Source organism: Prionailurus bengalensis, chromosome B2 (assembly GCF_016509475.1).
Source record: "Prionailurus bengalensis isolate Pbe53 chromosome B2, Fcat_Pben_1.1_paternal_pri, whole genome shotgun sequence".
Taxonomy (NCBI): domain Eukaryota; kingdom Metazoa; phylum Chordata; class Mammalia; order Carnivora; family Felidae; genus Prionailurus; species Prionailurus bengalensis.
Genome location: NC_057349.1, coordinates 41590547 through 41715944, shown reverse-complemented (window position 1 = coordinate 41715944; position 125398 = coordinate 41590547). Strand labels below are relative to the sequence as shown.

At 51.0% G+C, this 125398-nt stretch overlaps 3 protein-coding genes, 2 long non-coding RNA genes and 1 pseudogene across 7 annotated transcripts; 3 read left to right on the top strand and 3 right to left on the bottom strand.

Annotated features, from left to right (window-relative positions):
• The first annotated feature begins 3922 nt into the window (after positions 1-3922).
• LOC122489570 lies at positions 3923-25204 on the top strand. Its single transcript, XR_006298939.1, has 4 exons — positions 3923-4569; positions 7393-7487; positions 11012-11122; positions 23613-25204. It is a non-coding gene; the product is annotated as an uncharacterized LOC122489570 (long non-coding RNA).
• CAPN11 (calpain 11) lies at positions 25056-43290 on the bottom strand. 2 transcript variants are annotated; one of them, XM_043591539.1, is made up of 22 exons: positions 43227-43290; positions 36772-37025; positions 36324-36393; positions 34396-34514; positions 33207-33340; positions 32854-33022; positions 31539-31622; positions 31347-31432; positions 31033-31107; positions 30715-30875; positions 30404-30573; positions 28589-28600; positions 28041-28252; positions 27712-27751; positions 27545-27613; positions 27404-27461; positions 27204-27268; positions 26862-26930; positions 26324-26402; positions 26185-26227; positions 25579-25637; positions 25056-25488 (listed from the first exon to the last, which is right to left on the bottom strand). In XM_043591539.1, exons 1-22 carry the CDS (start codon positions 43255-43257, stop codon positions 25202-25204), a joined length of 2346 nt encoding a protein of 781 aa, XP_043447474.1. In that variant the 5' UTR covers positions 43258-43290; the 3' UTR covers positions 25056-25201. The 2 variants fall into 2 exon arrangements, with proteins under 2 accessions (XP_043447474.1, XP_043447475.1); XM_043591540.1 differs by having other exon boundaries at positions 25352-25488; positions 26111-26227.
• On the top strand, positions 27655-28235 carry LOC122489572. The gene is made up of 2 exons (XR_006298941.1): positions 27655-27771; positions 28068-28235. It is a non-coding gene; the product is annotated as an uncharacterized LOC122489572 (long non-coding RNA).
• Positions 43291-48959: 5669 nt separating the features above from the next.
• On the bottom strand, positions 48960-73308 carry TMEM63B (transmembrane protein 63B). Its single transcript, XM_043591538.1, has 25 exons — positions 73177-73308; positions 66358-66540; positions 65986-66065; positions 65682-65723; positions 64622-64712; positions 63156-63193; positions 62081-62223; positions 61917-61968; positions 61350-61458; positions 60627-60697; positions 57676-57756; positions 57327-57334; positions 57080-57195; positions 56105-56238; positions 55825-55962; positions 55547-55700; positions 54534-54640; positions 54179-54265; positions 53910-53975; positions 52452-52614; positions 51780-51885; positions 50627-50794; positions 50281-50396; positions 50045-50125; positions 48960-49770 (listed from the first exon to the last, which is right to left on the bottom strand). Exons 2-25 carry the CDS (start codon positions 66514-66516, stop codon positions 49579-49581), a joined length of 2502 nt encoding a protein of 833 aa, XP_043447473.1. The 5' UTR covers positions 66517-66540; positions 73177-73308; the 3' UTR covers positions 48960-49578.
• Positions 73309-73397: 89 nt separating this feature from the next.
• MRPL14 (mitochondrial ribosomal protein L14) lies at positions 73398-87343 on the top strand. Of its 2 annotated transcripts, none has more exons than XM_043591536.1 (3): positions 73398-73520; positions 84538-84616; positions 86864-87343. In XM_043591536.1, the coding sequence occupies exons 2-3, from the start codon at positions 84546-84548 to the stop codon at positions 87228-87230; spliced, it is 438 nt and encodes a 145-aa protein (XP_043447471.1). In that variant the 5' UTR covers positions 73398-73520; positions 84538-84545; the 3' UTR covers positions 87231-87343. The 2 variants fall into 2 exon arrangements, with proteins under 2 accessions (XP_043447471.1, XP_043447472.1); XM_043591537.1 differs by lacking the exon at positions 73398-73520 and adding an exon at positions 73527-73637.
• A 26937-nt stretch (positions 87344-114280) lies between these two features.
• Positions 114281-116374, bottom strand: LOC122489564 (annotated as a pseudogene).
• Between the last annotated feature and the right edge of the window lie 9024 nt (positions 116375-125398).

The window sequence follows — 125398 nt, the reverse complement described above, 5'->3', positions numbered from 1 at the left end:
TTAACACAAGACACTCACAACAAAATGACAAGACCGTCCCTCCCAGACTGGGAGAAGACATTTGCAACCCACACACCTGGAAACGATTTGGTATCCATCATAAACAAAATACTTCTATAATCAATAAGAAAACAGCACCACCAACAAGGAAACAGCAATAACAACAAGGAAAATGAACAAAGGTCATGAGCAGGTCATTTCCTGGAAAGGAGACACAAGTGACCCATACGCGTGAAAAGTTACTTATCTACACCAGCATAGGGGGACCTGCAAACGGTATCTGAAAGGGTTGCCGTTCTGGATCTCTGAGAAGTAGATGAAGAGAGAGCTAATAGGCACATTTTATTTTATTTATTTTTTATTAAAAAAATTTTTTTAAATGTTTATTTATTTTTGAGAAAGAGAGAGAGAGACAGAGACAGAGCGCGAGTCGGGGAGGGCAGAGGGAGAGGGAGACACAGAATCCAAAGCAGGCTCCAGGCTCTGAGTTGTCAACACAGAGCCTGACGCGGGGCTCGAACCCATGAACCTTGAGATCGTGACCTGAGCTGAAGTCCGACACTTAACCAACTGAGCCACCCGGGTGCCCAAAATCTTTGTTTTTTTTTTAAAAAGAAAAGAAAAATCACCTTCATCATAAAATGGAATACCACACAACAGATACAATGAGTACACTAACTCTCAAGTATCAACAGGGGTAAGTGTCAAAACATGATGTTGAATAAGATAAAGCCAAGTGGAAAAATGTTATGAGCCAAATTATATAATTTATGTAAATATTTTATTTTATTTTAAATGTTTATGAATTTTGAGAGAGAGAAATAGAGCAGGGGAGGGGGCAGAGAGAGAGGGACACACACACACAATCCCAAGCAGGCTCCACGATGTCAGTGCGGAACCTGATGTGGGGCTCGATCCCATGAACCGTGAGATCATGACCTGAGCTGAAGTTGGGACACTTAACTGACTGAGCCACCCAGGTGCCCTGAAGTTTGGAAGGATTTGATTCCAACCCTCGTGGAGGACTTTGAGGGGTTTGAGACTTCGGAGAGGAGGAAGTAGCTGTGGTGTGGATGTGGTGGAAAGAACAAGAGAACTAGAAGCAGAAGTGGAGCCTGAAGACGGGACCGAATTGCTACAAGCTCATGTCAGAACATGAACAAATGAGGAGTTGCTTCTGATGGATGAGCACAGAAAGTGGTTTTTTTTTTTAAGTTTATTTATATTTGAGAGAGAGAGAGAGAGAGTGAGTGGGGGAGGAGCAGAGAGAGAGGGAGAGAGAGAATCCAAAGCAGGCTCCACATTGTCAGCACAGAGCCCGACGTGGGGCTTGAACTCAGGAACCATGAGATCATGACCTGAGCCAAAGCCAGACATTTAACCAACTCGGCCACCCGGGCGCCCCTGAAGAAAGTGGTTTCTTGAGACAGAAGCTGCCCCTGGTGGAGAGGCTGTGAAGACTGATGAACTGACAACAGAAGTTTTAGAATTTTATGTAAATATAATTGATAAAGCCACGGCAGGATGTGAGAGGACCGACTCCAGTTTTGAAAGAAGCTCTACCGCGGGGAAAATGCTATCACACAGCAGCACACGCTGCAATCATTCGTGAAAGGAAGAGTCAATGGATGTGGCAAACTTGACCGTTGTCTTATTTTAAGAAACTGCCACAGCCACCATAACCCTCAAGCCTCCAGCACCCTGATCAGTCAGCAGCTGTCAGCAAGGAAGTAGGACCCTCCACCGGCAGAAAGATTGATTTGCTGAAAGCTCAGATGAAGGGTAGCATTTCTTTTTAGCAATAAACTAGTTTTTAAAAAATTTTTTAAACATTTATTCATTTTTGAGAGACAAAGAGAGACAGAGCATGAGTGGGGAAGGGGCAGAGGGAGGGAGACACAGAATCCGAAGCAGGCTCTGGGCTCCGAGCTGTCAGCACAGAGCCTGACGTGGGGCTTGAACTCACGGACCGCTAGATCGTGACCTGAGCCGAAGTTAGATGCTCAACCGACTGAGCCACCCAGGCGCCCGAGCAATAAATTAGTTTTTAATTAAGATACGCACATTGTAGGGTGCCTGGGTGGCTATGTCGGTTAAGCGTCCGGCTCTTGGTTTTGGCTCAGGTCCTGATCTCACCGTTTGTGTGTTTGAGCCCCACATCGGGCTCTGCGATGACAGTGCAGAGCCTGCTTGGGATTCTCTCTCTCTCTCTCTCTCTCTCTCTCTCTCTCTCTCTCTCTCAAATAAATAAATAAACTTCATTTTTTAAATTAAAAAGATTTTTTTTTAGACATAATGCTATTGCACGCTTATGAGACTACAGTATAGTGCAAACCTAACTTTTATACGCACTGGGAAACCAAAAAATTCATTTCACTCACTTTATTGCAATACTTGCTTTGTTGTAGTGTTTGGAACTGAGCCCACACTATCTCTAAGGTACGCCTGAGTTGGTCTCTCCAACCTCTTAGGCTTTTTCTCTGGATTTCCCTAACTCTCTTCACCTTTCTCTCCCTCTTTTTTTTAAGTTTATTTATTTATTTTGAGAGAGACAGATAGAGTGTGAGCAGGGGAGAGGCAGAAAGAGAGGGAGAGAGGGAGAATCCCAAGCATGGTCTGTCGGCAGAGGCCGACATGGGGTTCGAACCCATGAAACTGTGAAATCAAGAGTCGGAAGTTTAACCAAAGGAACCACCCAGGCCCCCAGCATTTTTTTCCCTCTCTTTCTCCCCCTGCCTCCCCACAAGTTTCTGGACCCCAAGAAGTAAAGGCAGTGTGGGCTGGCAGCAGGGAGCATGGTGCTGGGAGTGCCTCTTGCTTCTGGCTGTTCTCCGGGGGTGTCCTTTCTACACTCAGTGTCTCCTTGGGTGTCCAGAAATGGCCCCTTTCTGCCCTCCCTTCCTTCTCTGGCTCCCTTAGGCAGGAATTGGTGCTTTGTGCCAGGGATGAGGCTGGGATCAGGGATGCATAAATAGGACAGGCATAGGAGACAGGTCAGGAGAACCCAACAACGTGGAGGTGACCTTGCCACGCCCCCCCTATGGCATTCCAGGGGAGCAAAGCCTGTGCCCTGAGCCACAGACCCAGAGGGCCACCAGACCTCTTTATCTCCTCCTGTCCTCTGTGAATCCAAGAGGAGAGCCCCACCCCCTTCCTTCCTCTCCCTTGCACCCACCTCTCTCAGTGAGGGAATTCTGAAAATATGAGGGAAGGCACTGGAAACCCAGCCTAAAGGTTCTTGGAAGACCTGGAAGGCTGGGTTTGGGGAATGCACATCTCCAATACCACTGAAGGTAAATCCATGTGAGTTATGGCAAAATAGATGTAGTGAAACTCTGTGTCATTCAACCGATGGGTTGATTCTGTTTGAATCTGATAACACAAATGTCAAAGAACAGAAAATACGGGCATGGTTCTTTTGTAAAGAGCTACATTTTAAACACGTTTCCATCCTTGAGATAGATAAATAGATATCTACACAAAAATCCACCTACAGAATTCCCGTTAGAGTTAGAATCATTCCAGGAGGGGATGGTTGTGTGATTGGGTCGGTTTTATTCGAAGAGGGCAGCTTTCACACCGAGTGATACTAATATATATTATTTAATAGGGATACAATATGGGGTGGTGGTTAAGCAAATAGGCTCCGCTCAGGGTTCAAATCCCAGCCCTTCTGCCTCCATTGTGGAATCTTAGGCAAATAAGTCATTAACGGCTCCGGGCCTCAGTTTACCTTTCTGTGAAATGGAGCCCATTTAGAATGAAAAGGCTTTTACTACTGGTTAGATATCAGAACAGCGCCTGGTATAGAGAACATGCTCAGTGAATGGAGCACTCTTGTTTTTTTAATAATGTACCCACATCTCATATTCATTGGTCCTTATAATTTTCCCTGGAGTGTTCTCTTCCCTAGACAGATGAAAAAAACTGAGGTTCAGAGAGGACCTCGGTGACAGTCGGAAGAGGGTGCGGGGAAGACAGTCGAGGTAGAGAAGTTTGCACCTCAGACCCAGGAGGGTTCTAATTCCCCGCACGGCCAGGTTGGCCCCACAAGAGGCGTCCTTGGTGGAGAGCTTTGGACGTTCGAAATAGGGAGTGAGCACGTTAGCTAGGACACCCATTCATTTCCCTCCTCAACAAACGTAGTTAGTGCTCCTGCGAAGGCACTTGAAATACCTTGAAATAAGTCAGTGAAAGACAGCCCTGCCACCGGCTGTCAGTAAGGCACCCAGAGGAGTAAACAGGAAATTACAATAAGGAGAGACGATTGTGCTGCCAGGGAAAAGTGCCTGGCGCCTGAGGAGTCCAGGGCGCCTGGCCAGCATGGCCTGGGGAGCAGGCGTGGAAGTTCTCTTAGAAGGCCTCCCACAAGACTGGCCGAGCTTGAAGCCAGCTGAGGTCTAGGCGAGGGCGGGGGTTCGGAGAGGAAACAGGAAGAGAAGGCAGAGGCCGAAGGTGCGCTGGGGGCAGAGGGCGACCCTGCTGCAGGGAGGAGGAACAGAATCCAGATGAGGAAGAGCCTGAGCCAAGATGGAGGTCAAACAGCGGGGTGAATTCAGGAAATGTCCGGTGCGCGCGAGGCGGGGGCTGGAAACGGTGCTTGGGCGAGTCTGGGTGGTTCTGACTAGCGGGTGCCACTAAGGAAAAGAGGGACAAGCAGACTCACTCTGGGGGACGGGTTGAGGAAGCCAAGTGTCCAACAAGGTGAAGGTGCTTCTGCAAGACCCACAGGACCTGGAGGCTCACGTCTCTGGCAGGAGCGTGTGCAGCGGTTAACCTCGGGCAGCGTGGGAGAAATGTGGCGCACTGGGCGAGAGAGTGAGGCTGCAGAGGCGACGGGCAGGAGGGGCACCTCCGGCGGACCTGCCTCTGTGGAGACAGAATAAACGCAAGGAGAAATGCGAGGGGTGTGAAAGTGTAGCGGTAGACTCCCAAAAGGGAGATTTAACAAATTGCAAAAAAAAAAAAAAAAAAAAAAAAAAAGAAATTTATTTTGTAAATAAATGCACCCACAGATACAAACACACAAAGGCATTGAGAAACAGGAAGTGGCTATCCTGGGAAGCAGGCTGAAAGGTGAATTTTGGTTTTCTTCTGTGTGCTTTTCTCTGTTTTCCATGTTCTAATGAGAATATGTAATCCTGGGGGGGGCGTCTGGGTGGCTCAGTCGGTTAAGCATCCACCTTCCGCTCAGGTACCGATCTCTTGGTTGGAGCCCCAACCCTGGCTTCGCACTGAGAGCTCAGAGCTTGCTTGGGATTCTCTCTCTCTCTCTGTCTCTCTCAATGTCTCTCCTGCACACGCATGCTCTTTCTCTCAAAAATAAACAAACATTAAAAAAAAAAAAAAGAATATGTAATCCCAGAAGTCAAAGGACACAATAAATGTTATTTACAATAAGAAGAGTCTTTATGGGGCGCCTGGGTGGCTCAGTCGGCTAAGCGTCCGACTTCAGCCAGGTCACGATCTCGCGGTCCGTGAGTTCGAGCCCCGCGTCGGGCTCTGGGCTGATAGCTCAGAGCCTGGAGCCTGTTTCCGATTCTGTGTCTCCCTCTCTCTCTCTGCCCCTCCCCCGTTCATGCTCTGTCTCTCTCTGTCCCAAAAATAAATAAACGTTGAAGAAAAAAAAAAAGAAAAAGAAGAGTCTTTATAGAGCCAGATGTCACCAAGAGGTCAAATGTCACCAGGACGAATGAGGAACTAGAGGGGTTTGGGGACGTGGCTCTGAGAGGGGACAGGTGGCCTGAGGAAAGCAGTTCTGCTGGAGTGAAAGGGAGGAGTGGGGTCTGTGTGGCAGGCATTAAAACCCAGTGGAGGGGTGCCTGGGTGGCTCAGTCAGTTAAGCGTCTGAATTCAGCTCAGGTTATGATCTTGTGGTTCACAAATTCAAGCTCTGGGTCGGGCTCTGTACTGACAGCTCAGAGCCTGGAGTTGCTTTAGATTCTGTGTCTCTGGCTCTCTCTGCCCCTCTGCCTCTCACGCTCTGTCTCTCTGTCTGTCTGTCTCTCTCTCAAAGGTAAATAAATAAACATTAGGGGAAAAAAAACAGTGGAAAGACAAATGACAAACAAAGGGAAATATTCGCAGCCCCTATGGCAGAACAAAGACAAATCTTCCTAAAATATAAATAGCTCCTAGACTTGTATAAGGAAAAACACAAAAGCCTAGTATAAAAATGGACAAAGAATATACAGAGGCAGCTCACAGAAAATGAAATGCTAGCAAAACGGGAGTCTTAGCTCAGTTTCAACTTGCAATAAGAAAAATGCAAATTATGAGGACACTGAGAAACAATTTTGTTTCTACCAGATTAGAGATATGTAAAAGTTTTACCACATACCGTGTTGATGTGGGGAGATATGCACTCTCTTATATTGCTGGTGGCAGTATAAATTCCCCTGATATGGAGGGAGCTTAATATATATAATGAATTACTGATGTATATGCTTTTTGTAAATTTTGCTTTTAAGATTTATTCATTTTTCAGGGACAGACAAAGCATGAATGGGGAAGGGGTAGAGAGAGAGGGAGACACAGAATCCAAAGCAGGCTCCAGGGTCTGAGCCATCAGCACAGAGCCCGAAGCGGGGCTCGAAATCACGGACCTCCAGCTCATGACCTGAGCTGAAGTCGGATGCTTAACCAACTGAGCCACCCAGGCGCCCCTGATGTATATACTTTTTAACTTAATATCCCACTTGTAGAAACGTATGTTCTAGAAATATCTGCATTACATGAAACGCCATGTGTGGTGTCATTCATTGTAGCATTGGTTATAATAGTTGAAGATTGGGAACAACTGTCAGGAAAGAACAGATAAGTCAACGTCAACATAGTGAGATCCTATGTCGCTATAAAAAAATCATACAGAAGCTCTCTGTGCACCAATAGAAAAATATCTCCAAGGTATCTATTTCAATTACTTTAAAAAATAAACTATTTTTTAAAGTTTATTTTATTATTTATCTCTGAGGGGGAGGGGCAGAGAGAGAGGGAGACAGAGGATCTGGGCTCTGCGTTGACAGCAGCGAGCTTGATGTGGGGCTCGATTCACGAACAGTGAGATCATGACTTGAGCCGAAGTCGGACACTTAACTGACTGAGCCACTCAGGCGCCCCACCTATTTATTTGAGAATAGTTTTACATTTACAGAGAAATTGTGAAGATAGTACAGACTATTTCTGTATCCCCCACACTCAATTCCCCCTATAATTAGCATCTGACCTTAGGATAGTACGTTCGGTACAATTAAGGAACTGATATTGATACATTAGTATTAACTGAAACCCATACTTTATTCAGATTTCCCTAGCTTTTACCCAGTGTCCCTTTTCTGTGCCAGGGTCCCATCCAGGAGACCACATGACACTTAGTTGTCTTTTTCTCCTTAGGTTCCTCCTGGCTCTGTGTCTCAGACTTTCCTTGTTTTGGTGACCTTGACAGTTTTGAGGAATCCTGGGCAGGTGTTTTGCAAAATGTCCCTCAGGTGAGATTTGTCTGTTTTTCTCATGATTAGACTGGGGTTTTGGGGTTGGGGGGAAAGAAACCAAAGAAGTAAAAAGCCATGCCTGTTGACGCTGACCTTGACCAGCTGCCTGAAGTTGTGTTTGTCAGGTTTCTCTACCATAAAGTTACTCTTTCCTCCCACTTTTCATACTGCCCTCCTTGGAAGGAAGTCACTAGGTGCTGCCCACACTTAAGGGGTGGGCAATCACGCTCCGCCTTTGACGTACTCTCATCGTTGTGTTCTTGGTTTTTGCTATTATTTTGAGCATTTCCTTACTTTCTGGCACAAGACGCGTTGGGCTCATCTTATACCTTTCCTGCACCAGCCCTAGAATCAGACATTTCTCCCACAAGCCCCAGTTCTGTTTATTGGTGAATGGTATTAGAAACCAAGTACTGGGCACTTGGTGTGCTCATTGCTACTGGAGTGTTGTTGCTTTGGGCCCTCTCAGCCTGCAGAGGAAGGAAATGCGTGTGTGTATACTGACCCCAGTATACACACACATCTATAAATATATTGTATGTAATCATCTGTATCTATGTTAAGCTAAACATGAATTCATATTGATATCTCCAAGTCTGATCTATGACCACATGGATCATCTAGCCTCTTTTCCTGGCTTATCTGTAATATTCCCAAGACAATATTTTTTTTTTTTTTAAGAAAAAAAAGGAGGGTGCAGGGGCACCTGGGTGACTCAGTCAGTTGAGCGTCCGACTTCGGCTCAGGTCATGATCTCGAGGTCTGTGAGTCGGGGCTCCGCGTCGGGCTCCGTGCTGATAGCTCAGAGCCTGGAGCCTGCTTCCGATTCTGGGTCTCCCTCTTTCTCTGCCCCTCCCCCACTCATGCTCTGTCTCTCTGTCAAAAATAAATAAACATTAAAAAAAAATTTAAGAAAAAAAGGAGGGTGCAGACTGATGAGTATACCAGGCTACCTTTTGTGCAAAGAGGGTAGAGAAATAAAATATGTTTGGGGGCACCTGGGTGGCTCAGTCAGTTAAACATCCGACTCTTGGTTTCGGCTCAGGTCATGATCTCATGGTCCGTGAGTTCGAGCCCCACATCTGGCTCCGTGCTGACAGCTCAGAGTCTGGAGCCTGCTTCGGATCCTATGTCTCCCTCTCTCTCTCTGTCCCACCCCTGCTCATGTTCTGTCTCTCTTCGTCTTTCAAAATTGAATACATGTTTAAAATTTTTTTTTAATGGTTAAGATGGGAAAGTTTATATTCTGTTGAAACCATCATTTAAAAAATGTACAAAAAAGTTACCGTGTTCATTTTGCTTTACTGTTTTCCACTCAGCATATTTTCAGAATCTTATAGCCGTGGCTGTGTGGTGTCCAGTCCACTGCTCCTGTTATGTGGTAGTCCATAGTTTTTCTAGCACATTCTATTTTTTAAATTGAGAAATAATTGACATATGACATTATATTATATTAGTTTATATACATTATAAACATTATATTAGTTTACATACAAATATGATTCCATTTTTTTTTTTCTTGTGTTGAGAACTTTTAAGAACTCTTTGGGCAGGGCACCTGGATGGCTCAGCAAGTGCAACATCTGACTCTTGATCTTAGTGTTGTGACTTCGCCCCACGTTGGGTGTAGAGATTACTTAAAAATGAAATCTTAAAAAAAAAAAGAACTATTCTCCTAACAACTTTCAAACATACAACCGTATTATTAACTATAGTCACAAAGCTGTACATTACATCCCCATGACATATTTATTTTATAACTGGAAATTTATACCTTTTTTTAAAATTAAAAAAAAAATTTTTTTTAACGTTTATTTATTTTTGAGACAGAGAGAGACAGAGCATGAACGGGGGAGGGGCAGAGAGAGAGGGAGACACAGAATCGGAAGCAGGCTCCAGGCTCTGAGCCATCAGCCCAGAGCCCGATGCGGGGCTCGAACTCACGGACCGTGAGATCGTGACCTGAGCCGAGATCGTGACCTGAGCTGAAGTCGGACGCTTAACCGGCTGAGCCACCCAGGCGCCCCTATACCTTTTGACCCTCTTCACCCGTTTTGCACACACCCCCATCCCCACCAATCTGTTCTTTATATGTATGAGTTAGATTTTTTGCTTTTGGCTTTGTTTTGTTTTTTTTTTTGTAAGATTCTACATATAAGTGAGATCATATATATTTGTCTGTCTTTGTCTGACTTATTTTACTCAATATAATGCCCTCAAAGCCCATCCATGTTGTTGCAAACGGCAAGATTTCTGGCCCACTTTAGACCCCGCTTTCTCAGAAACCAGAAGACAAAGCTACGTGCTATTCTGAGGGACTGGAGAAGTCGGGCTGAGGGGGTTCCTCTGATGTGGCCTCATCCTTGCAGAAAAACTGGAAGCCGTGGAGGGGGGCCTGAAGGAAATGGGGGCAGCAGCTGCAGAGAATGGCAGTTAGTCATCAAGATGTGAAATCTAGATTGCCACATGGCCTCGATCAAGGTCACCCAGCCTGAGCTGTGCAGGTTGCAGGCAGCACGGGCCAGGGCCCTTCCCCAGCCAAACCCTACCACCCCGTTCCGTGCACAGAGGAAGCTAGCCACACTGAAGGCCGGGGGAGAAGAACAGAAAGTGTAGTTACAGATCCTTGAGACAGCAAGGACAAAGTGGGAATGACCTTCCTGGGCATTAGGCTGAGAGAGCAGGCAAATGAAGTTGAGCTGGGATCAAGTTCAAAGGGACTGTAGAAAGAGGGGGTGGGATGCAGATTTGGCAGGGGGCAGGCCAGACAGGCCTGGCTGTAGCTGGGGGGGCACTTCTGTTTCAGAGTCTGGATGTGGGAGAATGTGACGCATGCACGCTTGCGTATGTGTTAGATGCGTGTGTTCATTAGATGCATTTATCACATGTATGCTAATTCATTTCACTTCTCGAATGCTAGGCAGCCGCCATGTGGTGCAACTCTGGGCGTGCACCACACCATCTAGGTGAATGACACTCCCTCTGATTGGTCGGCACACAAACTGCAGGTGGGGCTCCTTCATCTAAAAGTGATGATGATGATGAGTTTACCACCCGGGGAGCGCTCACTGCTCACCAAGCACTGAGCACACTTTGATCTCTGTTGTCCACCCGACACCCCCTGAGAGGTAGCCAGGGGCACCCCTGTTAAAAAGAAAACCACGGGCCCCTCATGGAGTCACTTATGTTAAGGCCCCACATCAGCAAACCAAGACTAATACTGACTTAACTGCAGTTTCAACCCCTCCCAGGAATGTGACCTTTAATCAGTCAACCTGGAATTTCTTGGGCAGCGCTAGGAAATGTACAGATAGACTGCTTCCGTTCCCTTTGCCTGAAACAATACACTGCTAATAATTTCCCTTTCCCGCTTCCTCTCTGCCTTTGCAAACCTTTCTTTTTCTACAGCTGGACGGAGCTTTTTTCTTTTTGCTGGGTGGGACGCTGCCTGATTCATGAATTATTCAATAAAGCCAGTTCGATCTTTCCAACCACTCAGTTGAATTTTGGTTGTTTAACAGATTTGGCGGCCGCGGCAGACTCCGAAGAAGACTGTGGATAGGCGCGGTACAAAAAGGCTGCGAACCCCTTTTTGAGTTCACTGTCTTTCTCACCGTTTCCCAGGGCTGTGGGTAAGTCCCTCTCAGTTGGGAACCGGGCTTTCTTTGCGATGAGTTCCTGATCTAACTGGCTTCCCGGTCCAGGGCTTAGTGGGTCAGTTTGAATTGGCAAGCTGAGGCGGTAGCCCTTGGTTCAGTCTTCAGTTCCCCAGTGGTTTGGAACTGCTCGCCCCAGATGGAGACTGAGGTCTGCCTGTGGAGTCCACACTGGAATTGCTGGCAGTGTGCAGAGTCTTCTATGGGCTGGTCCGCAGTGACTTCTAAACCCTCGTTCTTGGTTCTGTCCTCAGATTCCACGCGGGGAGCTGCTGGTGGCAGCTGTGTTTCTCCATTTGTATGGAATCAGTCTGCAGTCCCCATTCTTTGAGGTCGGGTTGTCCTTTCCCCGCCCCCTAGTTCTTTGGGTACTGCTGCGGCCACGGTCGGTTTCCTTGGTTTCTGTGGCTTTCTGTTAGTGTACCCACAAGGTAAGGTGTAATTGCTGATGGGGATCTTGGAAGCCAAAAAGCCACAAAAATTGGTGGGCATGGGTCAAGCATTTAAGAGTTGTTAGAGGGTGAAGAGTGCCACCTGACCCAAAGACGCCCGTGTTAGGATAAGTTGGCCACCGAATGGGTTAGATTGACACTAAGTCATCTACCAACCTCAAGAAAATTTTCGCGCGGGGCATCTGGGTGGCTCCGTCTGTTAAGTGTCCGACTTTGGCTCAGGTCACAATCTCACGGTTCGTGAGTTTGAGTCCCGCGTCAGCCTCTCTGCTGTCAGCACAGAGCCTGCTTCAGATCCTCTCCTGCCCCCCCCCACCCCTCCACACCCCTCTATCTCTCTCTCAAAAATAAATAAACATTTAGGGCGCCTGAGTGGCTCAGTCAGTTAAGCATCCAGCTCTTGATTTTGTCTCCAGTCATGATCTCATGGTTTGTGGGTTCGAGTCCCGCAGTGGGCTCCGTGCTGATGCACGGCGTCGGCTGGAGATTCTCTCTCTCTCCTCTGTCTCTGCCCCTCCCCGACTCTCTATCTCAAAATAAATAATAAATAAACAAGTAAATAAACATTTAAAAAAAGAGACAATTTCTGTGCAATGAGGTGAAACACTGAAACACCACACAAACCCAATTCCATGTGCATCTTTCTTAGGTATTAATCTGGCTTCGAGAAACCCAGAAGCTTAATGAAAAAAGCAAACAAACAATAAAAATAAGTAAATAAATAATAAAGATGAGATCCTTAATTTTTACAGAGTCAAGTGTACCACCTTCCAGCGCACCTGCTTATTTTATGTCTAAGAACTTCAGTTCTGGAAGCTATAGATATTTACACAAATGGCAAAATCTTACTAAGCTTGATTTGCGTTCTGAGGAACTTGGCTTCATAACCCTCAGGTGGCGATCCCCAAAATAAGGCCAAAGTGAGTTGTACTTCATTTACAGCTAGATCTGGCTGGACAGAAATGTAGGTTAAACTCCTTTACCAGCCCTCAGGGGAATTACAGTGGCCATTAGGAAGAATGTTCCAATCAGATAAGATCATTTAAGAAGTACACGTAAAAACAAAGGGTTCAAAATTGCAAAACCAGCTTTATTGAAACTTTCGGTGCAAAAAAGCTGATAAAAAATTACGAAGACACAGAAGTAATACAAACGACTGTAAGACTGTCCTAATTCGTACTGCCTCCCCCTCCCTCTATCCTTTACTCAAAGATTCCTTCTAGTTATCCTCTGTCTGAATTGCCTTTACACTACATGACTGGAGACAAAAGTCCACCGGTTTAATCACTTTACAGACACCACCATATCTGTTCTCAAAGAAGCCCCCCCTACTCCCCCTTGAGACTCTCCCAGAGCTGATGCGACTCTGTGGAAATCTTCTGGTAAGCTGTTACATTGTTCCCCGAGACAGCCAAAGGAAAACTAAAATTAAAAGCCAAACAAAGCCTTGCCAAATTCTAGTAAATATCAGAGCTATACTCTCTCCACTTTAAGCCCCACTCAGAACCTTAGGATGGGATCCTGGAAAAACTGATGGAAGCTGGCTGGAAGGCTGTTTCCTGTCAGTGAAATGTACCCACGAAGAAAGAAACTAACAAACATTTCACCATAGGTGGGTGGATGTCAGTCCTCCACATTCAGGCTACAGCCCAGTTTTTCAGAAGAGGGATTAAAGGCAACTGTCCTTATCTTACAAATCTTTACAAAACTAGACTTGCAGCTCTAAAGGCAATTCAAAGTTCACCTATTTCTTTACTAATTCCCAAACCTCCCCTATCTCAAGCGGCTTGTAAATGATTGACTTTACAAAGCCAAAGTCCTTCTTGGAGGAATTTGCATTCTCTTCCTGGGACTTTGAGATAAAAATATTAAAAGTACAAACCTCAGGGAAGCCATTCTTTCCCCCTCTTTAAAAAATTTTTTTAATAATGTCTTGGGGTGCCTAGGTGGCTCAGTCGGTTAAGCATCCGACTTCAGCTCAGGTCATGATCTCGCAGTTTGTGGGTTGGAGTCCCACGTTGGGCTCTGTGCTGACAGCTCAGAGCCTGGAGCCTGCTTCCAATTCTGTGTCTCCCTCTCTCTGTGTCCCTCCCCTGCTCATGTTCTGTCTCTCTCTGTCTCTCAATAATAAATAAACATTAAAAATTTTTTTTAGGAATTAATAATGTCTTAATTCTAGAAGTCTGTATGTCTTAATTCCCTTCACTTATTTTGCCCAAAGTAATTCTTACCAGAAGTAGAATGAAAGGGAGAAAGGCAATTAGAAGTTTTTTAGTTTAATTAAAAAAACTTTTTTATTTGAGAGACAGCCATCTGGAGAGAGAGAGAGAGAGAGAGAGAGAGAGAGAGAGAGAGAGAGAATCTTAAGCAGGTTCCATAGTCAGCTTGGAGCCTGATGAGGGGCTTGATCCCACAACCATAAGATCACGACCTGAGCCAAAATCAAGAGTCAGAAGCTCAACTGACTGAGCCACCCAGGCACCACAGGCCATTTGAAATTTACATGAATGGGGGCGCTTGGGTGGTTTAGTCAGTTAAATGTCTGACTTCGGCTCAGGTCATGATCTCGCAGTTTGTGAGTTCGAGCCCCGCATTGGGCTCTCTGCTGTCAGCACAGAGCCCGCTTCAGATCCTCTGTCTCCCTCTTTCTCTGCCCCTCCCCCTTGTTGCTCTGTCTCTCTCTCTCTCTCAAAAGTGTTAAAAAAAAGAAACTTAGACGAATGAAAAGTCATGTGTTTTCTTCCACAAATATTAGTAGAAAAATCTTTAGCAATCTGAGCAAGCCACCTGAACTTATTTCATCTGCCAGAAAAAGTTTGGATCTAACTGTTCTTTTATAAACTAGTGGGTTTTGTATTTTCATGCCTGTCTCGTGGCTAAAAATTTTAAAACAATAATTGTAAAGTCTCTGTTTATGTGTTTATTGTAGATAGGTGACATTTTCTACTTCTGTATGGAATTGCTAGAATTAATTTGCGAAGGCTTCTATTTAACTGGCTTAAAAATAAACACTTATAAATGAAATATTTCTAAATTTCAGAAGTATAATAGAAGCTAATCCAAGTGCTTTTCAGGTTCACATGCTCTGGGAAGATATTTTAGTATTAAAGCTAGTTTAAGGTTGTTAGTTTAATTAAAATAAACATGTCTTTGAAGTTATTAGCATTAAATATAATACTTTTATCCTACCCTGGTTTGCTAATCGAGTAAGGTCACGTTATCTCTGTTACAAAATTTGTCAACAAGAAAAATACCTTGGGACAATAGTTGATTTTATCTAATGTCTCATGAAGTTTTTGTGGGTAATCTAAACATAATTGTTAAGAAAAAATAAATTGAGTAGATATAAATAAGATAAAAAAATCTTAGGTAAACTTTTAAAATAATTTCCTCATGGGGCGCCTGGCTGGCTCTGTCGGAAGAGCATGTGACTCTTGATCTCAGGGTTGTGAGTTCGAGCCCCACATTGGGAGAAGAGATTACTTAAAAAAAAAAAAAAAATTCCTGAAATCTTTTAAACATCTTTTTTGTTTTGTTTTCAAAGTAGGCTCCACACCCAGCTTGGGGCTTGACTCTGAGAACAAGATTTGCATAGCCTACCGACTGAGCCAGGCAGACACCCCTTCCTCAGTCTTTTTGGTAACCTGAAATCTTAAAGTTTTGCTAAGTGATGAGTTAAGTTAAATTCAAAGAATATCTAGATCATTTCCAAATAAGATAAAATGCTGAAACATTAATTACTGAACACAGGCTTCTCCTTTTTTTTTTTTTTTGCTTCCTTTTATAGACAAGCTAAAAATAATTGCCTCTATTAATAAACATGGTTTATGCCATGGTGAGAAATTTTCTATAAAAAAGCATATTCTGAGGCTCCCAGGTGGCTCAGTCAGTTAAGTGTTCAACTTCGGCTGAAGTCATGATCTTGCGGTCTGTGAGTTCGAGCCCTGCATCGGGCTCTGGGCTGACAGCTGGGAGCCTGGAACCTGTTTCAGATTCTGTGTCTCCCTCTCTCTCTCTGCCCCTCCCCTGTTCATTCCCTGTCTCTCTCTCAAAAATAAAGATTAAAAAAAAAATTTTTTTTTAAAGCATGTTCTTAGAAATCACATTATTTATAAGTCTGACAATTCGCAGTATGCTAATATAAAAGACAGTTCATAATTATTTACTTCTTAGCTAAGGTTCCTAAGGGTTAAGAATTCAAATTAATACGTGTGATTACAGCTACCAGAAATAATGCAAGAACAGGATGTGTGCTTTCAGTAAAAGAAGTTAATGGAAATGCATTTTTGTAGACAGAAATATAGTAATTTTGTTCTAAAATAAGGGTACTTAAAGAGGAAAATAGAGGACAAAATCTGAATGTAAAACAGAAAGAGTTGTAGAAGATTTGTGGAAAAGGAAATTTTCAAAAGGAATTTTAATATGTGATCAAGTTGGCTCAGATTAAAATGAACTTACTTAAAAATGAGATTTAGGGGTACCTGGGTGGCTCAGGTGGTTAAGCACCTGCCTTCAGCTCAGGTCATGATCTCACGGTTCATGAGTTCAAGCCCCGAATCAGGCTTTCTGCTGTCAGCGCAGAGCCCATTCTGGATCCTCTGTCTCCCTCTCTCTGACCCTCCCCCTGCTCTCTCTCTCTCTCTCTGAAAAATAAATAAACATTTTAAAAAATGAGCTTTAGTATCAAAAGTAAACAGCTGCAAAATTAGAAGTTAGCTTTTCTTGCTGTCAAAAGGACATAGTTTTCTCCGGGCATCTGTTCAGCTCAGTGGGAAGAGCATGTGACTCTTGATCTTGGGGTCATGGGTTTAAGCCCCACATTGGATGTAGAGATTACTTAAATATATATATATATATATATATATATATATATATATATATTTATATGTGTGTGTGTGTATATATATATAAACTTAAAATATATATATATATATAAACTTAAAAAAAGAATATTTTTTCTAGATTATTGACCTGTTCTTAAGAAGACATTATAAACAAAGGTTTTTCTTCACCTTTAATGTAATCTGCCTAGAAACGCAAAGATTGTATGCTTGCCTTTATTGAGTCTCTGATTACTTAGGAAAAAAAAAAAACCTTGAATCTTTTTAATGCTAAAAGACTTGAAATTTTTAATAACTATTTTAACTTTATGTATTTGCTTGCAAAGTCTTTACTTCTTGCTTTGGTTAAATGGATAACTAAGTATTGTGAAAGTGACCTATGATTCTATTTGCCCAAGTGTTTTAAAACCTTTTTGATTGATTGATTTTGAGAGAGAAAGTGGGTGAGCATGAGAGGAGGAGGGACAGAGGGAGGGAGAGAATCTTAAGCAGGCTCTACGCTCAGGACCGCGAGATCATGACCTGAGGCACAATCAAGAGTCGGATGCCTAACTGACTGAGCCACCCAGGTGCCCCAACCTTTTTGATATTTTTGATGAGCTTCCCCCAAATCAAATCCTAAATAGTCTTTTTGACCTTGAACTACCTTTGAGTTATTCCAGATGTTTCCCGGAACATCTCAAAGGATTTGTTCTCTCTCCTTATAAAAAAGGAGATATCAACTTAATTAGGCTTATCTGATATATTAAATTACATGGGGAGCATTGTCAAATAAAAAATAATACTGATGTGGGGAAACAAAAGCAAAAGGAAACGCAGATAAAATTCAGTTTCCTTATAACCAGCTGCTCAATGACAAATACTTGAGGCAGGCAGAGAATAACATTCTTCCAGGAACTCCCAATTATCTTATTGTTAATGTTTTGCCAGAGGGAAAAACAACTTTAGCTTGACAATAGCTAGGCCTCCAGGATCTTGTGGGTCTTCTTAGCACATGAAAGTCCTTTTGGAAACTTCCCCTTGCTTTTACCTCCCCCAGCTCCCAACTATCGAATTAGTCACTCCTCACAATCCCAGTGCAACTCTTTCTGCCCAGAGATCCTGTCCCTGTGCTTTAAGAAAGCCACCCTTTTGCACCAAAGACTTCTCAAGAATTCTTTCTTGGGGTGCCTGGGTGGCTCAGTAGGTTAAGTGTCCAACTTTGGCGCAGGTCACGATCTCATGGTTCACAAGCTCGAGCCTCGTACTGCTTTGGATCCTCTGTCCCTCTCTGTCCCTGCTCCTCTCCCCGCTTCTCCAAAGTAAATAAACATTTGGGCACCTGGGTGGCTCAGAGGTTAAGTGTCCAACTCAAGATCTCGGCTCAGGTCATGATCTCATGTGTCATGAGTTCAAGCCCCACATCAGGCTCTACAAGGACAGTGCAGACCCTGCTTGGGATTCTCTCTCCCCTCTCTCTCTGCCCCTACTGGGCTCATACTCTCTCAATGTCTCTCTCTCTCTCTCTCAATAAATAAATAAACGTTTAAAACAAACAAACAAACAAACAAACATTAATGAAAAGAATTCTTTCTTGGCCATTGGCTTTGAACCCCAACATGTCAAACTGCATTGCTACTAAGCCTTCTTTATATTATGCCTGTATATGTTATGCCCAGGATTCGCGATCCCCAAAGACCACCAGGGAGCTGGGTCCAATGCAAAAGCAAAGAGCCTTTATTCGAGCTAGCTAGAGCTCAATCCCCTACCTGCACCGACACAGCGGTGAGATGCCGGAGAGAGCCAGCGAGTTTCAAAAGCACAAAGGTTTTATAGGAGTCTAGGGGCAGTTGGTGAGGTAATGGTTGTGGCCTTAGCTGATTGGCTGGGGAAGGGTCGTGGCCTCAGCCAATTGGCTGGGGAAGGGTCGGAGTCCCATTAGGCAGGTTGCTGGGCGGGTTTTGAACGGGTGAGTGGGAGATTACTCAAGGGGAGCAGGCGTGGTTTGAGGTTTCTGCAATTTTCCCAGAAAGGGGGCCATGTCGGGGACATAGTCACTGAAGGTGGAGGACACAGAACAAGATGGAGTCTGCCGGCGTAGGTCCGCTCTTTCATATACATGTTCTGGGAAACTTGTAAAATTCCTGGCAATCTGATGTGTCCTAATATAATGTCGGCACTTGTAATTCTAATTACTGTCTTAAAATGTATGTCGCAAGAATACCCAAGTTTCTTTGTCAATTGCATTACAATGAACTCTCATCAGATCTTTTTACCCAGGTCATGTTTAAGTCCTTTCTCATTTACAGGCAGTTATTGTTTTACTCAGATACTTTTATAGAACCTTCCTGCAAGCGAGTTTCATCTTCAGAGAAATTCATGGAAAGGAGTCTGCCAAGTACCATCGAACTCACGCATTGCGAGATCACGACCTGAGCCGAAATCAAGAGTCACATGCTCAACCGTCTGAGCCACACCGGAGCCTGTAGAATACAGATTTCTGGTAACTTTCAGATCATACAACTGGACTGGTGAGAACAAAGCCTGCTCTTGAATCTCCTTGGAAGGGACTATAGCAGGCCCTCCTCACTAGTCAGATGGCAGCCAAACCACAGGGCCTTAAACCTTGGATTTGCACCTTGGAGCTGGAGAAGGCTCCCCCTGGCATCTGGTCCTGTGCAAGTGCTGGAGACATCCAAGAGGCCAGGTCGTGAGACCTCACACTTTAACTGATATGAAACCCTTTCTTTTCTCTTTCTTCCACAATGGCACTGGCCTGGAAAGATGACCCCCCTCATTGGTGTGAAGGGGGATAACCTTTGCCTTTCAGCCTGCTGGATTCGTCATCCCAAACTCCTATCTGTCCACATTCACAGCGCCACCTTAGTGGAAGTGGTTTGTGACCGGATGGGGTTTGTCCCTTGTCTTTGGTGGTCATCACTCTCCTTGGGTCTACAAATGTCTAGAGAGCTGGTGCAAGGTATGATTTGAAGCGGGGTTCGGGAACTAACGGTCAAGAAAGAATTCTTGAGATGGTTTTGGTGCAAAAAAAAAAAAAAATGTGGTTTTTATTAAAGCCCAGAGACAGGATCTGTGGGCAGAAAGAGGTGCACCAGGATTGTGAGGAGTGACTCACAATACATTTTAAGTGGGGTTAAGTGGGGTTAAGTGGGGAGGGGCGGAAGAAACAAAGGAAGTTTCCAGAAGGATTTTCTTTTTTCTTTTCTTTTTTTTTTTTTAATTAAATCTGCTCTTGCTTTATTTTATATATTTAGAGTATAACACAATGCCCGATATATACTGTTGCATTTTTTTTTCAATATATGAAGTTTATTGTCAAATTGGTTTCCATACAACACCCAGGGCTCATCCCAAAAGGTTCGCTCCTCACTACCCATCACCCACCCTCCTCTCCCTCCCACCCCCCATCAACCCTCAGTGTGTTCTGTTTTTTAGAGTCTCTTATGCTTTGGCTCTCTTCCACTCTAACCTCTTTTTTTTTTTTTTTCCCTTCCCCTCCCCCATGGGTTTCTGTTAAGTTTCTCAGGATCCACATAAGAGTGAAACCATATGGTATCTGTCTTTCTCTGTATGGCTTATTTCACTTAGCATCACACTCTCCAGTTCCATCCATGTTGCTACAAAGGGCCATATTTCATTCTTTCTCATTGCCACGTAATATTCCATTGTGTATATAAACCACAATTTCTTTATCCATTCATCAGTTGATGGACATTTAGGCTCTTTCCATAATTTGGCTATTGTTGAGAGTGCTGCTATAAACATCGGGGTACAAGTGCCCCTATGCATCAGCACTCCTGTATCCCTTGGGTAAATTCCTAGCAGTGCTACTGCTGGGTCATAGGTAGATCTATTTTTAATTTTTTGAGGAACCTCCACATCCAGAAGGATTTTCTTATGTTAAAGAAGACTCACAGGATCCTGGAGGCCTAGCTATTGTCCGGCTAAGTCCGTTTTTTCCCTCTAGCAAGGCATTAGCGTTAAGACAGTGGTGGGGGCCCCTGGTTGGCTCAGTGGGTGGAGAGGTGACATTCCACTCGCCATCTCGGGGTTGTGAGTTCAAACACCACATTGGATGTAGAGATTACTTCAAAATAAAATCTTTTTAAAAAATACAACAAGACATTCCTGGAGGAATGTCACACTCTGCCGGCCTCAAGTATTTGTCAATGGGCTGCAGGATATAAGGAAATTGAATTTTATCTTCATTTCCTTTGGTCTTTGTTCTCCCCGTCAGTGCACAGCCGGGCAATGCTTCTTAGGTTATCTCACTGTGTCCCCAACTTGTCACAAGTGAAATCAGACATCTCACTGGTTGACTCCCCTGGATTTACATCATTGAGTTAGTTAGAAAAGGCACCCTACCAGGGGTGCCTGGGTGGCTCAGTCAGTTGAGCGTCCAACTCTTTTTTTTTTTTTAATATTTTTATTTTTGTATTTATGTATTTTTTTCTTTTTTTTAAATTTTATTTTTTTCAAATTTATTTATTTATCTTGAGAGCGAGACCATGGGAGAGGGGCAGAGAGAGGGAGAGAGAGAGAACCCCAAGCAGACTCCGCACTGTCAGTGCAGAGCCTGATGCAGGGCTCAAACTCACGAACTGTGAGATCATGACCTGAATCGAAGTTGGACGCTCAACCGACTGAGCCACCCAGGTGCCCCTGTTTTTATTTATTTTTTGAGACAGAGATAGAGAAGATCATGTGCAGGGGAAGGGCAGAGAGAGAGGGAGACACAGAATCTGAAGCAGGCTCCAGGTTCGGAGCTGTCAGCCCAGAGCCCGATGCAGGGCTTGAACTCGTGAACCGTGAGATCATGACCTGGGCCGAAGTCAGACACCCAACTGACTGAGTCACGTAGGCATCCTGTGCATCTGACTCTTGATTTCAGCTCAGATCGTGATCCCTGGATCGTGGGATGGAGCCCTGCGTCAGGTTCTGTGCTGAGTGCTGAGCGTAGACCCTGCTTGAGATCGTCTCTCCCTCTCTCTCTCTCTCTCTCTCTCTCTTCCTCTGCCCCTTTCCCCCACTCACTTTCTCTCTAAAATAAAAAAATTAAAAGAAAGAAAGAAGGAAAGAAAGAAAAGGAAAGAAAGAAAGAAAGAAGGAGAGAGAAGGAAAGAAAGAAAGAAAAGAAAGAGACAAAGAAAGAAAGAAAGAAAGAAAGAAAAAGGAAGAAAAGGAAGAAAGAATAGAAAGAAAGGAAGAAAAAAAAGACCTACCAGGAGGGATTCACAACTCAGGGTTTGCTTCGTTTAGCAGAGCCATACTTACCTGGTTAGGAGGAAATATAGATAAGAATATGATCAGAAACCTCTCCTTAACTCTTTTTTTAATTTTTATTATTATTTTTTTAATGTTTATTTTTGAGACAGAGAGAGACAGAGCATGAACAGGGGAGGGTCAGAGAGAGGGAGACACAGAATCTGAAACAGGCTCCAGGCTCTGAGCTGTCAGCACAGAGCCCAATGCGGGGCTTGAACTCACTGACCGCGAGATCATGACCTGAGCCAAAGTCGGACGCTTAACCGACTGAGCCACCCAGGCGCCCCTCTCCTTAACTCTTAAAGATATTGTAGAATCTGTCACTAAGACAATAGCTGCCCAACAAAGATCCTTAAACTCTGCAGTAAAGCTGTCCTCGATAACAGGATAGCCCCTGATTATCTTTTAGCTGAGCAAGGACGTGTCTGTGCTGTGGCCAATGCCATCCGCTGTACCTGGATTAACACTTCTGGGGAGGCTGAAACTCAGTTGCACGAGCTCGCTGCCCTAGCCACAGGGCTTAAAACAGTGACTCCTTCAGCAGAGTCTTACTTTGACTTATTTGGTTTTGACTGGTTTGGGTCTTGGAGACCATGGCTCTGAAGTGCGCGGCAGACATTGGGGATTATCCTGTTTGTGCTCACTACGATAATCTCCGTGGTGCCTTGTACTCTCTCAAAAGCTTTAAATGCGTGTTCACAGCTGTACTTCACCAAGTGCACCATCTCCCGAAGACTAGACCGTCATAAAAAGAGCAAAGAGGATGAACTGACTTAAAAATGGTGAACCTTGCGGCTCCTGGCAGGCGTGATATCCATGCCATGGAACATGCAAGTGTTGATGTCAGGGTTGTGAGTTTGAACCCCACGTTGGGTATCGAGATTGCTTTATTTAAAAATTTTTTTTTCAATGTTTATTTATTTTTGAGAGACAGAGAGAGAGCGTGAGTAGGGAAGGGGCAGAGAGAGAGGGAGACACAGAATCCAAAGCAGGCTCCAGGCTCTGAGCTGTCAGCACAGAGCCCGACGTGGGGCATGAACCCCCCCAACCGTGAGATCATGACCTGGGCCGAAGTCGGATGTCCAACCGACTGAGCCACCCAGGTGCCCCTGGAGATGACTTTAAAAGAAAAAACCCGTGAACCTGAAGTTGTAACTTGTGGACTACCTTAGTCACGGAATGTCTTAAATTTCGATCACGTCTCTCAGTTAAGCTTAGAATCGAATCAAAAGGGAGAAATGTCTAAAAAGAGGGGCACTGGGGTGGCTCAGTAGGTCGAGGATCTGACTCTTGATTTCAGCTTGGGTTATGATCCCAGGGTCGTGGGATCGAGCCCCAAGCTGGGCTCCATGCTCAGCATGGAACCTGCTTAAGATTCTGTCAGTCAATCCCTCTCTCTCTCTCTCTCCCTCTGCCCTTCTCCTCTGCTTGTGCACTCTTTCCCTTTCTTAAAAAAAAAAAAAAAAAAAGAAAGAAAAGAAAAAAAAAAGAAATTGCTAAAAAGAAAAGAAAATCCCCAGGCCCCACATGGATCATGGAGTCACTTATGTCAAGGCCCCATACCAGGAAACCAAGACTTCATACCTAACCTAACTGTAGTTTTAACCCTCCCAGGGATGTGACCCTTAACCAGTCAACCTGGGATTACCTGTAGCACTAGAACATTTACGGATAGACTCCTTCTGTTCCCCCTTAGGGAGGTGACCTTACCTAAAACAATACACTCGTTGCTAATAATTTCCTTCCGCTACCCCACCCCCTGCCCTTACAAACCTGTTTCTACAGCTGGACAGAGCTTTTTTCTGTTCGCTAAGTGGGACGCTGCCCGATTCATGAATTGTTCAGTCAAGCCAATTTGATCTTTTCAGTTACTCAGATAAATTTTTATTTCACATCCCTAACCCACAGGTGAGAAAAAGGGGACTTCCAGAGAAGTAAAGTAACTTGCCCCGAAGCCACCCAGACAGAAGTTGGCGGCATCTCGCGCCAGGGCAAGGAACAACAGGTGGGGTCAGCGTCTTGCCGGGCTTCCCAGAACCCAGTGGGACTGCCCAGGGCCTCTCAAAAGCTCAAAGGACCTGCTAGTTTTGGGGCTTCCCCGAACGATCCCTGCCCTGCCCCCCAGGAACCTTAGAGAGCAGCTCTGTGGAAAAAAGGAGGCAGAAAGTGGTGTGGAGGAACTACTGGTCTTTAAGAGGTTCTTCAAGAGAGTGTGACTTTCTCTTAGACAAGACTTGCAGAGGGCAGGAGGAGGAAGAGGGAGGTGGCTGGCGGAAATGATTCCTGGGAAGAGCGGGGGCGGCAGAGGAGGGAGAGGGCAGCTTACTTAGTTTAGTCTTTGAGGCCACAAAGGAGACAGGCGGCAGGGGAGATTGGAAATCCAGCTCCCCACTAAGCATAAGAGGGGTGGGTGGGTGTCGTACAAATGGAAGGAAGCCACCGCGGACCACTGCTGTAGGAAGGAACTTGAAATCAGCCACCAGCCGGAAGACAGGACGAAAGGGCACACAGACACAAGAAGGATCTAGACGCATGTAAGGTGGACAGGTCCCTAAACTAAAGGGATTTGGAGGCTGCCTCTGTCCAAGAGGTTAAAGGGCTCACATGCACAGGCCCGGGTGTCCAGCCCAGAGAGACCAGAGGGGAAGCCAGGGAAAGATCTGGAAGGATGGGCGATGTGCAGCTGAGGGGCTGCTGCAGATGGTCTGGAGCTGGAGGGGCTGCAGCAAGAGGCAGGAGACTGGGGGAGAGGGCACCTGGGGCAGAGACTCCAAGGTCAAGAGCACGTCAAGGGTCCCTTGACCTTCCTGTGAGGGCAGTGGCTCGGCAGTAGCAAGTGTCTAACAACACAAATGATTTGAATCAGAGCACGTTTCACGCAGGAAGGAGCTCATCTGTTGCCACAATCTTCACCCCTCCCCGCCTCGCACCCAGGAGGGTCACTTCACTTCCGTGACCAGCTGGCTCACGTGGGTGCCAGATTTTTGGCCTTTGAGACACCTGCAATGCCACCTTTGGAGACCCCAGGTTGGGGGAGGGGACGAGAGAGGAGGCTGGCGTCCCAAGGGCCCCTAACTTTGCCCACTGCCCTCTCCTCAGATGCTGCTCCTTGGTACCACGTCTGTGTCTGTACGGGTCCTCGGGGAGGGACTGTTGTGCCTTTAGCGTCTCTGGTACTGCCCATAAATGTCAACAGCGCCCTCTAGTTTTTGTAACAGTCACACATGCCTCCCTGGAAGTAGGGGTGAGATCCCTCTAACTGAGAGCTCCTGGAGGCCCTCTTTGGTGCTGGGGAAGTGACTTCCACCCCTGCCAGAATTTTCTCGGCATAGAAGCACGGAGACACAGAAGCCAGTGGCAATGGCTGTTTATTATAACAATGCCCCCAAGTGAGGGAGAGAAAGGAGGGTCCAAGCTTGGAGAGGTAGGCAGCGGGTACGTGTGAGCAGGAAAGTGTGGAGAGCCTCCACAGCCACTGGGGAAGTGGCACTTAATCTTCAGTAGAATATACTCAGAGAGGGAGAGAGACTGGGGGAAATCCAGCCACCAGAAGCTGGCTGGGGAAAAAGAGAAACACTTTGGGCTGGGGGGGGGTGGGCAATGGACAGCCTGGTGCTGGAGTAAGGGGCCCAGGTGCCACTACCTGGAGCCCGTTCCATTGGCAGGGAATGCAGAGCCGAGAGCAGTAAGGAGTGCCCTGCCCCTGAGCCCGGAGCCCCGCAGTGGTGGTGGTGGGAGCCGGGCCCTTGGGGCTCCCTTATCCCCACATGGTTGTCTGCAGCCACTGTGGGGAGGAGAGAAGCAGATCCAAGGACGGCAGGGAGGGTGGGGCAGGATGGCTGGGGGAGCAGAGGGCAGGGGGAGCCGTGAGTACCTGGTTCAGATTCAAGCGAATATAGCCAGTGTTCTTGGGGTCCATGGATAGAAAGTATGCTGTTTGGGAGAGGAGGCAAGGGAAGGGGTTTGAGAGCCGAGACCCAAAGGGTCTGCAAGACCCAATCCCAAAGAAGCAGGAGGTCAGAAAGGGCATCAGAAGCTGTCCCTTGCTGCCTCCAGGCTAACCCTCAGCCCAGGAAGGAATTAATGATAAGAACTCCAAGCCTCGCCATGAGCCACACACAGAGCGTCGCCATGCGTGAAACTCATATGTTCTGTGGCTCCGTCCTATGAAGGGAATACTGTTACTGCCCACATTTTATAGATGAGAACAGAGGACGGAGGCACAGAGAGATAAAGCGACTTGCTCAAGGCACACAGCCAACAAGTGGTGGGGCTGGGATTTGAACCCAGATCATCTGTGCCCTAAAGAGGGGGATGGTTTGGGAGCAGGGCTCCTCATGTGGGCGTGTGGGAGGCGGCCAGGGGTCCCCGACCCACGGTGGGGAGTGGGCAGATGACTGACTCACTGAACATGGCCTTGAGCCTCAGGAAGCAGCTGATGAAGCTGTCAAAATCCACGATCATGTTATCGTTTGCATACCTGGCCACCAGCACCTGCATCACCTTGTTATTCAGCTTGATGCCTGGGAGAGAGAGGAGTGCGGAGGGGGAGTCCAGCCCCCTGGCCACCGCGTCCTCCCTCGCTGCCCCCAGACCCTCTCCCCTGACCCCCTGCTAACCTGCTTTCTCAATTGCCAAACGCATCTCATAGGAGTTCAAGCTGCCTGAGTTGTCCTCGTCACACTCTCGGAAGATGTCCTGAAGGGATAGGCAGAGGGGGTGTGCATAGCATGGTGGTGGAAATAATGAAATACTTCAGTATAGTTAACCTACAAGGACTACCCAAGACCCCAGCGCTGCCTACCCTGGCCCCCGCCCTGAGCGCCCAATATTCCTGTCATCTAGTGACTGTAGGGGGCCTCTGGCAAGGGGAGGGGGCTAAGACCGGAGTCAGGGGTCTGAAAGACCCACTCCCAACTGGGCCCTCTGCACCAGTCCTTTAAACTGGTGATGCCTGGACTATACTGGTTGTTAATCTGACTAGCTAATGCACCAACACTCCAACAGATCCTGTCCTCTGTGTGTGTGTGTGTGTGTGTGTGTGTGTGTGTGTGTCTAGTCAGGGGCTCCCGTTCCAGCATCGTCCTTACTAATCCCCATCACTCTTGAGGACCTCCCTTTCTCCCCGCCATAAACTGCCCCTTCAGTGTTCTTTACCGTCCATTTCTTGATTTTTTTCCACAGGATCTGGAACTCCAGAAGCCCCAGCTTGCCAGAGCCATCTTTCTGGGGAGGGGGTGGTAGTCAAGGATGCCAGAAGAGGGAGTGAAGAGGGCATCTTGGGGCCAGGGAAGCAGAGGGGCTCGCTGAGTGGGAGACATGAGACCCGGGGATCTTGTGTGGTCACTATGGTAACAGCTAGAAAAACTGGCATCTTTTGCTACCTCAGAGCCTAATCCCCAGCAGGAAGGAGGGCATGACTGGCCAGAGCGATGGTCACCTGGGGGCCAAGCTTGGGGGTAGGGGTGAGGGGTGGGAGAGCACTGGACAAGAAGATACATCCATGAGGTTGACCATACAGCGGCACACATCCAGGCCGAAGCCCTGGGTCCTGAAGTTTCTGACTGTGAGGGAGAGAAGGGGCAGGAAGAGAGAAGGAGTGAGTGGGGCATCGCAGGGGATGCAGGGAGCGGCCCGGGGGGGTGCAAGCTGCGGGAGAAGGGTTGTGAGTGGCAGGGTGGGGGGGGTGGGAGACTCACGTTTGGTGACCACCTTGTTGAGCAGCTTCTGTAGCTCATACATGCCTATCTCCTTGTCCTAGGAAGGGCGACCATAAATCCCAGCTCTGGCACGTTCCCCCCCATCCACCTGCTTTGGGTGCCCAGCCCTCGGCCTTGTACCTCTCCTCCTGCCACTATCCCAAACAAATGTATGAAGTCCTGGTCTACGTCATTCTCACAGAACTTCTCCTGGAGGGAAAGGAGTGGGAAAGGGACCCAGTCAAGAAAGTTCCTTCACATTCCTCAGATGCTTCCTCTGGTCCCTGGACCCCACAGCCTCCCCTCACCTCCTGGAGTAGCTCAGCACAGTTGGCTTCATCCAGTTCCCTGCGCAAAAGTGAAGGAAGGTTCATGGTTATGCGGGATCAGGGAGACAGGGAATTTAGTGGGGTGCTTGTGGGGAGATCATGTCGTGTATCTGAAGCAGCGTGGAACAGGTTCCATGGGGTCTGGGTTCTGATTCTGGCTTGCTACTGAGACTCCCCTTCCGTGTGCCTCAGTTTCCCTGATTTAAACTAGGGACAGAGTTGGGGAGGACCAGATGACGGCCCCCTGAGCTTGACATCCTACAGCTCTTGGGCAGGTGGTCTTGGAGCGGTGAGGTAGGGCTCCTCACCAGGACTCGCTGTGCTTTTCTGTGAAGACCCGTAGCAGGAAGTCGGCATCTCTGTGTGGCTCAAAGGTGGAGGGAATGATGACATATTCCCCCGGAGGCAGCCGGAGATGACTGCTCACCTCCCGCGAGTTAGTGAAGATCTCTGAGAAGCCATGGTCCTGATACTTTATGAAGAAGTCCTTCTTCAAGCGAGTATCCTGGATGTTCTGAAACTATATGTGCCTTGGAGGTGGGTACAGGGCTGGCATGTGAGTATAGGCAGAGAGAGGGACCCCAAAAGTGAAGCTTACTTGGGCAAGTCTCCGGGGGAGGCATTGCCACAAACTGACCAGTCCTGGATACCACCCAGCCGGCAGGTAACCAAAGTATCCCCTGCCCGACTCCCTACTCCTTGATCTCCTGCCCTGACTCCCATCCGGGGCCCCAACGCAGTAGAATCCTAACCCAGTAGCCCTGAGAGCCCTTGGCTGAATTCTGCCCCTTGCCCATCCACATGCAGCCAGAGGTGGGGCAGTGCCTGCCCAGAATCAAGCCCATGTCTTCTGTACCTCCTTTGGGACCTAGGAAGAGAAGAGAGAGGAAGGCCAAACTCCCAGGATGGTGAAAGGGCTCAGGCCTGTAGAAGTCAGGCAGTGTGTGTGTGTGTGTGTGCATGCGTGCACATGTGTGTGTGTTGGGGGTGTTACAGTGGGACACTGGTGGGGGGGTGGGCATGGGTTCTGACAGCCAAAAGTCCTAACGTTAACATTAATAATCCCTCAGTTTTGGACAACAAAGCATAGTTTACACAAAGTTTTGCCAGGGGGAGGTTTTTATCCCTGCAGGTTAAGGATAGGAAACCGAATCCCAAGAGGTGAGGTAACATGCCCAATTTCCCACTGCTAAAAAGTGACAGAGCTAGGATGAAAGTTGAGGAGAGCGTTTTCCAGAATACGAGCGTTTTCCATGGAACACTTGTATCCTGCAGTAGTTAACAGGTGATTATTGAAACTGGCCATTGAACACAAATATGTTTGTAAAAAGGTGAGTTAAACCAAGATAAGTAGGTTGTAAGGGATCCTGGGTAGCTCAGTCAGTTGAATGCCCGGCTCCTGATTTCGGCTGAGGTCACGATCTCACGGTTCGTGAGTTCGAGCCCCACATTGGGCTCTGCGCTGGCAGCACGGGGCTTGCTTGGGATTCTCTATCTCCTGTCTCTCTCTTTCTCTCTCTCTGTCTCTCCCCTGCTGTCTCTCTCTCTGTCTCAAAAATAAATAAAATAAACAAAAAAGATTAAGTGGGTTGTTGCCCCGTAGGGATGACAAAAACCCATAGCTGATGCCCTGTAGAGTCCCAGGTGGGAGGTATATACCTTTCCTGAAGGACCACAGCTAACCTTGGAAATATATATATATTTTAAATGTCTTGAGTGTTTCTTTATTCTTTAGAGAGAGAGAGAGAGAGAGAGAGAGTGAACGGGGAAGGGGCAGAGAGAGAAGGAGACACAGAATCTGAAGCAGGCTCCAGGTTCTGAGCCATCAGCACAGAGCCCGATGCAGGGCTCAAACTCTTGAACTACAAGATCATGACCTGAGCTCAATTCAGACGCTTAACCAACCGAACCACCAGGCACCCCTAACCTTGGAAATATCTTCAGGCATGTCTGGTGTCTGTTAACCTGGTGGGCTCCCAGCCTAGGAGGAGGGCAAGGCTGTGTCTCTCTCTCTTTTTTTTTTTTTAAGATGAAGTATCTTATAATTTTAAAAATGTTTTTATTTATTTTTGAGACAGGAAGAGACAGAGCATAAGCAGGAGAGGGACACACAGAATCCAAAGGAGGCTCCAGGCTCTGAGCTGTCAGCACAGAGCCCAATGCGGGGCTCGAACTCGTGAACTGTGAGATCATGACCTGAGCCGAAGTCGGACGCCCAACCGACTGAGCCACCCAGGCGCCCCTTGTGTCTCTTTTTGTTCACTATTGGACCAGTGGAGATTGGACTGGTGGCTGGCATACAGTAGGTGCTCCGTAACTATTCGAACAAATTGTCATTTATAGGATTTCGCAAAGCACAATTTCAGAAATGTGGTCAGGGATATCTCTTGGCTGCTGGAGTCAACGCTCTGGGTGGTGTGTCTGGGCGGGTGTGTGTGTGGGGGACACCTGGGGACAATGTGAAGTCTCAGAACATCTGGGAATCAGGACATAATCTGCTTCTGAGCCTTGGGTGTGTGAGCTTGGGCAAGTAACCTCACCTCCCTGGCGCTCTGTCTCCTTCCTCTTCTTGGAAGGCGTTACTATTCATTAAGGCTTTTGGCAGGGTCTTGAAGGGGGTGAGGCCAGGAGAGGGAGCAAGAGTGGCTGGGGGAGGTGTTGAAGCACCCACTGAGTAGATGACAAATCCAATGGTCTGCAGCTGGGCTCCGTGGGGCCGTGCCCGTCGCCAGTTCTTCTGCATCAGGGCCACCAGGCAGGTGCAGACAACTTCGTCGTCCTCTGGGTCGTCGTCCCCCTCCGGGAGAGAGATCCTGAACTGGGGGTTGGTCCAGAATGTGTCTGTGGAAGAAGCAGGTCAGCATGGCTCTGCCCTTCCCAGGGTGGACCGGCTTCCCGGCCACACGCCTGCCTCCTCGGCGGGGCCTCGTGGGATCTGCCGGTCCCCTGACCCCTTCGCGGACCCCGAATCCCCTCACCCACCGGGGTGGTTCCTGCAGCCCCCCGCAGTGCTGCCCCGCCGCCAGCTGCCCTCGCAGAAGGTGGTGTGCCAACAGCCCCTGTCGTCCCAGGAGAGCGTGTCAGGCGTCAGGTTGCAGATCTCCAGGAGCGTGAAGTTGTCCAGGAAGTCTTGGTAGGACATCCTGCGGTGGAGGGCGCGACGGCGAGAGCCTGTGGCACCGTCACACCCGGAAGCTCCCCCTCAGAGCCTCCCCATCAAAGGCAAGGGTGGGAGGGCGGCAGAGGAGATGAAGGGACGGGGCGTGGGGGCAGAAGGAAGCCCACCCAAACTGCACTGACCAGAACTCCCCATCCTCCCTCTTCTGAAGCAGCTGTTTCTGGGTTTCTGGGGCCACTTTGTCCCACTCGCTGGCACTGGATCAGAGACAGGAGGTGGAAGGAGAAAGGCAGGGCTCAGAAGGTATTTTGTTCCTCCCCAAGGGATTCCCTCCCCGCTGAACTCCGGCTGCTGGGGGTCCGGAGTTAGAGGGGAAAACACTAGTGGGGAGGGGCTGGTCCTGGGACGCCAGAGGGTCCATCTGTGACACTGCCTGGCTCATGGGCCGGCCGTGCGCTCTGCCCCTCACCTGACAGTGCTGCTCAGGGGCACCTACTTGTCACTCCAGGCTCCATTCCACTCGATCCGGCCCCAGGGATTCCGGACCCGAATCAGGGTTTCCGTCCTGCCTCTGTAGAAGACCTGGCGGAAAGGGTGTGGTGGCAGGGGTGTGGCTGAAGGTCCCAGGGCAGGAGGGACTGTCCTCCTTGTTCTGTGTCTCCAGGGAGGGTGTGCTTGGCAGACTCACATCATGGAGGCCGGTCACGGAGTAGGCGTGCCCTTTCACTAGCATCCTCTGGGTCATGGCCTCCAACTCACTGTCGCTGGTGACCTACAGAACAGAGAGGAAAGAAAGGAATTCAGGATCCGGTCAGATGCACCAGGGCACCCGAAGAGATGTGAGCACTCTTGGGGTCCAGGTTTTTTTTTTTAAGTTTATTTATTTTGAGAGAGAGAGAGAGAGAGGCAGGCAGAGGGAAGGAGAGAGAGAATCCCAAGCAGACTCCATGCTGTCAGTGCAAAGCCGGACTCAAAACTCCATCCCATGAACCGTGAGATCACGACCTGAGCCAACATCCAGAGACAGACGCTTAACCGACTGAGCCACCTAGGTGCCCCCTGGATGGTGCAGTGGGTTAAGCGTCCAACTTCGGCTCAGGTCATGATCTCGCGGTTCCCAAGTTCGAGCCCTGCGTCGGGCTCTGTGCTGACAGCTCAGAGCCTGGAGCCTGCTTCCGATTCTGTGTCTCCCTCTCTCTGCCCCTCCCTTGCTTGCACTCTGTTTCTGTCTCTGTCTGTCTCTCAAATATAAATAAACATTTAAAAAGTCTTGTCATTTCAAGCCTGCCATGTGAATGGATTCGTACGGTGTGGAACTCTCTTGGTTTTCCTCACGCAGCATAATTCCCTTGGGATTCACCCAAGTAGTTGCATGTATTGGTCGTTCATTTCCTCTTATCGCCGAGTTATATCCCACGGCCTCTGTGCACTGCAGTTTAACTCTTCACTCCGTGAAGGACGTCTAGACTGTTCCCAGTTCCTGGCTACTATGAACAAAGCCTCTATGAACATTTGTGTGCCGGCTTTCATGTGCTTGTAAGTCTTCATTTCTCGGGGTTACATGCCCAGAGTGCAAAGGCAGGGTCGTACGGTTCCACCCCGGGCTCATTTATTTCTTTGAATAAATATTTGCTGGGTGTCTCTTGCATATGCCAGGCAGCATCCTAAGTCCCAGGATCCGGCAGTCAATGAGACAGGTGACTGCCCCCATGGAATACGAAACTGTCGGGAGAAGATAGGCTGGGAACAACTATATTGATAAGTAAGACCATTTCAGATCACAATACGTGCTGGGGGGAGAATAAAAACAAAGTAGAAAGCAAAGGGAGGTAGGAGCAGCTGATTTAGAGTGGGAGGTAGGGAAGAGAGGCCTGAGGAAGGGGCATTTGAACTGAAATGTGAATGAGAAGAGGCTAGTCGCGCAGCTACCTGGGGGAAAGAACCATCTGGGTGAAAGCAACCGCAGGTACAAAGGCCCTGAGGCAGGACCCAGTATGGCTTACTTCGATGCAGCAGCCCATGAGGGAGGATCGCTCTATGGCCTTCCTAAGAATCCTCAGCAGGTTCCGAGGGGGCTTCTGGAGTTGGAGGCTATAGGTCACGCCCCCTGTGAAGTCTTCAAAGCCCTCTACTGTGTTGCCCCCCGACAGTGCTTCATAGGACCCATTCAGCCTGTGGGCACAGAGAGGGCACTTTTATGCTCTGGTTTAGAGATGCCAGCTTGGACACCAGAGGGTGTGGTGAGGGCAGGAAGGGATGCCCTGACCTCCATCTGCCTTTTCCCCTGAGTCAGCTGCCCCCATAGCTGCCAGTTGTCGGGCAGGCTTGGAGGCAAGCCCAGGCTTGGGGCACTCACTTGGCATATGCCTTCTCCAGCAGGGCACTCCAGAACTCAGCGCGCTCAGCCGAGTGCACGAACACCAGCTTGCCATTCTTTGTGGGCAGCCGGTCATCCACCACCACGTCCATCCATTGTCCAAACTGCCAAATCTGTGGGCAGCAAGGTGGACCTCAGTGGGGCTTAAGACACGTGTGTGCCCCCGGCCATCCTACAAGCACATGCGTGCATACAGGCACACACCCTCACACCCACCCCACCCCCGCTGCTGTATATGAGAACTGTGTTACACGAGCACCTCCTGGTGGCCAGGATCAGTGACACGCCAGTGTCAGAGAGCCCACTCCCCAGAAGGGCTGAAAAGTGAGTGAAAAGCTATGAAAAGCCTGAAGGTCACCCCAAGCCTCATCTCCAGTTTCTGCCTTGGGCCCCAGAGGGACCCCACCCACATTTTGACCTTGGCTGGGCTTTAGGATTTTATTTTTTTTTTTTTAATTTTTTTTTTCAACGTTTATTTATTTTTGGGACAGAGAGAGACAGAGCATGAAGGGGGAGGGGCAGAGAGAGAGGGAGACACAGAATCGGAAACAGGCTCCAGGCTCTGAGCCATCAGCTCAGAGCCCGACGCGGGGCTCGAACTCACGGACCGCGAGATCATGACCTGGCTGAAATCGGACGCTTAACCGACTGCACCACCCAGGCGCCCCAAGGATTTTAAATTTGGAATTAAAAAAATTCTTGTGATTCTCAGAAATATTTTGCGACACGGGCAATGTGTCCACATGTCGCTAAATTTAAAGAGATTACCAAAACTATGTGACAGCGACTCCCAATGTCATACACACGCACACACATTCACACACACGCGTGTTTCTACCAACAGGAAGAGACAGGGAGAGGGAGAGAAGCAGGAGAAGGAGGGCCACCAACAACAGATCATTATTATTATTATTATTATTATTTTCTTTGAGGGCTTTAAAAAATTAGCTTACGTGATTTCTTTAGTGACCAGATATTTCTCTGATAATTAGACAAAATCCACCCTAATACATGTCATTTCTCAAAAAGAAAAAATGTAACTTCAAAGCAAATATAATTCTTCTTCTTCCTCCCTACCCGCTTTGTCTCTGTCTCGGCCACACATACACACACACACACACACACACACACACCACAAAACGACTCTGGCTTTCAAATCATCCTTCACCTGAAAATGGAAAATGCCTGCATAGTTTTTCTTGAAGCTCTGCCCCTTGGGTACCACACGGTACAGCAGTTTGGGGCAGGTGGTGAGGGAGCCAATGGCAGCCAGCAGCCAGCAGTCCCCTGGAAAGACAGGAAGGGGGTTGCCTCTCCTGTACTCCCAGGAACTGACTCCGTGGCCCCCTCCCTTAGCCTTGTCACTAAGAAGTGTTCAGGAAGGAATCTAGTAGGGAGAAACAGGGCTGAAAGAACAGGCTCTGGGGGAGGTGAGCCTCTTTACCTTCTGTATTACAGAAGAGATTCACAAATTAGAGCTGGATGCTTTTGTTTTCAGATTTGGGGAGGAGGTATTTGGCTTTCGTCTTGCTTCTCACTCTGGGATCTACTTTCTTTGGGAAAGAGCCAGTTTTCTACCCCCTTCCCCCCCTGCCCCCGAACAAATCCAGTCACCTTTCCCCATGCCCTGCACTCTTCTACGCCATGATTACATTAGTGTAGCAATCAAGACATCTCTCCCTGATATCAGTCACGTAACACCAGACACCCAAGGGGCTTAGTCTGTAGCCCAGCTAGGTCCCCGGGGCTAGGCATTGATGGGGCACAGGGGCAGTAACTCTGGTTTGAGGTCACCCATCGAGTTCTCTCTCCTGGGTATCTCAGATGTCCTGGGGTGGCCGTGGGGCAGGGTGGTAGCCTGAGTGAGTGTCCTGGGCCAGGCTGAGGCTGAGGGGCTCTAGGAAAGCTACTGCGATTACCAATGGCTTCCTAGTTGCCTGGGGTACCGTTAGTGGGAGGCAGAGGGTGGGAAAAGGAGGGGTGAGGACACTCCAATCCTCCATTGCCAAAAGGACACCTAAATAGGGAGAAGCCAGGTCACTTCCTGTGGCCCAGTAAGCCACGGTGACAGACACGGGGCCTGAGGTCTCCTTGGTTTCTGCCCTGCCTACAACTTGCCCTTTTCTCTGCCACAAATACGACAGAACTCAGCCCCAGAGGAAGCCCATGCTGGTCTGATCCCTGAAAATGCGATGAAGGGTTTGGAGGAATCCTTCCTTAAGGAGGAAGATATCCCTTGGGGTTGTCATGGAAGCCCACGGGAGAGGGGGCTGAAGAGCCTGGTGCTCCTTTACTTAATACGTCAGACTAAGGAAGTTCTGGAACTGGCACTGGCTTAAAAATATGTCCACAAGCTCTTTGACAATCCTCTCAGGAGGTGGAGTCTAATTCCCTTCCCTTGAGTGTGGGCCAGATTTTGTGCTTGCTTCTAACAAATGGAATGTGGTGGAGGTGACCGCGTGTGTTCTCCTGAGACTAGGCGGGAAAAGGCATGATGGCTTCCTCTTTGTTCTCTCCCTCATATCATTCCGTCTGGGGAAATCCGTTACCATGTTGTGTGGACCCTCAAGCGGCCCTATGGAGAAGCCTACGTGGAAGGGAACTGAGGCCTCCTGGCCCGTGAGTGCGCCATCTTGGAAGTGGATCCTTCAGCTCGCGTGAAAGCTTCAGGTGAGCACAGCTCTGCCTGACATCTTGACTGCAGCCTCAGGAGAGACTCTGAGCCAGACCCACCCACCTATGCTTCTTCCAAATCACTAACCCACAAACACGGAGATGATAGATATTTGTCATTGCCCGGGGCAGTTTATTGTGTAGCAATGGGTCACTAGTATACCACCCAGCTTACTCCCAGACCCAGCTAGCAGCGGGAGGGGCTGGGATCAGACCCGGGGAGGGGGGGCGGGTAACAGGAAGAACATACTTGACAGTCTCATCCTCTCCACAGAAACAGAGGGGCAGGGAAGCAGGAGAGGTTGTCTGAATCTAGGAGTCCCAGCTTCCCATCCTCAAAAGACACTCTGGCACTCCCCCCACCTCAGCCTTCTTCCCCGATTCACCCCCTCCCCCCGACCGGCTTTTTTGCTCCTCACTCACCAAGTACACCCTGGCAGATGTCTGTTGGACTGATCCCATTCATAATGAAATGAGGATTGCTTGTGATTTCCTGCAGTAAAGGAATAAAGGTCTTAGGGGGTCCAGGACGTGCCCCGCCCCCCTCTCCGGAACCTCCATCTCGCCATTCCCGGGGCATGATGCCCACCTCCAAGTTCTAGGGGAAAACAGGGTGCAGGAGGGCACAAGACCAGTTTGACGTAGTTGTCGGATGTGATAGCAAAGGTCAGTGAGTGACTTTCCCAGGGGTTATCTGAGAGGTTTTGCTTAAGCATGTCCAGAACTGTCTCCAGCCCTGATGGAGGTGGAGACTAGTCCCAGGGCCAGGATTGGGGAGGTTGGGAGATTGGAAATTTCAAAGTGACTGGGACATTGTTACAAACAGCCCTCCACCCCGAAGATGAGTCATGCCTTCCCTCCCAGTACCCACACCGGGCCTCTGCCAGGAGATGTTCTGCACGCTTTTGGAGTTGGGACCCAGATCCTTGAAGCCCAGGGACCTGGGTTCGGCAGGGAAAAAGGAGTCCTCGAACAGCTCCCCCTTCCTCAGACAGGTTGCTTGCAGGTCCTCAAAGCTCTGGTTATGGAAGTTCTGGGCGTTGTGGTGTTGGCCCATGCCCTTGGCTTTGAGTCGGCAGTGGGTGATGTGAGCCGCCATTCCCTGATTGGTGAAAACCGCCTCCGCTTAATAATGAAAAGACAAACGACCCAATTAAAAAATGGACAAGGGATCTGGACAGATTTCTTTTTGAAGATATGACCAACACTCATACGAAAAATTGCTCAACACCACTGGTCGTCAATGACAAATGCAAATCAAGGCCACAGTGATACACCCCTTTGCACCAGCTAGGATGACTATAATAAAGAAGACTGATAATAACAAGTGTCGGCAAAGATGTGGAGAAGTTGGAACCTTCATACTTTGCTGGTGGAAATATGAAAGGGTGCTGCCACTTTGGAAAATGGCCTGGCTCTCCCTCTAACAGTTAAACATAGAGTTATTACCATATGGCCCAGCAGTTCCACCTCTAGGCATACACCTGAGAGAAAGGAAGATATATGCCCGTACAAAAAGTTGGACCACAAATGTTCATTGCATTATTCACAATAGCCAACAAGTGGGAGGAGACCCCAAATGTCCAGCAGCTGATCAATGGGCACAAAAAATGAGAAACGGACATCCAACGGGATATCATTGGTACAAGGGTATCATTCAAAAAGAAATGAAGTTCTCATCCATGCTACGACATGGATGTAGGAGAAAGAAGGCTGTCACAAAGGGCCACCTATTGTATGACTGATTTATATAAAATGCCCCAAATAGGCCAATCTACATAGAGATAGAGAGTAGTAGATGGATGTGGTCTGAGTCAAACAGAGCCCAGTTGGTGCCAGGGCAGGGGAGGAATGCATAGTGAGGAAAAGAAGGGGCAGCTACAGGGAAGGGCAGGAGGGTTCTGGGGTGTCTAGAGGTGAGACCCAGATTGAGCACACAGAGGGCTGAGTTGCACAGAGGCAAGAGCGGGGGGTCTTAGCTATTCGTCCTCCCTTGTTGACAGACAAGGAGAAGAGTTACAATTGCAGAGCTAACAGTGCCGAGTGCCTGCTCTGTGCCAGGCACACCAGCCCTGAGAAAGATCCACGCAATACCCTTAATTACTGGAAGAGGAAGCAGGGACCTGGAGGTCAAGGAATTGGCCCAAGGTCACGGGGTGAGGGCTGGGCATGGGTCTAAGTCTGACTGCAGATCCCAAACGAGGCCCGTGACCTTTTCCTTTTTTTTTTTTTATTATTTTTTTATTTTTTTTATTTTTTTTATTTTTAAATTTTTTTTTCAACGTTTTTATTTATTTTTGGGACAGAGAGAGACACAGCATGAACGGGGGAGGGTCAGAGAGAGAGGGAGACACAGAATCGGAAACAGGCTCCAGGCTCCGAGCCATCAGCCCAGAGCCTGACGCGGGGCTCGAACTCCCGGACCGCAAGATCGTGACCTGGCTGAAGTCGGACGCTCAACCGACTGCGCCACCTAGGCACCCCTCCTTTTTTTTTTTTTAATAAAAAATCTTTTTTTAACGTTTGTATATTTTTGAGAGAGAGAGACAGAGCCCAAGTAGGAGAGGGGCAGAGAGAGACAGAGGCACAGAATCCAAAGCAGGCTCCAAGCTCTGAGCTGAGCTTGAATCCATGAGCTGTGAGATCATGACCTGAACCAAAGTCAGATGCTTAACCGACTAAGCCACCCAGGCGCCCTGACCCATGACCGTGACCTTTTCCTGATGCTACCTCCTAGAGGGAGGTGCCTCTCCTCAGAGGGAAGTCCTGTGGAATTAGCATGATCTTCCCATCGTCACCAACTAAGGGGATCACGGGCCACTTGTGGCTAAATTTATCTGAGGCCTCTTAACTCTTCACACTACCCCAACCAAGCCAACCCATTCCCCTGTCCCACATCAGCATCTCCTTGGGACTTCTCTAGGTCCGGTAACGCTCCTGTTGTCTCTCCCCGGAGCCTGACAAACCCAAACCAGGCTGCCACCTAGAGGCCCAGAGCCTTCCTGCACAGGCAGCCCCTGTTTCTCAGCTGTACCAGATGGTTCTTGCCTCTGTGCCTCCGCCCGGGGTCATTCCTGATCCCACGCACACACCTGGTCCACTGGGGACAGTCTTGGTCAGTCTTCCAGTCCCTGCTCAATGCCATCTCCTTGGGGAAGCCCTCCCCTAACGTGCCCAGAGTGTGGGGCCGCCGTCACGTCTAACGCTTTCCTTTGTTGTGACACCCGTCACTGCCTGCCTGCTGAGTTGACTTGTCTGTGAGCTCTCAAGGGTGGACATGGGGGCTCCTCTGTCCACTATTAGGTTCCATCTGTCTCTTGGGGCGCCTGCATGGCTCAGGCAGGTAAGCATCCGACTCTTGACATCGTCTCAGGTGATGATCTCGCGGTTCATGGGTTCGAGCCCCATACTGGGCTCTGTGCTGGAGCCTACTTGGGATTCTTTCTCTCCCTCTCTCTCTGCCCCCCCCCCCCCCGTGCACTCACTCTCTCTCCTCTCTCAAACTAAGTGAATAAACTTAAAAAATAAAATACAATGAACTCCATCTGTCTCATAGAGCACCTGGCCCCAGCAGGGGCTCAGAAATGCTTTCAGTGGATGAATGAATGAATGAATGAATGAATGCCTTGCATTGCACTGTAGTGATTTTTCATCTATGTTTGCAAATCTATGTTTTCTCTCTCCTGCCCTGACCCCCAGCTCCCTGTCCCTCTTTGGTCCCTGACATACTATACACTTTATTTATTATTTGTCTCCCTCACTAGAATGAAAGCTTAGGAGAGCAGAGGTTTTTGTCGTTTGTTTGCTGCTGCATTGGGCACATAGTAGGTGCTCGATAGATGTTTTGAATGATGTTCCCCAGTGCTCCTAGAAGGGAGGAGCATCTTAGTTTCTCCCTGTGAAGGGATAGATGGTCATGTGGCTCGTCCCTGGGAGCCTCCACTCCATTAGGGAGAATCCCCCCAAAGAGCTGACCCCAGAGCAGGTGCCTGGTAAATGGAGGGACCTGCAGACTCCCACCCACCACTGCCACGGGCCATGCCTGGGCTGGGGACAAAAAAGAGCTCACCCCAGCCTAGGGAAGACAGAGCGTTGGTGCAGGCGATGAGCAAAGTCCCTGACCACAGCATAAAGGCTTCTCTGGGGTCCCCCTTTGGGGTCCCTGGGGCCTGGAGTTTCCTGGCCCCCACTGAGAAAAGTCCATTGGCTGTAAGGATTAGAATGAGTTTGCTGAATAGAGACTTGGGACCCTGTCTTTTGCTTCTTCCACAGAGCCTATGATTTGTGACGAGAAGATACTAGGATTCTCCCCCAGGTGTAAAAGTAACTAGCACCAGGGCGCCTGGGTGGCTCAGTTGGCTGAGCGTCCGACTCTTGTTATCGGCTTGGGTCTTGACCTCGGGGTCGTGAGTTCAAGCCCCGCACTGGGCCCCAGAGCCTACTTAAAAAAAAAAGTAACTAGCGCTTACAGAGCAGTTATAAAAATAATAGTTAACAGTGTTTGAGGACTCAGTGTGTACCTGGCATGGTTCTAAATGCTTTACCTGCATTACTTCAGGGAATCCTCACAACGCTGTTGGCTGGGTTTATTATTATTATGTCTCCCTGCTACAGGGGGGAGAACCGAGGCCCAGAGAGGTTGAACTTCCTCAAGGCTGGATACCTGGTGGGCAGCAGAGCCAGTGAGGGTCACACCTAGGCAGGCTGGTCCATGCTCCTACCCATCACTCGAGGCTTAGGCTTCCTCCACTTTCCCACAGCCTCTAGGCGGTCTTTGTGAAGTCACCTCCCTTTAGGCAGCTGATTCCTCTCTTGCAGCCCTGGGCTGCCCCATACCAGAGTGGATAGCTGTGTGACCTCGGGCACGCTGCTTTATGTCTCTGAGCCTTGGTTTTCTCATCTCTCTAAAGAGGCCGTCATATCCTACCTTGCAGGGTGTTTCAGGATTAAATGGTGCAACAGACATGAAAAAGGCTGGCGTTCACGAGGCGCTCAGAAATTGTTGGTTGCCTTCTCGCTGACCCGGCTGGGTAGCTAGTATTTATGGAGTTCCTCCTGGGATCATATAGCACCCTTCCTCCCTCCCAGGACTCAGTGATCATAAGGATGCAGGAACACTTGTACTCTACATGTTGGGATCTTCTGTGAGCCTGTCTCTGCTGCTCCGTTTGCGCTCCTTGAAGCAAACTGTAGCTCGTCTCAGCCACATTTTTGGAGCATGTATTCTGTCCCGGGCACCGAGGAGTCAGAAGCGAACCCACCCCTGCATGGAGCTCTGAGAGGACCCTCCTCCGACTATCCTCCTTCAGGTTCAGCTTCATGGGCCACAGAGGCAGGGATAATTGGGAGGGATAATTGGGAGGTTCTTGGGGAGAGTGACTGCCCCCTTTTCCCTCCTCTAAGCTCACTCCACTCCCCTAAGGTAGGGTGAATAAAGGGGTGTGTTGGGGACGCAGGGGAAGAAGTGGCTAATTTCTTTGCTCAAAGAGCAGGGGAAAGACTTAGAAGGAGGCCTGTGGTGGGGGGACAAATCTTGGGGGGGTGAAGAAAGGGTCCAGATGAAGAGGGTCCAAAGAGGCAGGCGGCAGAACATCCTTGAGGGGGACCCTCAAGGGGACACGCCCCTTCCCTGGGGGCGGCCCTGGTCCGCAGAGGTGCAGGAATGGTATGAGCCCCTCAGCGCCTACCTGGGGAGTACAGCATGCTGGTGGCTAGCGTGATGCTTGACAGTTGAAGGTTCTAGGTGGGGAGGGGGAGGGGGAGGGGAACCCCACCCCCACCCAGAACTCTTCCAATTGCAGTGGGAGTCCCAGGGCAGTGGCATCCCTGAAGACTGATTTTGTCTCATCACCTGGCCCTTACCCAGTGTCGTCAGCAGGGCAGGAACGACTAGGCCCATCTGACCTACATCTAACTTAGAGCCTGCCTGGAAGCCTTAGGGCAGTGGTCCTCAACCTGCGAAATAGTGCCCCAGGGACCACTTAGCAATGTCTAGAGACATTTTTGGCTGTCATAACTGGGGACCAGGTGGGTGCTACAGGCATCCAGAGGGGAGAGGCTGGCGATGCTGCTAAGCGTCCCGCAGTGCTCAGGGTGAGAAACCGGGGGTGAGCGAATGGCCCGAGGTCATTCAGACAGTGAGGTGAACCGCTCTGTGCCCTTCCACTACAAGGTCGCCTTAGGTCGACTCTGACTTGGCTGCCCCCGGCAGTGAATGTACTGGGGTCCCCTGCGGGTCTAGAAGGACCACAGGAAGTGCTGGTGTCCAAGAACACTGGAGAACCCCAGGGGGCAGGCCAAGGCTGTGATCATGCCCTCCGATCATCACCCAGCCTGAGAAGTCACTTCCCACCATTCTGTCGCCGGCTTCACTTCCTGTGTACCAAGTCTCCCGGGTCTGAGCGTGTTACTCAGCTGGCTGGCATGGAGACTTACACAGACACACACTCCACCACAGTCGTCACCAAAAACGTCTCCAGAGCGGGTGACAGACTCGAGCCCTGACGGGTGGGCTAGGGGCGTGGGCAAGCTGAGACACAGACAGACAGATAAGCCTGGCGGTGGGAAAGACAGGCAGATGGCCAGAGCAACGCAGTAAAACAAGGCATGAAGGGATAGGAAGCTCTCTGGCCCAGGGGTGTCTAGACTTCTCAGGGCACTTTGGAAGAGTGAGGACTGGGTTTGGTCTTCTCCTCTGGCTAGCCCTACGCCTCCAGGGGTCAGGCAGACGGTGAGGGCCGGAGAAGCCAGGATCTAGGGTGCCCTGTATAGCAGAAGCCAGCTACCCTCCTAGGCTGGGTGAGGTGCAGTGCTGAGCCCTTCTGCCGGCTGGGATTGGCTGCCTTCCACCCTGCAGAACAGCCTAGCTCTGCCCAGCACCCCTCTCCCCAGTGCTGTCTCCCTCAGGCCCTGAGGTCAGGTTCCCAGGCCTGCCTACGGAGTCCTGCTCCTGTAGCCTTCTCACGGTCTGGTCTTTCTGGATCAAGAGGCCAGGTTTTCTGGGATGGGGAGGGGTTCTCTCTGTTCCCTGAGGTTTATTTTTCTAATGGCCTCTGGGGCTTCCCTCATACAAGCCTTTCTCACAGATAGCTGTGACAGTGGGGTGTCTGGTCCCTCTCAGCTCCTCGACTCCAACCTTTCAGTGGAAGGGGGCCTGTGGGTCTGGCCATCAGTGGACCGTCTGGGGAAGAGGCTCCTCTGCTCCTAGGGAGCCTCCAGTCCGATGGGAGAGTCACCCTCGAGGGGACATGGCCTCTTCCCTGGTGGGGGGCGGGGAGGCCCTGGTCTGTAGAGGTACAGGAATGGTACAAGCCCATCAGCGCCTACCTGGGGAGTACGGCATGCTGGTGGCTATCATGGTGCTTGACAGTTGAAGGTTCTGGGTGGGGAGGGGGAGGGGAACCCCCACCCCCACCTAGAACTCTCCAATTGCAGTGGGAGTCCCGGGGCAGTGGCACGTTTTAATAGCTGCCTTCCTCTTCTGTCCTCCTTCCCACTGTCCCTCATAGCTGGCATGGTCAGTAACCTAGCCGCTTTCCATCTGCCTGGGCCCTACCCGCCGCCCAGAGGGTCATCTTCCTGTGGAGACAGGAGTCCCAGCACCCCTACCCCGGGGGCACCTTCACCACGCTGGCTGTCCTCACTGTACTGTCCAATCAGGACAAGTCTGAGTCCCTCTCCTCCAGCCCAAGCCTTCCAGGAAGGGGTTGGCCCTGACACCCCAACTTGACCTTTGTATCCTGGAAACCTCTTCATTTCCGAAAGGCAACTTCCCACTGACATGGCACTCTCCCTGTGTGCCTTTGGGTCTTCACAAGGCATTCTGTGTCTCCTTCTCACACGGGCACCGGTTGCAGTGGATTAGGGACCTACCCTATTCTAGCGTGACTTCATCTTAACTGTTTACTTCTGCAATGACCATATTTCCAAATAAGATCACATGCTGAGGTACTGACTGGGGGGGGGGGGTAGGATTTGAACACGTCTTTGGGGGGACGCAATTCAACCCATAACACTCTCCTTGGCATGGTTAGGCCACTGGCCTGGCTGTCATGTCTATCCAGGGGAATGAACTCTTTGACATGAGAAACCTTCCCTATAGTATAGTCTTTCCAAGAGCGTATGACCGTTGAGGACGGGGACTGTCCAGTCGTCCCTGTGTCCCCCCCGCCCTGCCTGGTGGAGTGCTGACTACAGAGCAGGTGCTCAGGCCGCTGAATGGAATCCTAGAGTCCTGTTCCAAGCCGACCTCGGACAAGTCTTCCCCACCCCCCTTTCTGGATCTCTCAACTTCCTCATCTATAAGAACATTAATTACAGTTAATTAAGTTCTTATTATGTGCCAAATGCTGGGCTAAGAACTTTGCGCTTGTTTAATCCTTAAAACAGCTCAAGGACGTTATCATCATCCTCACATTACAGATGAGGAAAGTGAGGGCCAGAGGTGACATAATAAGAAATACACACTTGGTCTCTGCCCCTGGTTCCTGGGACAGGACTCCTGAATCCCCTGGAGTTCTGTGAGTGACAACAGCGTCTTTTGTTCTAATGAGGTCACTCCTGGAGATCTCCTGGATAGCCTCAGGATGGGGGCTGATGGCCAGAAAAACCAAGCCGTGATTAGAAACCTGGAACTTTCAGCCCTACTCCTCATTCTCCAGGGAGGGGAGAGGGGCTGGAGATTGACTTAATCATCAATCAGGCCCAATCTGGAGGAAGCCTCCAGAAACATTCCCAAATATGGGGTTTAGAGAGCTTCTGGGTTGGTGACCACATTTACGTGCTGGGAGGGTGGGGCACCCCAACTCCATAGGGACAGAAGCTCTTACGCTTGGGACCTTTCTGATCTCACCTTAGGTACACTCACTGGTGTCCTATAATATATCCTTTTACAAGAAACTGATAAATGTGTTTCCCTGAGTTCTGCTGAGCTGTCGTAGTAAATGATAAGATTTTTTAAAAAGCTTCTTTATTTGGGGGGGGGGGGCAGGGAGAGAGAATCCCAAGCAGGCTCCGCCCTGTCAGCCTGGAGCCCTGTGTGGGGCTTGAACTCACGTACGGTGAGATCATGACCTGAAGTCGGACACTTAGCCAACTGAGCCACCCAGGCGCCCCTGTCATAGCAAATGATAAAACCTGAGGAAGGGCTATAAATCCTGATGTATAGGCAGTCGGGCGGAAGCGCAGGTGACAACCTGGGCATCTGATGCTAGCTCCAGGTAGACGGCGTCAGAACTGAACGGAATTGTGAGACACCCAGCTGGTGCCTGGATAGTTGGAGAGTCGGTTGATGTGGGAAAAGCCCCCTTCCTTCTTTTGGTGTCAGAGCATTTCGTGTGTGAGGACAACAGGAGCTTTCCTGTTCAAGAGGCACGATACAACTCGCCCAGCGTCACTCAGCTGGTAAGTGGCTGAGCTGGGACTTGAACCTAAATCCTCAGCTCTTGCCCATTATCTTCTGCCGGCCCCAGCTGGAAAGGGAGGGAGCAGAGGCGGACTTTGGGGCTCCCTGTGGCCTCCTTCCATGACTCCACCGTCGCACCTCGAGGATCCTTGGCGGCACCCAGGGCGAAGCCGGACCCTCAACCCCGGTTCAGGAATTGTTTGTCAAATGAGCATATTGTGATTTCCCTCTCTGACCTGGGTTCTGCCCCCTGCCTGGGGGCACCAGAGGCAGGGGCTGGGTGGTTGCGAGCATCTTCCTGTATTACAGTCTCCCACCTCGGGGCCGTGCTCGCCCCAGGACCTTTGTTCAGTTTGCTGTTTCGGCATCATCTGGAGTTTCACAACTGGCAACACTTGAACCTGGCTTTGGGCTTCGTGAGGTGGGGTTAGGGGAGAAGACCCTGTAAGGTGGGGTTAGGGGAGACCCCGCCTCGAGGGAAGCCAGGCAGGTGAGGAATTTGGGGGTCTAGGCTGAGGTCTGTCCCAGGCCACACTGCGCAGCTAACGGGGTTTTCCAGGCAAAGTGGTGCTGTGCCTGCCCACCTGTACAGAGAACACGCTTCGGGGGAGCTGAGGGGCCTTCGTGAACCAAGGTGCTTGGTTCAAAACCTCTCTTGGCTACTTAAAGCACCCCCCTAGGGCCCCCTCTCAATCAACACCAGTGGTCCTTCCCCCGTGACCCAAAACACACCTGGTTTCTTCCTTCCTCTGTTTTGTTCCAAAGAACAGATCAGAACCTGTGGGACCTTCACAGGACCCCAGGCGTCCAGCCCCAGAATGCTTCCCTGCTTGCCTACAGCCTCTGCCAGTGAGTCCTTACCTGGACCCCGACCCCTCCCCGTCTGTTCGCTGCCCCTTAACCCAGTTCCCCAGCCTTCCTTCGCCTTCTGGACTTTTCTGTCTGACCTGATGAAGGGTCGCCCCACTGCCCACCGCCATTCCCAGCCTCCCAACACGTGCTGGGAGTGTTTCTGGTTTAATCCAATGACCCTGGGGAAGGCATCTGGTACCACGCTGGCCATTTTGGCCTTAATAGTTGTGGGTTCTTGTCATTCGTCCTCTTTGGCTGTCAACCTTCTTGGCTGAACAGTAAAAAGTTTGAATAGGCAAGATAGTCCTGATCTGGGGCTCTCACACCACCCTAAGATTTTTTTCACCCTTGTCCCTGCACCCAAAGTCATGTTAGCAGGAGCAAGGGACATGAGCGCCGTGTGCCCCAGGCTCCTCAACTCTGAATTTGGGATAGGGCTTCTCTGAGGACTCAGTCAACGCAGAGAAGCTGGTCAGAAGGGTGCCGGACCTAGTGAGTGCTCAGATCTGTCTCTGGCCTGCCCGCTGGGCCGTGGGCTTCTACAATCAGCCTTGCTGCTGTGTCGCCAGCACCCAGCTCAGGGTCTGGAGCACAGGAGTACTCGAGGGGGTTTCATGGAGGGATCAGGGGCTGCTGTCTGAGGCCTCAGGGGCCTGCTGCGCGTGCTCCCTGCTTGAAATTCACAGCCAGTTTCAGCCCACCTACTGGCCGGCGCTCTGCTCCCCAGCCCTGGGACTCTGGGGACCCTACCTGGAGGTCCACATTTCACAAGACTGTGCATTTGCCGTACATGTGAGGGCTGAGGCCTGGGCCGAGCTGCTCACGGCGGTCCCCCCACGGAACACTGGCCTTCCAAGCAGGGGACATCTGTCTGTAGCCTGGGAGTGGGTGGGCCCCACACTGTGTGCCTCCTGCCCCCTGCCAGTGCCTGGGCAATCTTTCACGGGCTTTTTGCTTTGTTTGCTATCCCTGCTGTTGGTCGTTTCTGGCCGACTATCCGTAAGCCTTTGTGGTATCTGCTTTTTCTCTTCCTCTGCCTGGTCCCCTGGGGCCTCTCCTCTTCTCTCCTCTGGGAGTTCCTTGACTCACTTTCTTTTCGGGGTCCTGCTGATGGGTGGTGGGTAATGGATGGGTTGGATGTTCAGGGCCATTGGGGTCACTTGGTCATACTCCTTGGTTTTATCGATGAGCAAATAGGTTCAGAGAGGAGAGGCGGCTTTCCGAGGGTCGCACAGCACGTTAGTGACAGAACCAGGACTGGAGCTCTCGGTTCTCCAGGAGCCAGGAGACCCGTTGCACATGCAACGTACGTTGCATGCGACCATGTGGCTGGGTGGGCCTCTCGGGGGTGGGCTAGAGTGGCCATAGGAAATTTCTTACAAAAAGTGGATTACTGGGGCGCCTGGGTGGCTCAGTTGGTCAAGCAGTGACTTCGGTCACGATCTCATGGTTTGTGAGCTTGAGCCCCATGCTGGGCTCTGTGCTGACAACACAGAGCCTGGAGCCTGCTTCGAGTTCTGTGTCTCCTGCTCTCTCTGCCCCTCCCCTGCTCACGCCCTGTCTTCCTCTCTTTCAAAAATAAACATTAAAAGGGGCGCCTGGGTGGCTCGGTCGGTTAAGCGTCCGACTTCGGCTCAGGTCATGGTCTTGCGGTGTGTGAGTTCGAGGCCCATGTCGGGCTCTGTGCTGTCAGCTCAGAGCCTGGAGCCTGCTTCAGATTGTGTCTCCTCTCTCTGCCCCTCCCTCACTTGGGCTCTGTCTCTCTCTGTCTCTCAAAAATAAATAAATGTAAAAAGAAAAATAAACATAAAAAAAAAAAGGGAATTACAGTTGGGTCTGGGGATGTGGGAGATTTGACTGGGCAGGAGACTTGTTGGGCAGGGCCTCAGGCACTCCTGAGGGGGAAGGGACAGACGGGCTGGGGGCCTGGCTCACTGAGATTCTCAGAAGGGCTTTCCAAGATTCCTCTCAGGCCGGTAACCTTGGACAAACCCCGCAGCCTCCCTGAGCCTCCACAAGAAGAGGGAAAATGACACCTGTGTTGCAAGTGCTATTAATGATCACAGAATTAATTCTAGTTGACGTTTATTGGGTGTTTCTTACGGCTAGGCGCTGGGCCAAGTGGGCATCTGGCCTATATTGCCTCATGTAATCCTCCTCGCAGTGAACCCATGCCTGACCCCTGGAGTGAGCTCTCTGGGGAGTAAATGCTTTAAAACAGGTAACATAGTCACTCAGCAGGATTCCAGGCACATCACTGCTCGATATGTTATGGCAACAATGACAACAAATAATAATAGCATTATTTGCGAGACTACTGTGTCCCCATTTTCTGGCCTCTCTCACCCTCCAGAGCCACCTGCTGAGCCCCTTTCTAGAAGCAGCCCTCTGGGGATCTTCCTCCTCCAGGAAGTCTTCAAGAAGACAGTGGGGAACCTGTGGTTTTGCATGGCCTTTCTCCCTGAATCTCCATCCCATCTGTGTGGCTCCTGGGGATTCGGGTGTGTGGGTTTGTGTCCCTGTCCCTCAGACTGAGTGGTCCTACAGCTTCCTCCGGGCAGGGGGTGAAGACAGAGCTGAGAGCTAGTAGATGCCAGAGCAGGGTGGCGGTGTGAACTCAGCAGGCTCCGCCTGCCTGAGACTCCCCTGCAGTCTCCCAGGCCCATTCTCTCCTCTCCCTGGGGAAACTGAGGTCCCGCACAGGAAGTCTCTTGCCCGGGGTCCAAACAGATCTTCCAGATACAGGAGGGTGGTTGGTCCCTAGCCCACGTGTCCGGGGCGGCAGCACAAATCAGACACGTGCCTCAGAGCTTTTCTTTTTGTTTTTATTTTAAAGGAAAAAAAAAAAACAAAAAACAGTGCAAAAACCCATTTTCCAGTGTCAGCCATACCCACCCCCCACCCCTAGGTCACCTCCCTGGCTGGGGGCCTGACTCTTCCTCCCACTCAGCAGCCCCTCCCCTCTCATGCAACCCACAGGGGCTGGAGGCTCCATTTCCCTGGAGTGCCAGGTCCCAGGGGGCCTTGGGGGGAGGAAAGAACTGGGGGGGGGGGGTGGCCCCTGATATGCCTGCCCCCCCCCCCCAGGTCTCCAGCCATGGCACCAGGTACCCCTCTTGGCTCTCAATAACCCTTCCTGACCATACTACTAGCCTGGGGGGCACTGATCTGGGGGAACCCTGTCCGCACCCCTCTTTGCCCCGGGTCCGGCTCGGGGCTCTCCTCACTGAGGTTGGGGGGTTCCCTCCCTCCCTCCATGGTGGGGGGAGAGTGGTGGAATCCCCAGGTTTAAATACCTTAATGAAAGCAGGGGATGGGGGGAGGAAGGGGCTTTAGATCTAATAAATTATTAGCGTTTTTAGTGTCCGTGGGGGGGGGGGTCGGGTGGGGGCAGGGCGTGGCCTCCAGGGCCCCTCCCTCCCCTTACTGGTGAATCTCATTCTCTATGAGGCTGTCCTCATAAGACGGGAAGTCTGTGTCCGTGAGGCCATCAGGTGGCATCAGCAGCTCCTCATCTTGGGACGAGGACAATGGGGGCTCATCCCCTGAGCTTCCAGGACCCCCGTCCCCTTCCCCGTCCACCTCTGAGTCCTGCAGCACCTGAGCGATGTATTTCTGAAGGGGGAGAGGAGTAGAGGGTGAGGGTGGACAGCTGCTCCTGGTGGTGAGGGGTTGACTGGGGGAATCTCAGGGTCTCCAGGAAGCGGGACAGTGATCTTCCCCCCCCCCAGGGAGAGGTGGGCAGACCCCTCAGTGAAGCCAGATCTTTCCCTGCCTCTGGGGTCTGGAATGGGCTTCACTTTCTGAAGGACTAATGGAACCCCCAACTTTGGATTGAGCCTCAGTCAGAGGCTCATCCCCACCTCTGGCCATGAATCGGGGCACTCACCGCAGATTTGGGGACAGCGGCAGCAGTGGGGGGCCGTCCATTGCTTCTGGAGTCCACAGTATCTGTCTCCGTGTGCTCAATCTTGAGGGGTCCAGAATGAGTCAGGGAGTGGGGAGATGTCCTTGGCTCTCAGCCACAATCATGAGCCTGCACCCTCTTGGCACCCCTGCCCTCAGCTCCCACCCATCCCCTTGAGCTTCTGCCCTTAGCCATCCCCTGCCCCCCTGGCCCCACACCTTGTAGTTGTGGGCACTGAGGTATTTGAAGTGTCCGAAGCAGACGTGGCAGAGACAGATGACGATGGTGATGACCAGGACCACGAATGTGAACATGGACGTGGGGGCTAGGAACCCTGGTGGGGGGGGGGGCAGAGGATGGGGCTGCTACCTTTCCTCTGGGCACCCCCCCACCTTCGCTACCTTCTGAATGCAACCCCACATTTCCATGTGCTGTGGCTTCTCCCAGGTTCCTTGCCTGTGGCCCTTGGCCATCATGGACCCTCCCATGGCTTGCTCTGCCTTGACTCTGAATGGGGGTCCCCCTCCCCCAGCTCCCTGAGGCATGTGGGGGGGTGGCCCTCACCCGTGCGCATGGTGGAGAAGAAGAGCAGCCAGAAGAGGCAGAGGATGGGTGCGGCCACCACCTGATTCACGGCCCCTGAGTGGATCTTCTTGTCCAGCTTGGCCGGCAGGTAGGCGTAGTAGAGATTGTACCTGTCTACCAGGTGCTTCAGCAGCATGTACATGAGCCCTGGGGGAAGCCACACGGGCCCTGACCTCGGAACCAACGCCACCAGACCTCGGTGTGTCCGTCACAGGTTGTCCCAGTCCTACCGAGATCGCTGAAGGGCTGGCCTCCCTCCTCCTGCCCCAGCCCCAAGCCCATCGCAGGATCACAAGCTGTCCGCTTCCTCAGCTTCCCTGCTTTGTTCTGCTGCCCCTCGCTAAAAACCCTACTATTAGAAGTCCATTCATTTGGGTCAATGAGCTCCCTCTTGAAACCCTTCTCGTTTTTTTTCTACCCTGTCCCTAAACAGATGGGTATAAATTAGATGGTAAGTTCTGTTTTCCTGGAGGCTGAGGGAATGGGAGCTTTCAAATGAGGACAAGGGGGTTATTTTGGAGCCTTCAATAACCAGGGAGGGTGGTTAAGGGGTTAGGATGTTACCAGGGGGAAAGGAGAGGTCACTAGTAGGGCAACAGGTGAAGAGAAACTTTGCTAAATTTCAGAAGGAAGAGGGACTTGTCCAAGGCGCACAGTTCAGCTACAGTGGGTCTCTGTGAGTGGCAAGAGTCCAACCCCACCCTGGAATCCAAAGGTCTTTCCTGAGCTTATGGGACTGTGTCCACGTGTACCCGCGGATGCTGTGTAGGAGTGACAGTGTGCGTGTGTGTGTGTGTGTGTGTGCACATGTGAATACCTCTGTGGGTATGTGATGTGTGTCCGAGCATGTCAGTTGAGTGAAGGCACTTGGTGTGGATGAGTATGGCCATGTTGGGTGGCTTTGCCCGGGGGCTCAGCACACCAGCTGGAGCCAACCTGAGCTGAGATGGTTTTCCCCCTCCTCCCCCCAGGCCCGGCCCCAGACTGAGGCAGGGACCGGGCGGGAGGCCCGAGGGGCCGGCCTCCCAGCCGGGGCCCTGTCCACTCAGGGCGGCCTGCCTTACTGGAGTGAAGCGGGTGAGGTCCTGGGTCCCCCCGAGCAGGGCCCAGGTCCCGGCGCGGCGGTGCCTACCGAAGGGCACGATGATGGGGCAGGTGATACTGTAGGTCATGACCACCGTGAAGACGCACATCATCCAGGCGTAGGCTGCGCCAAACTGGAACTCGTAGGCCTGATGCTGGGGGGGAGATGGGCAGGAGGGTGGCTCAGGGAAGGGAGGGACAGACTAGAAGGGCACAGGGCAGGTGGGAGGGGGCAGGGGGCCAGGAACGAAGCTGTGGGGAAAAGGAACCCAATATCCAGGGTGGGGCAGGGCAAAGCAGACGGAAAGAGGGGCTGTGGCTGAGTCAGGGTGGGTACAGTGACGGGGCATGGGTGGGGGGGGGGCTTTGAGAAATCAGGGGCTGGCAGGTTGGTAGGCCTGGGAATGGGATGCCCAGAGACCTCGTGTGGGGTGAGGGCACAGGGATCCTAGGTCTAGGGACCCGGACCTCCCCCAACTCCCATGGGAACACTAGACTGTCAGAACTGGCAGGTGCCTTCAGGGTTCTCTATGTTGATCCAGCGTCGCACATATGGGTAAACTGAGGCTCCAGAAAGGAAAGGGAAAGCCCAAGGCCTCGGAACTGGGTCCTGCAACTTCCGGCACCCCTGTGTCCCCACACCCTAGCTGAACTGTCACTGTTTCTGGTTGGGCCCACCAGGGGGCGCTGTGCGGGCCACTGCGGCCCCAGGCGGCCATACCCGCTTCACGTTGCGCCTTTCCGCGGCAGAGCGCGCCAGGCAGAGCCGGATCATGTACATGAGCAGGCCTGGGATGCGCAGCAGGTCCATGGCGTTGCCGATAAAGGCTGAGGCAATGACGTAGTTCACGAAGAAGGCGCCGTTGTCGGGCAGGAACACGCACCTGCAGGCACCAAGTGCTCCAGCACTGCACCCTTGGGAGACCCGGCTGCGGCCTGCCCACTGCCAGCCTGAGAGCATACCACACCTTCGCCCCCCAACGCGCCTTCCTCCATGTGGACACCCCAGGTCAGCTCTCAAGCACCTGTGTCCCCGCTTCCCCCCAGAGTGTGAACCCCAGGGGCAGATGCCAGAGTATCAACAGACACCTCCAACACCCTCAGTGCGAGTGGATGCAACCTGGGAGTGTGAGCTCAACAGTGCACCTAGAACTTGTGCGCTATAAAGACCCATGGAGAGTGCTCCATAGCCCTGAGGCCACCGGAGTTCAGGGTATGACTGTCCGAGGTCTCCAGACAACCCCCATGAGATCCTAAAAGACCCCCAAGGGCGTGAGCCCTAGGAATACCCAGAAATTACCCCTTAGCTCTTAAATTAAGCCATGGTTATTACCCCCAGAGCGTGAGCCTCAGCCACCTCCAGAACACAAGCTCCAGAGACCCTTCCTCAAAGATCTTCAGTGGGGGAGCCCAAGAACTTTTGTCAGTGCCTGTGACACCCCAAGTGTGAGCCCAAGATGATCACAGATGGCCTAGAGCAAGACCCCTGGAGCTTGTGTCCACATATACAGCCATGGCATGTGGCCCCTCACCCCCACCCCCACCCCCAAACAGCTTCATAGGGCTTTCCAGAAAAGGTGCTCCATAAAGAATTTCACAGTCACACCTCTGGATAAGAGCCTGAAACTTCAGAGGTGTTCCCAGAACCTGTGCCCCATAAACATCCCAAAGTATGAGCCCCAGAGTTCCCCGTAAATACTCCAGAGTTGGGAGCCCAAGAGCCTTCCATAAATACTCAGAAGTGTGGGCTCCAGAGCCCTTCAGGGATACACCCAAATCACTCCCAAAGTATGGCCAAGATCCTACTACAGACACCTTTCCAAACCTCCTGAGTGAAACTCGCCTCCCACAGTTAGTCCTAGAATACAAGCTCTAGAGACGGTCAGAGAAATGCCCCAGTGTGGGTCCTAAAGCCCCAAATACACTTTGAAGGTGACCTCTAGAGGGGTTCCCGGAGAATGAGCCCCAACACAGACCCCAGGGATATCTCCCACGTCTACACCTGAGACACTGTGTGCAAGCTTTGGGATGAACCTGCCATACCCTGTAAGCCCCCTCCTCTTCCCTGCAGCGGGGGGTGGGAAGCTTCGAGGCACCCTCCCATGGGGAAAGGTAGTGTGTCCCAGGCATACCCACCCCCGCCCTCCGGTCTCTTTCCCTGGGGGCCCAGGTCACTCACTCAAACCGGATAGCTGCCTCAGCCAAGAATTTCTTGTCAAAGAGCCAGCGGAAGAAGAGGTCCAGGCTGGAGAGGAGGAGTGGAGAGGTGTGGTGGGAGGCTGGAATGGCCCAGAACACCAGGGGAGGAGTCTAGTCCGTGAGCCTCTGGGGATGCCCCCCCAGACCTGGGTCCCCCCGCTCTGTGAGGGAGGTAGGAGCCTGAACCGTTCCCCTCGCCCACCCTGCAACACCCCCACGCCATCTCCCATCCCATCGTCTGCGACCTACCTGCTCAGTCCCAGTGAGGGCAGGAGCAGCACCATGAAGATGAGGAAGGTGTAGCATTTGTGCATGGTGGTCCTGTTCTCCCCGGAGCTGGGGCAGGGGGCACGGGGGCAGAGGTCAGGAGAACCAGCCCCCCACGCCTGCCTCCCTAGCCAGGATGGTATCACAGGAGGCCCCACTGGGATGGGGGCCGCCCAGGGTGAGGATGCCGGCCGGCATCCCTTCCCCAGCAGCTCTGGGGCCGCCTGGGGCGGGGAGGCTGAAGGGGAAAGGGCTGCCTGGGGGGCGGCGGGGTGGGGGTGGGGGGACGGGTGCACACCTAGGAGGGCCAGAGTGCAGTGAGTGTGAAGGGTCTCACCGTGTCCAGTGAGCTTCGAAGAAGGCCGAGTAGTAGACAATGGTGGGGAGCAGGGCCGAGAAGCACCACAGCAGCAGGGTGGGGAAGAACTGAGTGATGATGGGGTTCTGCAGTGGGGCACGGGGCTGCGTTTCAGGCAGGGGCAGCGGCCCCGGTCCGGCTTGCTTTGCTTATCGGCCCCCTCCCCCACTGAGCCCCAGGCCCCGCAGCTCTCAGGGCCCCATGACAGACGTCCAGAACCTGTGGGGGCCAGGGTCTTATGAATAGCATCAGTAGTTAGCACTTGCTGAGTATCTACTAAGTACCCAGCATTGATCACATGCTTTACGTGTATTGATCCTCACAATATTACCCCATTTTACAGATGAGGAAACTAAGGCAAAAAGAGATTCAGTAGGTTACCCGGCTAGTGAGGAGTGAAGGGGGGTGGAATCTGAACCCAGAAAAACCGGGTCTTATGTCTTTTGCTCTTATCAGTCAGTAATTTTTTAAACTATCTTCCTTTGGACTTTGAGACTCCCAAGGAGGTATGCCGTGTGCGTGGCAGGAGAGGTGAGGGGAGAGCTGGTGGAAGTGACCGTCACTCTATTGCCATCTGAGCAGCCTTGCCTTTCCACACTGGGTTTCACGTAAGAGTCTTTTTGATAAAGGCACCAGAATCTGAGTTTGGAAGCCAGTGATGTAGTCTGAACCTCCATTCGTTTGTCGGAGAGACTGGGGGGTGAGAAGGGACTGGCCCTGGGCTCTCTCTCTTCCCCGGTGTCTCTCTAGATGTGTGCAAACCCAAGGGTGGTCTCTGCTAGGAAAAGGTGGCAGGGAGCCCCAGGGAAGTTCACAGAGGGCTTTACAGCCCGTGGTCGTGTGGGAGTGCTTGGTGCGGCTGGGCTAGAAAAGCAGGAGAGGAGCCAGACTGGGCAGGAGGGTGTTCTGGATTCCCCCCGAAGAGGGATTCCAGGCCCGGCATCTGTGTCTCCTGACACAGCATAGAGGGGTGGGGCGGGGCAGGGCCTCACATTGAGGTACTCCACAGGCTTGGTGACATTGAACTTGTCCATGGTGGTGATGATGATGGCTGGGGTGGTGAGGAAGAAGAGGAGGATGAAGAGGACGACATTGATGACCAGGCAGCGCAGCCACCAGATGAAGCCTCGGATGGACAGGTGCTCCCTGGGAAGGCAGGGGAGAGGGTCATCCTGGGGACCGCATGCTGATGGTTCCCGGTGACACCTCCCCTCTACCCACTGGAGCCAGCAGGCCCCACAAAACGTGCCCCTGCCACCCCAGCGCTCACCAGTAGATGTTCTGGGGGTCGGGGGCGTACGACACGGTCCAGTTGGAGATGTGCAGGGACTCGCTGCAGGACGAGGAGCGCGGCTCCCCGCGGCAGGTGCAGCCCTGGCACTTACACACGTTGAAGTCCTTCAGGATGCTGGGGGACGGGCATCGGTTACCAGGGCGCCAGCCGCTGGGGACCCCACTGCCGACAGCTGGCCGTGAGCGTGGGGACCCGGGAGCCCCGGCTGGTCGGTGGGGGGCAAGGACTGGGCTGGGCAGGCAGGGCAGGGGCTCACATGGCGGTGATGGTCTCGTTGTGGAAGGTGACAAAGGCCATGCCAAGAGGCTTCTCGTTCACCTTCTCCTTCTCCCGCTTGTAGTCCTCTTTCAGCTTCTGCTCCAGCTTCGTGTAGTACTCGATGGCCTCCACCTGCCGGGGGGGTGGGGGTGGGGGGGCGGGTGAGGCGAAGGTTCTGGTCAGAGAGCCGGGCTGGCCCCCACCATGCTCAGCGGCGCTGCCCCAGGGCTTACTACGGGCCAGGTACTGCTTTAGGCTATGTGTTAACTCGTAATCCTCATAAGCCCGAGGTAGATACAATTAGCCCCATCCTACAGATGAGGAAACTGAGGCACAGAGCAGTCAGAAAACTCGCCTAAAGCCACAGAGCTAGTAAATACACCACAGCACTGTCCTCTTGGCTGACCTCTTCTGACTTGGGCCCTGAAAACTTGGTCACTGGAAGGATGGGTACAAACCCAGTAGTGGAACTGGAGCTTCAAGGACTGTAGGAACAGGTGGGGACCTACTGAGGGAGGGTTGCGCCCTGCTCCCCATCCTGGCACCCTACCTCCAGCCCCCGGGCCGCATGGCCTTGCCTCCTCAGGGAGTCTGTTTACCGTTGGTGTTTTTTATTTATTTTTGAGGGGAGGGAGCGGGGGGGCGGACAAAGGATCTGAAGCAGGCTCTGCATTGATAGCAGTGAGCCTGATGCGGGGCTTGAACTCAAGAACCGAACCGTGAGACCATAACCTGAGCCTAAGTCAGACACTTAACTGACTGAGCCACCCAGGCGTCCCTTACCTTTGGCTGTTTATGTTTAAGACCCATTTGTGTGTGTGTGTGTGTGTGTGTGTGTGTGTGTGTGTGTTCCCGGGGTCGTGGGACATGCACCTGGAATGTGCCCATCTCTACTGTGATCTGTCTTCCCAAGATCTGTCCAACCCCTCCCCGTATCCAGCAGGAGCTCTGGGGGCCTGAGGTCACCTCATACCTGCTCACAGCCTCGCACCACGCAGCAGCAGAGGTGGCCACAGGGCTTGGGGTTGATCATGGTGGGGACATTCTCCTTGCTCTGAAGGTTTGTGAAGTAGAGCTTTCCCGCTCGGCCTTCTTCCTGTGGGATCCAGGGGTCCAGTCACCCACCACCCAGCTGGGGCCAGGAATGGCTGGGAGGGTGAGTAGGGAGCCCAGCTGAGGGGCCACCTAAGTCCACTCCCTGAGGACAGGGGCGATCTTACTCTTGGATCTGCTTAGAATGTATGGTTCAGGTATGTCCCCATTCCAGGGTCTTCCCGCCCATCCCTTGAGGGCCAGAAATTCTTCCTATAGTCTGGCCTCAAGTTTTCATACTGTAGCTGGAGAAGGGGATGTCCTTGGACGGGGTGGGGATGGTGGGCTCCTTTCTTCTTGCAACAACCCTAACCTCCAGGCTTTGCTCTTTCCAGAGCTGGATGGACAGGCAACCCAGGGGTTGAATTAAAATCAAATGCCCTGGGAAACACCTGGATGGGGAGCCAGGTTCCCCTGTGGCAGCTGAGATGCACTCTATAATAGGCAGGGGCCCCCACGTGTCATCCCCCCCATTACCTCTCTGCATCGAGGAACATGAGGCGAGCCACGTTGTAACACGGGCGGGCTTCAAGAACCGTGCAGTTGGGATAGGCCTCCCTGAAATACAGTCCACCATCATCTTCTGCGGCGACCCTGCCCACCTGCCCCCGACTTGCAGCCGCGACCGTGAAGACATACACCCCCAATTCAAGCTCCCTCTTTCTGGTCTACAAAAATGGGAGCTCCGTAAGAATGAAACTTGGAAATTCCTCCCTGTGTTTAACTGAGCAGCAGCAGGGAGCCTTGAGGCACGGGGACCTTGAGCACACCCCGATGATGACCGTGGATGTGAGTGCACCCCCGCATGGCGCTAGGGGAGGCCACGGCCGTGGTCTGACTCTTGTTCAGAGCTCTGACCTTTCAGTTGAGAGAAACGGTTTCTACTCAGGTTGTTCTCTCAACCCTGTTTCCAGAATACTTGGTTACAGTCCAACACTTAGCCTTGCCTGATCCCAACCAACTGATCCCAACCAACTGATCCCAACCAACCCACGGCCCGGTCTGCAGACCCAAGACTGACCTTTTAACCCTGACCCGAGATTGACCCTCACCTTGCCCTGAAACCGAGCAGAGAGAGACTGTATGTGACTCTCGGTGCTGGTACCTGGCAGGACTCGAGGGGTGCCTGCGGCTCCTTCTCACTTCTCATCGCACACTGCTCCCTGCTCCCCAATCTAGACTGAGCCCCATCTTTAAAAAAATTTTTTTAAATGAAGAGCCACCAAGTGTTAACAGATGCACAATATCTAGTTCCCAAAAGCACGAGAATTTGCAAACTTAAATCTGGGATGCACTACAGACTTTTCCCCCCACATGGTGTTACTCTAACCATTTTAGGGCTCCTCTTTGGAAGGGCCTGGAACCCTGTGGCAGGCTGAGCCCTCATTCTCACCCGACTAATCTCTAACCCCTTAATCCCTGCCATGCAGGCTCTCTGATATTACACACGGGATATTCCCTAATTCTGCTGGGTCAGTCCTCTAATTCAGACAGACCCCAGACCTGGATCACAAGCCCTACTCATCACCATGTGCTCGGGGCCTGGGCCAGCAGCTTAGACATACTAGGTACTCAACAAACATGTGCTGAATGAATGGATCCATGAGATGGCTGTTCCCTGATGCTCACCTCCTTGACCCCCCAAACTCCAATTAGGACCACAGTCTCCCCCCCACCCTGCTTAGAGGCTGACCACTAAATTTTAATCACAGTCTGCTTCCTAAACAAAATCGTAGATTGACTCCTGAAACAGCCTGAACCACGAGCTCCCCACGGACACCCATCAGGCCTGGTTCTCCTTTGTCTCCCTGGTAGGAAGCACACAGTAGGTGTACGATGAGTGTGTGCTGAATGGATGTTTGGTTAGCGGGGTTCACTTCCTCACTGTGTGCAGGGCCCTGTCAGCATGTGCCCCGCCGCTCCCCCCTCCACTGGAAACAGCAGCCCTTCCTGACTCCCTCACTCTGTTCCTCTCCCTGCTTTGGCTTTCCCCCTGGCACCCACCCCTACTCGACGCAATGTCTGTTACTAGTTCGTTTGTTTATTACCTGTCTCGCCTACCAGAATGCCAGCGGACAAGGGCAGGGGCTTTCTTTCTTTGTTTACTGCTGTAACCCTAGGTCCCCCTCCAGGGCGGGTGCCCGGCAGGTGCTCAAGAAGGATTTGTCATTAAAGGACTAACCAGTACAAGCTGACAACTGATCCCAACAGGACAGTGATATTAAGATGCCACCTAATTCTGAGCACACACTGTCCTTAATCCTGACTCGGACTGCCCCCTAATGCCGATCACAGCTGGGAATCCAGACAGGATCCCAAGTCGCTCTCGTACTGACCGAGGATGATCTAATTTTGACCGCTGTTCTCGAACTTCTGTGTGGGCAGGGCCTGTTTCTAATTTATTTATGCTTGGAGTACAGAAAGTGATAATAAATGCATGTTGAATGAATGATTATCCGTCCGCTGATGCTGATCACAAACCGCTCATTTGCCTGCAACAAAGGGGTCTGCAATCTAACCTCGGCCAGATGCTGACTCCCAATCCTGTTCTGATCCAGAACAACAACTGGCTTCTGATCCAGGCCAACTGGCTGTGGATGCAGACCTCACTAAGTCCCGATCCTGAGCAGAGACTGAGCCCTGATCCAAACTGCCAATGTCCCTTATCAGGACCCCACTGGCCAACTCCTAATTCTGGCCACAGACTGGCCTCAGACCAATCTCTGATCAGACCCTGGACCAGCTCCTGACGCTGACCTCCACCATGTGAACCTCCTGAGAGCTCAATAATCTTTCATTCGTTTCTATGGTCCCGAGGCTTAATATCATGAGAAAGTCTGCTGAGCACACAGATGAATGTATGACAGGATCCTTAATCCCGGATGCGGACCATTCCGGCTGCCTGGAGCTCTTGGAGGTGTATATTCCCCTTCCCCTCTGAGACATAACTCCAGAGCTGAAAAGAGCCTGAGAACACATGCAGCTCAGGTCCCCCCGGGCTCCCTGAGGATCCACTGAAAGCCAAGAGCTCCTCCCTGCCAGTCTGCACACAAACCCCAGAATGTCACGTACAGTTTTGAAGCCACACACCTTGAAGGGCTCTTGGATCCCAGGCCAACAACCCATGACCCAGTTCAAGCTGAGAGGGGAGGTGGAGTGGGGGGGGGGTGGTGAGAGAAAGGAGGGAGGGGATGTGACATACACTTCCTTCTCTCACTTTGCAAGTATTTCTTATATTTCCCCTGCTGTTGGGGGCTATCACCCAGCCCTGCTGCTAGAATGCCCTGGGGTCACGTAATCCTTCAGTGGTCTAGTCTCCACCCCGCTGCAGCCCAGACCTCAGCCGGGGGGTGTGAGAAGTCTGAGGGGCTGAAAGACGGAAGAAGGGCCCACAGGACCTGGGGTTGGGGGTAGGAGTGGCCACTCACTCAAAATGCTTCTTGATCTTTTCTGACTCTGCATATTTGGAGATTCCATTGATGAAGAGAGTCCGCTTCACCTGGGGTGAGAGGGGAGTGCATGTACCTTCCAGAGGAGGCTCGAGAATGCCAGGAGGGCGTGGGGAATGGTGAGCAGAGAGGAGCAGCTGGGTGGGAGGAGGCCTTAGGGATAAACCAGGTTCCAGGGAAAGCAGGGGAGTGCATCTAATTGAAATCAGGCAGGAGCTTAATGGAAGAGCCATTTGGTCTCTCACTCCTGAGGGGTCATCCAGGGCGAGGGAGGGGGTACTACTCTCTGACCCTCAGGCCACAAGGCCCGGGCACCCCGTGGCTGCTGTGGGGAGGGCATTCAGTACTGGGCTGGTAGATGGATGCGGAGAGGGAGGGAGCATCCCAAGCATGGCATCACCACTGCTGTTTCCCCAGGGCCAGGCACAGCACGGGTGATTTCCACGCCTCCTATCACCTAACCCCGCCCCCCCCCCCCCCCCCATCTTAGGAAGGTTCTGCTGTTGTCTCATTTTACAGATCAGGAAGCGAGGCTTGGGGAGGTAACTTAACTTGCAGCATAGGGGCTCTTGAGTTGCTGAGCCCGGAATGAAACCCAGGCGGCCTCACCCCGGCACTGACGCCCCTGAGGGCTGAGGGGAGAGAGGCCCAGAGGGAAGGGAAGGGGCTGGGGGCGGGGCAGGCCGGCTGGGCTCTACTCACTAGGTCGTCCTCCTTGTAGCGCATCTTAGAGGTGTGTCTACGCATGCTGTAGACGGTGAGCAGCAGGTACAGGAAGGCGAAGGAGGTGTGCAGCCATAGCAGGTTGTTCCTGGGTGGGGCAGAGGGGTACATGGAGCCACTGGGGCCAGGAACCCACTCAGGCGGCCCCCAGCCTCCCGGTGTGAATTCAGCCCTGGTTCGAGGCCCTTCTACTGCCGGTGGTCTTCTGGCACTGGCCCCCTCACAGGGCAGGCCCCATACTTCACACCGTCCGGGTCCCAAGATTATTCCACTGCAGTTGAAATGTCCCCAAGAGGTCATCTCTCCCTGCCCTGTGCACTGGCTACACTGTCCCCTAACTACCCCCTGCCATCTTTCCCTGGCCTGAGGTCACACAGCAGCTTCTTTATCTGGTCATCTCTGGGGACTCCCAACAGACATCCACCTACTCTGTCTCCAATCCGAGTCCCCAGGGCCCCACATCCACCTCTCCCCACGGTGCTCCCCCTCGCACCCCTCCTCATTACAGCTGGACTCTGACCTCACTGACTGGCTTCCCAATCTTACCCTGATTTCAGGTTGGCAATGGTGGTTCTCCCGAAGCTGTAGGCATTGTTCTCTGGGGGTGGGAGGGGGCAGGAAGAGGGAGAGGATGATGCTGGGGTCAGGACGCGTGCCCTCCTGCCCCCTCTCCTCCCTTCCCCACCCCACCCATCCCAGCCTTCACTGACCCAGCAGGTCCCCTGAGAAGTTGACAGGCAGCACGATGCCCACAGAGAGGACGCCCACGACGACCAGCAGCCCGATGATGTGCCGCTGGAAGGACAGGTAGTGCACAGCATCGCCCCCACATTTGTCCCGGATCTCATCATCCCTGCAGGCCCCGGGGCAGCAGAGGAATCAGGTGAGGGCCGGGTGGCAGAGGGGCCACAGTTTGCCTGCCCTGCCCGCCCCCAAGTCCGCCCTGGCCCCTGCCAGTCTGGCAGCAGTATGGGGGTGGGCTGGGGTCTTGGGCCCCCGATTATTGGGAGGGGGGATGAGAAAGGGAGAGGGAAGGGGAGGGAGGAAAGGAAGGATGCAGGGAGGGAAAGGAGAAGAGGAGAGAGAGGAGGGGAACAGAGGGGAAAGGGGAAGATTGCAGAGAGACAAAAAGGGTAAGAAAGGGCCGGGAGTAGAGGCGGTGAGGAAAGGGAGGGTGGGTTGATGGAAGAGGTTGGAGCAGGTGGGAGGACGGAGGCTGGGGACAGAGCAGCGCCTTATGGGTGCTGGAGAAACACATTATGTGGTGCACCTGGGGAGGGGCCCTGGGGGCCGGGGCGTGGGCAGTGGCGGTGCTGACCTGTCTGGGCCTCCTGCCTCTCTCAGCGCTCACTGCCTGCCTGCCGCACTCTGGCTCGATCTCCTGACTTCTGCCTGCTGGACACTGGCTCCTGCCTGTTGCTGGCTGGCTGCTCCCAGCCTGCCTGCTGCCCCCCCGCCCCGCTGGCTACACGGAGGCTCTGAGGTGGAGGGGCTCTGGCCTCTGCCCTCACAGGGTGGCAGGGGTGTGGAGAGCTGAGGGCAGAGCGGGCCCCCCAGGCAGGGGGGCATGCAAGAGACCGTGGGGTAGAGTGAGGCCAGCTCAGGGGACAGCAGAGGCCAGGACCCCAGGGCTTGGCCTCCTGGAGGAGGGAGGAGGGTGCTGGGCTGGCTAGGAGCACTAAGGCCCTCAAAGCTGCTGGCTTCTGGATTTTGTAGGGAGGTAACAGGTTCTGAAGTTTTTCTTTGTTTCTCTCTTTCCTTAGAGCCTGAAGACTGTTCACTTACTTTATCCTGAAGATGGCTGTCAGCCAGGAACAGAAACCCTGGAGTGGGGGGGACAGAGGGCTATCAGCTGGAGCCCCCCCCCACCCCACCACCCCCAGCCTCCCTTCCCCCTCAAATCCCACCTGCCCCATTCTCATAATCACCTCCAGGCTGGGCTCACCTTGGAACAACTTCCACAACCCCCCAAAGAAAGCAGCTCATCCCAGAGGGGGAGAGGGAAGGTGCCAGCCCTCAAAGGAGAAAGGGACTAAGGCCAAACTGAGTTATCTGTGGATGCTCATGTCCAGAGCTACATATCCCCGCCAAGAGTCAACGGGGCAGCGCAACCAAAGGAAGGCCTGCAGCTGTGTGGGTCAGCGTAGGGAGGAGTGGGATTCAGGGTTCTAGGAGAGGCAGTGGGGACTCCAGACCCAGACAAGAAGAGTTTGCCACATGGCTCTGCCTACAGCAGAGGAGCAGGCCAGGCCTCCCGAGTTCCTGCCACCTTTCTCCCAATACACCCCAGAGGGACCAACCCCCGGGTCCCTGTGAGCTTCAATCTCCCACCCTCAAGCCCCCAGGCCTACCTGCAGCAGAGACCCCACTGAGAGCAGGGTCGGGATACAGGGGGGAGGGCTGGGCAGAGAGAACCCTCCCTCACCTTCCTACCAGTGGAAGGTCCAGGCTTAACACAGGATCGGGGACAGAGGTGCTTCCAGTTAAGATGCAGGACTGTGCTGCCTGCTGCCAACATCACCTGAGTCTGGGGACCATGTGGACACCTCTGGCGGGCAAGGGTGATAGCTTTGCTTTGCCACTTACCGGTGTGAGTCCAGCTCAGGAAGCTGACAGGCTTCTTCTACTATGGCTGCTACAGGAGCTGTTGCCCCCCGGCCACCCAGCCCAAGCCGGACTGCCCAGGGCCAGCCTAGGGCCTAAAGATTCGAGTTCTGACTAGGACCCACACCCTGGCAGAACGACAGGGGCCAGGCAGGTAATGTTGGAGTACTGGGTCTGGCGTGCATGAGGGTCCGGGGACTGCTGTGAATCGCCTTATCTGTAAGGACCTCTGCCACTCAGCCCCAACCCACAACTGGCCCCATCTAGACGAGGGCCACCAGCCTGCAATCTCTGAGCAACGCAATGAATTCCTGCTTTTGCTCCATGGGGCAGAAAGGCCTGTTATTACTTCTAAAACCCTAAGGAAGAAGGGGTCCTTGGGATTAACAGGTGGAGACGGGCGCGGGGCTCTACGTGGTGCAAAGTGTGGGATTCACAATGTTAGGTCTGTGCTGATTTGGAGGCTGGCGTGGAGTACAGAGCGAGTCTGGGTGGCCATCCTGTGGCTCTTAGACGAGCACTGCCTTTGCTGAGGAGAAGGCCACATTCCAGGTCCTTGACTCTGTATCACTGGAGGCTAGAGGCTGCTAAGCCCCCTGCCCCGGAGAAGGAGTGGGCGGCTAACAAGTCTGGGGGAGGGCACTCACATTGTCTCTTTGGTCAAAGTCGACGGAGCTGGAGACAGACGTGAGACGCTCATACCGGTCATGACTGTCCCCGTGCATAGCTGAGGCCACACTGGGGGTGAGGAGGTGAGAGATCAGAGAGCCTGGTGAGTCTGAGCTCCTGGGGAGCGGGACTGAAGTGGGGGGCTCCCCCTCCAGAGCTCCAGGGGCTAGACAAAGCACAGAAAGCGCAGAGGCTGAAGCGGGGACGAACGCCTGCCTTCTCCCTGCCTCCCTTAATTGCACCTCCTTCCTTCAGGGCACCTGGAGGGCACACCAGTGCAGGGCAGTGAGTGAAGGGAGAGGGTGTCTTCATCTTACTCCCTGGAGGCTGGAGCGAGAGTGTGAGGAGGCCCTGCATTTCTGGGGCTGACCAGCAGGGGACGGGATAGGGGGGTGACAGAGCCAGTATTATGCACAGGGCAATGAGGAGCTGAAGGAAAGGAGGGACTAGGAGAGCCCCAGAAGGGTTGGAGGGATCAGGGGCTGGGGGATGCCTCCCAGGTGGGACCCTACCCTCCCTCTTCCCCAGCAGCTGCTGCAACTCCAACGCCAGTCCTATAGACAGAGACAATGATGTGACACAAAAGCCCAGACTCGGGGCTCCGTGGGAGGCCCCCCTCCCAGGCCTCCAGAAGGGGTGAGCAGGGAACCCTGAAATATGAAGAACTAGTTGTTAGGGGATGGCAAGCCACTGGGGACACCCAATCTTGTCTCTGGGACCAACAGGTGAGCATCCTCTAAGTTTCCGGGAGGACAGCCCCTCCAGCCTGGCCACCGGCCACCATGGAGAGAGCCAGACATATGGGGAGGGGCTTTTCCCAGGCAGAAAGCCAGAGGGAGAGATGGGGGAGCCAGGCAGAGACAAGTTGGGAGTCCCCTGCTCTGCAAAGCGCACCGCCTGCGTTAGTCCGAAACATGAGCCTGCAGAGGAGAAAACTGCAAAGAGAAACCAGTAACGAGGCAGGAAGAGAAAAGAAGCATGAGAGAAGAAAAGAGAAAGCTGGTTTAGTGGGGATGAGGGGGCAGGTGCCCCACATACTATTCCTGTTCCACTCGCTCCCTCTCCTGCCGCCGCCGAAGCCTGGGGACAGAGAACAGACAGGGTTAACAGGGGAGGCGGGGGAGGGTCCTGGGGGACTGACAAAGGACACAGATCCAACTGTAGGCCTTCACGTCCCCCATGGCTGTTCTGGGACTGTTCCCTCTTCATCCCCCTGACAAAGGGGGATGAGAGAGGGCTGGCTCTTTCCTATCCCCGAGGAGTGATGGGTGTGTGTTGAGTGAGTGACAGTGAGTGTGCATGTGTATGTGTGCAGGGGTGAGGGAGAGTCCCCAAGCCTTACCTGTCTGCATCTGTCACCAAGGCCAGCCGCCCATAGTCCCAAGCCACCTTCCGGAGAATGGAGAACAAAAACAGCAGTGCCTGTGGGCAGAGGGAATGGTTGGCAGGTAGAGAGACCGTCCACCCACGGGACTAGCCTGGAGGGCAGGGGCAGAGGGGCTGGGATCTGGCCTTAGAAAGGGCTGACCCTGGCTTGGGTGAATGGTCAGAGGCTAGGCTTGGGCTGTGTGATACGGATCCCTCCCATAGTTAAGCCTGGGGAGTCAGGGTCAGGTGGAAGAGTGGTTAGAGCTGCAGGTGTTAGCTAGCTAGGTACAGGGTGTGGATGCCAGGCATGGGGGGCGGGGGGGGGGAGGCATGTGTGGGCACTCACAAGGAAGCACATGAAGTCAAGAGCCAGCACGGTGGGGACACCCCCAAAGGGCAGGCCCTGCAGGACGGTGCTGCGGATTCGGGCACTGTAGCAGTAGTCCTTGGGGTTGCTGTTGTTGAGGGCCGTGGTGCCCAGGGTGGCCAGAAGGAAGGGCAGCATGGCTGCTACTGCCGCATGGTCCTCCTGAGCAGAGAGCACCATGGTCAGCTGGGCTCATCCCCTGTCCCCCTCATGGCTCCCAGCATGAGCACGGGGAGAGGGAGCGAGGGCAGATCACCGGCTGCCTGGGTGGGGGGAAGCACTGGCTTCCAGAGATAAGGGCCTGGGGAGGGGAGGGTTGAGTCACATGGATTTACCTTCATTGGCTCTGAGGCCGAGACCCCACCCAGGGTCTGGGGAACTTGGCCCAGATCTGCACTGGGGAGACTGGTTTTTCTAAGTTGGGAGTTGTGAGTCTCTGCTGCCTACCTCCCACCACCTCCATACACACACACACACACACACACACACACACTTTCCAAACACACACACACACACACACACACACACACACACACACTTACTTTCATGCTTGCTTTCTCTTTCTCCCTCTCTCTCCCTCTCTCTCTGTCTCAGGCAGAGACATGAGAGAAGATGGGGAGAGGTCTTAGGTCTGAGGGTTCAAGGCTAAAAGGTGGGGTCAGGAGGCCAGGGGAAGATGAGTCAGGAACCAGCTACCTCACCCTGATCTTCTCTTTCTACCTCTATTAGAAAAATGGCATGATTTCATCTGCTTAGAGATTTCGGCACTGTTAATCACTTTCTCGATATAACTGGCTTCAAAACAAAGGAAAAAAAGGGGGGTGCCTGGGTGGCTCAGTCGGTTGAGCGTCCAGCTTTGGCTCAGGTCATGATCTTACAGTCTGAGTTCGAGCCCGTGTCGGGCTCTGTGCCGACAGCTGGGAGCCTGGAGCCTGCTTTGGATTCTGTGTCTCCCTCTCTCTCTGCCCCTCCCCTGCTCATGCTCTCTCTCTGTCCCCAAAATAAATAAAAACATTAAAAAAAAAAAACAAAGAAAAAAAAGACGTTCAGCTTCAGAGCTGGCTCTCTGTCCTCAGAGTAGGGACCCGAGGATGGGGTCAGAGTGGGAAGTCAGTTAAAAAGTTAGGACTTCTGGGTTTGTGTTATCTGCCTGGTCCCAGTCACTCCTGCTTACCCTCATTCCTTTTTCCCTGCCTTGGAAGCAGCTCCTCCCCTCCAGCTTCCTCAACCTCTCCAACGATCTCAGCACAGGGTTCACCTGAGTGGTGTGAGAACTACAACTCCCAGAGTGCCCTGTTCCTGCCTCCGGAGTAGGGCAGGCTGGGAATGCTGTGCCCTCCAGCGAGCTTTTCCATTGGCAAAGGAAGAGAGAGTGGGCAGGGGCCTCTTAGCCTGCCCAAGTCCCCGGCAGCCAGGGTACTGCCCTCCAGCCCGGTTCCCCGCCACTGCCCACTGCCGGGCTGCCCGGCCCTCTTTGGGCTGGGTGGGTGGGGCAGGGAGGAGGAGGGAAGGGGCAGCCAGCCCGGATACCTGGGTTCTGGGAGTGTCTGGGGACGGAACCTAGCAGGGCTCTGGGGAGGCTCCTATGGTGGAGAAGTGTGGCCGAGGCACGCTGCTCCACCCCATCCTACTGGGGGCCCCTGGGGGCCCCTTCTGCTGACAACACTGAAACTCTGCCTGGGGTGGGGGTGGAGGTCCCCAGGGAAGAGAGGAAACCAGACAAAGAGAGAGAACAACAAACCGAGAATCAGTGACTGTAACTCTGGCAGCAAGCATCCCCTAGCCCCTTGGGGGGACTCAGAGGGTTTCTCCTGCCCACCGATCCCTGGTTTTCCCCTTCCTGACACTTCAATTGCAGGGGAAGAGGCACCAGCTCTCAAGTGGAGGGGGAAGCTGTGGTTGTTTATATGTTATACTTGGTCCCAGGGAGTCTCGGAAAAGCCTGTATTAAGAAGGCTAAAGTGGTAACTGCCCAGTGTTTATGCCTCCCTCTTCCCTTCCAGCCCAAGTTGCCTTAAAAAAAACCCCAAAACCCCATGAATTTAGTAATTACAACAGGCGTCACTTATCTAGTACCCACTGTTTCAAGAATAATACATACACAATTTCGTTTAATCCTCGACAATCCTGAGTTGGATCTTATTGCCATTTTAAGATGAGGGCACAGGGGCTCAGAGAGGTTAAATAACTTTCCCTAAGTCACACTGCTCATAAAATGATGGAGTTCATACCTAGGTCAACTTCCTTCTGAAGCTAGAACACATGTTCAGAACCATGCTTTTCTGATGTGCCTAGAACAGGACTCCGCACAACACAGAAGTTTCATAAATGCTCATTCTCCAGCTAGAGAATACCAGAACATTGTGGGAATGTGTATGTTTAGGTGTGCAGACATGTGTTGATGTGTCTGTGTGTGTGTTGGGGGGTAGGTAGGAGAATCCGAGGCAGGCTCCAGGCCCTGGTGTGTAAGTTGGGGGGGGTGTGGGTGTGCCTAGAAGCTTGGATATGTAAACGTGAGGTGTGTAGAACCCTGCAGTACCAGGGTTAAAGTGGAGGTTAAAGGTAGGTATAGGTATCTTGGATCTTGGGTCTGTGATGGTTGGCGGCCCTCTGAATTAGTGGCCCCCACCCCCCGCTCCAGTATACTCCAGCAATCAAGACAGCCCATTCCTAGTTTTTGCCTGTCTCTCTCCCCAACTCCAAGGCTCCATCAGACCAGAATGCAATGGGTACAAACCCCTGGAATACCACGCACCCCCCCGCCCCAGTCCTGTCCACAATGAAAGAAGGTGGAACGTTCTGCGAGCTTCTGCAGTAAGGGGGCCCCATAGGGTGGGTGAAGGTCCAGGTAGATGCTTAGTAACTGAAATTATGGTGTCTATCTGCTGCTTCCCTCTTTACAGTCACAAAGCACTCCCCCCCTCCCCCAACAACTGCATTGATCTTACCCCTGACCCCCAAGGAAGGCAAGGTACTTGCTGGATCAGATCACTATCCCCTCTTTACAGGGGAGGAAGCAGGGGCCCAGGGAGAGAGAAGGAGAAGGACTCACATGAGGTCACAGGGCAGGTAAAGGGTGGAGCCAGGGCCAGTGGCTCTTCAGGCTCACTGGTGTCCTTGGTGCTCCTAATTGTGGGAGGCCGGGTTGCGGGGGGGCTGAACTTCACCTAGGGCAGCTGCTCAAAGCTTTTAGGGAGAGCAGCTGGGAGGGTGGAAGAAACTGAGGCAGAATATTTGGGGGGAGGACTAAGTGAGGGGGCAGTTCATCCCCTGGGCCAGGTGTATCCTGGAATTTCTCTAGTCTGACACTGAGACTTTAGCTGGCAGTATGTAGAAAGTGGAGGAGGATTTTATTTATTTATTTAAATTAAAAAAATATATTTATTTATTTTTGAGAGAGAGACAGAGTGTGAGCAGGGGAGAAGCAGAGAGAGAGGGAGACACAGATCCGAGGCAGGCTCCAGGCCCTGAGCTGGCTGCACAGAGCCCAAGGCGGGGCTCGAACTCATGAACCGTGAGATCTTGACCTGAGCCGAAGTCGGACACTCAACCGACTGAGCCACCCAGGCGCCCTAAAAATGGCGGAGGATTTTAGTTCTAGCTATAAAGGTTGTTATGTTACCATTAAAAAGCGTGTGCATGGTGAGGGTGAGGGAGTTAGAAGGTAAAAGTTTTTTCTTCCAGAGTTACTTGGGAAGATTTCATTTAGGGCTTGGGATCAGGAAGGCTGTGTATTCTGAAGGGAGAGGATGATGATGTAGGCCAGCTCTGCTACTATGTAACCTGGGCCTCAGTCTTCCAAACTGTAGCAAAGAGGTATTAATATCCTTGCTCCACCCCTCCAAGCTTCACAGGGATGGGCAAAAAAAGTATCTGCAGGGGCACCTGGGTGGCTCAGTCGGTTGTGCATCCGACTTCGGCTCAGGTCATGATCTCACGGTCCGTGAGTTCGAGCCCCGCGTCAGGCTCTGTACTGACAGCTCAGAGCCTGGAGCCTGTTTCAGATTCTGTGTCTCCCTCTCTCTCTGACCCTCCCCTATTCAGGCTGTCTCTCCCTGTCTCAAAAATAAATAAATGTTAAAAAAAAAAATTTTTTTTAAAAAGTATCTGCAAAAGAGGATAAATAGTAGCAGGTAAAGGGATGTCAGAAGGCTCAGTCCCTTATGCTTCCGACTTCAGTTCAGGTCATGATCTCACCGTTCCGGAGTTGGAGCCGGAGTCGGGCTCTGTGCTGACAGCTCAGAGCCTGGAGCCTGCTTCGGATTCTGTGTTTCCCTCTCTCTCTGCCCCTCCCCCACTCGTGCTCTGTCTCTCTCTCTCTCTCAAAAATAAATAAACATTAAAAAATTAAAAAAAAAAAGTAGTCGGAAGAATGCATTTATCAAATATTGATTTCCCTCTTCTTCTGTGCCAGGCACTGTTCTAAGTGCTTTACACATGTGAGCTCATTTACTAGCCATCACAACCCTGAGAAGACACTGAGGTACAGGGAGGGTGCAGAACTTGCCCGATGTCACACAGTCAGTCTGTCACAGATCCAGATATGGACCCAGGCAGTCCGGCTTAAGTGTGTGGTCTTGACTGCCGCATGCTGCTGCCCTGGCCGGAGGAGAAGCTTCCATCAGGGACCTGGTGGGGGTGGGGGCTGCCAGCTCCAGCTCTGGAAAAATGCCACACCCTATTTCTACCTGTTTGCCCTCCTTCTTGCCTGTGGCTGCCAGACCCTCCCACTCAGACCGTGGGACTGTGATTTCAGGCTCTATCTAGGATGAGACAGATCTGGCTACTGACCTGGGCAAATTACTTCACCACCCTGGGCCTCAGTTCCCTCATCAGTAAATGGGAATCATAATTCAGTTGTGTGGTTGTTTTGAGAACTAAACAAGATGACTTATGTAAAGCTCTTAATACAGTTCAAGGCACATGACGGATTCTAAAAATATTAGGTACTGTTATTAATAAAGTGTTGGCATAAAAGGGGTTGGTTTAGTGAAGGAAAACTGGTAAAAATCAAAATAAAGGAAAACAGACTTTAACGTGACAGAGCCCCTCAGTCGGGATGGGCTTCTTGTTTAGACTAAAGGGTTTATATGGCCTTCAGGACTCTGCCGCTGAGTGGCAGGGAGTGTTCCCAGACTCTTCAAACATATCCAATCCATCTGTAGCAGACCAGAAAGGTGGGAGCCCAGGAGGGTGATGTTATGCCAAGATGGGTCAGAAGTTTAGAGAAGAGAACCCGTTATTGATCAACAACGAGGCAGGGTGCCAGGCTCTTTCCCTGTGTTATCTAGTTGATCCTCATGATAAATCTCGTAAGGAGGTGGTAGTAAATGCACTTTTTAATTAAAACTAAGGTTCAGACAGGTTAAGTAACTTGTCAAGGTCACACAGCTAAAGAATGGCAGATCTGGAATTTGAACTGAGCTCTCCAAGACTCTGTTATAATCGGAGGGAACTTGTAGGATGTCCAAAAGGGGGTTAGCTTCCCTAACTACCTTTAGCTACTCACCACCTGCCTTCTGCCTTGCCACATCCCCACCCACCACCCAACCAGAGGCCAAGACTGAGTTGGATGAGCCAACAGCAGGCCCCAGCTTGTGCCACCTGGAGCAAGCCAGGGCCTGGACCCTCTGGTGCCCTGGAGGACAGTCACGCTGCCAGCACAACCAGGGCTGGAAGCCTGGTAGACACTCCCACTCCTCTCCTCTCACAGCCTGGGAAGCAAGACTGGGGGTTCCTACTCAAGAGGGGTTGAGCACAGCCTCATTTTTCCTGGGCAGACCCAGGGAAAGGGTAGAGAGTGGTATTGGGTACAGAAGCCCAGACCCTCCTGCCCCGCAGGGAAGTGGAGTGCTGAGCGGCCAGAGCTCCCCCCAGGGGACCCAGGCAGGTGGCAGCACAGAGCCCCAAGGGCAGCTGGCCCCTCTGACCTCTCCTCTCCACTTCCCAAGCGACCTTCTCTTCTGAGGAGCAAGGCGCCAAATCTTTGGGACTGTCCTCGCTAGACGGTCAAGAAGGCCAGGAGGGACAAAGCGCGCCCCCTCCCCCCAACAGGGCCTTTGCCCCACTCCTTGTTCCGCCTCTGAAGCCTTTCCCCACCGCACCCTCCAACGCAGGCCCGGGCGGCTCATGAATGAACTGCACTGTGCGGGGCGCAAGGAGAGGACACGCTCCCGGGGCCAGTCGCCTCTTCAGCCCGAGACCAGTCCCCAGACGGGCTGGGGGCAGCGGCCGGCCTCCAGCCAGCACCCGCGAACCCTGCCCTTGTCCGAGCCCGAACCCCTGCCCCGGGCAGGCTTGGGGGGGTGGGTGGTTCTCGGCCCCGGGAACAGGAGAAAAGATAAAAGAGACCGAGGACATTGGACTTGGCGACCCTGGAATCCAAAACTCGGGGGCGGGGGCGGCAGGTTCCCCACAGCGGCGGCGAGCTGATGGGGGCGCAGCTGGAACCCTGGAGGGGCATGCGGGGGGACGCGCACCTGGACCCGGCAGGTGGGAGAAGAGTGGCGCTTGGGGGCCGGGGGCGGGGGTCCCACCCCTCGGGATCTCCCTAGGGGTGGGGACAGACGGCGGTGCACATCTGGACCCGCGGCAGGGGTCAGAGGACTCGCATTTGGCTCAGGATGGTACGAGGTTGGGGGCAGCGCGCGGCACCACTGGGTCCCGCGGGCCCGGGCACCTCTGGGTCCCGCAGGAGGTTGAAGGGAGGGGACACGTAGCTGAGTCTGGGGTTTTCTTTGGGTGGTGGTAGGAGCCTCAAAGAAAGGAGAAGGGGTTGGGGAAGGGTCGCGTACTTACCCCCAGGCGCAGACTCGGCTCCGGCTTGGAGCCCCGGGTTGGGGCGGGGCGGGGCTGGGGGAGGGGGAGGGGGAGTCGCTGGGCGGCTCGAGCTCCGGGCTCCTGCGGCGGCCGCGGCAGTGTCTGGGGGAGGGGGAGCGGGAGGAGGGAGGGGGATGAGGAGGGGGCGGGGCCGCACAGGTCCCACCCCCCACGCCAGAACACGCAAGGCGCGCGCGCACTCTCAGATCGGCGCTCGCCTGGCTGGGTCGGGCGCGCAGGCGCAGTGGAGAGGCCGCGTGGGGGAGGAAGGCGGCGCTGGGCCAGAGAGGCCCGCCGCGGGATATTCCGGGGCGGCGAGAGCGGTACGACCCTGTGACGGGGGGGAATGGGCGTCACGCTCCTCCTTCCCCGCTTCCTTTCTCCCCTGCACTAGGGAAGGCGCACTCCCCGGGGTGGACGGGGAAAAGCCGGAGTGGGAGGTTAGTGGGCCCCCTTGGGGGCAGAGGGCCAGTGGGAGGGGTCAGAGTGGGGAGGGGAGGCCTCTGACCCCGGTCCCCGAGGGCCGCGGGGGCTCCCGGGGTCTCTGCACCCCGCGACCCCCGCTTGCGCTCACCTGCCCTTCCCAGGGATGTGGGGCTGGCTTGGTGAGGGGCGGGCTGCGGTCCAGCCTTGGCGAGTTGGCCTCCGGCCCGTTACCCAGCCCCGGCTCCTTGAGTTTGTCTGCTTCTCTTGTCTTCCCTTCCCTTTTCCAGCTTGGGTCTTGAGATGACTTTGTGACTCGTTTGCCAGGCGCTTCTGTGGTGTGGAGAGTGAGTCCACTGCCTTCACTGTCATGCCGATGAGTGGCTCCCCCCTGTTCCAGGGGGTTCCCTGGTTTCTCATTTCACCAGAGGCTGCATCAGCCAGGGATTAAGACTGGAAAGATGAAGAGAGGGGGAGAGAGGGGGGAACAGACAGGCCGTGTGTATCCTCTTTTATAGCACCTACACAAATAGATCACAAAGGCACGCAGAGCACCAACTTTTTCATTGAGTTTTGGGTTCCTGGAAGGCTCTGTCTTCCCTTCAGGCTTGAAGAGGGAGGTTTGGGAACAAAAAGGAAGTTTTGCATTCCATACTGGGCAGTAAATGAACTTTGCCATCCTGGGAGATTGAATGGACTGAATTTATAAACGGGGTAACAAAAGGGCATATGATGGAGTCATCATGTTGGGTTACCTGGGAAAAGCTGGGAGATTGGGAGATACTTAAACCGGGGCTGCTGGACAGAGGAAGGGGCACTGCTTACCTGGTTGTGTCCGGTTCTTGTGATTGGTCATTGTCTCTGCTGTCTGCTGGCTTTTTAAAGGGATCATTAAAAGCTTGTGGAATGCAACAGTAAGGTTTGATTGATTGCATTTCAAACTGAACTCCCATTCAAACTGAGTTCCATTGGTTAGTTGAAATCCAGTTTAGTGGATCACAGCCATCATTTAAAAAAAAAAAAAGGTAGAAGCCATCAGAGTGCATTTTACTTAGTAAGACCAAGTATTGTTTCTTGACAGTTGCTTCAGGTACACATACATTCATACATATGTGAATGTGTCAAGTGTTAATACCATGTGTTTCTTCGTGTGTCACAGAAAACTTCGAAACGGATTGGTCTCCCTTATCTTCCTGTTGGCTGCCTTTCCTTCCTCAACCTGAGTGTTCAGTCATTTGAAAATGTACACAAGGACTCAGCCCACTGGGAACGTACAGTAAAGAGCAGAGTGTGTCTCTTTAGAGAGGTACTGCCCAAGAAGAAGGACAATTTACTCTTCACTCGCGGAGATACACGCAGTTGAAGAACAAGCATTTTGTTGGAGTAGGAAGTACGTTGGTTTACTTAGGAAGGATAGAAAGGAGGATGAACCTGTCTTTGGTACACTCCCTGGTGGTCTTTGTAAGTTTGGATTCCGGGAGTTGTTTGGAGAGGGAGCAAGGAGTTTAGATGAAAAGGGGTCTGCTCTGGTTTTTGTTTTTCCGTGGATGGAGTTGTTCATTTAACGCTTAGAGCTTCTTGGGTGTATGTTTCCTATGGACATTTTTGCATGTGATGTTGATTTTGTGGTTGTAAAGCTGGTGTGATCCATTGCCAAATAGCACTTGTCATGGAAGTGGATCTCTGAGGATCACTACAAGGTGTTTCTTATGCATTACTATTTTTTGTAAGTTTAGTTCTTTATTTTGAGGGAGAGAGAGTGTGTGTGCATGAGTGGGGAAGGGGGCAGAGAGACAGGGAGAGAGAATCCCAAGCAGGCCTGGGGCTGTCAGCGCAAAGCCTGATGCCGGTCTCAATACCATGAACTGTGAGATCACGACCTGAGCCGAAACCAAGAATTGGATGCTTAACCAACTGAACCACCCAGACACCCCTATGTATTACTATTTCTTAATCTGAACATGTGGGGGATTCCCGGTCTATTTCTGCCTGTGCCTAATTAAGGTTTTTAAACCACATATTACTGGAGAGAAGAAGGAACTTTTCAAAAAGCCTGAAATGATAATTGAATCAAATGTGCTGTGGAATCCATGAAGAAATGGTGGCCAAAACATTTTATTATTGCTCCTGAATGTCAGGGATAAAAACCTTGCATGGAGTCCATTTTCGGGTGGTACTCTGTTGGGCACTAGACGTGATTATTTAGGCTCTCCTCGACATTTAGAATCTTAGATGATGTAAAAGTCCTTTAAAACCTATTTTGTCCCAGTTTTGTGTTGGGGAAACTGGATTTTCCTTTTTGTTTTTGTTACTTGGATAGTTATGGCTGTGTGGCGGGGGGCCTTGGGGCCCCCAAAGGTCTCTTTTGAAGGTCTCAAAAATCAGGTTACAAGTTAGCCTTCCTTTTAGAGGTTATGAGTTAGCCCTCATTTTAGAGGCTGATGGTTTTCTTTGGGTTGTACCTCACCGTTGTGCGATTTTACATGTGTATTAGCAATGACAACCAGGTTGGAAGAGACAACTGATTCGAATTCCAGAAATGTTGCTCTGGGTGAGGTAATATGCTTTCTTTTTTTTTTTTAATTATTATTTTTTTTAATGTTTATTTATTTTTGAGAGAGACAGAGACAGAATGTGAGTGGGTTGAGGCAGAGAGAGAGGGAGGTACAGAATCTGAAGCAGGCTCCAGGCTCGGAACTGTCAGCACAGAGCCTGACGTGGGGCTCAAACTCACGAGCTGTGAGATCATGACCTGAGCCGAAGTTGGACGCTCAACCGACTGAGCCACCCTGGCGCCCTGGTAATATGCTTTCTTATTAACACATCAGTTAGCTCATTATTTATTCCTGAAACACAACTCAGACTGGGAAAGTCCCCCTGTCAAAAACTTTCTAAAAATCATTTATGTCTTTAGAAAAGGGAAGGAGCACTTTTCCATGTTTACTTTTAGCTGAAAAACACTTTTAGGAGTGAGTGACCCATAGTGGGGGGCACCTGGATGGCTCAGTTGGTTAAGGGTCTAACTCTTGATTTTGGGTCAGGTTATGATCTCTGTTTGTGAGATCAAGCCTCATGTCTGGCTGTGCGCTAACAGTGAGAAGCCTGCTTGGGATTTTCTCTCTCACTCTCTTTCTGCTCCTCCCCTACTTGTGTTGTCTCTCTTTCTCTCTCTCTCAAAATAAACAAACGTTAAAAAATTTAGGGGCACCTGGGTGGCTCAGTCAATTGAGTGTCCAGATCTTGGTTTCAGCTAAGCTCATGATCTCGTGGTTCGTGGGTTCTTGCCCCATATCAGGCTCTGCACTGGCAGCGTGGAACCTGCTTGGGATTCTTTCTCTCTTTCTCTCTGCCCCTCCCCTGCTTGTGCTCTGTCTCTCTCTCTCAAAATAAATAAACATTAAAGTTAATCAATTAATTAATTAAAAGACATACCCATAGTGCTGCCTTGAGAATCAGGGAGCAAGGCTCTTCTCCCTGGTCAGCATCTGGGAAACAAACTGCTTACAGTGCAGACCTGGTCCTTACTGGTTAATCCAGAGAGGGATTCCCCGCTTAAGATGACCCTCTTCATGAGGCCCGCTAAAGCATTTTCATTTCCATGCCTCTTCGCTCTTCACTATGACCCCTGCTTGACAGAGAGTTGCTGAGGCCTGGAGAGGTTGATTCCAGGGGAGGGTGAGGGTGGAAGAGATATGCTTTCTGTCAGCAGCATCCTCTCTTTGAGTCCAGGGGCTCCCCTAGGCTTTTCTTTTTCTCTACTGCCCGCCTGCCCAACTGACAGTTCCATAAACCTGGCTCCTTGCCACTGGCCCAGTAGAGGTACTAATGGGAAGGAAGTATGTAACTGATTAAGTAGGACTTAACTTTGCCTTCTACAGTTTTTCTGAGTTTTGACCAAACCAAGATTGTTCCAAACTTACTTCTGGAACTATAGGTGTTTGCACACCTGTGAGGTCAGGAAGGAGGGGGAGCAAGTCTAGAGTAGGTAAAATCCACATATTGAAAAACCAACTTGAATAATTGAGAATTGTCATATACATTAAAGAACCACTATTTTATTTTTTTTAGTGTTTATTTTGAGAGAGAGAGAGAGAGAGTGTGCTCCTGCACACACAAGAGGGAGGGGCAGAGAGAGAGCCTGTGCTGTCAGCGCAGAGCCTGATGCAGGACAAGGGGGCTCCATCCAGTGAATTGACCTGAACCAAAATCAAGAGTCGGAAGCTGAATGGACTGAGCCACTACGGAGCCATCCAGGCGCCCCAAGAACCACTATTTAAATACTTTTGTAACAGGGTGGAACATAAGGTAAATAAATAAACAAGCCTAGGTCAAGGACCCTGGAAACATTTTATCTTTGTGAATCACATTGAGAAATGGGGTCCTCACTGTTAGCCTTTGTAGAAACAGCCCACTGTGCCTTGGAGGGATGCTTTGTTTATTGATAGTGATGCTGGGAAAACTGACACTTTGGCCGGTGAATCAGATCAGCTCAGCTTCGGTCCTAATCTGGGCTGGGTGTAGGGTAGATATTTATTGAAAAGACAGCTTTTATTTTATTTTATTTTATTTATTATTTTATGTTATGTTATGTTATGTTATGTTATGTTATGTTATGTTATGTTATGTTATGTTATTATTTTTTAGAGAGCACAAGTAGGGAGGGGGCAGAGGGAAAGAGAGAGAGAGAGTCTTAGGCAGGCTCCTAGCGCAGCGTGGAGCCCCACACAGGGCTCAATCTCACAACTGTGAGATCATGACCTGAGCCAAAATCAAGAGTCAGACCATTAACTGACTTAGCCACCCAGGTGCCTATGAAGAGACAGCTTTTTAATTCCCGAGTTTTAAAAGATTTGACAGAGGAGAAAGAGCGCTTGCCCTCTGTGTGGCATGCTTGTTTCTGTGAAGTTTATTAATGGTTAAAGCAGCATCTTAGCTGTGTAGGGTACAGTGGGAACAGCTTTCTGACCTTGGACAGTCGACAAGTTGCTTAGCGTTTTGGACTTCATTTCTTCATCTGCAAAATGGTACTTTACTGAGCCCCCAGAACTATTCAAAACCCTTAACAGAGTCAACCCCTTACAGACTGTTGCTCTTTATCATTTGTCTGTATGTTTCTGTTCGGTGCTCAAGAAGGGAATCATCCAGGGGCTCCTGGCTGGCTCAGTCGGTAGAGCACGCAACTCTTGATCTTGGGGTTGTAAATTTGAGCCCCGCATGTTGGGTGTAGAGATTACTTAAAAATAAAATCTCAAAAGAAAAAAAAGGTAACCACCCAACAAAATGATCTATGAAAGTACTTTGAGAATTGTAGCATGTTATACTTGTGTGAGGTTAAAAAAAAACCCACAAAATTTCCTAAAAGAGAATAATTGGGCAACAAAACAGTAATGAGTTTTAAAGCAACAAGTAGGAGTACTTATTGGTACAGAAAGATTGGGGTGAGATCTGCAGGAGATAGGAGGGACTCCTGTATGATAGGTCAGGGAGTCCTTTTTTCGATTCCTGGAAGCCGACAAGCTTCTGCTTTTTCCTGCTTTAATTAAGAAGGACATTTCTATCCTTACGGTAGGTGTATTTCCTTTTTATGGCTGGGCCTTGCATTTGTATAGTGTTTCTTTTCATTTACTGACATGTCCTTTGAACATGCCTATGTGATTGTGCTGAACTTTTAATTTTTGTCTCTTTTCTTAAGAGTCCGTTCCTCTTGGGGTGCCTGGGTGGCGCAGTCGGTTAAGCGTCCGACTTCAGCCAGGTCACGATCTCGCGGTCCGGGAGTTCGAGCCCCGCGTCAGGCTCTGGGCTGATGGCTCAGAGCCTGGAGCTAGTTTCCGATTCTGTGTCTCCCTCTCTCTCTGCCCCTCCCCCGTTCATGCTCTGTCTCTCTCTGTCCCAAAAATAAATAAACGTTGAAAAAAAAATTAAAAAAAAAAAAAAGTCCGTTCCTCTTTAGACGGCTTTATATGGTACCTAACATGCCAGGCACTTAAAGATGGAAATTGTTCAGGTGGAAACAATGAATAAATAAATATATATGTATATTTAACATGTATCTGTGACACTAAGTATACCATTTTGCTACTCCTTGCTCAAGGAATGGTAACATTCCTGCTTTCCACAAAGCACCAGAGGTATAGGCTCTTTCTGTCTGCTTTTCCAGCTTAGTCTCTATGTGTTACAATTAGCTAAACATGTTCATTGTGTCTTGGAGGCTTCCCCAAGTCACTAGGAGCCAGAGTGAAGGGCACAAGAAAGACACTCACCCCCCCCCCCCCCCCCCCCCCCCCCCCCCCCCCCCCCCCCCCCCCCCCCCCCCCCCCCGCCGCCGCCCAGCTTGGGGCCTCTCTGGGACTGGAGCAGGAATGAATTGCAATTGTAGATTAATTGTATTCATTTAACAGATACTTAGTGAATTCCATTTGGATACATTGTGCTGAGCCCTCTGAGTGTGCAGGTCCCTGCCCTCACTGAGTGTCTTTCTGATGGGACCTATAGGACCATGCTAAGTAAAATACTCACCTGCTTGGCCCTCTCTGGCCTCCAAAACCGAAGGGAGATCTTAAAGCTAAACCAGGATGGAAAGTGAGCACAATTCTTGGATTTTGTTAAGTAATCTCTCTCTTTCTTTCATTCCTCCCCTCCCTCCTTCTCTTGCTCCCCCATCCCCCTCTCCCTGGAGAGGTTGTGATTCATACTCTAAACCTGGAGGGCAATACTTGGTGCTGACCAGGAAGTGGCATGAAAAGCCATCTCTGGCACTGGAGTCTTCCGAATAGCTGGCCTCTGAGTGAGAGTGTTGTAGAGGAGGAAATATCATTGGGGTTAGTTTCCCGTGCACACAAGACTCAGAGTGACATTGCTTGTGAAACAAAGCATTATATATAGACCGCTCTGAAGTGAATCAGGGCTGTGTCTGCATGATGGATTTATGCTAGGAAATAACATCAGGGTCAGTTGGAGTTGCTTTGAAGTAAATTGCTGCTTCCATTATTACTCTTGCCTGATCCGAACCAGTTATCTAGTGGTGGGATGAGGGACCTTTCCACAGTGGGCACTGTAGGCACTAGGCCCAGGAGATGATTCCAGGGGCTGGTATACATGGCACAGGCTAATCCTCCCATGACTAGCACCATGGTTCTCCCAAAGCATGTTTACATGTGATGTCCTGGTTCCTGATACACAGATAACAGCTTTATAGGGTCTGGATTTTCTTCTGTGTGGAGCCGTGGGTGAGGGGAGTCTCTCTTTCAGTTGGCTACCTCATTTTAAAATTTTTAAAAAATTTGCCCTCGGGGGAAGGACAGAGAGAGGGGAAGACACAGAATCCGAAGCAGGCTCCAGGTTTTGAATTGTTAGCACAGAGCTGGATGCAGGGCTTGAACTCAGGGACTGCGAGATCATGACCTGAGCCAAAGTCAGACGTTTAACTGACTGAGTCACCCAGGTGCCCTGGCCACCTCATTTATTTTATTCAACAGGTATTCATTGCACTCCTATTCTATCAAGACCTGCTGGGGTGGGAGTAGAGGGGACCACAGATTTTTTTTTTTTTTTTTTTGAGAAATAAGGGACACGTGTACAGTAAGTGAATATATTTGGTTCTTGTGTGCTTTCAAGTTCATGGGAATGCTTACTGCTGTCCATTTGATGTCTTAAGTCCTTTGGGTGTGGAGGTCACTATCAGATCCACTGAAGGGCTAGTGAAAAGTCTTTGAATTGGACCTTTTCTTGTGAAAATGGAAGTACCTGCTGGAGATGTCAATGTATTACTCCTGTGTCTGAGGGCAGTACATATAATCCTCGTGATCTGAGTCTATATGACCCCTGAATTCCTGTAGTGAGTTCAGATGCCACGTTATCAAGATCTCTGCAGAGTCTCTGAGTTTTGGAGAGTAGCAAGGACTGGAATGTTAAGGGTTATCAGCCTTATCTCAAAAAAGTATCTAAATTTATGCGGTGACTGAGTTTGGATAGTGAACGTTGGCGCTGTGAGAGTTCCTCTGGCACAGGATCCCCAGATGTCCTCGGTGTGCAGGAGGGGTAGCAAGTGATGCTGTGGTTTTACACAAGGCTGCCTGGGGGAGATGCGATTGGCACTAGGGCAGATTTAGCTGGGCAGAGCTGGGCATAGGTTGTGGGGGCGGCTTGTGAGCAAGGCACGGAGAGGAGGTCTGGCTTTGGGTTTGTGCCCAGGCTGCCCTGCAGATTTTAGAGAGGTGCCTTGAGTCGTGGGTTTGTTGTACCCAAGTCGGGAAAGTTCTGGGAAGCCCCCAGCACTTCGGCAGCCCTGGGACTAACGTAAGTGTCACTGAGGAAGAGGTGCGGTGTGAAGAGGCAGGGTGTTGCAGTTCTCGGGAGAGGGAATGTGGGTGGGTGGTGCTGGGCTAATCTTGAGGGTTCTGTGGAGGAGCTGAGGAGCCTCTTTCCTCCCTGGGAGTGAGAACAAGGGCCCGCCAGCGTCAGATGGGAAAGCTTGGCTGAGATCGGAGGTAGCCGCCGCCTGGACCAGACGGACTGCTTTTCAGAGCCTTTTTTTTTTTTTTTTTTTAGGCCAATTTTTAGTTATTGCTCAGAGTGTGGAACTCTTCTTGCCACCTACACTACACATTGTCCTCAAAAATTTAAATTGGATTAAAGTGAATAATTTTCACCTGGTGCTTATATAGTTCGGTTGATTCAGCAAGCATTGGGTTGGGGATGAGTAAAATGTGTATGTGATACCAGTGATGGAATGGGGAGGATTTAACAGTTGGAAAAATACTAATAGTAAAATTAAAGTTAAACCACGTTAACTGTTGAGTAAGAGCATGGGTTCAGATTTCAATTTTGTCTCTCCTGGCCGTGTGACCTTGGGCAAATTATCTAACCTCGCAGGGCCTCATTCCTTCATGTGTAAAATGAGGCTGATACTAATACCTATTTTATAGTTTTGTGAAGCTTAAAGAAGATGATAATGTAAAGCACTTAGTCTAGCGCCTGATGCTTTATAACTATTAGGTAAATTTTCATAAAGAAAGAAAACCGAGAAAGACCAGATGACCCTTAAAACTGCTCTTGCCCTAAGCTCCCTTTTGAGAAGTGAGTTTTGCATGGCAGAGTGAAGCTGTACAGTGTGTGGGAAGACCCTTGGGCTGAAGCTGGGCCTGGTTCTGGTTCTGGTTCTGCCCATGGCCAGCTGTGGGGCTTCAGAGAGAGAGAGAGAGAGAGAGACACACACACACACACACACACGCACACACACACACACACACACAGAATCCGAAGCAAGCTCCAGACTCTGAGCTGTCAGCACAGAGCCCGACATGGGGCTCAAACCCATGAACTGTGAGATCATGACCTGAGCCGAAGTTGGATGCTTAACCAACTGAGCCACCCAGGCACCCTGTCCTTTGTTGTTTTCATCTTTTTTTTTTTTTTTTTTTAATGTTTGTTTATTTTTGAGAGAGTACAAGTGGGGAAGGGGAAAAGAGAGAGGGAGATAGAGAATCCCAAGCAGGCCCCGTGCCATCAGTAAAGAGCCTGATGCGCGGCTCAAACCCACAAACTGTGAGGTCGTGACTTGAGCCGGAGTCAAGAATCGGGACACTTAACCAGCTGAGCCACCCAGGCTCCCCCATGCTCTGTCCTTTGCATGGCTTATCTCATGACCAGCTGTGTGTAGGTGTTCCAGATGGGGAAATTGAAGCTCATAGTTCCTTGTCCAGGGTCACCTAGCTATAAAGGTAAAGCTGGCCTCTTCTGATTGTCTTTGATTCGGTATGTCAGACGTTAGTAGTTCTAGAAGTTAGCTGCCTTTCTTTGCATTTAATTTTCTGGTCATAACTACATTTTGGCCAATGCTTCCTGGATTGTCTTAAGGAAAACACTGGAGAATAAGCTTGTAATTTGAGGCTAAATTGTAGTTAATAAGCATTTCTGGAGTGTCTAGATGTTTCTGTGGAAGTAAATAGTGGCTCCCGCTCCCACCCTTGTTAAATAAAATCTTATCTGAGGTGCTTTGAAGTTACAGGAGGGAAGGCTGTGTGTAAATACTCCAGTGGTAGAGGCCTTTCTCAGCAGAAAGTTCTCGATGAGGCCTTCTGTAGCCAAATATTTGGATAGAAGAACAGTCATGTTTTGCTATAGGATTTTCTTAAACGTACCCCTAACTGATGCCCAGGTCTTGGCAGGCAGCTAGGGCTGCCATATTTGTTGGGGCTAGGGAGCTGTGGGGTTGGGGTTCTGCAAGTTGGAGAGGTTGGTTTGGGGTTGGTGTTTGTTCTTCTGTCTCCACCTTGTTGTCCCAAACACGGCTTTCAGCTGTAGAGTGGGGCAGGTAATTTTTCTGTGTTATATTGTTGTTTGGGAGACTGACCCAGATAGAGGCTTTGGTCGGTGACGTGGCGAGGGCATCCTTTGGCTCTACTTGACTAGCCTGGAGCTATCCAGGTGTTCTGGCTTTTATATCTGGGGAAAGGTGATATGGTGACAAGACAAGCTGGCAGTTGGTCAGGTAGTCTGCTTTCAGGGAGTAAAAGTTCTGGTTTCAGGAGACACACGAGTGTCAGAGGCACTGGTGTGTAGGCTCTCCTCTGTGGAGGACTTGGGAAGGGGTCACTGGCTGGTTGTGTACCAGAGGATTCCTGCTTTCTTCCTGCCGATGGAAGTCTGTAACCAGGAAGGCATCCTCTGTGCTATTGTATTATAGCAAGAACTGCTGTGGGCCGTGCCAGCTCTCTGACCCCAGTGAGAATATGAATCAGCAAAACTGGAGCTAGAGTTCCACCTAATCATCCGTGTATCTTTTAACCACTAAGATTTATATTTAGTGACTAATGATCTTATGCTAGAAGTACCACCTCCCACACGAGTCCCCAGCAGGTTGGCTCTGAGTAAGGACACTGACTTAGAAATAACCCCTTTCCCCCTCTTTTCCTGCAGGATTTGCCATGGCTTTCTTTGCTGGGCTCTGGTGCCCCTTCACCCGTGCAGGCAGAGCCCTCAGCCAGCGCAGTTTCAGGTAACTTTCCCATTCGGTTCTTAAAGCTGCGTCTTTGAGTAAACCTCCCATCAGGGCTGGGCATCACATGACTCGAAAGGGAGTGGGAACCCAGAGAGGTAGGCTTGGCATCTGGGAAGGCTTAAGGGGCCAGAGCGGCTGGGGTTTGGTCAGGTCAGGTAAGAGGATTGGTAAGGAGGTGACTTTGCTGTTGGAGGTAGGGTAGGGAGTGGCCTACGGTAGATGTAACTTGGGTCCTTGCTGGACTCTGACATTTCTTGACCTTGTCATTCCCCCAGTGCATGAAAACCTTTTCTTTTAAAAATGGAATCTCTTTTTATTTTTATTTTTTTAATTTTTATTTTTAACGTTTATTTATTTTTGAGACAGAGAGAGACAGAGCATGAACAGGGGAGGGGCAGAGAGAGAGGGAGACACAGAATCTGAAACAGACTCCAGGCTCTGAGCGGTCAGCACAGAGCCCGACGCGGGGCTCGAACTCACGGCCTGTGAGATCATGACCTGAGCCGAAGTCGGACGCTTAACCGACCGAGCCACCCAGGCGCCCCTGGAATCTCTTTTTAAAAAGTTACATGCTTACTACCAAAACTCAGGCACGGTGGAAGTATGACAGCCTCCCCTCCTTATAGAAGCTAAGCCAGGACGCAGAGCACCGGGTGTGTTCCTGTTGGCAATCGTGCCTTCTGGCCCCATTCGTGCACTCACTCCCTGGCGTTTACTGAGCACTGTGCCTAGGGTTGGTCATAGATGAATAAGAATTGCTTCCTGTCCTGAAAGAGTCTTCACAGTTGGCCACAGGAGCAAACTTGGAAACAAATAACTGAGGAAATGTGACCAGTATAATAATAGAGGTTTGTACGGTGCTTTGGATGGCTTGAGACAGGAGGAGCTGCTAATGGACGAGGAGGGGGAAGGGAGAGCGGAGGCAGCCTTCCCACAAGGGAAGTGGGAGCAGGCCCGTCCAGGCCTCCAGAGCGGGCTAAGAGGCATGGTGTGCCCGGAGGGCACAGGTCACTCTGGTCAATGGGAAGAGGTTGTGGACCTCAGCAGGTAAGGGGGGGGGGGCCAGACTGTCGACAGTGTAGACAGTGGTGGACCACTGTACAGTTTTAAGTGGGGGTGGGGGTGGGGGGGTTGGCCTCAGTTTAATGTTCTGATGAGAGCCCTTGGTCTGCAATGTGAGGCACACAGAACCACTTGGGGCACTAATGTAACAGTCTTGGCGCAAGAGAGAAAGCTGTGGAACTGACAGAGTGTTGGTGGGGTTGGAGGGAAGGGACAGAGGGGCTTTGCAGGTAGTGGCAATAGGACTTGGCAGCCAGGGTGTTGATGGAGAGAGAGGTTTATGGCTTGGGGGCTGGAGAAGCCATTTTCTAGAAAGAAAATATGGCAGCAGGGGGAGGTTTGAAAGGGGAGACGATGAGGTCATTGTGGAACCTATTGAGCCTGCAGTATCAGTAGGACACGTTGCGGGGAGCTTGGAGTGAATGCAGGGCTAGAGTACAGGCGAGAAGTGGGGCTGGAGATGAAATTTACTAGTTGGAAGCAGAGGGAACCAATGAGATTACCTGGAGCAAGCATGTGGAATTGGAGGGGAGAGCCTAGGATTACCCGGGACAATGCCAGCACTTCAGGAAAATAGAAATCCACCTGTTATCAGACTGCTTAATAATAGTTTGTCTGCCTTTAATAGGTATTCTGTAAAACAAATTCCAGTCTAGTGGGGCAAATGCATTGAGACAAAAGATTGTTACCTTGACTTATTTCTGGTTTCTCCTATATTATGTCAGGGGAGCCCCTTAGCAAACCTAGTCATGTTGTCTAGTTCCCAGCAACACACAGATGGGAAGTTTGGGAATCGGTGTATTGTGGGGGAGCAGGTTTTGCAGGCTAGGTAATGGGTGAGGCCTGGCCTGTAAAATATTCCCTTAATCCTCAGAGTTCTTTTGAATACTAAAGGCTTTCAGTTAGGTTGCCATGAAGATCGTTGTAACAGAGAATCGGGTTCTCCTTAAAACCCCTCCAAGTTGAGATGTTGAACTGGCAGCAGAAGCTTTTGACTGTGAGGAAACTGTCTTGGTCACAGAGAAGTCTTCACAAGAACCCGACTTTCCGTCAGGGCCCTGGGTTTTGCTCTGTTCAGCATGTTGTTGCTAACGTTTAATCTCTCCCAGGCCTTGCCCTCTGAGGCCTCTGCACCCTGACCAGGAAAGATACAGACTTCAGACATTTTTTCTCTTTCCCTAGCACCACTGGGAGCCTCGATGCAATTCAGAAGATGACTCGCGTACGTGTGGTGGACAACAGTGCCCTGGGGAACACCCCATACCATCGCCCTCCTCGTTGCATCCACGTCTATAACAAGAGTGGGGTGGGCAAGGTGGGTGACCGGATACTGCTGGCCATCAAGGGACAGAAGAAAAAGGCACTCATTGTGGGGCATCGCATGCCTGGTCCCCGGATGACACCCAGGTTTGACTCTAACAATGTGGTCCTCATTGAGGACAACGGGAACCCTGTGGGGACCCGAATTAAGACACCCATCCCCACCAGCCTGCGCCAGAGGGAAGGTGAATTTTCCAAAGTGCTGGCCATTGCTCAGAACTTTGTGTGAGCAGTGGCCAGGCCACTGGCTGCACTGAGACTCATGGGAGGGAACTCGGGGCCTCATGCCAGGGAACAGTGTCCTATGAAAAAATAAACCTTTTCCTGTGTGTTCCTTCCTGAGCTTTCTGGGATGTAGTCATGAGGTAAATGGCACCAAAGCAGTTAAAAGGTGGCCAACCCTTGTCTGGCCACACAAGATGGCGGTCTTTGCAGGAAGTAGCCTATGAGCCCATCCAGGATTGTCAAGCTCTGGAGAATGGACGTACAAACCAAATGCCAATTCATACGTGTGCACTTGGACTCTGTCACTTTCTAACCAGGCAAGATCTTATTTTGTTTTATTTTTTTGCCAGCTAGCAATTTTTTTGGGTGTCAGAGGGGTTGAGATGTTAAATGGTTATGGAGATAACAGGGTTAGCATGAAAAAGAGCAGAGGGACTTGTTTAATCTAGTGGAATATTGCCTTCAGGCTTCGATGGAACCCAGACGGTAATCCTCTCTCTGCTGTGGAGTACCCTCTGCTAGGGAGCAGAAGCACTCCTCTGTGTTCAGTAGAAAGCTTCTGCCCTTGACTGCCGGGGGGAATGGACGAGCCCTTACGTTTTGCAGATGACCTAATCTTGGGCCTATGTAGGTGGGTCCCATTTGTTTGTTGATCTTCTCAGGGAGATTTGGGGGGGACTCCCTTAGTTCCCTTAACGAAATCTCATCAACTCGTTTGTAAGTCCATTCACTCAAGTTATCCTGAGCACATGCTTGTAGTATATTCCAGTGGCCTCTGAGAGGCAGAGTAGCCCAATGATCAAGAACACAGGCTCCAGGACGCCGGGGTGGCTCAGTCGATTAAACGTCCGACTCTTGATTTCAGGTCGTGATCTCACGGTTTGTGAGATTGAGCCCAGTGTTGGGCTCTGTGCTGAGAGTGCAAAGCCCGCTTGGGGTTCTCTCTCTCCCTCTCTCTGCCCCTCCCTGTGCTTGTGGGCAGAGGTGCGCTTGCTCTATCTCAATATAAACATTTAAAATACAAATAAAATAAAGAACACAGGCTCTGTAGCCAGACTGCCTGAGTTTGAATCCTGACTCCGCCACTTACCACCTAATGACTTTGGGCAAGTTGTTTAACTTCTCTGGTCCTCAGTTTCTTCACCTGTAAAATGGGGATATAACAATGGCACCTACTTGGTAGGATTGATGTGAGAGTTCAGTGAGGTAGTACCTCTGAGTACCTGGCAATAATGAGCATTCAGTAGGTATTAGCTGTTTTTTGTTGTCATTTCTATGCATGTGCCAGCACTGAGAAACAGCAGTGAGTGCAAGTAGGGATGGTCCTTACCCTCATGGAGCCTACGGTGTCCCTTGGGAAATCAACACAGATCACATAATTCAAATGCAAATTCTCAGGTGTGAAAGCGCGTGTGATAGAGGGGTTAGACTTTTCTGAGGGGATTGGAGGCAGCTTCTCTGAGAAAGGGTTGCATCAGCTGCTTTCTCAGAAATGAATAGAAGTCAGGATAGTGATGGGGGTGGGGAGGAGTGTGGACAGGAAAGGGGAAGAGGGAAACCTATCTAGGCAGGAATTATGGGTATAGATCTATAAATAATTATTGAGTTATGCACATCATGTGCTTTATTATACCTTAGCAAAAATCAATGAGTAGGCATTAGTTAGGCTAGAGAGGAGGGAAAAATGTTCCGGGCAGGGGGAAGAGCATGTGCAAAAGCCCTGTGGCAGGAGTGAATGGTATAAGTACCAGGGACTTGAAAAAGCCGGTGTGGCCAGAGCAGAGCAGCAGAGACGGAGTGTGGTGTTGGCTGAGAGTAGGAGAAGAGCAGGGCCAGGCTGTGCGAGGCCTCATAGGCCCCAGGCAGCTTTCCTTGCCTTTCCAGCTTACGTTGAGGGTACTGTTGTGGGGTATTTAGCATGTGGGGTAGGGGTGGTGGGAGAGGAGATGTGCTTAGATTTGCTCTGTGGACAGAGGCTGAGGGAAGCCAAAATGGGTAGCATAGGCTCTGCAGCAGGCCCTGTGAAAATGATGATGTGTTGGGTGAGGAGGGTAGTAAAGGAGGGAAGGAGAAGCCTTTAGGAAGTACAGTTGACTAGGCTTGGTGGTGCATTAAGATGGTGGGGATGGCCAAGAATGGGTCATGGGTTTCTGGCTTCCATGCCTGGATGGTGTGAGGGGGCAGTACCCTAGGAGAGGTCGGGTAGCAGGGAGGGAGCAATTAGGGGCATCTGGAAGGGGATGCCTTTGAGACATCCAAGAGATATCAGGTAGGTAGCTGGATATAAATGATCTCTTAAATTGGAATGGCACTTAGTATCTGTTCTGAAAGTATGTGTATGTCTGTCCTTGGATTCCTCACAGTCCTTAGGTTTGGCAGGCACTGGTCCATGGTTTAGATGAGGACACTGAGTTTCAGAGGTAACTTGATTTCACAGGGTCTTAAAACTCCTAGGTAGTAAAGCTGGTCTGGAGGTCAGATCCTGGGACTTGTAACTGTGGAGTCTTCCCACAGCATTATGGGGTCTTAATTTTGTGGTTGATGAGTCCTCCCCACCTTGAATGGATTCTCTAGCTGTGAGCCTAGAGGATAATTTGCGTTTCCTGAAGTCAGTGGGTACACCTTGGAGCCTGTTGCCTGCTATGTCTTGACTGCAGTGAGGTGAGGGCTCGTAGTTTTCCGTCTACTTGGTTGAGGCGTGCACCGCTCCCCAGGGCCCCTCCGACAAAGCTTGATTCAGGGTCCCCCTGGGTACTTGAGGAGCTAACGTCCTTTTCCATCTGGCCCTGTGGAAGGACTGATAGAGTCTGTGGCTGACATGCTCTGCTGCAGTGGCTGACCGTGGCCAAGGAGGAGGGATCACACGCAGCCTGGGTCCTGCTTTGTCAGTGTTGAGTGTCTCCTACTGTAGCAGCTGGTACTCAGCAAGCTCTTAATTTCTCTGCTTTCTGGGCTGCTGCTTCCCAAAGGCTTTGGGGGAAAAGAGACCCCTGTCCTGAGGCAAAGGAAAAGCAGAACTGTTCTTCTCAGCCGGGTACCACCTGCTCGGGGGCTGGGCCTTTGCTCTTTCCTGAGCTGCCCTTTCTCTTCACAGGTCACTTGCCTTCTGGGGTCAGACTCACTCCTTCCTGTGCCCTTAGTCAGCAGCCAGCTTGTGGTGTGGATCCTTTCACGAGTTTGCAGGGTCCTGCCGCTCTGCCGCATTCCCTCTGCCGCTGGGGCCTACCCAAGTCATTCAAATGACTGTCCTCGCTGTCCCTTCCTCTGCTCTTCACTCTTCCCCAAGGTGTTCTGTGCTGACCACTGGAAGGCTGTGGTTTCCACAAAGCTGAGTGGCCGGACCCTGCTCTCCGCCTGTGACGCAGGCCTTCCCAGCGCACAGCCCAGAATAGCCTCAGCTTTGCTGCTTTTCCAGCTGCCCTATCACTTTGCAAACTGGGATCTAATTTGCTGTCCACCCTCCCCGCCCCAGTCTCTCAGCCAGTACCACTTTCTTCGCTCATGAAATATTTATAATCACAGATTATGTTTCCCTATGAGTATAAGCTTGCTTTTGTTTTTTTCCCTTCCACGCCCTTAAGAAGCTGCCCCTGACAGGTCAAAGAGCCTCATGTCTCTTGGTTCATAGGCTTCATCACTCTGCCTCCTGCAGTGTTTGGCTCTACCTGTGGTTTTACTCCCTCTGCTACAGCGCCACCAAAGAAATGTGATGGAAGGGCTCTAGGTTGGGAGAACTGCACTCCACTTGGGCCTATGCTACTTCCTAGTTTTGTGACTCGGCAAGCCACAGCCTCGGAGTTGCACAGGGGCCTGGTGCTCAGGGGACCCAGCCAGTGGGGTGCCTCTGGAGTAGTCCAGACATGCTTCTGGCTGCAGCCCTTATCCCAGCCACTTTGAAGGGTATGTCTTTGGCTGCAGGTAGGGACCTGGTCAAAGAATGTGCAGAGATCATCCTGTCGCCACCAACATTCCTGGCAAACAGAAGCCAGGCACCTCTGGCAGGGTGGCCTCTTCCTGGGTGAAGGGCAGTTCCCTCTTGAGACTTAAGCCCAGCCTTGCTTTAGCGAGGGCGGGCTGAGAGAGAGAGAGAGAGAGAGAGAGAGAGAGAGAGAGAGACCATTGTGAGGCAGGACTCATGGGAGGAGAGGAACCCCTCCCTCAGCAGGGTAGCAAGCCCCAGGGCCTGCCTCCTCTGGAGCCCACAGGCTCTGGCCTCTCCTGGGCACAGCCTCCTTAGCTTTCCTGCTCCCTCCCCTCATTGCCTTTCTTGGCCTCTTCCTCATGTTCTCTCTGGTTCTTTCTCAGCTGCTGAGAATTCTTGTTTTTGATGAAAATTGCATGATACTGGAATCAAATGATTAACTGAAATTCAAATCTGTCCTGGCAGCTGCATTTCTTCCTTCCTCTGATTTTGTAATTCAATCTTTAACAAAAAGTTTCAGGATTTTGTTTTATTCTTTCCCACCTGGAGGATGGATAGAGATCACAGTTCAGTACCCCTTGGCATTTTGGACATTTGCTGAATTGTTTTCCCAAATATTAGTCATTTTCCAAATTGTTGGGAGTTCCCAGGTTCACAGTGGTCATGAGTTTGCTTCTCAGTTTTCAGCATCAAGCTAGTGTCTTTATGATTTTTTTTTTTTTTGCCTTTATGATTTTTTAACACCAGTGGTTTCCAGCCAGATTCAGGAACAGTAATGCCTCTTGTCATTTGCTTGATATTATGACAGACTATCTCAAGACATACTATAAGCTGGTTTTGTTTTTGTTTTTATTTTTTTTTAATGGAAGTGAACTTAAACATTTTGGGAATTTCACAAGAACTCTTGAATAATCGGGATACCTTTGGATAGTTTGAAACCTTCCTTTGAAATTGCTTTTAGGCCAAATGTTTACCTGCCAAATAGAGGCAACTGTTGGTCAATCGGGACTGATGATCCAATGTGGGATCAGAGCCACCCTCCCAGGTCCCCACTCCCTGCTCTGTGCTCCCTGTTGATTTGTACCACTCCGGAAGGCAGGAGGGCACAGTGCCAGTGCAAGAAGAGAGAAAGAGGCCTCTCTCACATGCTGGCTTTTTCAAGGGATGCTGCTCCTGGCCTGTACTGGATGTCACGGGCTGGAGGTGGCTGTGCCACCCCATGCCCACAGACTAAGCCAGTGCCCTTCCTGGTTGGCACACAGGGCCAGGGGGTGGAGCTTCCCTTAGTCCGTGGACCTCGTTGTCCCTGTCCTTAACCAACTACCTGAACGTACTGATTTGCTGCCAGCTCTGGTTAAAGGTTTGCTGGTGAAGGAGAATGAAAGCCTTGCTTGAAATGAAGTTTTAGGGTTGTCTGTGGATTTTGTTTCTCCTAGTTTGTCCCCAAAATATGCAAAACATTGAGAATTAGTTACATAGTTTTCCATGTATTTGGAAGAGACTTTGCCGCAGATCTCCTGTCCCATAGGCTTCCCTTTGAACTTAATTAAGTTGATTTTTGGTAGGTGACTTTTTGCAGAGAGAGTCCATATATACACTTTTTTTTTTTCTCCCTTTTCCATATAAAAGTTAATTTTAGTCTTTACTTTTTACTCCTTTTATTTGTAAGATCATGTATTTGTTTTTATTTTCTTTTTTTTTAATTAGTTTTTAATTTACACCCAAGTTAGTTAGCGTATAGTACGATAATGATTTCAGGAGTAGATTCCAGTGATTCATCCCCCATGTATAACACCCAATGTTCATCCCAACAAGTGTCTTCCTTAATGCCCCTTACCCATTTAGCCCATCCCCGCCACCCACAACCCCTCCAACAACCCTCAGTTTGTTCTGTATATTTAAGAGTCTCTTATGTTTTGTCCCCCTCCCTATTTTTTTCCTTTCCTGTTTTTATATTATTTTTGTTTCCCTTCCCTTATGTTCATCTGTTTTGTATCTTAAATTCCACATACAAGTGAAGTCATATGATATCTGTCTTTCTCTGACTGACTCATTTCGCTTAGCGTAATACCCTCTAGTTCCATTCACGTAGTTGCAAATGGCAAGATTTCATTCTTTTTGATTGCCAAGTAACAATCCTTTGTAAATACATACCACATCTTCTTTATCCATTCATCCATCGATGGACATTTGGGCTCTTTCCATACTTTGGCTATTGTTGATAGCGCTGCTATAAACGTTGGGGTGCATGTGCCCCTTCGAAACAGCACACCTGTATCCCTTGGATAAATACCTAGTAGTGCAATTGCTGGGTCGTAGGGTAGTTCTATTTTTAATTTTTTGAGGAACCTCCATATTGTTTTCCAGAGTGGCCGCACCGGTTTGCATTCCTACCAGCAGTGCAAAAGAGTTCCTCTTTCTCCGCATCCTCGCCAACATCTGTTGTTTCCTGAGTTGTTAATTTTAGCCATTCTGACTGGAGCGATGTGGCATCTCATTGTGTTTTTAGTTTGTATTTCCCTGATGATGAGTGGTGTTGAGCATTTTTTCGAAAAATGTGTCGGTTGGCCATCTGGATGTCTTCTTTGGAAAAGTGTCTATTCATGTCTTTTGCCCATTTCTTCACTGGATTATTTGTTTTTTGGGTGTTGAATTTGATAAGTTTTTTTTATAGATTTTGTATACTAACCCTTTATCTGATATGTCATTTGCAAGTATCTTCTCCCCTTCTGTCGGTTGCCTTTTAATTTTGCTGATTGTTTCCTTTGCAGTGCAGAAGCTTCTTATCTTGATGACGTCCCAATAGTTCAGTTTTGCTTTTGTTTCCCTTGCCTCCGGAGACATGTTGAGTAAAGAAGGTGCTGCAGCCGAGGTCAAAGAGGTTTTTGCCTGCTTTCTCCTCTAGGATTTTGATGGCTTCCTGTCTTACATTTAGGTCTTTCATCCATCTTGTGTTTATTTTTGTGTATGGTGTAAGAAAGTGGTCCAGGTTCATTCTTCTGCATGTCACTCTCCAGTTTTCCCAACACCATTTGCTGAAGAGACTGCCTTTATTCCATTGGATATTCGTTCCTGCTTAGTCAAAGATGTCCCTCTTAGTCAAAGTGTCTGTTTTTGTGCCAGTACCATACTGTTTTGACGATTACAGCTTTGTAATACAGCTTGAAGTCCGGGATTGTGATGCCTCCAGCTTTGGTTTTCTTTTTCAAGATCTCTTTGGCTATTCAGGGTCTTTTCTGGTTCCATACAAATTTTAGGATTGTTTGTTTTAGCTCTGTGAAGAATGCTGGTGTTATTTTGATAGGGATTGCATTAAGTTTGTAGATTGCTTTGGGTAGTATCGATACTTTAAGAATATTTGTTCTTCCAATCCATAAGCCTGGAATATTTTTCCTTTTTTTCATGTCTTCAGTTTTCTTCATAAGCTTTCTATTATTTTCAGTGTATAGATGTTTCACCTCTTTGGTTAGATTTATTTCTAGGTATATTATGGTTATTGGTGCAATTGTAAATGGGATTGATTCCTTGATTTCTCTTTCTGTTGCTTCATTGTTGGTGTATAGAAATGCAACCAATTTCTGTGCATTGATTTTATATCCTGAGACTTTGCTGAATTCGTGGATCAGTTCTATCAGTTTTTTTGGTGGAATCTTTTGGGTTTTCCACATAGAGTATCATGTCTGTGAAGAGTGAAAGTTTGACTTCCTCCTTGCCAATTTGGATACCTTTTATTCCTTTGTGTTGTCTGATTGCTGAGGCTAGGACTTCCAATACTATGTTGAATAACAGTGGTGAGAGTGGACATCCCTGTTGTGTTCCTGACCTTAGGGGGAAAGCTCTCAGTTTTTCCCCATTGAGGATGATATTAGCAGTTTGTTTTTCGTATATGGCTTTTATGATCTCGAGGTATGATCCTTCTGTCCCTACCTTCTCGAGGGTTTTTATCAAGAAAGGATGTTGTATTTTGTCAAATGCTTTCTCTGCATCTATTGAGAGGATCATGTGGTTCTTGTCCTTTCTTTTATTGATGTGATGTATCACATGGATTGTTTTGCAGATACTGAACCAGTCCTGTACCCCAGGTATAAATCCTACTTGCTCGTGGTGAATATTTTTTTAATGTATTGTTGGATCCACTTGGCTGGTATCTTGTTCAGAATTTTTGCATCCATGTTCATCAGAGAAATTGGTCTGTAGTTCTCCTTTTTAGTGGGGTCTTTGTCTGGTTGTGGAGTCAAGGTAATGCTGGCTTCATAGAATGAGTTTGGGAGTTTTCCTCCCATTTCTATTTTTTGGAAGGTCATGTATTTATGTTTTTAAAAAGCCAGATGCTGAAGTACTTAGGAACTAAGTGTCTTGATATCTGCAGAAAATTATCAATTGGTGAATCTAAAAGGAGTATATGGGGATTATACTATTCTTTCAATTTATTTTAGGTTTGACATTTTCAAAATAATGATAGGGATAAAAGAAAAAGGAATTATTGCTTTTAAAAAAAAAATTCTAATGATAAAATCAAACCTGTGTTTGAAATGTGCTCCCATTAGTCAGTGCCCAGACTGTGGGTCCCCTGAGCCTGTGGCTCTGAGCTGGCTGGGGACCGGACGGTTCAGATGGCAGGAGCTGAAGCTGTTCAGTCTGCTCGCTGCTGCCCACGCTCCTGCTTCTGGCTGTGCCTTTCTCACCGTCCCTCCCCTGGCCCCACGGCCTGGGCTTGGTTTGTATTCTTTCCTTCCTCCAGTTCAGGAATGTGGCTGTTGTGTTTGTAACTCTGTTCTAACATCTGGCACACAGTAGACATGCAGTAAGTGTTGGATTCATAAATCACGTCTGTTCAAGTTTGTTGGTGAGCGTTTAAAAAGAAAGGAGAGGGGCACCTGGGGGGGGCTCAGTCGGTTGGGCGGCTGACTTCGGCTCAGGTCACAATCTCACGGTCCGTGAGCTCGAGCCCCGCATCAGGCTCTGTGCTGACAGCTCAGAGCCTGGAGCCTGCTTTGGATTCTGTGTACCCCCCTCGCTCTGCCCCTACCACACTCGTGCTCTGTCTTGCTCTGTCTGTCAAAAATAAGTAAATGTTAAAAAAAAATTTTTTTTTAAAGAAGAAAGGAGAACTTTGGGCACCTGGGTGGCTCAGTTGGTCGAGTGTCCGACTTCAGCTCATGTCATGATCTCACAGTTGGTGAGTTTGAGCCCTGCATCAGGCTCACTGCTGTCAGCGCAGAGCCCACTTTGGATCCTCTGTCCCCCCCCCCCCTCTGTCCCTCCTCTGCTCATGCCTCTCTCTCTCTCTCTCTCTCTCCCTCTCTCTCTCTCTCTCTCTCTGTCTCAAAAATAGATAAACATTAAAAAAAAAAAAAAAAGGAAAGGAGAGTTTTGTGCTTCCTAAGTACTGTTCGTCTAGCATTTCACACAGAAAAGAAGCAGTTCCAGCATGAGAACTAGGATTTTCTGGTTCTCAGTCCAGTTCTTTTCGCTGCACCTCACAGTATCACTGAGCACTGTCACCACTGAGCTTAGAAATAGGTGAACTTTCTGAAAACCATTTTTGGAAGGGGCCACACACCCACCCAGCCTGTTGGGGCAGAAAGCAGTATTGGTGTGAGGAGCTGGGAGACTCCTAGGCGTGTGGGGTGACCGGGATGGGTGGGGCGGGGGTGCCGTGGGGCTGGTTGGGGAGGAGGCAGGGCGCTCTCACTGCCGTGGGCTGAAGCCTTTCCCCTGGACCCTGCGTCCGCCCCCGGGGTCCCAGCGCTTCAGAACCCACCTCTCTGCCTTTTCTTCCTTCCCCTGAGTAGCAGGGCACTTCCTCCCAGGGGTCCGCTTGGTTTGTGGACACCGCCACTGGCAAACCCCTGCCTCTGGGGAGCTCTCCTCTCAGTGGTCTTCCCTCGCACCCACTGCAACAGCGTCTCCCAGCCTTGCGCTCTGTGACTGCGGCCTCGGTGACAACTCTGGGTGCTAGGTCTTTATTTCATAGATAGAAAACTGACTGAGTACGCAGTGGGAGTTGGGCCCAGTGTTCCTTTTATGATCTGTGGGGCCTCCGCTGTGCTTCGTACCCTTCAGCATGGCACTTTTCAGACCACTTTGTAATTGGGCAGGCCCAATTACTCAGGAGTGTCCGTCCTGTTCTCTGCTGTCTCCCGGGTGCTCAGTAGGTACACAAGAGTATTGACAGCTCAAAGGTTAAAATCTGGATTCTCAATTTAGGAGTCTGTGTTTAGATGGTTAGTGTAGGAATGGGCAAAAATTGAGACATTTACGGAGTATTTCCAAGGACGAGTGCTGGACAGTGTCGCACGTCTCCGTGCAGATCCTTACCCATGGACTTCATCCACACAGTGGATGCCCAGGGTTTCCAGCTCATAGGATGTCTGCCCATGCTGGTAACCCTGCGACACCGGAGTTCACGTTCATGTCCAAACCATCAATATGTGCTTTCTTCGAGAGAACCCATGATGAGTGGGGCTTCTGGCCATACCTCTGATACCTCTTTCCAGGACTAGCCAGGATGAAAAAGGAAACTCTTTACTGGAACTTGCTTTCTTTTTTTCCCAAACAATAAAATACCGTCCCCCCTCCTAAACTTGGTTTCATTCATACAAAAATTTTAGTAACCTTCGAATGTTTAGGCAACAATTAAGAGAGTTACAAGGTGGCTTGTGAGGCAGTTGTTTGTACAAGGGTTCAGAGGACAGCAGTCCCTTCAGGCTGGACAAATGTCTATGGGATGGATGGAAGGAGTGAGATGAACATACATAGCTCAACCTTTGCCTCAAGTTCATCGGATTTAAATGATGTCCTTGGAAGCAGTCAGCAGTCCTCAGTCTTAGGGGACAGAAAGAGAATGGAAAAGAAAGGAAGAGATGCATGTGACAGAGTGACAATGTGCCACCAGAAGTTGGTTTCAGCATTAAGTGCCTAGGCTGTTAGTTGCTTCTTGTTGACAGAGCTTTTCCACCTTCTTCCATCTTGGTTCCTCCACCGTCCCCACCCAGGAAGATATTGAGTAAATGAGCTTCTTACTAAAGTTGAATTTTTTAAAAAGTTTACTTATTTTGAGAGAGAGAGCAGGTGAGCAGGGGAGGGGCAGAGAGAGAGAGGGAGAGAATCCCAAGCAGGCTCAACACTGGTAGCACAGAGCCAGGTGTGGGGCTCAAACTCACAAACCATGGGCTCATGACCTGAGTTGAAATCAAGAGTTGGATACTTACCTGACTGAGCCACCCATGCACCCCTAAATTGAATTAAAAAAAATATTTTTTTTGGGGCGCCTGGGTGGCGCAGTCGGTTAAGCGTCCGACTTCAGCCAGGTCACGATCTCGCGGTCCGTGAGTTCGAGCCCCGCGTCAGGCTCTGGGCTGATGGCTCGGAGCCTGGAGCCTGTTTCCGATTCTGTGTCTCCCTCTCTCTCTCTGCCCCTCCCCCGTTCATGCTCTGTCTCTCTCTGTCCCAAAAATAAATAAAAAAAAGAAAAGAAAAAAAAAATATTTTTTTTAATGTTCATTTATTTTTGAGACAGAGAGAGACAGAGCAAGAGCAGGGGAGGGGCAGAGAGAGAGGGAGACACAGAATCCGAAGCAGGCTCCAGGCTCCGAGCCATCAGCACAGAGCCCGATGTGGGGCTCGAACTCATCAACCGCAAGATCATGACCTGAGCTGAAGTCGGACACTCAACCGACTGAGCCACCCAGGCGCCCCAAGATTTTTTAAATCTTCACCCTATTTAGGAGAAAAGAAAGCTGTGGAAAGGATAAGGCAGTGGTGCTCAACTGGGGACATTTGTCAACATCTGGAGGCATTGGTGGTTGTCACAACTGGGGGTGGCATCTAGTGGGTAGAGACCAGGGTCAGTGCTAGACACGCTATGATGTACAGGACAGACCCCACAACAAAGAGCCATCTGGCCTCAAGTATTGATAATGCCAAGGATAAGAAACCCTGGGGTAAGACTAGTTGTGCGTGAGGGGACAGAGGACATCTGGGAGTCACAGTGAACCACTGGTTCCTAAATAATGGTGTTGAATTAGAGGAGTGAAACCCTCTAACACTGAAATCCATGAAACTCTGTACTTGACCACAGTGTATCTGCCATTGCCTTGGCTTGAGCCCTAAAGGTAGAGCAGCAGGTAATGGGGGATTTAGAAGGGTTGCAGCTTCCTGAAGCGTTGAGAAATAGACTGACAGAGTCACCATCAGAGGACTGGGCCCTGGACTGGGTCTCAGCTGTGGGCAGGGGTTGAGGGCATGGCTGGAGGTTGGGCTCAGCCACCTGCTCATGGGTTAGGTCACTGAGGCTAGTTGCTTTTCTCAGAGCTTTGGCTTCTGTCCCTGCCCCTGCCCCTGCCCCTGCCCCTGCCCCCATTCTCCACAACTGTCCCAGTGGTGGCACCAGCAGCCTTGCTACCTCACAGATCTTACAACTTTGGAATCCCTTTGGGTTTGTCCCGTTTTCCTTATTTATTATTAATTTTCATAGAGTGCTGCCCGTTTTCCTAGAGCAGAGTGGCACTCCTCCAGCCCGGGGCCCCACACAGTCCCGACATGCTGCTCTCTGCTGCCGAGTCACTGTGACAATGCAGCCGCCCACCAGAGACGGCTCTCGGTGTAGACATCATACCTCTTTCAGCTTGGGGTCTGTAGCGCATGGTGGTAGGAACAGAGAAGAGTAACCCATGTATGAGGCTGATTTTGTGCCAGGCACTTTACACGTTGTGTTCCAAGTAGCCCTTGCGATGACACTGTGTGAGTGTTGTGCCTGATATGTGAGTGAGCAAATCCAGGCTGGTGGCAGGCTGGGATATGAAGTCAGGCCCGTCTGACCTCACAGCTCCCGCTCCTTCTGCTGCACTGATCTGTGGTGGAAATCTTCCTTGGTAACGTGCCCTCCCTCAGCTGAGTTGTCTCCCGGAAGCATCATTTGGATGGCAGATACCCACAGTTGCTTCCAGTTTTCTCTGAGGTCAGTTCCAGCCAGCCAGCCAAGGGCAGTGCTTCCTGCTGGTGGAGGCCTGCTCCCTGCCTTATTTATCAGCACAGTGTCCTGTCCCTTGCAACTTGAGCTTCAACTCTGGCCAAGGAAGTGGGCCTCCCCTTGCGTTCTGTGCCCAGCTGACTGGGCTCCCTGGGGCTGGCACCTGGTCTTGGCTCACGGCTCAGCTCTCAGCACCCAGTTACCAGGTCGCTTCTCAGTGTTTGCTGAATGATTTATCAAAGCATAGGTCTTTCCCCAGCCCCACGAAAGGCTGCCTCTGCCTCTCTGAACCCATTCCCACCTGCAAAACCCAGGCCAAGGAAGTCCTGTATAGGCCGACTAAACAGCTCTGCCTGCCAGGTGCCATCAGTGTGGAGACCTGTACTGGGTCTGTTTCTCGAACCCCTCCTTGGCTGGTACCTTTATGCCCAGGTGAGCCACACGAGCCCACAGCTGTGCCTTTGCACATGTTCAGCTTGGAATGTCCTTTACTCCTGGAGCCGCTGTCAGTCATCTTATGGAGCCCTGCTCACACACCTCATCAGTTAGTTTGGATCAACTGGCATTTTTTGGGCCCCCGGCTGGACATCTTTTAATTTGCCCTTTGGGGCCCCTCATGCCCCCTTTCTGCCTAGTTATGTCCTGGAGGGTAACCTGTATGGACTCCCATGCCCTCTGACTTCCAGTTGGGTTTGGCCAGTGGGAAGCTCCAACAGGAGTGCACAGGAGTGCACAACAGGAGTGCACAGGATGGGTACGGAGCACTTGTCATGGTCCCCTGCCCCTGTAGGGCTGGCCGCACCCTCAGTCCCCTCTCACAGCAGCTCTGCCACTCTCCTTCCAAGAGCTGTGTCCCTGGGGCACCATGGAGCCCACTGTGCTGCCCGCACCTTTGTTTAACTCTCTTCAGATGATCTTGACTGGAGTGGGCCACCTGTGACCTGCTAGGACCCTGCCGGATACAAACATGGACCGTGGGAACCCAGATGGCAAATGATGGTCCCTGCCCTGGAGAAGCTCCTGGGAGGTGATGGGGTTGGTTCATTCTATGGGAAGTGTCAGGAAGCTTCTGCCTCAGCAGCCATTGGTCTGGGGGACCCAGAGAGACTTCCTGAAGAGATTCCTGGAAGCCGGAAGATTGGTCAAGTGACATCTAAAGTGGAAGCTACTTTCATCCTAGCCAAAGCCAGATGTATGACACTGAGTGAGAGGGACCATGACCTGCCAATGGTTTGGGGACCCTGGAGGCCAGCAGTGAATGTGGAGGCTGGCAGGGCCGCACCAGCCCCGGGACCCTGACCTCCTCACTGCCTGGCTTCAAATGCCCCAGAGCTCCTCATCCCAGATTGCATTTGTCAAGTTGGGCCAGGCTGTTGTGTGGAGGACCTCTCTAAGGGGTGGCATGAGGGCCAGGTAGGTGGCAGGGGAATCAGGAAGTTGAAGAGATGGTAAGAGCACCAGGGTAGGGCAAGGCAGGGATGAAGGATGGGAGTCAGGACATATTTGGGGGAAATAGGTATTTAGCAGGTTGAGACAGTTTGGAATAGGGGAGTCATGTTGAGAGACAGGGCAGGGGTCTAGAAACTCAAGACAGCACAACTGGGCTGTGGGGATGGGTTATTGAGGGCTGAGGTTTGTATTCAGAGGAACTGTGTGGTGGGAAACAGGAGAGTGGGTGGGGAGGGGAGCCGCTGAGCATGGGGCAAATGCCAGCTGTGCCTGTGGAGGGGAGTGAGGCAAGCTCAGAGGGTGACTGGCAGTGGCCTGGGTCAAGGCAGGGAGAGGAAGCTGCCTGCAGCATCCCCGATGCGGCTGGGGCCACCTGGAGGCCAGGCCGGACTACCTGTGACTAGAGGCATGGGGCTTGCTCAGTTGCCTTCCTCTGAGCCACTTTCCTGAAATAAAAGGGCATCCATGCATCCTGCACCTTGGGTCTTAAACCTACTGGGCCAGCCAACTGTTGAACTGCCCAAACGTGGAATGGGCAGGATCTGGTGAACATTTGGAAGTAGGCAGAGGCCAGGGTGCCTTCTAGGTCTGAGGCGTGGGGAGCTGGTGGGTCCCTGAGAAAGGAAAGGAGAGGAGGAAGGAAGCTCTTTTCTGGTTGTTGAGCTGTAAGTGTTGGGGGGACATCGTCTAAACACAAGGTCAAGGAGAGAACAGATGAAAGGTTTCAGAGGCATCGGGAAACCCATTGCCCCCCGCCTCCCTACCCTCAGGGAGAGGAAGGGGAGAGACTGGAGAGTACTGGTATTTAAGAGGTGGGTGCAGGAGGAGGAAGCTGGGCAGGAGATCAACACGAAATGGGAAGGAGGAGGAGGAGGGCTGGGGAGTGGAGTCCTGGAGGTGCGGAGGTGAGGTGTGAGGAAGAAGTGGTCACCCCACTGGTCAGATGGGGGTCTACATCTGGGGTGAGGTCTACAGAGGGTCGGGTGAAGTGACCACATGGTTGTCACTGGTGGAGGGAGGTCAGAGGCAGTCTGCAGTGGGGTGAGGAGGGATGGAAGCAAGCAGACGGTCACGAGGAGGGAGGAGAATTTCTTCAAGAAGTTTGTTTGACAAGGGGAGAGGAGAGAGGACAGCATGAGGGATGCTTTAGGTTGGGAGAGACCCTGAGCAGTTTGTAGACAGGTGGATTCTCCTCCTTGCTGTGAGGGGGTCTTTGGTAAGAAGATGCTAGCATATGTGAAAATCAAAAACAAATGGAGACCAGCATTGAAAATTCCCTGAGCACCTGGGTGGCTCTCACAGATAGTGACATTGAGCCCTGTGTTAGGCTTAGGGCTGACAGCACAGAGACTGCTTGGGATTCTCTCTCTCAAAGTAAATAAATAAACATTAAAAACAAACAAACAAAAACACTTAAAATTTCCTGAGCAGACAAAATCAGGTTAGTCATACAAGCAAAGCTTAATTCAGCTTATTTTGCACGACAAACTTGACCTGGGCCATTGCTTGCTTATGCCTCTGGAAATCACAAGCAAAACTGAAACTTTCCCAAGGTTGATATGAAGTAACCTCTAATTCCCAGTCATTTAAGAGGAGTCTAATATTATGACCAATCACTGTGCATAATAAACAGTCACTGCTTTCTCACTGTGTAAACTGCTTTAAAACAGTACACCCCGGAGCCTCCCTCATACCATGTTTTGGGAGTGCTGAGTGCTGGTTTGTAAACTGTCTTCTTGGTGTGTGTGCACAATAAACTTTTATTAATTACTGCTTGGAGGCGACTGGGTTGCTTAGTCGGTTAAGCATCTGACTTTGGCTCAGGTCATGACCTTGTGGTCTGAAGCATCCGACTTTGGCTCAGGTCATGACCTTTTGGTCCGTGAGTTCAAGCCCCACCTTGAGCTCTGCTGACAGCTCAGAGCCTGGAGCCTACTTCAGATTCTGTAACTCTCTCTCTCTCTCTCTCTCTCTCTCTCTGCCCCTCCCCCACTCATGCTCGCGCTCTCTCTCTCTCTCTCAAAAATAAACATTAAAAAAAATTACTGCTTGGATGATTCACTGGTTTTACTTCTGTTATTTTGGAACTTTTGATACTTGGTAAGTACTAGGTCAATATTATCAGCATGAGAAGACCCCATAGCATGGACTGTGTTTCATTCTGAAGGCCTTCTAGTGATGCCCAGACCCAAGGAAAGTGACCCCTGGGAGGAAAGTATAACAAAATGCTGCCTGATGGAGAGCCTGGGCCTCGGGTGGAGATGGGCAGAAGCCCTGGGAGAGTTGGATTGGGGGAAGGTCCTCTGACTTAGACCAAAAGTGGATATGACGGGGCAGGTAGGCAGCTATCGGTGCCGTCCCATGCAGAGGGACTGCATTCATGGGCACCTAGTGATCACCAGAAGGTGCCTTTGTGGCAGGTGGGTGTCGCTGAGGGGTTAGGGCAATTGCAATCACATTTAGTGAACACTCCCTGCCTGCCAGCCCACTTCTGAGCATTTCATGTGCTGATGTTATCTCATCTTCCCAAAACCTCAGGAGGTCGGTTCTGTCAATGTTCCTGGGTTGTGCCCTGTGCTGATGTGGGGACTGAAGCTCTGATTGGTGGAGCCGCTGTCTCAGGTCCTTGGGCCAGGAAATGGAGCTGGAGTGCTGGGCCTCTGCAGTTGTTGCTGGAGGTGGAGGCATGGTGAGTGGTGGAAGGAGGCCCCAACGGAGGGGGAAGCAGGGGAGCCCGAACAAGCGAAGGGACACCTGATCCCTGAGCCTGGTGGCAGGCTGGGCACTCAGGGAGGTCAGTTTTTGTATAGGTTTGGGCGGGCAGGACATTGAAGGGTTCACTCCTGAAAGCCTTGTAAGAGGGAGGCTGTCTGCTGAGAGTGGGGTAGGGGTGGGAAAGATGGGGACCAGCTGCCCACCTGGGGGAGAAAGCTGAGAATGGAGAAGGGGTTGCTAGTGCACTAGGGCGCTGGGCCCCGATGGTTTCCTGCCTGTGCAGAGGAGGGGTCCGCACTGAGCAAGGCTCAGTGACCATGTGGGGGAAAGGGAGGAGAGTGCCTTGTGGGGGACATCGTGGGTCAGGTTTGGCAAGGCCCGGCAGTGGAAATGCCCCCTCTCTCCCAGTGGGTTTGTGGCCCCAGGACAGAGTTGACTTCCACCCTTTTCTACTCTGGGTCTTGAACATGCTGCTTCTTTTTTTTTTTTTTTTTTTTTTAATTTTTTAATGTTTATTTATTTTTGAGAGATAAGAGTGTGAGCAGGGTAGGGGCAGAGAGAGAGACATACACAGAATTGGAAGCAGGCTCCAGGCTCCAAGCTGACAGCACAGAGCCCGATGTGGGGCTTGAACTCACAAGCCGTGATATCATGACCTGAGCCGAAGTCAGAAACTCAACTGACTGAGCCACCCAGGCGTCCCTTGAACACGCTTCTGTTCCAAGGCGCCATGTATGAGGTTACACTAGTGGAATTATGAGTCTGACTCTAAGGGGTGGGACAAGGCCACCACCTGGAAATATTGCTTGAACCCAACTGTCTTGCTTTTGTCCCCTATGAATTCTTTGAGGACGGGAGCAGTGTTGGGCACACAGTAGGTGATTGCATATTTGTTCAATCAGCCTGGAAGCTCCTTAAGGGGGGAGGGCTGGGGAGCCTGCCTCTTAGGAAACCTTGGCCTTCACCTTTGGTCTCTGCCTCTCCAACACACATGGACATACACACACATTCCCATGAACACATCCATGTTCATGCGCATGTACTCACATGCATGCACACACACGTGCACACACATGCATATACCACCTCAGTCAGAGTTCCCCCCAGCAGAACCTCTTCAGGCACCGGGCTTGTCCTGTGGCTTTGCTGTGGTGTGACCCGCAGAGGCGGGGCAGGGACTCCGCTCACAGCATCCCAACTTGTCCAGAATGGATTTAGGCTCTGAGCCCAAGGGGATTGCAGACTTTGGGTGAGCTCGGTCCCTGCCCTTGAGAGGGTTCAGGTTGTCTAAAGATCTTGGCCAGAAGTAAGGAAGCCAAGGACAGGGACACAGAGCAGCGCCTAATGTATGTGCCGGACGCTTTGGCACCAGTGATCTTCTTGTTTTCACAGCAGTCCTATGAGGCAGGCATTTCTTCACTTTGTAAAGTGGAAACTGAGGCTGGTGTTCATTAGTTGCCCACAGTGAGGGGTGGCACCAGAATTTGGGCTAGGTTGGGCTCCAGAGATTGTCTCAGCAGTAGATGGAACCCTTGTCAGCAAAACCGCTGGGAGGGAAGCTGCTTTATGTTGTCCACCTTGTCCTTTTAAGCACATAACATGGTATTTCGTAAAGGCACAAAAGTTAACACAGGTCAGTGCTTCTTAGCTTTTATGAGGGCCTCTGAAAACCAGAAAACCTGTGAGGGTTATGGCCCCTCTCCCCAGAATAGTCCAAACATGCAGAGGCACACGTAGGTAAATTTATGTATGATTTCAGGGGTTCAAGGCCCCCCAAGGCCTTCAGTGGCTTCCAGGTTGAGAACTCCCATCACCGGTGTTCATTAACAGTGTGACAGACAAGGCCTCCTGGTACAGTGTACAAGGAAGTCTGTACAAGGATGTTCATTTTGGCCCCGTTTTAATTTTTAATTATTTTTAATTTTTTTAAATGTTTATTCAGTTTTGAGAGAGAAAGAGCGTGAGTGGGAGAGGGGCAGAGAGAGAGAGAGAGACAGACAGACAGACAGAATGTGAAGCAGGCTCCAGTCTCCAAGCTGTCAGCACAGAGCCTGACGCGGGGCTTGAACCCATGAACCGTGAGATCGTGACCTGAGCTGAAGTTGGACACTTAACCAACTGAGCCACCCAGGTGCCCCACGGCCCCGTTTTTAATAATGGAAACTGGGAACAATTTGAACAGCCAGCAGGAAGGGCCGGTTTGATAGGTAAAGCCGATCCAGGTACAACGGTTCCAAGAAAGAATGGTGTAGGTGTAAATAGACGTAGCTGTGCAAGACATATTGTTGGGTGGGGAGAAGCATGTTGAAGATTGATACACACACACACACACACACACACACACACACACCATTTATGTAAAAATAAAATCACTTAACAATATTATTTACTTCTGCACATGTAGAAAATGTGTGTGAATGCATAGAAAAGGACAGATCGGGGCGCCTGGGTGGCGCAGTGGGTTAAGCGTCCGACTTCAGCCAGGTCACGATCTTGCGGTCCGTGAGTTTGAGCCCCGCATCGGGCTCTGGGCTGATGACTCAGAGCCTGGAGCCTGTTTCCGATTCTATGTCTCCCTCTCTCTCTGCCCCTCCCCCGTTCATGCTCTGTCTCTCTCTGTCCCAAAAATAAATAAACGTTGAAAAAAAAAATTTTAAAAAAAAAAAAAAAAAAAAAGAAAAGGACTGAGATCATATCCAGGACAGTTAGTAGTAGGGGGTACTATGGGGAGAGTGGGAAATCCTGTTCAAATATGACAAAGCTATATCTATAGTGCTTTAATGTTTCTGAGGAGAATATACTTCTGTATTATTTGTATACTTAAAACTAATTTTAGGGACTCCTGGACGGCTTGGTTGAGTGTCTGACTTCAGCTCAGGTCATGATCTCACAGTTCATGAGTTCGAGCCCCACATCGGGCTCTGTGCTGACAGCTCAGAGCCTGGAGCCTGCTTCAGATTCTGTGTCTCCCTCTCTCTCTCTCTCTGCCTTTCCCCTGCTCGTGCTCTGTCTCTCTTTGTCTCTGTCTCTCAAAAATAAATAAACATTATCAATCAATCAATCAATCAATCACTCATTTTAAAATGCAGCATACATACTGGGTATATGGAGGAAGCAAGGAGGAAGGGATTCTGAAGGAGGTGGTGTGGGGTCAGGTCATAAAACCTTACGTCAGACAATCTTGTATTCCAGTCCTGACTTTGACAATTATCTGCCTGTGACCTTGGGTAAGTCACCTCAACTCTCCGAGCCTCAACTTCCTCTTCTGTGAAATGGGGATGCTAATGTCTGCCTTCCAGGGCTCTTGTGAGAGTGAAGTAGCATAAAGTACTCCTAACACATAGCACGTGATCGATGAATCACAGTCATTATTGTGATTTCAAATTTCAGCCCACAAAACATTTGAGCTCTTACTAGGTGACAGGTAACATGGCTTAGGAACCATATCTGGTTCAATCAGAGATGACTTCCTGAAGGAGGAGTTCAAGTGACTTGACCATGTGTAGGAAGGAGGGCAGCAGGGAGTCTGAAAGAGGGCTGTGTGCAGAGGTGAGGAGGGATCATGTCTGTGTGTCTATTACTAGTAATGATATCCCTTATCTCCATGTTATAGACAAGGATACTTGGAGAGTCTAAAGTTGCCCATAGACACAGCTGGAAAGCGAAGAACTGATCACACAGGAGGGATGGGCTGAGGAAGAGAAAGAACTTGGGAAGAAGCAGGAAACTGAGGGAGTTCTCTGGGAGGGGAAGAGGGAGAAAATGGGCCATGTTACCAGGAAGAGTCCTGAAGACAGAGATGTGGGGCCCTTGTGGGCCAGCGGGGCCTTGGTGAGCACTCAGTACAGGTGGGCAGAGCAGGCCCAGGGGAGACCGCGAGACCTGAGGTCTCTCAGTCACTGAGATACTCTGGCCAGCAGTCCCCCAACTCTCCTAAGGCCCAGGCAGATTCCTGATGGATGGATTCAGGGTCACCCACAGGGAGGGAGGGAGGCCAGGCCGGGCAGTCCAGGAGGTGGAGGCCTGGAGTCTCTTCCCGGTAAGCATCCATGAATTGGGTGAGTTGAGAGCTGGCTGGCAGGACTGAAATCATCAGGTCAACCCTGTGACCGGGCAGTTCCACTCCTTGAATCTTTAGGCAGGTCCACAGGGGACATGTGCAAGGGCTCTCATGGCAGGATTGTTGAGGGGCGTTGGAGGGAACCTGGGTGCCTGTCACCCTCTCAGCCAGAAACTGTGGAAGGTACCCACCGGGGCCTAGCAACATAGATAGGGCTTAAAAATATGGTACTGAGAAAACAAAGAAATATATGACATACTAAACAGGAAATTACAAAATACATGCACCTGTTTTGCAAGAACACATACAAATGGTTGGCTGTGGGTGGGGGCAAGGAGTGGGAATAAAAAACGAGATAAAGACAAAGGGCGTGGTGAAAATTCCGTCCCTGGGCAGGTGAGGAGGGAGGCCGGCTTGTAAAACCTACATTTCTGTGCGCATCACGACATCTAGTGGGCAGAAGGGTTCCCAGCTCCCCGGTCCCAGAGCCCAAGCCGCCATCCTGGTGTCTGGACAGCCCCGGCAGGGGTTGCCTGGTTGGCCCCTCAGCAGAGGGGCAGGGATGGGCTGGCTGGGGTTTGCTGTGGGCAAACCAGGGGTGGGGGGCTTGCACTGTTCAGGGGCAGAGGAAGCTTCAGACCAGTTGAGCTCCTCATCACCAGCTGTAGCAGGCGGGCAGGTGTTGCCTGAGGGGGTGAGGCAGAGGGTGAGGCCCAGATGCTAAATCCCTGAGTCCTGGCAGGAATCATCTGGCAGGATCATCATGAAAGCAAAGAGGGAAGGAGATGGGCCTGGGGGCTGTGGGCATGGACAGGAAGCCTGGGGTTGATGGGATCACCGGCAGCAGGGCCTGGGGCCACTGGCTAGGAATGGACCATGGACCCAGGCCAGGGGTGGGTGGAGTGAAGCAGGGTGGGGTCCCGGGGTGAGGTCCTGCAAAAATACCTCCTTATCTGCTGCCTGAACTCCTCTGCTCTCCCAAGTACCCACCAGACAGGTTGTGGAGGTCATGTATAATCAGGATAAGTATGTCCCCGGCTGGAAGTGGTGGCAGGGGGGTACCAGCAGTGCCGGTGGTCTTGATCTCTGGGATTTGAGGGGGTCCTACCCTGCTCCACCTCCCTCTGCAGTTCACAACTCATTACTCTCCCGCTCCTCCTCCCCCTCCCTCTTCCCCTCCTCTTTCTTCTCTTCTCCCTCAGATTCTGTCCCCTCATTTATGTTAGCTGTCCCTTCCCCCCCATCCCCAGCCTCTCCTGCTTCCTGCACCAGCGTTATCTTCTTAAAGCACAGAACAGCTTAGCCTGTTCAAGAACCTTCCTTGGCTTCTCGTTGCTTGTGAGTCAATTCAGACATCCTTGATAGGCACTCAAGTCCCTTATAATCTGGCCCAACCTGCCTTATCACACTTGTCTTCCAACTCGGCAATTCTCTCTCTCTCTCTTTCTTTCTTTCTTTCTTTCTTTCTTTCTTTCTTTCTTTCTTTCTTTCTTTCTTTCTTTCTTCCTATGTTTGTTTAGAAAGAGCATGAACAGGAGAGGGGCAGAGAGAGGGAGAGAGAGGGAATCCCAATCCCGTGCTGTCAGCGCAGAGCCTGACATGGGGCTCAAACCCACAAACCGTGAGATCACAACCTGAGCTGAAATCAAGAGTCAGATGCTTAACCGACTGAGCCGCCCGGGCGCCTCTTCTCCATTGCTTCTCATCCGCCAAACCGACCACGTGCTTCCGGTCTCCCCTCAACTTAAGCTGCTTTGAACTCTCCCTCCCCACTTCTCTGCCTGGTAAAGTCCTCCTCATCCTTAAAGGCCCAATTCAGATGTTAGCACCACCACAAAGACTTCCCTGGCGAACTGGCCACCTCCAGGCCCCTGTCATTAAATCAGCTGTCATTAATCACTGTCTGGTTTCCAGTGCCTGTTGAGAAAATAAAGACCTGTGGGTTTTGACAACAGACTGTGTGGAGGAATCTTCTCTCTCTCTCCCTCTCTCTCTCCTTTTAGTGTTATTTATTTTGAGAGCGAGAGAACGAGCGTGAGCAGGGGAGGGCCAGAGAAAGAGGGAGAGAGAATCCTGAGCAGGCTTCCTGCTGTCAGCGCAGAGCCTGACTCGGGGCTCTATCCCACGAACCATAAGGTCGTGACCTGAGCCAAAAATCAAGAGTCTGTCACTTAACTGACTGAGCCGCCCAGGCGCCCTGGTAATTTTCTTCTCTGAACCTTAGTTTCCTTATCTGCTAAATGCAAATGAAGCTATCATTACCCAACCCAGACTCCTCGCTGCAGTCAGCAAGGTCTTGCCTGACCTGTCTCTGGCCCCTCTGCGGGTACACGCTCCAGCCACAGCAGCCTCCACACACTGTTCATTCTTGAACACGCTAGGTCCTTTCTTGCCTCCTGGCCCCCGCACCTGCTGTTCCCCACCTGGAATGCTCTTCCTTCTCCTCTACCTCATTTCCAATGTCCCCTCCTCAGAGAGGCCCTCTGCAACCACCCCCTGAGTTGCTGGCTCCATTTTGCTTTGTCCCGCCTTCTGTTTCTTTTCTTCTCAGTCTTAACCTCGGTCTGGAAGTTTCCTACTTTTTGATTTGGTTGGCGGCTCGTGAGCTCTTGAGGATGAAGCTCTTGTCTCCAGGATTATGGAGATGACCAGGCTTGATAAGTGTTAGTCCTGGCAACGGCTCTCCACCTGCTCATCAGGCATTCAGGTGTATGTCCCTGCTCCTGGCAGGGAGTATGTCTCTTTCATGCTGTACTCTTAGCACCGAGCACCGTGCCTGGCCCAGAACGGGCCTTCAGGCCATGTTTGCTGTCTGTCTGTCCATCCTTGTTCTTCTCCCTTCTTTTCCCTTCACAGCTCCCCATGGGCTCCTGATGGTTTCTTTCTTTTTTTTTTTTTTTAATTTTTTTTTTCAACGTTTATTTATTTTTGGGACAGAGAGAGACAGAGCATGAACGGGGGAGGGGCAGAGAGAGAGGGAGACACAGAATCGGAAACAGGCTCCAGGCTCCGAGCCGTCAGCCCAGAGCCCGACGCGGGGCTCGAACTCCCGGACCGCGAGATCGAGACCTGGCTGAAGTCGGACGCTTAACCGACTGCGCCACCCAGGCGCCCCCTCCTGATGGTTTCTAATGGTTTCTTCTGGAGTAGCAGTGCCTCCCACACAAGCCCTAGGTCTCTGCCACTTATTTTACTGCCAAGCCCAAAACAGGATTTTAAGTGAGCAGTTTGTGGTACATTCCTGGCTGCAGCATCAGAGGCCTTGACTATGCCCGTAGCATCAGCATCACACCTAGAATGGTCTGGTCTAGTCTGAGAAACTTGGAGAGGGCCAAGAGGTCCCAGTGATGCCCACAGCCCCCTCAGAACTTGGCTGTGAGCTGCTCAGGTTGAGTGCGGTCCGCACGGTCTAATGAAGCCTCATTTGGTTCACAAGAAAATTGGTCCGTGAACATGACTTGCCCATATATATATATATTTTTAAGTTCATTTATTTATTTTTGAGAGAGAGAGCAAGCAGGGGAGGGGCAAAGAAAGGGAGAGAGAATCCCAAGCAGGCTCTGTGCTGTCAGGGCTCAAACTTAGGAACCGTGAGGTCAGGACCTGAGCCGACATCAAGAGTCAGACGTTTAATCAGCTGAGCTACCAGGCGCCCCATGGCTTGCCTCTTCTTAAGCCAAACTGGAGGTCTGGGTAAATGGGAGAGTGGCAGGGTGCCCCGTGTCCCCCTTTGCTGCTGGAGGACAGGCCTCTGGTACCAGGATGCAGGAGGCAGCCTCGGGGTAAGCTGAGGTTGGCCAGTGAGGATGCTGTTGTGTGAAGGGGCGGGGGGGGGGGGGGGGGCTGCAAAGAGCCACCCTGCCAGGGATGGTCCCCAGGGGCCCCACCCTCCTCCCACTCACTGAGCAAGTGAGACCCAATTCACCCTCTGCCAGAAGAGGGAAACTTGACAGGCAGGTCGGGCAGGACCGTGCTTCTTAGATTTGAGGATTTACCAACAAAATTGCAAAAAAAGTCATTTTGGGAACTGATGCAAGGGTTGCTGACATCTCATTTTGTTAAATAAGGACATAGGATAATTTAAAAAGTCACTTTTTTTTAAAACTTAAAAAAAATGTGGTAAGGTAACATAAAATTTACCGTTTGCAGCGTTTAAAAGTACAATTCAGGGGGTACCTGGGTGTCTTGGTTGAGTCCAACTTTTTATTTTATTTTATTTTATTTTATTTTAATTTAATTTAATTTTATTGAAAGAGAGGGTGGGGGAGGGCCGAGAGAAGGAAAAGACAGAATCCTAAGCAGGCTCCAGGCCATCAGCACAGAGCCGGATGGGGGGCTCAAACTGATAAACTGTGAGATCATGACCTGAGCCGAGATCAAGAGTCTGAGGCTTAACCGACTGCGCCACCCAGGCGCTTGACTGGTGTCTGACTCTTGATTTCAGCTTAGGTCATGATCCCAGGGTGGTGGGACTGAGACCCGTGTTGAGTTCAGCTGTGCGCTGAGCACAGAGCCTGCTAAAGATTCTCTCTCTCCCTCTCTCTCTCTCTCTCTCTCTCTCTCTCTCTCACACACACACACACACACACACACACACACACACACACACATTCCCTCTGAGCCTCACCTCACCCCCCTCATAAATAAATAAATAAATAAATAAATAAATAAACTAAACACTGAGGTGTACTGAACTCAGTAGCATGTAGAATGTTCACAGGGTTCTGCAACATCCCTGCTATGTAGTTCCCACACCCATTAGATGGTCCCTCCCTATGCCTCCTCCCCCAGCCGCTGGCCACCACCCATTTACTCTGTCTCTACAAATTCACCTATTCTGGACATTTCATATGAATGGCCCCCTACAACATGTGGCCTTTTGTGACTGGCTTCTTTTGCTCGGCACGATGTTTTCAAGGTTCATTCATGTTGTAGCACGCGTCGGTGCATCGTTCCTGTTTATGGCTGAATAATACTCTGCCGTATGGATAATACTGCGTTGTGTTTATTCATCTGTCAGCTGATGGACATTTCGGTAGTTTCCACCTTTTAGCTGTTGTGAATTGTGCTCCTATGACATCCTTATGAAAGTTCCATCTGAACACCTGTTCTTGATTCTTTTGGTCCATACAAGGAGTGGAATCATAGGGATCATATGGCAATTCTATGTTTAACTTATTGAGGACCCGCCAAACTGTTTCCACAGGAGCTCCATCATTATATGTTCTCAGCATGTGAGGGCTCCAATTTCCTCACCTCCTTGCCAGCACTGGTTATTTTCCTTTTTATAGCCATCCTCGTGGGTGTGAAATGGTATCTCATTGTGGGTTTTGATTGCATTTTCCTAATGACTAATCGCATTAATCATCTTTGCCCTGAACTCTTTGGGGGAACTCTGGCAGGGTCCCTTGCCTTCTGAGTGCCTCAGTTTCCTGATGTCTAAACCGGGATACTATCCAGGGCTGTATGAGAGTGAAGCGAGTGACCCATGAGAAGAACTTAGCACCCATGTCAGACGTGCAGGGGGGCTCTCAAGACCACGTCAGGCGGCCCCAGCCCCACCCTTGCTCAGCTAGGGGAGAGGCGGCTGTTCAGGGGACCCTCCTGGCTCTGACAGGCTGGGACTCTGCAGGTAAGTTAGAGCTGTTGCCCTCTGCCCTGCGGTCTGTGCCTCTCTGCCTCTACCTCCCTGGACTAGCAGGGATCCGTGACCCTTCAGAGGCTGGGCTGGGACTGATTTCTAGCCAACCAAGAAGATGTTTCTGGAGCCTAGCAGATCCGCTGAGGCCCCTTTTCCATTTCTTTTTTCGTTTTCTTTTTAATACAAATATATTTTATTTGAAGTAAACAAAAATGCTTATATAGGTCAACAGGTCACTTGGAAACAAACTTGCTTAACTATATTACTGAGCAAAAACAAGCACCCTTCTTTCCTGACATGTATTTGGATAGGTAGGAAGACACTACTTGGTTTTTTAAAAACTGACCTTCCCTTAAGGCCTGGTCATAGAAGTGTAAACAATGGAAATGAATCCACTATGACCAGCTGTCATACCGTATCTGTGTCCCCCGTGTATTCTGAGATCACACATACACCCGCCAATATACCTGGGAAGGGTTGCTGTATCACAGTTATGTTTATGTTCTTGGCAGGCAGGACTGAGGACAAGTAATTTGGAAGCAGTTTTCCATCCTGTTTAGAACAAATCCCTAGTATCCCTTCAAATAACAGGTTACAATAGAAAGATACTGCCTGGGACATAGCATTCTCACTTTAGTTCATTTTTTGGTTTTGTTTGTGATTTACTTAGTTGTTTGAATCATCTGCTTATAGTACAATCCAGCCACAAAGTATTAAAGCACAAGATACCTATTCTTCCTTCAACATCTGCACTTTTTCACGTTTTCGACTCTACTGCATTCCTAGTATGTCAGCAGTTCTTGAATAATAAAAAGAGAATAGTAAATGAGTAAAACTCTTCTAAAAATGCAGATGTCTATAACCATAATGGTGCTAGATTGGAAAGAGACAATGAGGGAAGAGAAAAAAAGCAAACACGTTCATGCGCAGGGAATGTGGTTCAAGTCTTTGGATTTAAAAGCAACTTCCCCAGAGAAGCTGGCTATGATGGCATTTCCAGAAAACTTCCTTTGCCCCCACAAAAGGACCTGAACAGCCCTATCCAAACTTTTGAACACTACAGTTATGGGATGCTATAAATGATGATCAAAGCAGTCAGAGGGAGAGGATGAATGTGTCTTCCCTTCAGCACGTTTGTAACATAGCATCGTTAGCGGTTGGTGGATCAGTAAAAACCACGGAAGTACCAGAAGTGCTTTGAAGGATAGGGATAGAAAAGTGCTGAGTGTATTACCTGTCTATATCAATGACAGGGCTTCACGGCTAGGAAAAATTTCTAAAAGGTAAAATGACTCTAGGATAGATCTCCTTCTCCATCATTAAATGTAGCAGAATTAAAAAAAAAATTACAACTAAATGTAGTGAAAACAGAAAATTACAAGGCAGAGAACACAAAAGAATCAAGGTTAAACAGCATTCCATGAGGCTAGAAAACCTGCAAAATATCACTCTTGTTTATAAATCACTGATTTAGCATATGACTGCATGTCGAATCCTTTCTTTCCACATACTGAAGAATCCTACATTCAGCCTTTAAGCATTCTGCATTTCTTTGCCAGTCCTGTAGCTGAGTATCTTGTTCCAGTCGATTTCCATGCGAGTAACCGGAAGCTGCCGGCGCAAGGCCTTGAATGAGGTGTGTGACGTTGTTCGATAGTTTTCATTAATTGCTGTCTGATGTTCATTTTCTGCATGCTCTATGATTTTAATAAACTCCTTGGCAGTTTGGACTTCATTCGAAACAGTTACTGAATCTTGTACATCTTTATGACTAACCAACTGAACATTGCCACCTTCGTAACAGTGAACCTGAATCTTAAGTACTCCAACAACCTGGGCTGTAGGTCGTATGATGGTGAACTTCCACTCTGATCTCCAATGACCATTCCAGAAGGTTTTAGGCTAAAACTGGTGGCTTTCAACACATGCAGTAATGATCTGTTGCTCACCTATAGTTTTAGCGTAAACAGTATGGAAGCCATTGGAATAACGATCTTTCACATAGGCCCTTAAAGCACTGTCACAGGATTCTCTCCCAGACTTCAGACCTCCATCTACGTCCTCTGGCTGGGAGTCATTTGCTTCTTTCCGTCCATAATCCAACTTAAAGGAAATTTTGTTTTTTGGATCTAAAAATCTGCTATTGCCCAGGTCACCGTGTTCTGTACTTAAGACCTGATCTTCATATCTTTCTATCTTCACAGACGTGAACTGACCCATGTTATACCGGGCAAATGCATGTGCTGCCCCTTCCCTGAGGAGATTGTCATTATTAAGTAGTAGCCGGACATCCTTGAACACTGCATTAAATTCCCCTGGGGGTGCATGAGTGATGAATTTAGCAGCTATGTGTACCCTCTCCTCACCCACACCCAATCCTCAAAGTCGGCTGTCTTGGGCTACTCTCCCTTCTCCCATTTCCATGCACCCTCCCTGCCCCCTGTGTGCTTTCCCTTCTGCAGGCTCTCTTTCTACATAATGCACTCAGCTCCTGGAGCATAGTGGAAGTGCCTGGAAGTTTACATCCCGCCCCCCAAAGTAGCTCTTAGCCAACAAATGGAGTGCAGGTGAGAGAGGGCTCAGTTCCCTTGCGTGGCATGGGGAGAGCGCTGAGGTGTAACGTGCACAGCAGAGTCCCCTGCAGGACAGGATGAACCCAGCCTCTGCACCCTTGTGGGCCTCCCCTGCCTCCCCCAGTCTCTCTTCAGTGTCCCCCTGGCCCCTGATCCCCCTGGGAGCACTGCTTTAGGAAATCACGAGCTGGGATTCCCCATCTCAGGACCTGCTTCTGGGGAACTTGACCTAAAGCCAGGAGCACCTACAGTATCCCAAGCTCTGTGCAAAATGCTGAGACAGACCGTGATTAAGATGTGGTTCCTTCCGCCAACGAGCTCACAGCTTGGTTGGGGCTGATCCTGACAGCAGTGGTAACGGTAAGAAGCCAATGTTGCACACCTACTATGTACCAGGCACCAGGCTGAACACTTGACATACCTTACCTCATGAAAACCCCTTAACCTAGGGCCCCTGGGTGGCTCAGTCTATTAAGCGTCTGACTCTTGGTTTTGGCTCAGGTCACGGTCTCATGGTTTGTGAGTTCGAGCCCTGTGTCTGGCTCCGCACTGGCAGCCCCGAGCCTGCTTGGGATTCTTTGTCTCCCCCTCTCTCTCTGCTCCTCCTCTGGTCTCTCTCTCTCTCTCTCTCTCAAAATCAATCAATCAATCAATCAATCAATCAATCAATAAGTTAAGTAAATAAATAAATAATAAATAAATATTTAAAAAAAAAACAACAACCCACAACAACCCTGTGACCCTCTGTGAGGGGATGGTATTATCACCACCACTTTGCAGATGAGAAAACCGAGGCCCAGAAGTCACCTAATATGTGGTCTTGCACTTCAGTGTGGAAGTGGCAGCACTCATCCAGAGCCCCGGCTTCTGCTCCGGAAGTCCGTACTCCTGACCCACCACTACACGGTGTGGCATTTTTTTTGGCAGAGGGCCACGCTTCAGGAGGAGGGGGGAGGGGATGGCCTCAGCTGCTCCCATTCGGTAGAGGACAGAGATTCTCCAGGGCCCACGTGGTGACTGGTTGTGAGGGTGTTTCACAAAGAATTTGTTGCTGATCTTGGTTAACCTTTTTTTTTTTTTTTTTTGAGGTTTATTTATTTTGAGAGGGGGTTAGGGGCACAGAGAGAGAGAGGGGCAGAGAAAATCCCAAGCAAGCTCCTCACCCAGTGCAGAGCCTGACGCAGGGCTCGATCCCGTGACCACGAGATCATGACCTGAGCCGATGTCAAGAGTTGGGCATTCAACTGACTGAGCCACCCGAGTGCTCCCCTCTTGGTTAACTTTCTGTGAATGATACTAATTAAGAACAAAAATAAATAAATACAAGCCCACCTCTCTGACACAGTCACTCCCTGCCCACTCCCTGCTTTCCAGAGCAAGAGATGAGTGGAGGTCCTGCCCCGGGGCAGTGCGGTCTGCCCCAGGTGAAGAGCCCATCCCATGGGTTGTGGTATAAACAGGGTTCTAGCTGCTGCCTTGCCCAGTCTCTACACCATCTGGGCTCCCAGGAGCTCTCAGGCTCTCATGGCGGAAGGAGCTGTGGCCATTGGCCTGTGCCCTTTTGTGATAGAGGCCCCCCCTCTTTACGTCAACGGCCACCAGACCCGTGGGGAATCAGAAGAACTGTCTCAGGAGAAGCCTGACTGTTGCCCTTGGAGAGTGTACTGGGGTGGCTGAGAGCACAGACTCAAGGCAGACCGCCTGGGATCAAACCCTTAGCTCTGCCGTTTACAAGCTGAGTGACTTGAGGGAAATTACTTAATCGTTCAATGCCTCAGTTTTCCCATCTGTAAACTCTGCCTTGTGCACAGCAGGCACTATACAAGCGTTGACTGCTATTACTACTGTCACGAGAGGGGTGTCCAGGCCTGCCTAAGACCCCTGACTCACCCAGCAGCTCTTGGCAGAGCCCCTGAGTCTGGACTTGCTCTCCTGGACAGATGTCCCTGGACCCCTCTGTGTACCTGGAGGGGGTGCAGGATAAAGGCTTCTACCTCCCTCTTTCCCCAGCCTCCCCCCTCTGGCTTGTGTCTCACCCACGTGGAGTTTCTGGTGCTCCTCTGAGTCAGAGGTCCTGGCAGTGGGACTGGGAGCTTGAAGGGGACTGTCCCAGGGACCCCACCCTAACTCGGAACGAGGGCACTCTGTCTGTCGGCCTACAGGCCTCATAGTGAGGGACGGGGCAGCTGGCTCAGTGTTCTGCACCTGTGACTAAGCCAGCTTTGCCACTATCTGACTGTGTGACCCTGTCCAGCTCCTTCCCCTGGTCCTGGTGACAGTGTGAGCATTTATGAAACACTGCCTCCAATTCGCTCGTCCTCATCATACAAGCAGGGAGGCAGAGGCAGCAACAGCTGAGTAACCACAATACGGACAGGGAGACTTGGTCAGGGAGGGGCTGGGTCAACAGAGACGGCTCCCCACTGACAACAGCTGGACCCCCCGGGGCATTTCCTCAGGCAGGTGCTGTAAAGGTGAGGAACCTAGGCCACAAGCAGGTAGAGCCAGAACCAGAGCCAGCTCTGCTTAGGCGTGGCACCCGTGCCTGACCCTTGGGGCTCAGTGACAAAGGCCAGGTCTGGGGGCTCAGCTCCCGGTGACAGGACCATGCTTCTGTCCCACGCGTGGTCCCTGACCAGTTAGGCAGGCTGAGAAGATGCAGGAAGGCCGTGGCCACACAGAGGGTGGGGGGCAGTTGCGGGGGGTGGGGGCTGTGTCTCCCCTATCAGACTGGGAGCTCCCTGAGCTCAGGGGCTACTCTCCTCAGATGATAGACTCTCTTAGGGGGAACTTTTTCCTTTTTTAAGTTTCTATTAGAGAAATTTGCAATCACAAGTAGAGAATAAAGCATAATGAACTCCCATGCACCCATCCCCAGACTCAGCAGCCATCAGTTCATGGTCAGTCTGGTTTCACCAACCCCCTATCCACTCTCCCCTGCCCCCACCCTTAGATGATTTTGAAGCACACCTCAGGCTGCATATCATTTCACAGATGTTTCTCTTTTTTTTTTTTAATGTTTATTTATTTATTTTGAGAGAGAGAGAGAGAGAGAGAGAGAACGAACAAGGGAGGGACAGAGAGAGGGGGAGACAGAGAACCCCAAGCAGGCTCCACAGCTGTCAGCACAAGCCTCATGGGGGGCTTGAACCCACAAACCATGAGATCATGACCTGAGCTGCAACCTAGAGCAGGACACTTAAGTGACCGAGCCACCCAGATGCCCCTGAATGTACATCTGAAGATAAAGACTCTCCTTCAAGAAAAGTACAAAGCCCCTTAATCATAGAGACTTTTGGGAGGTCAAGGACTCACTTCTCACTTCCTCCAGCTCAGGGGAACCCCACTGCCATAGGTTCGAGGTTCCTTCTGCCTCCATTTCCAGGGCATGAAAGATGCCCACGCTGGGTGGGCTCTGAGTGTGCAGTGGATTGACTTTGGCCAAGATCCTTCTCTGCCAGAGTGGAGGGTGACCTCTGAGGTCAGCAGGGCTCTGACCCACCTGCATGGGGCCCTTGGCTCCACCTGTGGCCTGTGCTCAGGGCTTTGGGGCCATCCCCCTTTGTGGCCCTCGGGGACAGACTTAGTGGGCATCACTGGCCTGTCTAGTTTGTGCATATATTCCTTTCAGCCCCCCACACCGCTCCTCTCCCCCCTCACAATATTGGATGTGGATCTTTCCATTTGTATGTTTCCTGCAAATAGGCACTGTTGTTTTGGAACAACTTCGGTTAATGTCATTGTGTCACAATCTCCTTTACTCAGCACTGTTTTAAAATCTAGCCTTGTTGGGGCACCTGGGTGGCTCAGTCAGTTAAGCATCTGACTCTTGATTTCAGCTCAGGTTATGATCTCACGATCATGAGACTGAGCCCCGCATCAGGCTCTGCACTGAGCATGGGGCCCAAGATTTTTTCCCTCTCCCTTTGCCTCTCTCCCCCCCACTCTCTCTCTCTCCCTTTCAAAAAAAAAAAAAAAATCTAGCCTTTTTGCTCCAACCTGCTGTCACTTATCCCATGATGTGCCACCCCACAATTTTCTGCCCACCCCCCTGGAGGGAATGAGCTGCGGGCCAGCTCTGCCTGGACCAGAGGGACCCGCCTGAGACTCTCAGTATGTAGTCACAAGGGGAGCTGCAGGGTCACAGGACACCTGGTATTTCACTTGACTAAGCATGGCCACCCTGAGTCCACGGTGTGCCATCGGGCCTACGCCTGCCATGCAAAGGGCTCCCGTGTCCCCACATCCCCACCAGTACTGGGCTTTATCCAGTTTTCTCATCTTTGCCCATCCATTGGAAAGAAGTGATGTCTGGTGATTTTCAGCACCTCTTCTCATGTGTGTTCGCTTTTGGGGTCTTGTCTCCCTTCACTGCCCACTCATATCTCTTGCCCATTTTGGGGGTAGGGTTGCCATCCTCCCGTAGCTCTGCAGATGCCCCTTGTATCATCTCATCTAGGTACTAATCCTTTGCAGGTTCTGAGATGGCCAGCCTCCACCATCAGTCTGTCATCTTCGGGCACTTTGAAACCTAACTCCTCTCCCTCCTGCCGGCCGCCCGGCTCCTTTCTGAGTGGATGGCACAGGTGAGGCCCTTCTCACTGTCTCTGCCCTTTTGGTAAATGCCAGGCATCCGGGACAGGGTACAGCCTGCACCAGGAACTTGTTCTTAGCACGGGGCTCTCAGGCATGGGGGAGGGAGAGACTGGCCAGGACAGGAAGGCAGCTGCCCCAGAGCCCGGTCCCCACCCCTAGGGTGTCCTTGCCCCGGCAGATCTGGATTCAACTGGTTCCTTCGTTCACACACACAGCAGCACTAGGCTGGATCATGATGTCGGACCTGGGCCCTCCAACTTGATTAAGACCCTGCCCTTGGCCTCAAAAACTCCAGCTCAGTGGAGGGAAAAAACAACACAACAAAACAAAACACACCCACTGACCATAGCGGTGGCTAGGTGGAGGCCTCAGAGAGAGGGCTCTGCAGAATGTAACCTGCACAACTGCCATCGCTGGTCAGGGAGGGCTTCTCAGAGGCGGTACCGTTGGTCTGGGCTTCGGAGGAAGTATGGGTGTTCTCCAGGCCTCAGCAAGTGGGAATAGGAGTGGAGTTTTTCATCTTTATTTCCAGGGAATATGATTTCTAGGTCTTTCCCTTTCATGGAGTTGAGGGGCCTTTCTCCCTGGTTGTTGCTTCTGAACAGGGCCCAGGGTGCCTCACCAGGAAAAGGAGGCTGGCTTGGGGGTTAGCAGATCTGCCGTCTCCGAGTGACCTTGGTCAAGTTCCTTTTTCTCGCTGGACCTAGGCCCCCTCATGTGAATAATGAGGGCCTGGGGTGGACAGAAGCACTCCTGGGACCTTTCAGAATCCCTGGAATGATGCCAACATGGCGGCAGTGGCTGTCTTGCCCTCTTCTTCACCCCCTAGCCCCTTCAAGGGACAAGGACCTTGTGGGGAGGCTGCCCTGGGTCCATGGCCCCAGTCTCTCCCTGGGCTCTCTGCTCCCTAAGCCCCCTTTCTGCTAGGCCCAGGGCAGGCTTGACTTGTTTTTCAGGTTTGCCCTCAGAGCCTTTTGGATTTTCCTTGCAACAGCTCCTATGAGTCGAGCAGGTCCTGTGTGTCAGGCTCCGTGCTTGGCGTTTTGCTTCATTTACTTCCCACAAGTCTGTGAGGCAGGTACTATTATACCACGGTGCTCAGAGAGAGTAAGCCACCTGCCCAAGGTCACCCAGCTTGTACGTGGCTGGACAAAGATTCTAACCCAGCTCTGCCTGCTCTAGGGTCCATTTCTTAATTGCCTCTGCTCATGCCCCACGGGTCCTCCCTTTCCTAAATTCCAGCTGCCCTGTTAGCATTCCCTGGCCAAGCCCTCTCTGTGCTTCTCCTTGATCCCAAACCTCGACCTCCACCTTTCCCAGATTTACTCCTACTTTCCCTTCTGCCTCCCCCCTCCGCCTCTGCCCCCTTCCCTGCTAGAGCCTTGTCAGCCCTTCCAGGCCTCTCTTTGTTACTCTGCATCTCCCTGGAGTGTGCCCAGGAGCTGGGTGCCTGCACGGAGCCTGGCAGGGGGTGTCCCTGAGGCTCCTCATTAGACCCCAGCCCTGCAGCACCTGCTGGCCCTGAGGAGGGGCCGGTGGGGCCTCTGGACCTCACATCCCGTGGGGTCACGCCCCTTCCTGAGGTCGAACAGGGTGAGCCATGGAGGAGGTCACGCTCTAGGGCCCAGCAGGGCTGGTGATCTGGGCCCTGGCAGCTGGCCTGGCATGTGCCCGAGGTGACCAGCCTGGAGGTACGTGCGTGTCCTGCTGGAAGCTGCTGGGTTATCAGAGGGGAGTGAATGGGCCGGGACAGCCCGTCTCGTAGGACGTGCAGGGACTCATGCCACCTGGGTGTGTCTGTGCGCGTATACATGTGCCAGCTGTGCGGGTCCCTGTTGCGGGCCTGGTCCCAGAGGACAGGTGGTGGGAGTTCCGGGGTCAGCACTTGACTCCCCTGCTGCTAACAGATTCGGCACAGTGTCTGGGATCCAGCGGGAGTCTGACTCTTTCGCACTATTATTTTTATGGCTAGGAGCCCTCTTCTCCCCTGGGCAAAGCCTGTCTCCCACATGGGAACCCCAGCTGGCAGAGGGCCGGCAGTGGGTGCGTGAAGGGAGCGCTGGGCCGGAAGCACAGCTGTGCAGGCTGTGTCCTGAGGCCACCCCTCTCCCAGCTGCAAAGACGTGCCCCCTCTGAGTCTCAGCTGCTGCCAGTGAGCAGGACCAACACCACCCAGGACGGTTGCTTGGGGTCTGAAAGGAGTACTGGGGTGTGCAAACTGTAAGTGCCACGGTGCAACATGAACACGGGGGTGTGTTGCCAGCTGGGATCTTTTATTTCCACTTAGCACTGTGCTTGGCCCAGGAAGGGTGATCGACAGATACCACCCCCACAACGACCTTGAAAACAATTTGCCTTGGCCCCTGAGGTGTGGAAGATGATTGGGTGAGGAGCATTGCGTGAATGAATGAGTGAACGGATCCGTGAAGGGACATCCATCTCTGCAGGTGTTGAGACAGAAGGCTATCCCACAACTGCAAGGTCATGGGGTGTGGGGGGTGGGGGCTGAACCAGAACCAGATGCCTTTTGAGGTGATTTCCTACTGCAGGTCCTTTCCAGGTTCTGTGACTGGAGTTGAGTTTGTCCCCTTTCTTTCTTTCCTTCTTTCTTTCTTTCTTTCTTTCTTTCTTTCTTTCTTTCTTTCTTTCTTTCTTTTTCTTTTTAAAAAATTTTTTAACGTTTATTTATTTTTGAGAGAGAGAGAGAGTGAGAATGGGAGAGGAGCAGAGAGAGAGAGGGAGACACAGAATCTGAAGCAAACACCAAGCTCTGAGCTGTCAGCACAGAGCCCAATGTGGGGCTCGAACCCCTGAATAGTGAGATCATGACCTGAGCCGAAGTCAGACACTCAACCGACTGAGCACCCAGGGGCCCCAAGTTTGGCCCCTTTCTAAGAGACTCTTGTTCCCAAGTCTCCCTGCTGCTGGTGCTGGGCTGGGCACAGTACCTTGTGCCCACACAGTCCTGCCCTCAGGGGTTCTTGGGACTAGAACTAGCCTAGAGCTAGCTAGCAGAACGGGGGCCTATGTAGGACCTCTGTGATGGGCCAGGGGAAGGCAAGGGAGGGGAAAACATCCTCTGGGAGGTCAAGGCTGAGTGTGTGCGTGTTGGCACCACCAGCCCTTTGTGGAACAGCCTAGAAGGCTTCCTGGAGTATAAGTTTTGAATCTCAATGAGGGAGCCAGTGGGCTGGCCCCTGGTCCCAGCCATCATGGCCTGTGGACTGGTAGGTACCCGCCCCCTGCTTGCTCAGCCATGCCCAGCCCATGACCCCGATGGCAGGGGGGAGGGGTGCCCAGCTTGGGGGCAGAGGGACTCTGGCCCAGGTAAGTGTGGGAGCAGGTTTTGGTTCTTGCTGGCTCACTTGGGTAGTCTCTTGGGAAGCTGGAGCTTCTGGGTGTGGTTCTGATGCTACGTGACTTGGCTGGTTCTAATCTCTTAGACCCCATTTCTTCCCTTACAAATGCCCGGTTAGCAAAGGTGATCACCCAGGCCCCCTGGGACTCTGGGTGGGGGACTGTTGGGAGCTACCTGGCCAGCCCAGCCCAAGACCTTGTGCCCTGGGGTGATCTGGGGGTGGTGGGGATTTCTCTTTGTAGCTGCCACCATTTGGGGGCTGGCAAGAACCTCCAGCAAAGTTTATTCCCTGGAATCTGCTCCCTCCACCCCCCCTCTCCTTCTGCCCCATTTTGTCCCCTCACTGTTACATTCCACAGAAGAAAGCGATCCTTCACTCAAGGCCTGAGGATTATGGGCCAGAGAGAAGCCTGTGTTGCCCTGGGAACACTCACGTAGCCCTTTCCCACCAGTACCCTCCTCCTCCTCCTCCTCCCACCAAAGGCTGGGGTTGGGAGTTGATCCTGGCACACCCCAGCCCGAAGGAGCAGCGGGGCATTTGGGGTTTGGGAGCTGGTCAGTCTTTTCCTGTCTCCCTGGGGGTCAGCGACCCAGGGTGGGGTGAACTGGGTTGAGCTTCTAGTGGGCCTTCCCAGGAGGTGGCTAGGGGCTAGGTCCTGGGGTCTCCACGTGCCTGGGCTCCCCTGCCCCCTCACTTCTGCTCTGACCCCCTCCCCTCCCAGGCTGAAGCCCCCCTATCCCTACTAAGCTGGGGATTTCCGCAGGCTGAGCCAACCACCTGACCCTAATTATGGCGCCTTCATCCTGTTGGGGTTAAGCTCTCAGTGGCCTTCCCTGCCCCCATCACAGTGGCCAGGCCTGGGGTCAGAGATTCAGGAGGCTCA

Excerpts from the sequence above, each read along its gene's own strand:
- TMEM63B (XM_043591538.1), bottom strand. The coding sequence starts at position 66,516 with ATGCTGCCCTTCCTTCTGGCCACCCTGGGCACCACGGCCCTCAACAAC. Across the intron at positions 60,698-61,349 it reads GCTACAAGGAGGACGACCTA|GTGAAGCGGACTCTCTTCAT; the intron begins GTGAGTAGAGCC and ends CTCTCACCCCAG. Across the intron at positions 51,886-52,451 it reads AAAGGCGCAACGTGAAGCGG|CATCAGGCCTACGAGTTCCA; the intron begins GTATGGCCGCCT and ends TCTCCCCCCCAG.
- CAPN11 (XM_043591539.1), bottom strand. The coding sequence starts at position 43,257 with ATGATAGCCACCAGCATGCCGTACTCCCCAG. Across the intron at positions 36,394-36,771 it reads TCTCCTGGCAGAGGCCCGGT|GAAATCACAAGCAATCCTCA; the intron begins GTGGGTACTGGG and ends CCTTTACTGCAG. Across the intron at positions 34,515-36,323 it reads CATCTGCCAGGGTGTACTTG|GGGACTGCTGGCTGCTGGCT; the intron begins GTGAGTGAGGAG and ends CTGTCTTTCCAG.
- MRPL14 (XM_043591536.1), top strand. The coding sequence starts at position 84,546 with ATGGCTTTCTTTGCTGGGCTCTGGTGCCCCTTCACCCGTGCAGGCAGA. Across the intron at positions 84,617-86,863 it reads CTCAGCCAGCGCAGTTTCAG|CACCACTGGGAGCCTCGATG; the intron begins GTAACTTTCCCA and ends CTCTTTCCCTAG.